This window comes from Chrysemys picta, chromosome 3 (assembly GCF_011386835.1).
Source record: "Chrysemys picta bellii isolate R12L10 chromosome 3, ASM1138683v2, whole genome shotgun sequence".
NCBI lineage: Eukaryota > Metazoa > Chordata > Testudines > Emydidae > Chrysemys > Chrysemys picta.
Window position 1 is genome coordinate 204,471,722 of NC_088793.1, and position 144,179 is coordinate 204,615,900.

Here is a 144,179-nt window from a genome sequence, read left to right on the forward strand (position 1 = left end):
TACCCCTCCACTTCTCTGCCCAAGACTGGGCAGCATCACCCACCCTCCGCTGTTGTCTCCTGCTGCTCTGGACGAAACACCCGTTCCCCTGCTTCCCTCTCCCCCCCCCCGCCCATCCACCTTTCAGTGTCTCCTTGCAGCCCCTGGGTCCTGCCCTGCCCCTTGAACCACACAGCGGCAGCCATTCTCCCTGTGGATATGGCTTCAATTGCGTCGAAAACAGCGGGAGGTGGCTGCCCACCCACACTCCCACCTGTAGATGGACTGTAGGCAAATGGTGGCCATCTTGCTAGCTTCAGCCCCCTTGATAGTGGTAGAAGATGGTGGCCATTTTGAATAAGGGAAAATTCATATGTTGGCAGCCTTTCATGATGTTTTCACAAGACAGGTTAAACCCCACCCCAAAATTGCTAGAGTTGTGATAAAATCACAGGAGTTGGCAATACTGCAAGTGTGCTCCTATTAAAATCAATGGTAAAACTCCCACTCACTGCAATAGGAGAAGACTAAGGCCAATGCTGAGTGCTTCTGAAAATCCCTCAGGCAAACAACTTGTGCTTCCCCTACATAAAATGACACAAATATGATACAGGACTAGGATCCACACACTGGAAGTCTTTAATACATTACCCCCAGATAAAGCCCCTACATAACCCAGAATCCTGTAAACACTTGCACACTTAAGTTTATGCATGTGAATAATCCTTCTGAAGTCAACAGGACTACTCACATGTATATAGTCAAGCATGCATATAAACGGCCACAATTTATGGAGACATGGAAGATTACATTAGTTAGAACACTTAGTAACAATCAGTATAAATCATTACACCCACAGAGCTGCAGAGGGAGCAAGAGAACTCACTGGACCAAACTGCAAAGCCCTAGTATCTTGCCTTTCGCCAGTTATTATTATTTGCATTGTGGTAGCACCTAGGAACCCCAGTTGTGGACCAGGACCCCATTGTGCCAGGTGCTGTACAAAGAGAACAAGAAAATGGTCCTTCCCCCCAAAGACTTTACAGTCTAACGTCTAATTTAATCACAATCTGTTTCCTCGTGGTTTTTCTTTCATTTGAAGAATGCTACACAGATGAGTTTCAAATTGATTAGTTAGCCTGATCGTGGCAATTTTGGTGTGACTGGGTGTGACTTTGATCCCTTGGGGGATTCCATTACATTAAATTGGACTGATTACTTTATTCTTCAGCGTACCCACAAAAAGGCTTTAAAGCCCTACAAAAGATGGATTGTTAAATCTCTCTGCTCTGGGGTGCTTCTGAAGATATTTCTCGTTTTATGCTGTTGCAGTTCTCCCATGATGGATCTACTTTGTTTTCCTGAAGTTTTCCTCAGTGAGAACACTACTGAGTGCTGTGATTCTATCTGCCAGAGTTTTACATAGGCTATGTCTACGCTACTGTGGTAAGTCAACCTAAGTCACGCAAGTCCAGCTACATGAATAACATAGCTGGAGTCGACATAGCTTAGGTTGACTTACTGTGGTGTCTATACTGCACTGGGTTGACGGGAGACACTCTCTAGTTGACTTACCTTACTCTTCTCATTCCAGGTGGAGTACTGGGGTCGAATGAAGTATGTACAACGTCCCATGAAAATACATGGCATGGTGGCACCTAGATTCTATGGTGAAAAGTTTATTATAGTTTAATATTCCAATACAGTACATGGAGTCTGTGGTATTAAACACAAATCAAGAGTTCCAGAAGTGACTAGTGGTTTGAGGTGCCTCAATTTTGGGGTGTCTAACTTGAGACACCTTCAAGGGGCCTGATTTTAAGACAAGGCCGAGCACTTGCAAATCAGGCCCCTCTAAGATTGCTTAAATTGGGCATCCCAAAACTGGGGCCCTCAAAATCACTAGCCATTTCTGAAAATTTAAGCCACAGTACAGAGTATACTAAATCATTAAGTAGGCGGCTTCTAAAGCATAAATAACATGGTTGTTTCCATGGTTTGGAATAGGAAGGACCGGATGGGAGGATATAGTAAAAACGGTTAATCCACTTTGAGAACTTGTAAAATTCTATCTATTTCCAAGCATCAGCCAGAACACTGCCCAGGTATACAGCCTTCAGGAATTACATTTATCATACAAAAGCTGATAGTCTCTTAACTGCCTGTTTTAGTTGGTGCTGCTGTAATACTCTATAATTTTAATTGCAAGCTGTTTTTCTATCTTACACTTGTTGGTGGCTATTTAGAGCATCCTTGTTTTAATGTTTAATTGCGCTATAACAGCACAATAATTACCAAGTAGCTACAGAGGAATTACATACTTGTCTGTACTCTGTAAACTATAATGTTAACCCTATTTGCAAACAAAGAATTATGCAGCAAAAGTACCTGTGAACTTAAACAATAATTACCAAACAAGTAAAAGAAACTTAAAAAGTACAGTGACCTGTTGCATAAACAATACTTTAATATAATTTCTTAGTAGTTAACCTATTTCTAGTAAAGGGTAATCAGCTATATGGTATGTTGAAGAAGAATGTTGTTACTGTACTTTATAGCTACATTGTACATTCATCATGCAAATAATATATATCATGAATATTTATTCCTTTCTACAGAGATGGTTTTAAATCAAGAGAATTGGAAATATTTCCAAATGAGTCGTATTTGTTTTGGATGGATTTGTGAAGCCTTTTTAAAGAAAATTAGTGATACCACAGCCACAAGGTGGCAGTGTGTACAAGGAAATAAAAATCTCGCATTTAAAATTATTTTCCCTGAGAGGTATAGATCTCCTTAGACACACTGGCCAAGTTGTTGGCCTTTAAAATTAAACTGTATTCACAGATCTCTCGTATAGTAGGATTTAGCTTCATGATTTCAGCTACCGGAGAACGAACTTTTCATAGCAGCGGCAGTAATTTAAAAGCATTCACCCAACCCATTTCTAACTACCTGGTCTCATACTGCAGAGTGCCTTAGTTAAATTGATATTTTGCATTAGAATTAAAGACTCAAAGATGCCTCATGAAACACTTTAAGAAACATTCCATTTAGAAACACGTGCTCATTTGCCACGGTTCTCATCTAAAAATCTAAACAAATGTAATCCATTTGTGCCATCCTTATGCAACCATCAGTGGGGCATCTAGGCACCAGATACAAAATTAAGAATAGCATGATTTCAGTCCAGGAAAGACCATTTTCTCCACCCCTCCCTTATTTTTCAGATGTTTCACGTAGTGTGTATTTTCATGAGGAAGATTGCCAGGCCATTCTTACCCCATCACTGGTGAGGGGAGGCTTTGCAAAAAGTGGGGCCAACCTAAAACATCAAGGCCCTGTTGCATCCTGAGCTTTGGTGCTAACGAATTCCGTAGCCAAGGACCTTCCCCTAGCAATGCCCTGCCCCCAGCCTCCGAGAGATACACACTGGGCTCTGTCCACTGCAGTGTTTGACTGAAGAGGCAGCCTGTAACACAGATCGGTCCAAGACCATTGAGGGCTTTAAAGATTAGGATCGGAACCTGGGAGTGGGTCTGGAATTGGATGGGGAGCCAGGGAAGAGCACAGAGAATCACTGTGATATAATCACATCAGGAGTTTTTTTGCCTGCTTTGTGTCTCTTTCTTTGTTAATTGTGGATGTTTGCATAAAAACAAGATCTTTGACCCTTAAGAGTTCATGTGCTCCTGCTGCTTATTCCTCACCTGAGCTAACAAGCCTCTACTGCTGATGGTACAGCTATGATGTCACAGGGAATTAATACTCTCAGATGGGAAATAAACAGGAGTAGATTAACATTAACAGCAAATTACTCTTCTCAATAAGGGTGGCTCTCAGTTCTGATACGCTGCTTGCCCCAAATGTGCACATTTCCAATCAGCATCAGTGGGAGATTTGAGCATGTGGGTAGAACAGAGCAAGTACTGGAGTCAGTGTCCACCCTTCCGATCTGAAAGGCAAGTTTTGACAATGGGGAACAAGGATGCAGGTTTCATGCAAACAGCACTGGTAATGGAGGAGGAGAAAAGACAAGGAGAGAAAAGGGGACATATAGTGTGGATCTTGACAGTAGGATCCATGCTGTACAGTGATCAGAGCATGTTCCATCCAGCTCTACTAATAATGTAAATGAACGAATTCCTTAGCGATGCTAACCACTGGAGACTGGTACACAATAGGCAGAGGGATCCTGTCTTAGCCCTTTCATCTGAGAGCTTTACCCTCTTGGTTTAGAACAATTGTGGATTAGACTAGAGCACCCTTTGCTAAAAGACGCTTAGCGCCCATGTGCACTCCTTTTGGGATGTGTTTGTGTATGTTTCCCTTTCCAGTTTTTAGAGAAGGGCCTGAATTAAAACCCTGTATCTGAACTATGGAATATGGAGTCAAAAATTATCAGGTCCAGTAGGATTCAGATACCAAAATAAGAGTTTTCCAGCTTCCCTGTACCAGGTTGTGTTGGAATCTATATTTTGTGGGTGGAACAGTAGAAGCAACTACTTTGATTATGCAGTTTCTGGATTTGTGTCTGCCGTTTGACAGACTCCAGATATGGGATCTGAGATTTTGCAGCAGTATTGTACAGGGGCGCATCACATGTGGACTGTAAAGGTGCAACAGGAGTGGCTCAACTTGTTCTCTATTTTGGCAGTGGCATATGGGTTTGGGAGCAAAAACTTGTTCAGTCCAGTTGGATCCAGGTGCTGGATTTGGGTTTTGTGGTGACTGATATACTGGGATGCATTAGCATCTAGAGGTTTTTTTGCTGAAATAGGAGTGGCTAAGTTTATTGTGTATTAATATGTTAGAATTTGTGAAAGGAGGCCAAAAATTGACTGGATGCAGGATTCTGTGGTGCTGTCATGCCAGGATGGGTCAAGGTCTGGATTGTATTGGTGCAGTAGGAGCATCAACACTTGTTCTCCGTTCAGGAATTAGAATTTGGGGCCTGGGTTAAAAAATTTGTCGGCAAGATCCAGTTGTCAGACCCAGGTTTTTGCATGCTCTCGCACTGGGGTGTGTTGGGATGTGGAACTTCTGGAGGCGGTAGGAGTGGTTAGACTTGTTCTCTATTTTGTTAATACAGTTTGTGTACAAAAACCCGGCAGCATCCAGGTCTTTTAGCTATTTCCTACAGCTGTCGTGGTGCTGCTTGCTCCAGAGCACCTCCCTTTCCTGGGCCTCTTGCCAGGGCCAAGACACGTGCTTCGCCTGTGACCTTTGCACTGAGCGAACCGAGCCCTGGGGCCCAGCGCAGCGTCCTGGCCACAGGAGGGAGTCCAGGGAACAGGACAGCCACCGTGAAGGGCTCAAGCAAATTTAATATGGTGAGTTAAACTGCTCAGCTCGCTCTGCAACTTTGTTTCCTCTGCTACAACTTCTCTGCTACAACATTCACCACCACCTTGGGGGGCTCCTCTGAGATTCAAGGCTATGGGCCCTGGCCCTGCTTTGGTCATTTTGGCTACTTCAAGTCCCAGTGTCTCTGGCTGCATCTGTGAGATGAAACAGCCATCTGAGGTTGTAATGTCTGTGTGAGTGGAGGTGGTTAAACATCTTCAGGATTTAATTTCAGCAGCAATGCAAAGGGCAACGGGAGGCGTTGCCACAGGAGAGCAATTCACCTTGACTGCACATGATGATCCCAAAACACTGCACAGACTCCATAATGTGTGGTACCACACCGTGCCAGCCTATCACACAATAGAGAGGCCACCTGCTTCTCCAAGAGAGAGGAGGACAATCAGTGTGGAAAAAATACAGGACAAAGACTATTTTCAAGGGATACCTCACTCACACATCAGTGTTTCATTTGTAGTGTAAAATCAAACAGGTGGATCACAGTGTTTAATTACCACTGAGAAACAGGATGAAGTTTATTCTGTATTGACTCACTGCTGAATGTGGGATATTAGATACTAAATAAAGAATGTGCCTTGAGATAAGGAACAGGTGATTGCCCTACTAATAGGAGAATTTGAAATTTCCCTCCCTTTGGGAATCTTTTCCCCAACCTCACCCTACGTTTCTTTGTGAAAACAAAAATTGAATCATCTCTGTGTATTTAAATTATGATTTATAACTGGGAGGCTGATTGGTCTAATTTTCAGGTGCCCTCAGGACCCTTTACACTATTCTGGTAAATGTCATTTACATGGGTTTTATGTCCACTTTTCATGGCCAGAACAGTGTAAAAGAGCCATAGTGAAATGAGAACCTGGACTAATATATACCCTGTTCTGTAAGAGTCTCTGGACAAAACATGGACTCAGCACCTGCCTTTTATGTGGCCTTCCTGGATCCTCGAAAGGGCCTGATCCTGCATCTGGGGCCACGTGTGCAGAGCGCAATCAGGGCTTAGTGCAGGAGCAATGGTTTGCCTGCGCAGATCCAATTGCAGGATCTGGCCCTAAGAAAGAACTAATGTCTTTCTTTTCTCCTCTGTTCTACTCAGACTTCCTTTAATGGTTGCAAGGAATATGGCTGCTGAATCTCGGGCACCCTCAGCTGCTACACTACTTGAAAGTCCAGAGGATTTTGAAGCTAGTGTGAGAAATTGCTCCCAAGGACAGGTCTGTGGGCAGCACCACAGGAAATCTGCTATGCCTGGGAAGAGGGGATATTAGGCCAAGTACACAGGGGCAGCCTTGTAATTTTACTAAAATTCTGTGTGATTTCTGATATCCATCGAGAGCAGAATGGCTCATCCAAAGGACTCCTCTAGACTGAGCAGTCAGTTGATGATCCCTGAAGCTGACCTTGTTAGGCCTGTGTTTTGAACTCATAGCTGTTTTTAACCCCATGCTTAGACTGTTAAGCTATGAAGAAGCCCCCACCTTTAGGATTTGGGTGAGAGACTGGCAATTTTGGCTAGGGAATCCGTTTCCTACTTCTCTAGCAAATAACCTCATTTCTTTCCTCTCTGCATAGAGATCATTCAAATCACTTTCTTTATAGCCTCTTTAGATATAATTTAGACACCAATGTCATGTATAATATCACTAGCATTGAGACGCTGTCTGCTTGAGATGGGGTAGGTCATTTTGGGAATACAGTGATGTATATCATGACATTCTATCTAGACAATGAAAAGTTTCAGAGTAGCAGCCGTGTTAGTCTGTATCCGCAAAAAGAAGAACAGGAGGACTTGTGGCACCTTAGAGACTAACAAATTTATTAGAGCATAAGCTTTCGTGGACTACAGCCCACTTCTTCGGATGCATATAGAATGGAACATATATTGAGGAGATATATATACACACACAGACAGAGAGCATAAACAGGTGGGAGTTGTCTTACCACCTCTGAGAGGCCAATTAATTAAGAGAAAACAAACTTTTGAAGTGATAATCAAGCTAGCTCAGTACAGACAGTTAGATAACAAGTGTGAGAATACTTACAAGGCGAGATAGATTCAATGTTTGTAATGGCTCAGCCATTCCCAGTCTTTATTCAAACCGGAGTTGATTGTGTCTAGTTTGCATATCAATTCTAGCTCAGCAGTTTCTCGTTGGAGTCTGTTTTTGAAGTTTTTCTGTTGTAATATAGCCACCCGCAGGTCTGTCACTGAATGACCAGACAGGTTAAAGTGTTCTGACTACTGTTGTGTATGCAACCCTAAAACTGACATATATGGGATTAGAGCAAAAATCTGGTTCCACCGAAGTCATTAACAAAAATTTCCAATATTTAACCCTTAAAGCCCCAAACCTCCTTGTAAGGAACAGCATTTGGTAATATTGCTCATCATCTATACAGACATGACTAGGTACAATTTGATTAGAGTGTTGTCAGCATAGGCACAGTGCACTCATTATGCACTTGTAGCTATTTAACATTCAACTTCTTCCTATAGGTTTTGTCCTTTTTCTAAGTCCAGATTTTTCTTTTATTTCATTCTCTGCTTTGTGCATCCACGACAACTAGAATTTCACAAAAGCCTCTGTAGCTCTGAAAGCAACTGGATTGAAGCAGAGTTGACTGTTACATGAAGATAATTATGTAGTGATGCCATGTATGTTGTCAGTGGATGGTATTTTGCAGAGAAAAAAATATTATGCTGCGGTATCCAGGGTTTCCCAAAGCAATATCAGCCCATTGTGTTTGGATGTGATAATATTACGTGGATTCCTTTGGTGTTCCTTTTGTTTGCAAAGGTCTGTAACTTCCACCCTGTTCTAACCCTAGAAGGACCCTAGCCCCAGTGACTTCAGTGGGGTTCTGTGTTTATAAGGGATCATCCCTGGTGACCATATTGCAAGATTGGGGCCTTCGGAATAATTGTAAAATGAAGGTCTTCATCTTTCAGAATGAGCACGTACACTGGGGCTAGAGAGTGTCTCTTCTCCAAGAAGATCATTGACATTCCCCCACAAAATAGTAAATAAAAAAACCCCACCAAAAACATTTGTGCAAGGATCAAGGCCATAGACATTTATTAAAAAGAGCACAAATATGCTTTTACAATTCTATTTAAAAAGGGGCTATTTTTAAAACAATCATATGTATGGGCATCTCACAAAAGAATGTTCTCTAAAAATTAATAACTTTTTTAGTATCAAAGTAACTGCAGTGACCCATTCTGCAGCATGCACGGATAGTCTTAAGACCAAATGATGCACATCTAAAATGGCAAATACACACTGAGATGAGTCCAATTGCTTTTTTTTAGACTCCCGAACTACATGAACTTTTATGGAGCGCTTTAGCTCCAGTCTAATCAAGACAGCTGAGTCATAAAAACGATTGGAAAGGTAAAGGCCAGATATTCAAAGACTTACCCACATGCTTAACAACACCTATGCTTAACTTTAATCACGTGCATAAGTCTTGTGGATTCAGGTCCCAAATGTTCATAGACAACCCTAGGGGTTTTGTCATGTACTTCTCTAAGCAGAAAATAACTTCAAGACAATAAAAAGGCATGAAAAATAATTTGGAAAGCTAAATAGGAGTGCTCTTGTACTCCATCTTTGCTGTCAAAATACATTAAGTTGCACTGTTGTTGTTTTTTTCCTGAATTTTCTTTAAATTCTGTGTCCCTGGCAGCCTCCTTATATGAGGTTGGAAAAATCAGCTGTGCCTTTACTCATTTTAACCACCAGGGGTCATCATTTTAGGGAGACAGAGCAGGTGAACCAGATATGGAGAAGCTCAAAGAGCTTTGCTGAGTTTTTCTGGGCATGGTTCCAAATGATAATATCTTTTCCCACTAGTTGTGTTACAGAGCTAAACTTTAGTTCACTTTAAAAAAATGGTGGGGGTGGCGGAAGGGTCAGTTAACCCCGCCCCTGCCCCCCCAAATCCCGTTTCACTCATGTACAGTACTTTTGGGATAGCTGCTTTGCGAGCAAAGGGCCTGATCCTGCAACTGACTCCCTGTGCAAAGACCCCTGTGCTGGTGTGCAGCCTCATTGAGATTAGTGGGTCTCTGTGCAGGGAGAGGGATCTTCTTGCACAGAATTAATTACAGGATCACAGCTGAAATCACACACAGACAAACTGCATTAAAGGGGCAACAATAAATCTCTGGTATTGTGCCCGGCGAAGCAGGGTAGCATCGTCTTTATTAATCCAGCAAAGCCTGGGCAAAGGTTTGCAAAAGGGGCTCGAGATTTTTGGGTGCCCAAAGAGAGACGCTTAAATGGGCCTGATTGTCAGAAAGTCCTTGGCCAGCCCACTGAAAAGCAGGCCCCTTTAAGATGTCTCGTTTCAGGTACCCAGAAATCGAGGCAGCTAAAATTGCTAGTCACTTTTGCAACTGCGACTCTGATGTCTCTGTGGTTAACTGGACATCACCTACATTCTGCCTCCCTTGCGAGAAAGCTCTGACCTCCAGGACTATCGTCTCTCCGCCTGTTCTTTTTCAAAGCAGTACAAGCCGTCAGTAGTGGACTACATCGTACCGCCCACCTACCCCTAATGTACAGGACTGGCATTGCAACTGACATTCAACCAGGTGCCCTGAAATACAGATAGGATCCATTATCACTTTCCTTCCACCAGCCTTCACTTTTTGACTTTAGGCAAATACATGGTGTGCTGGACAATTTTGGCAAAATAGGTATTAGGCTCGAAGAAAATATATTTATAATTTCTAGAAAATTTGTTTTTTTCTTTTCTTGCAAAGCTCATTCCTGGCCTGTAGCCAGCAGGGCAAATTCCCTGCCAGTGTGAGCGGGTACAACTGCACTGAGGTCAATGGAGCTGAGCTTGGTTATACCCGGGGTGTCTAGCGGGAGATTCTTTGCTGTGCCTCTTAAACTCACAGCCTGGGAGGAAGGAGGACTTTTGTGGCTCTAAGCCACCTTTGTGCCTCCCAATCTGGAGCTGGTCTGGTCCCCCTGGCATAATTTAGACAACCATGGGAGTCTGTTTGAATTATGCCAGCCTCCACAGGGCTGCCCTATGGGCTTCAGGGCTGGATATTGAAGCCCTGCCCCTAACCTCTCCTCCCTCCCTGAGCCCTGCTGCTGGCGGGATAGCGTCCTTAGAAGGCAGCACTTAGAAATCTTTGGCTCACCCTAGTCCTTATTTGATACAGTCTTCTCTCTAAGGTATTTATATGGCCCTCATAACCATAGTACCTATGGTCCTCACAATCTTTTTTTTTTAAATTAATTTAGTCGCACACACCCTTGTGAGGTAGGGAAGTGCTATTATCCCCATTTTAGAGATGGGGGAACTGAGGCACAGAGAAATTAATGGTATGTCTTCATTGCAGAGTTAACCTGGGCTCTTAGTCAGGTGTTAGCCCCTAAGCCCCCTCCCATCCATACACACAAATCTCTCCCCCAGGCTAGCTGGCCCATCCTAGGGTATAGGGTAAAGCTTAAGTGCTGCTTTCACTCAGCCTGGTAACCAGCCCGCTTTGCAACACAGGTTAAACCACTCAAGTGTTGATAGTCCTCCAGTGCCTTCCCACAATTCCCCCCTGTGCCCAGAAGGACAGACAAGTTCTCCCACAATTCACTGGGAACGAATTGTAGAGCAGCTCAGCACACTGCAGCACAAAACCAAGGGATCTGGCTGCAGAAGTTTTAGCAGCACACATGGGGGAGCACAGCACCGGGGAGGACACAATACCTTGTGTGTAAGTGTGGCTGCTCACACCCTGGCTAGACTATGATCCAGGTGCTGATCACCTGTTACCTCGACAGTGAAGATACATGCCTAGTGACTTGCCCTAGGTTACACAGTTGGACTGTAGCAGAGCAGGGAATCAAATTCAGGTTTTCCCAGTCCAGGCCACACCCAGGTCCATCCTCCCTGTCTTTTCCTCACAATGCTTTTTCTGAAATTAGTCCTTACAGCTGGTTGAAAATGTTTGAGTTTTCACAACGTTGACTCCTTTTTGCTGTTTACCAACCAGCGCATTGAGTAGTTGAAATGTTTTGAAAACTTGACATTCTGACGCAAAATTCGCAGGAAACACAATTCAGAAATGTTCTCTGAAAAATGTTTGGCATTTTCCATCCAGCTCTACTAATAATGTAAATGAACGAAGCCACCTATTCCTTAGCGATGTTAATCAATGGAGATCGGTACATAATAAGCAGAGGGATCCTGTCTTAGCTCTTCCATCTGAGAGCTTTACCCTCTTGCTTTAGAACAATTAGGTTTTTTTGCTGTGGACTTATAATGGTCCGGTCCAGCAGAGAGACAGATTGCAAGGCTGATGCTCGCTTGTATTCTGCTCCTTGCTCCGTGAGCCCATTCAACTGCAGAGTTGGACACCAGCCTTCAACAGCCCAGCTGATTTTAAAATGAATCGCGGGGCTGGGTGTGGAAGTCAGTGGCTCTTTTCGAAAGAATAGAACCGTTAGTGTCTGAGCGGCAGTACTATTCTCCTTTTGTTTTTCTCTCTTTAGCTCTTTGTTATAGCAACATCTGTAATCTTGAGTAAATAGCATACGGGGAGAATACATCTTGTATTTCTATTAAAGAAGCAAAACGGTGTAGGGGCCATGTTAATGTATAAACTATATAGTCTGCATATGAAGGAAGTTGATACTTGCTGGTTTGGGACTAAAGGCCACATCTTCCTTTGTAACCTCTCTAGGCCGATCATGAATAATATTATTTAGTATTTATATAGCACTTCATGAGCCACCTCCTCACCTTGTGCAAATCTACATTGCTCCTTTGACTTTAACAGAGCTCTGCTCATTTGCACTAGCTGGGGATCTGTCCCGATAACTTAAGACGGTGTACAGACATTTGTTAATTAGTGGAGTATATGAGAGAGCCCTGATATTCTCGTCCCATGAACTTTCTACAAATACATGTCACTGTCATGTCAATGTGAAGTTTTAAATATGCGGTTATAAAGTATTGATAAAACGCTTGCAAAGAGAAGTCGTTTTGAAATGGCACCAGAACTCCTATGTTGAATATAATCGAAGCAAGGATCTTTAACGCAGTGTATGGTCGCTAAAGGAGAGCAATTTAATCAAAACTGACATGAATCCGCTTGAGATTGCACTGCTCCAGAATCTATTCATCGCTATCAGAATCTTTCCATGGACTTCAGTGGGGCTTTGGATCCGGCCCTTAATGAGCAAAATTCAGGACCATAGTTAAGGTCTAAAAAAGAAATCTTTCACAAGGAAAAATTGTGGATGCAAAACATATTTAGAGTCTCAAAATAGTGAATTTTGGAAGGGCGAGTGGAGCTTGCAGAGATTAATGCAGTAGAGTAGGGTCTTGAGGCAACGTATTTCCATAGACACCACACTGTAACTGGGAGACTAGCAACTGGATGCTGTTCATGTTGTGTCTATAGGAAACAGTGATGCTTGGGGGCTGTGGGAATCAGGTAGTTGCTATGGAATGTTGAGACTGTACAGTACCACACTAGTCATGTTTTTTTTTTTAATGGAGATATCCCATCTCCTAGAACTGGAAGGGACCTTGAAAGGTCATCAAGTCCAGCCCCCTGCCTTTGCTAGCAGGACCAAGTACTGATTTTGCCCCAGATCCCTAAGTGGCCCCCTCAAGGATTGAACTCACAACCCTGGGTTTAGCAGGCCAATACTCAAACCACTGAGCTATCCCTCCCCCCCAGTGTTGCAGAGCTCATTGGAGAAGCTGCCATGTGAAGGGGTGGGGTGGGGAGGGTGAGGAGAGGGCTTATATTGGGTGGCCCAAAGCATGGACTAAAGAAGTTATAATCTGACCTGTGTAATATTAGCCCTTATTACACAGTTTCTGGAGATCTAAATGTCAAACTTGTGCCTTGCTCATGTAACTACTTATTTGAGACCAGTAGGGTAAGCGTGACAAACAGCAGGATTTGGCCTCAAGGCTGTATTGTTTTTCTCTGCGGTCCTGCCCCAGCTTTCACCAGTCTTACTAATAGGATAAAAGCATGTACCTCAGAATGACGTGTTGATAAATGAGTAACTTCTGTGTGTCCTGGTAGAAAATCTTCTCTGTGAATCATCATTTTTGTCTTTTGCCTGTGTTCATCTGTGAGCCAGCTTTGTACCCGTTATTTTAGCTCTGTCCTCTGTATTGTTTTCTACCCCAGACTCAGTATTTGCCATGCCAGTCTCTGTTTTCTGTGGGTTTGTGTTGGATTAAAAGACGTGGCGTGTATCCGTAGAGAAGTTAGATTTAGCCAGAAAACCACACAATATATGGGATTCTTCCAGATTTGGAGTTTGTTTTTCACACCTGGTATAAAACCAGCTAACCCACAATTCTGCTGTAGTTTCATGGTTTTCATCTGATTTGAGCCCTTGCTTAGATCAAGGCAAATTTACCACCTTAAGATGGGATTGAAAGAATTATCCGTACAGGCCCCCCATGCCGTGAGGTTAGAAGGACTCCTAAAGGAACTAAATCAAGTGAGAATAGGAAGGGAGGAGTGAACTTAGAGACCAAATGGCTGGCAGAATTGCTGAAATCTCCCTCACTGCTGGAGTCAATTCCCCTCAATGAAGTGAGGTGACAGGTGATAGTTTTCTGCATTTTAAAAGCTGTCGTCAAGAACCAGCTGGGGAAATCTCATGCCACAAGTTGGTCTTAAAAGTCTGCCAGAAGAACAAGTTACCTACAGGCTTATAATATTTTAAAGAAAATCAGGTTAACAGATTTTAAGGCCAAAAGGGCTCATTAGATCACTTTTCATCCTTTTACTCCTGTATTTAGACCAATAACTTGTGTTCGACTAAAATAGTTCTTCCAGCCAGGCATCCAAGACTGATTTGAAGACATCAAGAGATTGAGAATCCGCCACTTTCCTGGGTAGTTTGTTCCAGTGGTTAATCACCTCACTGTTAAAAATGTGTGCCTTATTTCTAATTTAAATGCGTGTGGCTTTAACTTCCAGCCATAGGTTCTTGTTATGCCTTCCTCTGCTAGATTAAAGAGCTGGTATTTTCTTCCAGCTCACACGAGATTAATGTTAGTTGTTAATATTGTCATTTATTATTAAGCATTGGCTGTGCTTGGCCCAAAGTAAAAAGAGAGACTTGCCTCAAGGAGTGTATTCAAGGGACCCAATACTGCAAACATTGTGCATGTCTACACTGCAAGTAAAACCCCACGGCTGGCCCGTGCTTACTGGCTCATGCTCCTGGGGCTTGGGCAGTTTAACTGTGGTGTAGCCTGGGCTCTAGGACCCTGTAAGGTGGGTGGGTCGTGAACCCCGAAACTCTACACTGCAATTAAACAGCTGCTTAGCCTGAGCCCCGCTGGCCCAAGTCAGCAGGTGTCTAACTACAGTGTAGACATACCCACTATGTGCATGTTTAACTTCACTCATGGCAAGTGGTCCATCAAAAGCAAAGTTAAACAAGTGCATAAGTATTTGCAGGATTAAGAGATAGAAACAGACCAGACAAGTGTGAGTCTTCCAGTACAGGAGAGTGCAAGCTAAGGCCTCAACCTGCAGAGACTTAAACTAATGAACAACTTTACTCGTGTGAGTTGTTCCTCTGAGTTGGAATGCAGTGAAGGAGAGGGCAGTGTCAGCCAATGGACGGGGCACTGATCGGAGACTCCGATCTCAGATGGGGCCTGTCGGCGTTACTGTAACGCCAATCATTAATGAAAAATGAGTTTGATGGGGCTATCCATGTGAGTAAACTCATGCATGTGCTTAAATGTTTGCAGGATCAAGGCCTTAGAGTTGGTTGGGTTCATCTTCCTGATCTCACCCTGTTTCCTCTGTTAGAATGTCGGGTGCAGCAGACATTTCCCATGAGTTAGTGTTTGCAGGCGTACCTTTCTTTTTCTTTTTCAAAATATTGGGTATCTGTTTCTTTCCTCTTCCAAATTCAAAACACTATTTGAAGAGACAAAATAAAAATTTCCTTGTTTGTAGCTGCCTTTTTTAGCCTCTGTAGGGTATGACTACATTGCAGCATGGCGGTGTGCTTCCTGGCCTGGGTAGATAGACTTGCACTAGCTCTGTTCCAGCTAGCATGCTAAAAATAGCCGTGTGGACTTTGCAGCATAGGCGGCATCTTGGGCTAGCTGCCTGAGCTTGGACCCGAGGGTTGGGTGGGCTTAGATGTGGGCGGCTAGTCCAAGCCACCCTCAGTGCCGCAATAGCCACACTAGAGCGCTAGCTTGTTCAGAGCTGGTGGGAATGTCTCCACCCATGCTCGCAATCATGCCATCTCCAAGCTGCGGTGCAGACGTACCCTTTGAGGCATGAGAGTACAACTTGTTTCCCTCGAACTTAAGTGGGAGATTTTTAAAGGCCTGCACAAAGGGCAGGTCGGGCAATCCCAATGGGTGTTTGGAGCCTGACACCCCTTTATGCCTTTAAAAATCTTCCCGTATGTGTTTTTTCATTTGTTTGCTTCAATGGGTTATGAACAAATGTATCTAGTGGATGTACCTGTCTCATCGACATCAACACAGCTGTGTTCTTGTAGCTAACAATATTAGTTGAAAATCAGCAGGAGGCTCCCAAGAGCACACAACGTTGGTTTTGTCTATGTCGTGGGCAGACAGTTTTCTGCTTAGGTAATATCTCGTCTGTGGTTTTATAGATCTCCTGGCAGTGGGTTTTGTAAAGAGCTGTTATTTAACATAGGAGGGTCATGTACTGTTCCATTAGAACAAAAAATTAATGTAAACGTTTATCAAATATAAATAGGGTGGTACTAAATCTTTATAAAAATGCAAACTGATACTCCACAGCAGGGCCACAAAGAAAGGTGTGCGTGAACTGTAAATCCAACAATTACAGTAAATACACTAGCCTGCTCACAATAGCTTTAGGTCTTGATCCTGGTAAGTGCTGAATGCCTTCTGTGAGGCACACAGACATGATATCCAGCACGTCTCAGGAGGTGCTCAGCACCCTGTGTGATCTAGCCTTGCTAAGGAAAGTTACCAGACAAAAGAAACAACAGACATCCTGTTTTGTTCCTTCATGGGATCTCCCACGTAGCAGTGTCTCAAGGAAACCAAAGAAGGGCAGGGGAAAGAAACACTACAGCAATAAACACCACCTAGCAGAACCCACTTAAATTTAAGCTATAATGGTGCCACAGGTGAAGTCATCCTTAGTCATCTTCCTATCAGAAGTTCTGCTGGAGATAGTCCAGAAGCAAGCAGTGTTGATTGATATGCCAGGGGTGCTTTTTATGGGTCCATTGATTTTTGCAGAAGTCTTTTAAAAGTCTGCCCTGCTCTCTCCCCTGTCCCCATTGCTCAGGGAGAATGTGGACTACTAGTACGATCTTCAAAATCAAAGGTAGGAATGCTGCAGAGGTAAATCCAGGCCCATTATCCGAGATGAGGACTTCAGGAACTCCATGTCTTGCAAATATTGACTTTAGTTTCTGAATGACCTATGGCAGTGAATTCTGAGTATAGCCAACTCTATATATCTCAGAGTAATCAATTACAATAATGTATGTCCTTTCCAGAAAGACAGATCTGTGGCTGCCAGCTGCCAAGGTCTCTCAGATTGCTTTGTAGAGAGCAATGGTTCTGGTGACTGGCTTTCCCCACCCTGGTTACATATTTTACAACCCTCTACTAAGGTCTGAATTTGCCTGTTCAGACCAGGTCACCATACACATTGTTGTGCTCATGTCTTGCATTTTTTTTACTCCTTCGTGTCCTGCCTGGATTTTGGATAGCATCTCTTTATGAAGTACCATAGTGATAAGAATGGACCTTCAGCTATGTGAAGCTCATTTCAGTCCTACCAACGTGGCAGTAGGTCTGTTGGAAGTTGCTGTCTTCAACCACACCCTCTTTGACAAAGTTGAGTCAGTTTCTGGCATGTTCATCCTTTAGTTTTTCATCTCTAAATTGCTGAAGTTGGCTGGCAGATGCTGGTATTGCTACCACAACAAGGTCAATGTAGACTTCGACATCTTTCTGTAAAGCCTCCTCTTCCATTGGTGGCAGTTCAACTGCTACTCTAGATAGTGTCTGCTGCTATCGGTGCTTTCCCGGGTATGTTTTCAATGTTGAAAGAAAATTGTATCAGCCAGGGTCAAAATCTTTGAATCTGAAGTAGAAAGTCATCCAGCGGTTTTGAACCCAATAGTTCCAATAAGGGCTAGTGGTCTGTTTCTATATTAAAATTAAAGACAAATACAGTAGAACCTCAGAGTTATGAACTGGCCAGTCAATCACACACCTCATTTGGAACCGGAAGTACACAATCAGGCACAGCAGAGACAAAAAACTTAAAATAAAAAAGAAAACAGTACTGTTAAAAGTAAACTACTAAAAAAAGGGAAGGTTTTTTAAAAAAGATTTGACAAGGTAAGGAAACTGTTTCTGTGTTTGTTTCATTTAAATTAAGATGGTTAAAAGCAGCATTTTTCTTCTGAATAGTAAAGTTTCAAAGCTTTACTAAGTCAATGTTCAGTGGTAAACTTTTGAAAGAACAACCATAGTGTTCTGTTCAGCATTTCAAACAACCTTCATTCCTGAGGTGTTCCTAACTCTGAGGTTTTACTGTAGAAAACAGAACCCTTCTGAAATCGCTCAGCTCTCTGGATACATCCATTTAATAGGCAGCAGGTTTAAAACAAACAAAAGGAAGTATTTCTTCACACAATGCACAGTCAACCTGTGGAACTCTTTGCCAGAGGATGTTGTGAAGGCCAAGACTATAGCAGGGTTCCAAAAAGAACTAGATAAGTTCATGGAGGATAGGTCCATCAATGGCAGCTAGCCAGGATGGGCAAGGATGCAAAACCATGCTCTGAAGTATCCATAGCCTCTGTTTGTCAGATGCTGGGAATGGGCGACAGGGGATGGATCACTTGATGATTACTTGTTCTGTTCATTCCCTCTGAAGCACCTGGCATTGGCCACTGTCGGAAGACAGGATACTGGGCTAGATGGACAATTGGTCTGACCTAGCATGGCCGTTCTTTTGTTCTTATCAAGGCCCACTGCCTGAGTTGCCAAAATCAAACTTTTCTAACAGAGCCATTTGTGCTATAGGTTCCATTGCTGCATTGATACAGGGCTCTGACTCCGCCTTGCTGCAGCTTTCCTTCCTAATTTTCCACTTTCCCCACTCACTCACCACCCTGGCAATCTGGGGTTCTCTTCTTTCCTTTACTACTTCTTTAAAGAGAGGGATTCGCTCACTGCTGACCCCAAGTATTGCAAGGACATACACATAACGAGCCATGCTTTAAGCAGCAACTAGTAAACTGTCCCAACCAGGAAGTTCTCACATTTATTAAGCTCCCCACTGCCACACATCCTGGTCCTCTCTGGTAATTGTGGAGGACCTGGAACACTCTAAGCACTCCACAATGTGCTTTGCTGGAGCGGGGCAGAGCGCTCAGCACCTGGCAGAATTGAGCCATAGACCATAAAGGCGGTGTGACCCACCCAAGGAAAAGTAAATGAAAGGTGGTGATGTTGAGCTCCTGAGCAGATTGTCTTATTTATGGGAAGTTAATTTATAGGAACATAGGTCTTGTTGACTGGGTCAGACTTGAGCTCCATCTGAGTATCTTGTCTCTGAGTGTCACCAGTACCAGACGCTTCAGAGGAACCCCACTGTAGGTGGATGTGGGATAATCTGCCTTCTATAGAAGTCTCTCCCTAACCCACAATAGAAATCGGCTTAAGCCCTGAAGCATGAGGTGTTATATCCGTTATCAAACTCTTGTTTAGATTTACTATCCCTCTGTATTCCTGTTATCCATATCAATGCCCATTCTCTCTTACAACCTCGCTAAGTTCTTTGTCTCAAAGGCCTCCTGTAGCAACGAGTGCACAATTAGACTGTGGAGCTGAGCTGTGTGGGAAAAAAACCCAGCTAATTTTGTCACCAGTTAATGGCTTGGTTGGCACTAAACCTGATTTGCAGACACAAACCATGGCAAAAGCTCAGTAACTGTGGCCGCTAACAATGTTTCACCATAGCCAGACAAGAAGTCTGGCACATAGGTGCCCACCTGTAAGTGACCCAGCACACTTTACTTGTAGTTCAGCCCTCAACGTATTTGCATAGCAAGGTTGCCACCCTTTCTTCCAGTTCCTTGTGGTAGAACATCTTGCAGCACGTTGGGCCGTACGCTGCTGTTGCGCTGTGCGGATGTTGTTAGAGCACTCTGTCCTGCTGAGGCACTATGGGATAGCTGCATGGATTCGTCCAGAATGCACTGGCACAAGCAGCAACGTAGATTTGGGTGCACACATGCAGCTGGGCCAGCTGTTATGTGGACACAGAGGCAGACCCTCAGCTGCTGTAAATTAGCTATGATAATTTTCAGGAGCATAGGAGCTGTCCCAGAATGAAGCATGTTACTTGTAACTTGTTAGGGTGATAGTGCCTCTAGTTGGTTACAAAATTACAATTAAAAGTTGCATTATGGGCAGAGCCAAAATCTAGTCCAAACTATTAGGCACCTAACTCCTGTCTTTGACTTTGCAAATTTTCCCCTTGGCCCTTACATGATCCACCTGGAACCCATAAATTTGAGTAAGGTTCAGCAAAGCACTTAAGAACATTCTTAAATTTAAGCACATAGGACCCCAATTCAGCAAAGCATTTTGATGTGTTCTTAATTCTATTCCTATTTAGCAAAGCACTTGAATTCACGCTTAAGTGTTTTGCTGACTTGGGGCCTAACTTAGCTCTACACATTTTATTGGACTCCAATAAAATTTAAACCAGATTATTTGTTGCACAAATTCTCACATAAAATTCATGATCTAGTTAGCACCCAAGATATAATCCATTTTTATAGAAATCGATGCAATTCAAAATGCATCTTTTTAAAAAATGAATTTTCCATCCCAGGTGTTGGCACGCTGTATTTGCTTATAGATAGTGTTCATGTGTTCAGATTCAAAGTGATGACTTACATGTGTTTGAGGAACACCAAACTTCTGAAGAAGTGTATGTAGAGCGTCCTGCTCCCCACCCCATTTTCTGAGGCAAAACATGAGTGTAAGATGAAAAGATGGTTCTCTGGCAATCTTTCATTTTGTGTTTGCTTATAATTCATCATCATTTGTGGCAGACCTTTTATCATCTACCCTACCTTATGTCTTTTATCTTTTCTAATACTGTATTTCAATATTTAAATAGGCCTTGCAGTTCAATTAAAAAGTGACCATCCTTTGAGAAAAGAACTTATCATACACTGTGTGCTTTGCTTTTTTTTGTTTTGTGTTTAAAGGCTATTAAAAAAAATTAAACCTATACTGTATTGTAGTACAATAAAAAAATGCAATTATCATTTCCCCCCACCTTTTTGCCAAACAAATTCCTCTGTGCTTTCGCTTTAACAGCAGGGAACAAAAATGTGCAAAATAAGAAGATATATTTTTAATTTATGGGAGTTTTTTAAAAGGCTGCATTAGGTTCAGATTAAACCCTGCTGCAGGTTCAAGGGAAAATTTAAGAAAATCAATTTTCCCAGATGGGGTGGGGGGGAGAAAGGAGAGAAAAACACTGCAGTTTATAGTGTTCTTTGTTATTTGAATCAATAGCTCTGTTCCCATGAATAGCTGAATAATCACTTTTTTGTCCAGCGTTGGTATACATACAGACTTATCTCCTTCAGACTTTGGTGTTGAACCTGTAGCAGCACATTTTTGATCATTAACAGTTTCTTGCTCTTATCATTGTTAATTTTTTCTACATCTGTGAGTCTTACTCTGAGACTGGAACGCAGCGATTATTCCCTGCTGGGGAACTGGCATGCTCTATAAAAACATCTTTTTCAGATAAATTAACATTCTCACAAGAAATCAGAAGGAATATCAAGAAACCAGGAGCTAAATGTAACGTTTTTGGTGGGGAAATTTGCAAATGTGCTGTGTCTTACAGAATTCAGAGAGTGAGAGGAAACATACATAGCTTAGTAAGTAACAATGCTTCAGAAGAAAACACTTGAGTAAAATTTGTATTTGGAAAGGCTGCGTGGTTTTGCTACCTGTTATTAGAAATCGGTAGTGTGTAATATTTGTGATGTCAGAACTGGTCATGGGCACCTGCAGATGCAGCAATTCTCAGCTGCAGCACAATGGAAGCAGAATTTAAAGTGGGTATAGATTTCTCATGTACAAAGGCCCCTGGGTATTATTGTTTGCAGGGAGGTATCTGTTACCTAAGGTAAATCATGAGTGGTGTTTGGACTTTAGTGGAATATTAAATAATGAAGGGCTTGATAATGCTAACCTTATTTATGTTATGATATGCCTCCAGGGCCTACCTAGATCAGGGTGGTAGGTGCTGTACAAACACATAGTAAGAAACAGCCTCTACCCAAAAGAGGTTATGATTATTAAATACACAAGGCTATACAAGTATGATTGTATAGAGGGAACTGAGGCAGAGGAAGCCTTGTCTGAAGTCACACACGGTGTCTGTGACAGTGCTGGGAACTGAATCAAGGTTCCCTGAGTCCCAGCGTTACAAGACTATTCTTTCTTTCAGTGTGGGTAGTTCTTTCTTATGCAGTAGTCCTGTGTCCTTGAATGGGTCTACTTCCAATAGAAAAGACTACGCACGTGAGCCATGCATCACTAATAGGATTGGTCCCTTAGTGCCTTGCAGGTTAAAAGTGATGGTAGAACACTGCTGGTAAGAAGCTTCTTTTTTTCCTTTACGGTTCTGCAATTTAAATTGTTGTTGCGCGTAACCCTGCAAGGGCATGATCATTTCAGAGGCTAACGAAGACATGCATAACAAAGGAAACTGAAAACAAAGCTTTCTCTGGTTTTGGTTTGGTAATTCATACTTATTATCTCTTTGTATTTTGAGCATCACCTTTTCCACTTACAAACAGTTATATGGTTAAAAAGATATTTCCAGAAGATAGTAACCTTGGCAGTAGTTGTCAAGGCTAATAGTTTGACATTTCATATCACCCACAACTAATCAACTGAACATGGCAACACATTTGAAAAACCCATTATAGATGTACGGCTTAGGAGTAATATGTCAAAGCTAGCACTAACAGCTGTTATGTAAACTGGCTGATTTTCTTCTGCTGAATAGTCACATGGTAAAAGAAAAAGTGCTTTTGAAGGACTCAAGAGCATCTAAGCATGAGGACCTGAATAGTGTACTGTACTTTTGAATGCCATATATTTATAGAAAGTTCACCTCGGTGATAAGCACTCAGTCTTCTCTTTCAGCTGCTTTAAGATATTTTTTTCTTCCCCTAAACTGCTGAAGTTTCCAAAAGATGTGCTGTAAGATATACCATGCGACAGGTATCTCTGGTATCCTTTAAAAACAATATTTGGTACAAATGGTTTCCATTTGTGCCTTCCTCCAAGATCAGGGAAGCTCAAAGAACCCAGAAGTTACATTCAAAACTGTTTGCACGCCCCATATACCCAAGTCCAGTAGGCAGAGAGAGAAAATAATTTTGTTCTGAGTCTTCTAGAATGACTAGTTGCTCAAGAAAATATTTCTTAAATTAGTTGTACTTGCTAATTGCTGAGGAAATATTTTTCTTTAGCTGCTGGGTAGGTTTCAAAGCTTGTATATAGAGGAAAAGAACTGAGTGTTCTTTGAAAACACCAGCTGAGCCACCTTTTACAGTGGAGTTAAGAAGATCATTACCAGTCACAAAAAAGGGCTTCAGCTGAAGGCTGGCAGCTTTATTTAATAATAATGTTTAATTCTGCAACATTGTGTGCGAAATGATGGCTCAGACAGGTTTATTGTTTAGGAAAGAATTGGAAACGAATATAGAAATACACTGCAAACTTACACTTGCTGGAAGTGAGGTAGAAGTCCTTTCTTTGCAGATTGCAATGTTAGTGAAAGAGTCGACCATCTTCAGTGTGCCATGGCACTGAGACGATACAGTCCTTCAAATGCACTGGTGCAACTTCCATTGATACCAGCGTGAGCGGTGTTTGTGCCACAGGGCCCAGAATTTGGCTTACTGACCTTAGCAGAGATATTGAGTGGAGGTTCATGCTAGTTTTGTTCAAGTAGAAGAAATTAGTCTCATTGGACTGGGGCTCAGGAGATCTGGATTCCAATCCTGGTCCTGCCATTGGCCTGCTGGGTGACTTTCTGTAAAACGGTTTTCCCAGCTGTAAAATGGGGATAATAATTACCTTCTTTTGAGCTGTATGGGTGAAAAGCACCATGTAAGAATTAAGTATGATTTCTTTTCTCATTTAGAATAACAACACCACAGTGCTAATGCCTGTGGCTGAATGTGGAATCTTCCTAACTTAATGGCTGCTGCATTCTATTTGTTCACTTAGTTGCCTGTGTGTAGTTACAAACGTTATTGGCAAAGGGTTTGGGGTTGTTCTCTAAACCATACAAAAAGCACAGTGGAAATGCAAGGTGTTAACTTGTCATCTGCTTATTCATGAACACTGCAATCGAAGTAGAACTAATGAACAGACATCATTAAATAATCCAGTTAATTTGAACTATGTGCAATTAAGTAGCTCGCAGAGTGCTACAATGCGGACAAATGGAATCGGGACAGGCCATGAGACTCTAGCTTTCCTGCTCAGTGTGCACAGAGGGTGCTGGTTTGAGCTCTGGGTCATGAGAAACGTTTCCTGTATTAGCACCCTCTGCTGGCCACTGTATGCAGCGTGGGTGCTGGTTTGAAAAGAGACATGCTCTCCTGGCTGGAAAGAAAGTGTCCCAGTGACAGCTGTCTTTTTAAAGGAGGATTGCTAACAGAATAGCTCATGGGAAGAGGCGGTCTCGGAATGAAACTGGTTGGGCCAGACTGAAAGGATGAGTTAGATCTTCCATTTTCTTTCCATTCCACTAGTATCTCTGGAGGATGTTAAACAGAAGCTACCAACGTTATTTGCACTATTGTCCAATAAAAGATATTACCTCACCTACCTTGTCATTAAACAATTACAACCCATCCTCAATTGGGACCATATCCTGAAAGAAATCTTTTCCAAACCCCCTCGTCTGGCCCTCAGACAACCCCCCCAACCTTGACAAGCTCATCATCAGAACCAAGCTGCCCACACACCAGGACCCACCAACTCAAAGCAGCACCAGACCCTGCCATAACAGTTGATGCAAAACCTGCAGACACATCTCCACTGCTATGATGATCAATTCCCTGCACAACACACTTTTCAAGATCCATGGGTCCTACACATGCCTATCACAATATGTGGTGTACCTCATCCAGTGCACTAAATGCCTCAATAACAATTGTGTGGATGAAAGCAGACAATCACAGAAAAAGGATAAAAGACAAAAACATCATGTCACCCGAGGATGAGCCACAAGGACTCCTCGTTATTTTTCACAAAGTGATCACTGCATATGTGATCTCTCAGTCTTCCTCCTCAAAGGAAACCTGTACAACACCTTCAAAAGATGAGCCTGGGAGCTTAAATTCATAATGTTGCTAGACACTAAAAGTCAAGGACTTAATAAAGATACTGGATTTATGGCTTATCACAACAATCTGTAACCCACTAGCCCCCCCCCCCCCTTTTTGTCCTATGACTACAAAGGTATTAACTGGCCACTTCACCTTGAATGAGCCCTTGAAATATGTGATAACTGCTTATGCTAAACAATCAGTTCAACCTTGTGTTTAGCTGTGACATTCTGAGTACCTTTCCCAGACCTGAAGAGGAGCTCTGTGAAAGCTTAAAAGCTTGTCTCTTTCACCAACAGAAATTGGTCCAATAAAAGATATTGCCTCATCCACCTTGTCTCTAATATTCTAGGACCAAACCAGCTACAATTGTCAGATGTTGGCTGCATGTGGGTGTCTTTCGGCATGCTGTCCCAGCTCTGCGCAGGTAGCAGACAGAGCAGACCTCCACCAAACCACCCAATAAGAACACAAATCTGTTTCAGTCGTGAAGGCACCCAGTCAGGTTTATTATCAATGAAGTATGGTATTAGTGCCTTCTACATGCGACAAGTACACTTAATACATGTATGTCTGTGACAATGGACTCAGCTCAGTGAATGTCGGGACTTTCCATCCCCCCCTCAGCTGGGCAAAGACACTCCCTCTGTAACCCCTTGTTATACCCATACAAACTAGTTACATACTGCCCCTCTGATGTGGTTAGTTACCACCCTTTACCTCGTACAGGTTGGTTCAATCAGAACATCTTTATTCATTACCCTGTCATCCTGACCTTATCGCTAAGAGATGTCTATGTGTTCCTATTATCTTTGTTTATACTGTACTTGGTATCAGGTGTTCTGGTGCCATCCTTATGGAACGTGGTAGGCCCCGGACATTCATGTAAGCACTTCTTAGGAATGTGTATGTTTTTGCAATACTAGTCCTGTTCTTGCCCGGTTCTGTGAGCTTGCGCTCAGGCAGACCCTGACTTCTGCTCACAACCTGACTTTTGCTAACTTTGCTTTATTTTAACAGGGCCTGACTACCACTTTAGTTCAGGCCTCAGGCCTCGTACCGGGCCTCTTATACCAGGCCTCATATTTCAGGCTCTCTCTTTCTACTACAATGACACTGCAAACAATAAATGTATCCATAGCAGCTCTGAACAGCCTCTTGGTGGGAACACGGCGTTGTGGAGTTCCAAGAAATGACCTTGTCATAGGAGTGACGTTTGGTAGGTTGGTAACTCAGCTTTCACCATTAGAGGTTCACTCATCATGGCTTGGTCAGATACAGACAGCATAATAATTAATAATACATTGTTCTTGTTATTGCGGTAGTGTCTAGGAGTCCCGGTCATGGACCAGGACCCCATTGTGCTAGGCCCTGTACAAACATATAAAAAAAATTATAAAGCTCTTTGGGGAATGAGCCATCTAAATATAAGCAAGAGACAATGGTTGGATACAGACCAGGGGAGCATAAGGAAGCAGCAAGCTGATACTGATTAGCATGGCAGGCAGTGGGGTCAGCATACCAACTGCCCAATTGTTGTCAATTTTTTTGTAGGGTTCATGGTGAAGGAGAGTTTTAAGGAAGGATTTAAAGGAGGACAATGAGGCTGCATTGTGGACGGTTACACGGAGCTCCTCACAAGCATGAGGGCAGCATGAAAGGAAGCACAAAAGCACTTATTTGACAATTTAACAAGTGGTTGACAAATCTGGTATCATTGGCAGAGTGGAGGCGGAAGTCAACATCTTGATAGCATTTGAGAGATGATAGATAGCTTAGGCATAGGTCAGGAAGGGCCTGGAAAGCAAAGAGGAGTAGTTGATGTTTGATGTGATGGAGTCAGTGGAGTGATGAAAGAAGGGTGACGGTCAAACTAGGAAAATGATCTTTGTGATTCTGTAATTACAGCAATTCAGAAATGGGGGCTGTGGCTCCTTAGCTGTTTCATCTCGGCAGTTCCTCCTCCACAGACTTTCACTCTCCTTGCACAGTACTTGGAACAATAGTCCAATCAGGCTCTTTTTATTTTCAGGTTTTACATCACCATCCTATCCATTAGCATCCTTCTTTTGTTGGGTTGCTTAGAGTGGCTGCTTTGGTGTCAGAAAGGACAAGAGTAACTATGTATTTCCTTATTCCGATTCAATGCGCTGAAAGTGTAAAGAAATAGAGTTCAGCATTTCTACTTTGTATTTATGCTTTTGTTAGGAACTTGTACTTATGTTCCTTTTCAAAGCACACAGAACTGGCAGAGCAATAGAGATGCAGGTTTGGTTTGTGCTAATCTCTCTAGTTAATTCTTCAGATGGTTTAGGTATACAGATTAGAGTTTTAGCAATGCTATGAAGGAGTCAGCAATGTTGCATTTGGGTCCTGCAGTACACACTCAAAGATAATTTATTCTCATTGACACTTCAGTATATAAAAGCCACATTCCATCTTCTAACATCATCTTGGAATAACTGATTGATGGGCAGGCCTAGTTCTTTTTGTGAATCCTCTAGGGAGTTTAAAAACACCCAAGGACAAGTGTTCAAAATGGCCGAAACCTTTCCAGCTGAAAGTTATCGAGTTTGACACATCTGTCTGGCTAAACAAAGCACAGTTAAAACATAGCTGTGAGATGTTTGCAAGGAAAGCCTAACTGTAAACTTAAGAGTGATCATGAAAAACCCTTCACGTGTCATGGACAACAATGTGGCTGCTAATTCTTTCTCTCTTGTTTTCCCTACCATTTTCTGAAAGGCATAAGAAATTTCACTATCTGTATATTTTCCATGGGAGAACTTATAATGTAGCACTATACTTCTTCTGTTAAGCTTGTTATCTGATGGCAGTCAGGATTCAGGCATATTACTTGGCATTCATATATCAAATAGGAATGGAAAGAAAGAAGGTATTTATTAGGAACATTAAGACTTGCAAGCACACTCTTTTAATAGAAACTGGGGAGTGTAAGTCTTCCTTGATGGGGCTGTATAATGTGGTTCAAGAATATTTAGCAATCTCACTCCTTCTGTTACACAGCAGAATGTGGCTGCTGATCTAATATAAGTGTAAGCAGAGTCAGAATGAGCTCTACCCTGACATCTGGTGGTGAGTTGTGGAAAAGGACTTCGGGGGCTGATCTCATTTGCATGGGCACACCCACCCCGCCTAGCATGAAGGGACTGCTTGCCCAAATGTTCGCTTTGGCTGCTGTAAGACGTCCTGTCTCTTTGTTATCGGGGCAGGAGTAATAAAGTGTTGTTATCCTGGTTATGGAATCAAGGACAGTAGAACTGTACTTGGTATTTTAATGACGGAGGGAATCGTCCTAAACTAAGTAGCACTCGCTAGGCAAGGGACATGGGTTCCAAAGCCCAGTAAACTGAGAGAGGCTGGGGACCGTGATGTGTACTTGACAGTGTGGGTACCTTCTGAGGGCCCTATATGTTACTTTGACCCTGAAATCACTGTTTCCTAGGCCTAAGCATTAGACCTACTTTGGGCTAGTGGTTCTGGTCCCCCTATTGAGAGCTGAAATCACTAAAGAGCTGAAGTTACTAAGAGCTGAAATCACTGAGAGCTGCGTTAAGTGGGAGGGGGCCTGAAGACATATTGGTGAGTGGCTAACAGAGAGGAGCAAAGAGTCCTGTGGCACCTTATAGACTAACAGACGTATAGGAGCATGAGCTTTCGTGGGTGAATACTCACTTCTTCGGATGCATGTGAGAGGAGTGGCTAGAGGAGCGGCCAGCAAGATGGCTGGTGGAGAGGAGCAGCTGGCGGTGAAGACTGCAGCAGGACCGCATAGAGAGGCATGGCAATCGGGCATTGACCCAAGCAGCGGAGCATGTAAGATGCCCCCAGGCCTCCGCCCACTTCCACCCAGGCTGGGAGGTAAACTCTGCAGATGAACTTCTGAATTCTGGGGGCTGCACTGACCAAGGACAGAAGCTGTGGGTGTGGTGACTGTTGGGTTGCTGGACTTAAGACCCTGAGGGGAAAAGGACACTGCTGAACTTTTGCTCATGGTTTGTGTTATGAATCCTGTTTGTGGTGTTTCCCCAACATAATGCCACATTGTTTCCCTCCTTTATTAAAAGGCTTTTGCTACACTCAGACTCTGTGCTTGTGAGAGGGGAAGTATGATATGGGGTGGTATGTAATTGTCCCAGGCCACTGGGTGGGGGCTTGAGCCGGTTTTGCATTGTGTTATTGAAACAGAACCCCGAGATACTGAACCCGGCCCTTGTTGCTGCCAACTCTGACGGGCAGAAGGGTTCCATAAGTATAATCCACTGGTGTATGTGTGCTGCAGGTCCCGCTGTTCTGGTCTGCACAGCCCCAGATATGGAGCCTTGATTCTTGAGCTCAAGCTGTAACGGCTCATACTTTTAGCTCTGAAGGTTCTCAATGCATCAACCAAAATGGCACGTAAGCCTCTCACCGAAAGTGATAGATGTCTGCATAGGCCCTTGTGGTATCCATTGCACAGTACATTTTCAGAACTACACACTATTCTTACTTCTTACTTATATTTCATAGTGCCCAGAGCAGTGGTGCCAATTGGTGTGTGGGGGAGAGGGCGGCAATGGAGCCAGGAGAGATGTGGTCTGGCAGCTTTTAAGCACTGGTCCCATGCTAGATCAGTATGGTAGCTGGCAGAGTGATCCAGCGTGTTGCTCCGATTGCATGGTCACAACGCCACTCGTTGAAATTTATGTAAGGTGGACTTAACATAGTGTGAGTACCTGCTTCCTGGAAAGATTGGGGTTGTATTAACTCATAAGAACGGCCATGCTGGGTCAGACCAAAGGTCCATCTAGCCCAGTGTCCTGTCTTCTGACAGTGGCCAATGCCAGCTGCTTCAGAGGAAATGAACAGAACAGGTAATCATCAAGTGATCCATCCCCTGTTGCCCATTCTTTCTTCTCTGTACCATAATGTTTTGCCTATAAATTGTCTGAGCTTGGTTATTTGGTCTCTTAAACATCTTTAATAACGAACCACAAGTGTAGACAAAATCAATTGGCTATACACAGTCAAGCAACAGTTTACATGGGGCAGTTAGAGTGCAACACATTAGAGCTCTATAGAAATCACACCCCTCTAATTTGCACTGCCGCGCTGTGTAGACGAGCCCTCAGTTTGTTACTTCTGCTCCTGATGCAGTCATTTTCTGAAGTGAGAAACAGAGTTTCTTTCTCGCCCACAACAGGTAACCTCATAGTGACCACATGCAGTTAAAATTGTCTTACATAAAAACAAAGTTTATTGGCATAGGATGAAGAATAAAGAGGAGAATCTCAAACAAATTGCTGTAAATGTAGATGACTCACTATGCCTAGCCAGACTCCAATCTTAGACACACAGAATATTAGAGCAGAATCATTCTAATTCTGCTTCATTGTCCCAGAAAGGAATGTGGCTCACTTTCTCCTGACCACTTGTTTTGATATATACCATTTTCCTGTGTTCTGGAAATGAAGACTTTACCCAATTGTTGAGGGATCTTATGGTTTTAGAATCTAGCACAATAATCAAATGCGTTTCTTCTTGCTGTACCACCATGTGTATTGTTTGTATGGTTGCACCTCAAGGCGTGAATCGGGATCGAGGCCATGTTACCCTAGATGCTGTACAAATGCAGTGAAAAACAGACGTTGTCATATTATTTTATGTTAACTTCTTGTTTCTTTTCCTCTTCCAGTGTTTGCAAGAATGTGTTACTAATGTGCCTATAAATAAAAAGGTTTTCTGTACTTACACCAAAGGATATTTGATCTAAAGGAATGCAACCAGCAGGAGGTTTGTACAAAACCTCATTAGCCTCCTGATTATTTTCAACACCTTTCTGAGAGAAATCTTTATTACCATGGCCCCACCTAGGACTGTAGGAGGAAAAAGAGTGGTATTATTTGAGAAATAATATCTGATCGTGTAATAAAAGACTGTATGCCAGCAAATTTGTATCTACAACTTTAACTTTTCTATTCCTTGGCTTTTGAATGCTAATAATGTTCTCTTATGGTTGTTTTTGTATAGAATTGTCTAGGATTTTTTTATATATAAAAGGAGAATGAAAATAAGTTCCGTAATCCAGGACTATTTCACTAGACAACTAGAATGCTATTTCCCACTCACATTTCTAGATCCTGGAAAAATGTGCAGCATTTGAGAGCTCCTTAAGAGCCCAGGTTCATTTAATCTTCACTTAATGTGATGCACATATTTACTGTACAACCAGCTAATTATGCACATACGCCCAGTGCAGTCTACCTCCCTTTTTTCCAAATGTTGGTAAAAAATGCTGGCATAATGTAGCAGACTAAATGCTAGAGAAGGACTAACATCACTTGGTCTTTCAGCCAATGTCTCGCCCACCAGGCTAACCGTGTCTCCCAGCCAAGGCACTTGATCTCTCTGTGCCTGAAAAATATAGCAAATAATAATGTTCGGTGTTTACCTAGTACCTTTCCATCTGTAAACCTCAAAGCATTTCATATTATTATTACTTGTATTATTGTAGTGCCTAGGATACCTAGACACAGCCCAGGATGTCCCTCTGCTAGGCGCTGTACAAACACAGAACAAATATAGGGATGGGTAAGTGTTACTAACCTTATATTTGTGTTGGCCTAAGTACAAATCTATGAAGTGATTGGTATGACAGCCAATGTGATCTAGTGGATTAGACATGAGCCTTGCATCTCAGAGGTTAGGATTGATGTTCCTAGCCCTGCTGAAAACTCCCTTTGGCAAGTTGCTGCTGAAATGTCCTATTTCTCAGGTACCCCATCTGGGAAATGGAAATACTGATAGTGGGCCCCTTCTCTGGGAGTGTTGTGAATTCTCACTAACTCAGCTTTGGGAGGAGGGTAGAGATATCTTAAGCCTCTTCAGGGGAGGAGTAGGACCTAGAACACAGGAACTGTCCACATGCCTCCTAGGCCAAAGGAAATTTTGGTAGCAAATGCAGATGCTGCAGTTTGCTTTGACTACTGAAAAGCAGCCTAGATTGTTCGAGATGTGACAGTGAAAATAATCTCTGTTGTTGAAATCATGCTAGACTCTTTGTAGACTAAATAAAAGACACAGTCCCTGCCCCAAGGAACGTATGATTTATAGACATGACTCAATGAATGAGAGCAATAAACAGTAGTGAAAGGAAGAACAAAGATTACAATTTGGTGTGTTATATGCCTGACTTGATGCATTGCTGCATGGCTTTAAAATGTAAGTTGATATCTTTATTTAATGTTATGGCTGATCCAAAAAAACCGCAGAAAATTATTTATGAAAAAAAAAATTGTGGAAAAATTTCATTGAAATTTTGGCTTTCCAGAAAATGTCAGCGATTCTATAAACTATACATTGAAAACAGCAAAAAAATATGGAAAATTTCTGCAAAACATTGTAATGGAAAATTTTCAGGCTGTTATGTTTTTTTTATGTTGGTTTAACAGTCTGAGCTTGTTTTCTTTAATTTACGTCAACACCCTTCCCTTTCCCTCCTTACGTCGCGTTGAGAAGAAGAGGTTATTGTGCTCAGATGGTGACGGGTGGCAGTACAAAACTCTAAAAGAAGGCATTTGATTGATGAGGGTCTTTGGGTATGCCATTAAAACGGTGTCTTTAGGAGGGATTTGAATATAAGGATAAAGTCAAGACCTAAGCCCCTATGCACGGCCAATGAAAGACTCCCATTGACTTCAGGGGGTTGTTAAAGGCCTCTCTGGTGCATTGGGATTGGAAGGTTGATCCACGCATAAGGGCAGCATAGAAGACAGGGTCGGGAGGGGACACACAAAGGGCTTCTCTACATGGGGCATTAGCCGGCACCAAAGGTGAAAATTCTAGTGCACACTAGCATGTCACGCAATAACTGGCCCATATGGGCCCTGCTACTGTGCATTAAAAGTTCCCTAGTTCATGTTAATGTCATGCTGTTTGAAACAGGACTACATGAATGTGTGCAAAGGGAACTTTTAGCGTGCACTAGTAGGGTCCACACGGGCCAGCTGGTGAGCACTAGAATTCACACCCTTCTGGTGCAAACTAATGCACCGTGTCGACAAGCCCAGAGGGGGCACTGAGGCTTGAATGATTGGTAGAGCAAAGAAGAGGGGGAATGTGATAACAGACTAGCGAGGAGATGTAATCTGGGGCAGAGCTGTGCGGAGGCAACGATGGTAGAGGAACTGTAGTTGCCTTCTTTCTTTCATCAGCTGCCAGGATTCCTGGCTATATGAGACCTTTTCAGCCATATTTTAAAATTCAAATCATGTCTGTCCCCATTCATGCATGCCCTCAACAAATAACTTGTTTGCTTTGGTTTAAAACTCCCAAATAGCTAACATGTCAACTATGTTGTTGTGTTGATTCTGAGTTCTTGTTATTTGCAGTCACATTGTACTAATGTAAATTCATCTTTCCCTTTTTCTACCATTTGATGACCCCATGGGTTTTTAGGAAATAATAAGAAAAAAACATGGACTAAACATCTTTGTTTTGTGTGGGGGGGTTTCTTGTTGGCTTAATTGCAATACCATTTATATCACATAATATAGTGCACCAAGGTTGTAATTTTCCTATCATCTAAATTGCAGGCTGAAAATTGTGTTAAGAAAGGACTGTAGAGAATGAATTACTGCTTTCAAAATGACTACTGTTAACTGACAATGTGACTGACTGGCAAATGATTACCAAAGACAGGATGTTTTTGTGTTTAATGTTAGTTTTGGTGTCTTTAAGCATAGCCCAGCATACACTGTGTGAATAATACATTTTAAACTGAGAAGTCCTGTATCTCTCTAAACATAGATATAGACTATATATACTTTGAAAAAATTAAAGGAAACAATCAAGATGCCCTATTAAAAATCTTTCTATTACTAAAAACCACTCAGATAATGAAAATGGAAATAATTTTTAAAATTTAATTTTCTGCTCTGTTTACATTTTGCTTGAACATTGAAACAAGACGGGTAAATGTCACACGTTTCTAAATCAATTTCACTGACTGCTTCTCATGAACTATTTCTATTACTATTGTAGGCATGACACAGAGTGATTCTATATGAGACACAAAAAAGACAGTCCTTGCCTCATAGAGCTTAGTATGTTCCAGACAGACAGACCAACAGACACACACATATATTTGTACCTATATGATACTATGTGGGATTTAAATGAAAAGATAGTGGAGGTCTAGTGTACTAGGAGTGGGAGATTGTCCCGTGCCTATGAGGTAATGTGGACGAAAACATGGAGACGAGCAGGAAAAGAAAAAAAAGATAGTGGTAAAGCTGACATCATTGGAACAAATAGGGGCAGGGGAATACAACAAGAAACAAAGATCTGAGGTGTAGATCAGAGCAGTGCAGGCCCCAGAGCAGAAATCCTGGCCCCACTGAAGTCAATTGCAAAACTCCAATTGACTTCAATAGGTCCAGTCTTTTACTCAAGGAGTTTAAACTTGATGTGATGTGCAAAGAGGAACCGGTGGAGAGATTCAGACAGGGAAGAGACGTGGGTTTGCGATCTGGCAAAGAAGGCGATTTTAACAGTTGTGGATTGGATGAACTGGTAGAGAGTGATGTGGGAATCAGGGTGACCAGCATGAAAGAGGCTGCCGGAAAGAAGACAAGTGTTTTAGCTGACAATCTTTATTCTTTTGTGTTCACAGACGATAGACTTGGAGCCCGGTAAATGTCAGGGTAACTCAGGAAGTTCCTGGGTACAGGTTTCAGTTAGCCATACTACACAGCTGTTGTGTTCCTTGTAACCATGCTTATTTCCAATGTCACTTTTTAATTTAATGTGAAAAACCGTGACTTCAACCAACTAACACCATAAAAGTCAAAGTAAAGCCTACCACACTCACTGGTAGACAAGGAACAAATGGCTGGGAGGGTAACTGTGATAAAGTATTGCTCAAGGGGAAAAATGCCTCCTGAGATTGTTGTCTGATGCTGAAAGAAGTCAGTATTTATTTTCCTTGGGACCTTTTTAATGAGCCGAAGTCCTTGTGGATTTAAGGATTTCAGTGACTGAAGTGTTCATCACAAAACTCCTTAGGCCTTGGGTGTAAGGAAGTTAGAAATTAAAACAGAGATGGGGAACTCAGCTACTGTCTTGAGTGCAGGGCCGGCTCCAGGCACCAGCTTACCAAGCAGGTGCTTGGAGCAGCCACTTCGGAGAGGGGCGGCACGTCCAACTGTTCGGCGGCAATTCGGCGGACAGTCCCTCACTCCTGCTCGGAGCGAAGGACCTCCCACCGAATTGCTGCTGCAGATCGCGATCGCGGCTTTTTGTTTGTTTTGTTTTGTTTTGTTTTGTTTGGCTGCTTGGGGTGGCCAAAACCCTGGAACCGGCCCTGCTTGAGTGATCTCATTGGTGCTGATGTCTGAGAGACTCCTGCTCTCCAGCTTCTGAGTAATCTAAAAGTGATTTTATTTCTTTGGAACCAATCAGATTAGTTAAAAAAAACGTTTTTTGTAACAAAAAAAAACCTGAGCTGGTCTAAGACCTCTCAAAGATGGTGTAAATGAAGAATGGAGTGGCAACAATGATTTGGAATTTCATCCCTCACCACGCCCCAACTTAAGTGAGAGTGGAGCTGTGCAAACGTTGCAAATATTTGCAATACGATTTGAAAACCCCCAAATTGAAGGCTTTTGCAAATTTGCGACTGTTATCCAGTTGCACAGAAAACCTTGTCATGCACTACATTTTGAGTGAAAAGCCACCAAGTTTGAAATTTCAGATGATGATCAGGGTTTGTTGTGTGTTTTTTGTTTTGTTTTTTTAATTTGTGGGGCTGTAAAATAGAATGGAATGAAATTGCAATTTTTCCCCATGCAGTTTGGTGGAGATACTTCAGTACATTTTGCACTCCAATGATTATAGCTTTAATATTGTTTTGGGGCCTGATCCTGCAATTTGTTGCTTGTGGCCAGATCCCTTCACCTGTGCCAGCCCCCACTGAAATCAATGAAGTACTACAGTTTAGGGGGTTGCCAGTGTGGACTCAATTGCAGGATTGAAGCCTGAATTAGAAATGAGCTCAAGGTACAAAATCTGGATCTGGGTTTCCAAGATCCTCAAAGTTCTGGGTCTGGTTATTTGGTTTGACCCATTGTGGATGTAGTGGCCAATCACAATAATGTGATTGGGCTCTAGGTTTAGAATGTTAGCGCCATCACAAAGTCTGCTGGTGTTTTGGTTCAGGCACAGATCTAATGTGAATGGGGAAGGGTATTATCTGTAGAATGAATGAAAGTGCTGTATTTTAAAATAGAAAACAAAAAGTCAACTGTTTCATTACTGTACATTCTGCTTTGCTTCCAGGCTTTGCTATTTCAGTCAATGCTGTGGTACTTTTAGACGTATTAAAGTACACTAAGGTGCCTGGCACAGCAAATGTCCTTGAAATACTGCAGAATGGATTTTTGAAATGCAGTGAAAGGTGTTTGGGAGCTGTTGGGTTCTACCCTGTCAGCAAGTAGTACAGTGCCTTTTCGATGTTAATGCAGATGTATGGATTAATAATACACACTAGGTGAATAGTTAATTAACATATTGTGGCCCAATTATTAAATATTAATATTGGGATTGCTTTTTATTTATTTATTTTAAATAGCAAAGTAGCCAGGTCCTCAAAGTACATGAACAGCTGGGAAAATGGACAATTTTTTGAAAAAGTGAACCTGTTTTTAATTAGTGGATACGAAAAAGGTACCAAAACCAATCTAATTGCTACACTCATTTTCCCCTTCCCATTAAACATCCAAACTGTACAATAAAAAAAAGTCTTTGCTTCCAAGCTAAGAACTTTAATGGGCTATTTCTTATAAGAATAAATTTTAAGTAACAAAGTCTTGAAATTTTTTTTCTATGGAAAATGTTACTCTTCCATATCTGCTTCATGCTTACATTTTTATTTTACATTCTCAGACAAAGAGTAAATAGATGTTGATGTCTTAAAATGTATAGTCAGGGTCTTATTCTCATTTACATTAAGATCCCTTACCTTATTCTGTCTTTTCTGTTAACTACAATTCTGTAAATCACATTCATACTAACTTTAAGACCGTTTTACATGACCAGTGTGCACTATAAAAGGAACTAAGTATAAAAGAGAATAGGGCCTTCAGTCTATATACTTGTTGCTGTCATACAAAATCCAGGAAAGCATTTGTTTATTTAAATCTTAATGTTAATTTTAAGAATATATTTTTTGCTTATAAGACTTCTTGCTGGTACAACTCTCTGTACGTCACATCAGCGGAGGTCTTGACATTTTGAAGCACCTGGTGAAGAAAGCAATTTCATGGTTCATGCCATCATTAATGCTTTGTTGTAATCTTTAGAGAGCAAGACCTTTTTGTTTAAGTTTGGCATAATGAAGGGTTTAAGTTTTCGGTTCTGTCAAATTAGCCATCAGAGTGAAAAGAGAGGCCCATTTCTCTTTTGGTTTTGTGTAGATTGCCTGCAAAGATAAATAAGTGAGCATTACAGGTGATTCTTTCTATGTGCTGAGGTAGAGAGGTTCCATTTATTGCCATCAAATGCATTAAGCTGGAAGTCAAAGCCCTTAGCTTTTTGCTTGCTGCTAGTCTGGACCAGAAGACAATCAAACCATAAGGGTCATTTTCTGCATGAGCTAACCTTTTCCTCTCTTATGGTTTGAAGCCTTTGTTGACAATGAGATGCTCAGTGGGAACATTAAATTAACACTTCATATTCGTGGCTGTAAATTTACTGGCAGGCTGAGGAAAAGTCAGGGAAAACAAACACTCCATCATTTCTGCTTCATTTAGCTTGTGAATGGGGACGCTCTCACCTGCAGAGAAAAGAGGTCAGGGCAAACAGGGATAATTTTAATCTGACTCTCAGCCTAGTCTTTAGTTGTAGTGGATTGTGTTGCATTCTGTGCTTAAAGTAAAGGTGAGAGGGAGGTGAGAGCAAGAAAATAGATAAGTACTATATGAAATGCTTAAGAGGCCTTGTCACACTAAGGAATGCATGGATAGTTACTAAGGAAACTAACAGGCTAAATACTGTTAATTTTGCAAACTACAAAATCATCTCACTGTCAGATAACAGTTGCATTAGGATTTGGTAGGTCATGTATAAAACCAAGAGACCACTGAATATCACAGCTACAGATTTTCAGATGGAATATTTCTCCAAGATAATAACACTTGATTTTTCGGCTGCATGCTTCCTGGTCACGTGTTAAATATTTTCCGTCTCTGTCCCAGGTCAAGATAAGTACTAGGAATGGTGTTCAGGGACTGCTGAGCAAATAGTGCCGGTTCATGTTTCTCGGCTAAGTAATGTGACAAACACTGATTCATTTCTTACTGCAGGTGTTCATGACTTTGACCCCTATAGATAGAACAAAGAAAAATTATCAATGAAAATCAAGTGTCTCTTAAAACGGATTTATTCAAAGGACTTCCCCCCCCCCCCCCCGCGTTCCATCCATACAGCATGTAAATGGTATAGATTCTCATTATGAAAGAAAGAAAAATGAGTTATGAAGAGGTGTTTGTAGCTGAGTAGGAAGACAATTGAAACTCTGTATGTACACACACACACACACACACACACACACACACACACACCAGTTAGATCTGCTAAACTGTTTTATGTGTTACTGTATGGTACTTTTTCTTCAAAAAAGTCAACGTTAAAATGTATTAGATATTTGAATGTTCATTTTTACCGACTCTTGTTTTAACCGATGCCAGAATTCTAGCCCAGTCTTAAGGATAAAACTTTCCTCTTCATTGGCTGAGGATGGTGAGGTGGGGTAAACAAAATAATTGCATTGCATATTACGGTTGTTCCCAGGCAGTGGAAATGCCGAAAATTGTCAGCCGCTGTGAATTGGTGTGCTAATTATTTCTGAAACTGAAACATTTCAGTTTCTTCCTGCTGTGAAATCTCTAATGTTCTACATCAGATCAACCTTCCCCACTTTCTGATATAGAAATAACCAGAAAATTAATAAGTATTCTCACATTATTTGTGTGGTTCAAGTTGAATACCAGCTTGTTGTTGCTTTAAGGTTTTTGTTTTATTTTTTTTAATTAATTTCTTCTGAAACGGAAACACTTCAAAGACTGAAAGTGACAAGAGGCAAACACATTCCTCAGCCTGTTTATCTCTCCTTAAGTGGGCCAGAAAAGTCTGATTTGTCACGCTGCTTTCAGTAAAACCGTCATGCTTGGACCAGGGATGGATTAGTTGATTACGGTGAATGGACAAGCAAACATGAAAAGGTGCTCAAGTTGTGCCAAAAGGGATAATTATTTTTGGCCATGTTTTTCATCACAGGTGCCACCAGACAAGAGTAAAATCATGTAATCCTTTATTAGATAGCCCATGTCGTGTAGTTTTAACTTGGGACGTTTCAGTGGACGAGTGGATTAAGAGGAATTCCAGTTTGTATTTAGGCTGTGTGGGAGAATTGAGGACTAAGTGGGAGTGCTGAACTGGTGTCATGTTAAAATTAGCCTACCAGGTGGTCCAGAAAATAGACACAGTGTGTCAAGTAAACTGAAAAGCTGGGAATCTTTGCAATTCGCTGGCTGCTAGTGAGCCTGGCAAAGGGTGCGGGCTCTGGGGGTGGCACTGATGTAGCTATTGAGCCCTCAGGGAACTCTGTGTCAGGCTTGGTTTACTACAATCAGAGCAGTGATTAGAGTCCTTTTGATCGCAGGTTTAGTTTTCAGCCTATCAAGGGAGTGGGGGGTGGCGATGAGGGGGTGGGATACATATTAATGTCTTGCACGGGGCCCACATAATTTCCCAGAGGGTTACAAGGTCAGGTTTGTATTTAGTTAGCAGTAATGATCTCGTTAGGGATCTGAATGGACCACCGTCCAAGCTCTTTCAGGGATATGAGCGTGCCTGGCCTTCACCCTTCTTTCCCTTCGTTGTGTGGGCTTACACAGGACGTGAACTGTGATTAATGGACTTCCAGTGCTTAATAATTTGCAAAACAGTATTAAACAAGGAAAGTTGAGGACAATTGGAATTGGACACAGGAGGGGCAGAAGGTTGTTGTAAACAGAACCAGTACAATCCAAGTGCACAGAATTAACTAAGATGGATGCATACAATGTCACAGCTGGCAACTGGCAGGGAGCCGGGCCTGGGAGAAAGCTCTATTGCGGCGTCCAGGTGGTCAGGCTGAGCTGGCCCTTTTAACTTTGTAAGTATTAAAAAAGGGGAGAGAAAAAAAGACTACTTTTGCAGTGGGAAAGAAAGTAAGAGGAAGCCATTGAGCAACAGAAAGAAAGAGATTAAGAAGCTGAGAAAGTGACAAGTTGATAGTAGAAAGCACTTTCAATAGTAGTAATCCTTGACATACAAAGACAAATATGAATACTTTTGTTCTTGAATTTAGATTAACTTTCAGTTCAGGAGCAAAACTTCAAGTAACTTCATATACTTCCATCTCCTGGCGTACCACACAAAACGAAAGTTTGTTGTTCATTGCTGTTGACCTTGTAAAAGTGCTTCTGCAAAGAACATTGAAGAAAAAAAACACAATGTGGCTCTGGTAGCAAATAGATAAAAATGCTGAGAATGAAATATGAAGTAGAAAAATGATTAAAAATATCCATGCTACTTTTCTCAGATTTATGTCGGCACATCCTTGGTGTGTTCATCTGCCATATGCATCATCCCCAACCTCTCAGCTTACACAATAAAGAGCTGGACACATTTTACTTTTAATAAATTCCCTAGTGCACTTATGAGAAAATAGCTTTTGATAAGAGGGCCTTCAAAATCAGCCAGTTTGTATGGGCGTATGATTCGCAGAGATCAGAAGCAACAAGAAACTAGAATTCCGTGAAGTAGTGATATTTTTATGATAATTAGGACATGTTATATCATGGGGAGCAGAAGAATACATGAAACCGTCTGAAATAAAAGTCTAATTAAAAAATCTCATATACATAAAGTTTATTTTTTTTATTTTTTGGCCAAGCAAGAAGTCATAGCTTTCTGATTCAACTGCAAAGTATTGCAATGCTGTCATTCAGCTCAGTTGGTTTGTTTTCTCTGCTTACCAGTTGGTCGGAATAAATGTCTATTTGCCCCTTTCTTTTTGATGTTCTGCAAGCTAAATGTGAACAAGTACCTCAAAGGCCGGTAGAGAGTGGAAAGTTAGAGGGAAAATGGGCAAATTCTAAGATCCCCCAAAGCAGTGAGTTTCTTTAGTCAAATAACTAAAAACTGCCCTCGTATAACAAAACCTAACCAGCAATTCTGTAGATGTAGATTTCCCTCAGTGCCATAAAAAAGGTGGCTACGAAGTAAACAGCCAGAGAAATGAGCTGTGTTAGCAAGAGGAATCAATTCACAAAACGTTGACAGACTGCCGGTGCCTGACATCCTTGCTAAAGAGGGCAAAGGCCTCAAGAAAGACTTCCCTCTCCCTCCCCTGAATTCTTGCTTGTGGTCAAGGAGATGAGGTGAGGTTGGTTGCCTGAAAAGACTGGCAACAAGGTAGGGGAGGGAAAGACAAACAGCCTATGAGGGCTGCCGGTGGGGATCCTGGCAGGTCGGCTCGTGTAATGTTGTCAGACTGATGTACAATAGCACTTCATTGTTACAGTACTTTTTGGCCCATGTTTTATCCAGTAAGGATGACTGACAGCCTTACTTTGAGATTTCCTAGCTTCTGAGAATTTGATAGACATCCTTATGAGTTCCTTCCAGGCAATGGCAGACTGTGGAGAATAAAAGAACTTGGGAGATTCCCCCGTCCCCTCTCCCCATCCTATCCATGTGGCCCGTGCATTTACTGTAGACCACACTGGATGTTGATGTGGGTTTGCCATCTTTTTGTTCTGGGTTTGTATAGTGCCTAGCACAATGGGTTCGTGATTCAGGGATGGGGCTACTAGGTATTCCCGCAATACAAATACTGCGTGTACGGAGGTTTGGTGTGGAGCAGAAGATTGTTTGATTGGTCATGCCGACCTGTTCTGTCTTCTTCCATCCGCCACCTGCAAATCCCAATTGCTGTACAGACCTCTCAAGGCGAATTTCATTTTGGAAAGTCTGAAGAAAAGTCTGTGGTTATCAAGTGCTGAACATCAACAGCTCGTGTTTTCTGTTCTGAAACATTTCTGATTATTTTGGGTTCTTGGCAAGCAAGAAAGCAACTCTGTTTGAAGCTTTTAATTGGCCAGGTAACAGAGAAATGGCCTCTCTGTAGCTGTGAGGAAATTTGCTTTGCTTTGTGACTAGGTCCTGTGATTAGAGCAGAGCTCTCAAAACAGTGCAAAACATTTTGTGCAACTATTCATGTGAATGGAAAAAACTGAATTCAACAATTTGGCTGTGTTCATTCCTCTTTTTGTGTTTGCTTTTCACCAGCATGAACTGATTGGCAGGAATATTCGCAGAAGCAGTGAATTCAAAGTGAATATTGGCAGAGTGAATTCTGAGGTGGGAAATAGGATTCACACTGGAAGTCTGACACTAAAAATTGCTGTGGTCATTCCGGGTATGGAAATGATACCATGTGATTTGCGTGGCCAATTGAAATGAACCAACACAGCTTCAATTTTGAATCTCAGATTTTTACAACCAACTGTTCGTTACCCTACAGACAATAATTATTCAGAGACACTATTTGGGGTGAAATCCACCCTTGCACAGAGGGGTTAGCACTTAAATCCCGCTTAAACCCTATTTAAGGTGATTAGTGTGACGTATAGGCCTTAGGCTGGCCCTCTGGGAATTTCATGCTTGTTGAATAGTTTCAAACGGGGAGTAAATCTGAGAAAATGCCCCCTCTGCCCCAGGATGAATATATAGATCAGACTGGCAGTGGGATAAAGAGCCGAGAACGGAGGGGGGAAGCATGCCTGAGAATGCAGGGATGAGCTCCTTCTTTCTGGGCTCTCTGTCTCCGACTGGCTAGTTGGCTGGGGAGCGGATTCACCATTTGCTCCCACCCTTTAATTTAAACCTTTTCCTGGGCTCTAGGGGCCTTTTGTCCTCGTTAGCTGCCTCTCCCTCCCCATAGGATAGGAGCTATGTTTTTAGGATGCTGTGTTTCTGACCAATCGCCTGCTTTTAGATCAGGAAGGATTTTTTCCTATTGGACCAAATTGGCAGAGGCCCAGTGGGTTGTTTTTTTGCCTTCCTCGCAGCATTGTGAAGGCACAAGTAGGTTAAAGGGAGTGTGAGCTGGATATTTCACATTAGGAATTTATAGGCCTATGCTGACAGATTGTGCCACACCCTCTCAAAGATACTGCGGAACCACCTGATCAACATCCTACACAGCAAACAGGGAAAGATTACGAATGAGCTCTCAAACCTGGATACTCTCAGAAAAAAACCAACCTTCCACACAAACTTCCTCGTGGCTGGACTTCACAAAAACTAGACAAGCCATTTACAACACACACTTTGCTTCTCTACAAAAGAAAAAGGACACTAAACTATCTAAACTACTACATGCCACAAGGGGCCACAACAGTGGTTCCTTTAACCCACCCAGCAATATTGTTAATCTATCCAGCTATACTCTTAGCCCAGCAGAAGAGTCTGTCCTATCTCGGGGCCTCTCCTTCTGCCCCTCCACCCCCATGAACATGATACAGTTCTGTGGTGACCTAGAATCCTATTTTCGATGTCTCCGACTCAAGGAATATTTCCAACACACCTCTGAACAACATACTAACACACAGAGACCTTCCTACCAACACTACAAAAAGAAGGATTCTGGGTGGACTCCTTCCGGAGGTCGAAACTACAGACTGGACTTCTACATAGAGTGCTTCCGCCGACGTGCACGGGCTGAAATTGTGGAAAAGCAGCATCACCTGTCCCATAACTTCAGCTGTGCAGAACACAGTGCCATCCACAGCCTCAGAAACAACTCTGACATCATACTCAAAAGGGCTGACAAAGGAAGTGCTGTCGTCGTCATGACTAGGTCGGAATATGAACAAGAGGCTGCGAGGCAGCTCTCCAACACCACAATCTACAAGCCATTACCCTCTGATCCCACTGAGGGTTACCAAAAGAAACTACACCATCTGCTCAAGAAACTTCCTGAAAAAGCACAAGAGCAAATCCGCACAGACACACCCCTAGAACCCCGAGCAGGGGTATTCTATCTGCAACTCAAGATCCATAAACCTGGAAATCCTGGATGCCCCATCATCTCAGGCATTGGCACCCTAACAGCAGGATTGTCTGGCTTATGTAGACTCCCTCCTCAGGCCCTACGCTACCAGCACTCCTAGCTATCTTCGACACACCACTGACTTCGTGAGGAAACTACAATCCATTGGTGATCTTCCTAAAAACACCATCCTAGCCACTATGGATGTAGAAGCCCTCTACACCAACATTCCACACAAAGATGGACTACAAGCCATCAGGAACAGTATCCCCGATAATGTCACGGCAAACCTGGTGGCAGAAGTTTGTGACTTTGTCCTCACCCACAACTATTTCACATTTGGGGACAACATATACATTCAAATCAGCGGCACTGCTATGGGTACCTGCATAGCCCCACAGAAGGCCAACATTTTTATGGCTGACTTAGAACAACACTTCCTCAGCTCTCGTCCCCTAACGCCCCTACTCTACTTGTGCTACATTGATGACATCTTCATCATCTGGACCCATGGAAAAGAAGCCCTTGAGGAATTCCATCATGATTTCAACTATTTCCACCCCACCATCAACCTCAGCCTGGACCAGTCCACATAAGAGATCCACTCTGTCCACATATCTATTCAGGGGATACAATCATAGGACCTAATCACATCAGCCACACTATCAGAGGCTCGTTCACCTGCACATCTACCAATGTGATATATGCCATCATGTGCCAGCAATGCCCCTCTGCCATGTACATTGGCCAAACCGGACAGTCTCTACATAAAAGAATAAATGGACACAAATCAGATGTCAAGAATTATAACATTCAAAAACCAGTTGGAGAACACTTCAGTCTCCCTGGCCACTCGATTACAGATCTAAAAGTCACAATACTACAACAAAAAATCTTCAAAAACAGACTCCAACGAGAGACTGCTGAATTGGAATTAATTTGCAAATTGGACACTATTAAATTAGGCTTGAACAAAGACAGGGAGTGGATGGGCCATTACACAAAGTAAAACTATTTCCCCATGCTTATTTCCCCTACAGTTCCTCATATCTCCTTGTCAATTGCTGGAAATGGACCATTTTCATTACCACTACAAACAGTTCTTTTTCTCTCCTGCTGATAAAAGCTCACCTTAACTGATCACTCTCCTTATAGTTTGTATAGTAACACCCATTGTTTCATGTTCTCTGTGTATATTGTGACAAAGTTCCTCCTCTATCTTGGTGGGTCCTGCGCTTATTGGCAGATTTTCTTGCCTCAGAGATTCACCATGTGGGTTGGGGAACAGCCCAGAGACCTTCCCCTCTGGAAGAACCCACAGTCCAGGTCAATTGGGAGGAACCCGGGCCCGCCCTCTACTCCAGGGTTCCAGCCCAGGGCCCTGTGGACTGCAGCTGTCTATAGTGCCTCCTGTAACAGCTGCATGACAGCTACCACTCCCTGGGCTACTTCCCCATGGCCTCCTCCAAACACCTTCCTTATTCTCACCACAGGATCTTCTGATAACGCGTCTGATAACGCTTGTGCTCCTCAGTCCTCCAGCAGCACACACTCTCAGCTCCTTGCACCTCTTGCTCCCAGCTCCTCACATTCACACCACAAACTGAAGTGAGCTCCTTTTAAAACCCAGGTGCCCTGATTAGCCTGCCTTAATTGATTCTAGCAGCTTCTTCTTAATTGGCTCCACATGTCCTAATTAGCCTGCCTGCCTTAACTGGTTCTAGCAGGTTCCTGATTACTCTAGTGCAGCCCCTGCTCTGGTCACTCAGGGAACAGAAAACTACTCATCCAGTGACCAGTATATTTGCCCTCTACCAGACTCCTGTACCCCACTGGTCTGGGTCTGTCACAATATATATATCTTCCTACTGTATTTTCCACTCCATGCATCCGATGAAGTAGGCTGTAGCCCATGAAAGCTTATGCTCAAATAAATTTGTTAGTCTCTAAGGTGCCACAAGTACTCCTGTTCTTTTTAGGAATGTTCAGTTTGTAGCAGCTGGTGTCCAGTACAGAGAAAGGTCAAAAGGGCCAACTCCCAGAGGTAAAAGAGACCCAGGATTTTGCTGGTGGACTTTGTACTTCTTGGAGAAGGGGACTCCTGAAGTCTTTGCAGACTGAGGTGCCCGTTTGGTACCCTCTACGCCCTTCGCGGGAAGAGGGGTAAGAGGATTCAGAAGTGAGCTGAGTAGGCTGAAAGGATCTACCCTGATTTATTGGTTATATGGTGTGAAATCTGTAACCCTGGACTAGACCCAGTTAAATTCCTGATACATGGGGTTGGGGTGAGTGGATAGCACCCATCCTTAGTGGTAAGTTAACCAAGTGGCGGCCTGCCACTTAAATCCATCTCCGTGTTTGTCTTCATTCATCTGCATATCCTGGTCATTCATGAACTGCTCCTGGGTAATTTGCAGACATAAGAAGAGGCTGATCTCTTTGGCCAGGTCTACACTACCTCCCTAATTCGAACTAAGGTACGCAACTTCAGCTACGTGAATAACGTAGCTGAAGTTCAAAGTACCTTAGTTCGAACTTACCTTGGTCCACACTCGGCAGGCAGGCTCCCCCGTCGACTCCGCGGTACTCCTCTCGCCGAGCTGGAGTACCGCAGTCGACGGCGAGCACTTCCGGGTTCGACTTATCGCGTCCAGACTAGACGCGATAAGTCGAACCCAGAAGTTCGATCGCTCGCCGCCGAACTACCGGGTAAGTGTAGCCAAGGCCTTTGAATGAATTATTTGATCAGATCTAGAGTAGAATCTAGCTCACATGGCATTGCAGTTTAATTGGTCATAGTCATTAAGCATGGAAGAGGTTTTAGTGTTCATCTGGGGGCTGGTGAAAAGGTAGCTGAGCACCAACGGGCCAGATTCTGATGCACTGTTCAATGTCAGCAAGGGCCTGACTCCGAGAGAGTAAGGGACCACCCAACACTAGTCTGGCTTTTGGAATCTGCCTGAAAGTTATTGTCAGACAATCAAAGAGATATAAAGACTTTTGAGTATAAAACCTTTGCTCTAGGCATCAGCGCTCATTCTACAAGGTTGCCTCGTGAATAGAGAGAACTAGAGCATGCTGTGTGGAACTTCACAGCACCATCACTTGGGTTTCACTTAGCAGCCAGTCTCACTCCCATTGAAATTAATGGCCAAACTCACATGGACTTCAGTTGGAGCAGGTTAGGCCTTGAATTTCTTCTTTAAGACTCAGAAAACACTTAAGCACCTACTTAACTTTAAGCACATGAGTAATTTCATCCAAATCAATGGAGTTGATGTGCACCATCTGAGGCTCTGGCCTGGCGTATGCAATATTGACTCATTCTACATCTGTGCAAATATTACCATTTATTTTACAGATTCTCTTCAAAAGATATGGTTGAAACATATAGGGCAACAGATAAAAAGGGAAAACAAGGAGGATCAGACATATAACTCCCTTGCACATGTGATAATTTCTAGCATAAGCTTATCTTGTAGGAACTATAATATACTGTATAGGAAATAAATCAGAATGTCAGGGCCAAATGCCATTTTCCTCATCTGCATGATTTGCAGGATCACAGTCAAACAGATTTTTCTCTCTCAGAGACGTCTCCTCTTTAATTGAATTATGCCCCTGACTAGCACACAGAATTCATTGTTTGGTGAGATACAGGGAAATTACCATTTGATAAAACAATACTGTACTCTTCCGTCACCTGCACAAACATCCTTCAGGAAAACCATTATGTAGATTTCCTTGATTACAGACTATTGTCCCTTTTTATCTAAAACTTCATTTGCCATAATCAACTATAGAACATATTACTGCACGAATATTTATATATTGAATGCACAGATGCATTTGAACTATCCTTGACAATTGTTTGCTGGATATTTCCTTTAGAACTTCAAAAAAGTTTCCTGAACCTATTTAATTAAGCTTTTTTTTTTTTTTTTTTTTGCTTAAGACAATCAGTTTATAGGCAGATATTTTCTCAGTGAATCATTTGGTACTTAAAGCAAAACTTATTTTGGAATCTCCAGATATCTAAATCCAGCCCCCTTTTACCTTCCAGGTGGAGACATTTAAGAATGATTAACTCTAATAACCTTCCACCCTGACTTTCTTATAGGGTGAGACTTCAACAATTATTATAGCTCCCAGTTTAAATTAATAGTTTTACCTGAAAAGTTATGCACTGCTGTCACAATAAAAATCAGATAAATCATTATTAAATGTCAAGATTCAGAGTTACCAATTCTTGAGACTTTATTGTGGGTCACACAATATTTGGTTGTGTTTTTTTCAATCCCCAGCTCCTGGAATCACATGATTATATTAGACTCTCGGGGTATGTCTACACTATGGAGTCTGTCATCTTATCTATGCCAGCATATCCTGCTCATGTAGACATAGTCTATATCAACAAAACCGCAAATGATGTTCATTATATTGACAGAAGTCCTTCTTGTCTTCACTTGTTAATTCGGATTAAGGTCAGGTTTAAAGCAGAATCACTACTCCTGATTAACTCTCTGTGTGGACTCCTTTATTCTGGAATAACAGTGCTTTATTCTCAATTATCTTAATACAAATTAATCCACTGGATTAATTATAATTATATAATAATAGCTATCCTAGAAAAACTCCCTGTGTAGGCAAGTCCTAAACCTCTATTAACCTGATTATGTACCTGACATATATCTTTCTCCAAAAATCTTTGGTCTCGTAAAATATTTGTGTATATTTCTAAAGATGCCTTTAAAAATGAATCAATGAACATGGCAAGTCTAGTAAGAAAATCCTTACTGATAAATGAGGTGGAGGGACCGCAGCTAATCTGATTACAGTAATGACATCTGATGTATTTACTTGGAGCAGTGATTGCTGAACTACACAGTCATTGGCAAGCTTATTCTGTTTACAGGAGTTGTGATAAATATTCAAAAATCTGTCTCCCCTATGTAGGCAGAGAGCTTTGTCAAAGAGCGGAATCCTCCCCACTCGTATAATCTGATCTGTCTGCTTTGTCAAAAGCCCTCTCTGCTCATTGCTGTTGGTTTTGTAACCTTCCATGCACCCAGGGTTTTTTTCCAGTTTAATAAGAAATAATTTCCCGTAGGCTCATGGCATAAATACCTTTAGCTGAGTACTAGCTATCTCTGTGAGCTTTCTTACGACTACCTTTACTAATATGCTGTATGGACTGACTGTTTCACATGCCTGATTAGTTGGTTCACCAACCTCATAATTATTGCATTTGTAATTTGTAAGAAGGATTAGTTCCTTAACACATTCAGTCAGCAGCATTACCAGCTGAGTGCAAAAATATTATAAGGAGCTTTGAACCTATAAGCTTACGTCCTTTCTGAGGTTGGGCCATTCATTCATCAGTTGTAAATTCTACAGTGCCATGTAACCTGACTGGGAATGTTGCTTCCTAAAATTCTCTTCTGCTTCTACAGATGCTTTCAGGCTATCTCTCCATAGCCTCGCATTTTAGCCAGGTAGATGCATGCAATTCCATTTCAAGTGTAAAATTGGTGCCTACTCCAGCAATATCAGAAACGAAAGGGGGCCAGCACAAAAATAATTATTTACCAATTCAGTGGCTAGTTTCATTTATTACAGTTTCAGATCCCTCACTGAGCTAATTATGGTGAATCTCATTAACTCTGTGGAGTGGAGTGGGGAGCGAGGGTTTCCTGAGATGGGCTGCTGATGTAAACGCTCCGTGCCACTGCACTGATGGGAAGTGTCAAGAAATCCAGAATGCTCAAGGCGAAAGGGTTAGCTCATTTGGACGTACATGTGTGGACACTTAAAGTTCCACCTGCCCTGCCGGGTGAGTTCTGTTCAGTAACATGAGTTGCTATAACAATGTTGCTCCCTTCCTGAAAGGCAGGTATAATTTTAAGACTCCACGGACCAAATTCTTCCCATGGGGGTCAGGGTTACACCAGGGATGAATTTGGCTCCAGGACTGTAGTTTAACTCATGTGTAGCTGCAGAAGAACTCACTTTTATTTAATGGTTAATTTTCTCTATTGCCCATGGACTGGACTGTAACCCTCATTACAGGCATTCTCTAGACACACACATTTAAATGTCCTGTAAGACTCAGATATTTAACTATGTGACACAGTACTATGTGCTTTATCTTAATTGATTTAAATATAACAAAGTTCTGTGGTGAAACTAATGATTCTCAAAGGCTAATCTTTACCACTTAAGCAAAGTTAAGTGCTTTACATTAAATCGACCTAATGTTCATTAGTTTTAGAGTAATTCAAGGGTGATTAGTGCACTTTATAACATATTCTTTGTATTTTTCATTTGGATGTGCCTTTTATTGAAAAGTGCACAGTCTGGGTCAGGGCCGGCTCCAGCATTTCTGCCACCCCAAGCAAAAAAAAGCGATCGGCGGAGGCAATTGGAAAAAAAAAAAAAGCCGCGATCGGTGGCGACAGTTCAGCAGCAGGTCCTTCGCTTCTAGAGGGAGTAAAGGACCTGCCGCCCCCGAATTGCCGCAGGTGCCACCCCTGTCCCTTGGCCGCCCCAAGCACCTGCTTGTTAAGCTGGTGCCTGGAGCCGGCCCTGGTCTGGGTGGCCTGTGTATCTCTAGGACAGAAGGAGCAAACTTCTTTTCAGAATGATTCTGAGCAATCCAGTATCGCCAACCCCAAGCATTTGAAAATCATGAGTCAAGCCCCCCCCCCCTTCAAATCATGAGAGTGTCATAAAAGTCATGAGATTTTAACATAAAAATTGTGAGGTTCTTTTTATTTTTTGCCGTTGTTTTTGAACCTTTAGGGCTCATGCTTTCAAGCTTTTTCTCCACAATCACGAAGGTCTGAAATTTACATTAAAAAATTTAAAACTGAGAATTTATGTATTCACATGACTCCAGGACCTGGAGTTTTAGGAAAAGCAGCCAGTTTCAGGAGACTGGCAGTAAAATCACCATAAGAATTAGTATAACATTGCTATTTGTTTGTTTTTTTAATCTAAAGGTGATAGGAAAGTTAAAGTTGCATCACCTTATTCTATAAAGGGATGAAGCTATTGTTGTTAAAAACTCAATAACTGTGTGCTGAGGCCTGGCGGTCGTGTATTCTTTGTTAACTAAAGCCCTAAAAAACTAGGCGGTGCTCCTAGAGCCCAAAAGACTTTCTGAAAATAGTTTTTGCAATTGCAGCATCAGTTTACCCCTTTCCATAATCTCATGATTGTTAGTCATACAGGAATGGAACTAGTATAAACTGAAGTGATGCCATCAAAGCTGCAATATCCAAAGATTAGTCTACTGTATAAATAATTACTTCTTAAAAACATCCTGCAACTGTAGAAAACTCTTACTGGTCCCTCCGAAGTGAGGCCTGTAACCATATTAAAATCTTAGGTCCTCAGGTGGGAGACTTGCTACTTTAGGCTACTGGCTTATTGGGATCATGGTCTATCATTCACCTCTGTCCCTGCTTGGCAAAATTTTGTAAACCACCAATGTACTGTGAAACTTGTAAATATCTGTAGCCTTCCTGGTGGCAATAGTGGGGCAGGCAGGAAGAGCCAGAGATCACTTTTTGAATCATGTCAATCTTGAGCATTCAAAAAGCATGAGTCAGACCATGAAAAATGCAATTTAAAAAAAATTGGGGTTCTTTTTCTTTGTCTTCTGGCTTTTGAGCCTTTAGCAAGCATTTGGGTCATGTTAGCAAGATTTTCTTCACAGTCACAAGGACTAGAAATTTACATTATTTAGTGAAAGCAGGGATTCTCTTCTTACCTAATCACAGGACTCCAAGAGCTGGAGATTTAAGAAAAATATCAAATATTGCAAAATTTAGGATAAAATAATGAGAGGTGGCAACACTGATGACCCAGCAGAAGAGCTGAAATGTTGACACTTTTGCACCCCTGGTTTCAGAGTTCATGTTGGCAGGGGAGGGGGCAGCTAAGGGTAGGGAGGAAGATCATTGAAAAAATAATCTGTAAGGCACAGTAGGTTATGTCTTGGGACTCTTACTGGAGCTGGTTAGACTGTCAGGTCTCTGAGTTTGTGTGTTTGATTCAAACAAATTTTACAGCTCTGTCCTTTTAAGACTTGTGTGGCTGGTGCAAGATATTGCAAAGCCACAGGAAAGCTTTGATTGGGGCACCTTTTAGCACATGCCTATGATTCCATTTGAGTCACTACAATAAAAATAATGTTTTGACTTCCAGGCTAGAAACTACCTTTAGCTAAAGATCTGGCTTGAGGTGGGGGTTTCAACTTGAATAGCATCTCTAACCAACCTTCAAAGTGAGAAAATTACATTTTTAGGTTGGATAGGATTATAGTAACAGCCTCTTTGCAGCCTGTATTTTCACAGAAGTCAAGCAAACTTTTTCATATATGCTCCTTGGGTTGACTAGAGCTTAAGGGCTTGGAGTTGCTTACGCATCTTGTGCCTTTTCATGCTGATCGTGAAATAAGGCTAGGCCAGAAAGACTGTTGTTTCCTTTCTGCTACACAATGGGTAAATAATTTACAATGGAAAATTTAATTTGCTATTTACACCTGATTTATAAAGAAAGACGAGTGCCTAGCTAGATACATATGACCTGCATCTTTCAAACCTGCCCTTCCTTGCTTGTCTGAGATTACTAAGGGCTTGGCAGAGCTAAAACTGGGACTGTGACTAGGACAAGAATTAATAAGCGTATGTCTAACCGGTATATAATAAATACATTACTGTTAGTATGAACTGGTTATTTGTTGATGGTTTATGGCGGGCTCAGCCCTGTATGGATCATGGAGGAAGGAAAGCCAATGACCCCATTTGTTCATCATGTCTTTTTGGACACTGCTATAATGTTTATGCATGCGTGTGTTAGAAGACTTGGGCAATTTGAAAGGTTCAACGGTGAGGTGCCGGGGAGGGGGGCCCATGGCTTGCTTAGAAACTGGCTGATTTCGGCAAGATTCTCTTTGCCCTCTTGGCAATTATTTACATTTTCCCCACCACCATGGGGGTAACTCTGTGGTGAATTAATTAGCTGATTGAGAAATCCCAACTAAATTCTCCCCGCTGCTAAAACTCTGTCCTCACTGTAACTGTCATGCCCCTCCCCTGCCTCTCACCTCTGCAGCCTGTCAAAAATATCCTGCTCAAGTCATCTTCCTCGCCATCTTCTCCTCAGCTCTGTGAGTTCCTCTGTTGGCTTCCCATCTGTTACTGCATCAAATTCAACCTCCATGTGCTCACCTACAGGCCCTTCCTAATCTTCCTCCCAGGTGCATTTCTTCCTGTTTTCCTGTATTCCATCTTCTGCCCAAATGCACCATCTCATTATTTCACCGTATTCCTCCCTCAGTTTCCCTTCTTCGCTCTTGAATCTGGGCCTTGTACCCTGCTGCCTTCTGTCACCTGGATCATTCTCCTTTCCCTCATTTACTGGGCCCGTTCTCTGCCCGTGCCCCACTCCCTTCAAATCCATTTCTCGATCCAACCAGCGAACCAAATTTGGTGATAAATCCTGGTCACGTGCCACCTGAGACACGTGGCGCATACGCTAAGCAGCAGCAATCTCTCCTGCCTTCTCACCATTGCTAACCTCCATGCCGTCCCTCTCCTGAACTCTTCTCCTGTGCCTTGCCTTCCATTTCCCTTGCTTTAGTTACATTGCAAACACCTTGGAGCAACTCTATTTCCCTATTGGCCAGATCATTGCTGACCCCTGTGCATGTGTAGGCGTGGGGGGAGGAGGGAAACACAAGGCGTCCTCAGGGGTGGCTGCAGTGCTTGAGGTCGGGGAGACCAGGGGCTGCTCCCACCAGGCATCCATGGGGGTCGCACATTGCTTCAAAGGTGGTGGGGCCTCAGGCAAAGTCCATTGGAGTCAATGAGAGTCTTCACACTGACTTTAACGTGCTTTGGATTATGCCCTTGAGGAGGGGTGGAGGCCACTCCTCCTTCCCCAGCTGGCAGGGTGGCCTGGACACAGTTGGGGAAGGCTGTCCCATCCTGAGGTCAGACGCATGGCGGAGCCCTACGAGTGGGATATTCCAAAGTGCGCAGTTCCTGGACCTAACGCTGCTCCCATTGAAGTCAGTGGTACAACTCCCGCTAAAGCCAACGGGAGCAACGTCGGTCTTTTGAAAAATCTCTTCCCGGGTGTTTCTGATGGCACGTGAACAACCTCTCCTGCTGCGCCTCCAGGAGGATACAACTCCGCAGGATCCCTTGGGAAAGGTGAACCTACCCCCTTGCCAATGCGTCAGGAGCCAGCTCGGCCTCCAGGCCTCTTTGGTTCCTGGCGTCTGCTGAGACTTCCAGTAAAGATGGCAGTGTCTATTCAATAGGAACTACCGCTATGTATAGGGTACTTAGGGCAGCCCCCTGTTGCCATCATATCAGTAGAGCCCTGCAAATCTGCGGACCGCAGATGGATGTGGATCCAAATTTTGTATCCGCGCAGGGCTCTGAGTAGCTGAGCACCTCCCAATCTTAATATATTTAGCCTCACGGCACCCCTGTGTGGTCAGAAGATGTTGCTACTTTACAGCTGGGTAACTCCGTGATAATTCATCCAACCTCAGAGTAAATCTGTAGAAGAGCAGGGAACAGAACCCTAATCTCCTATGTCCTAGGCTAGTACCCTAGCCACTGGGGCAGTTTTCACATGCATAGTGCCTCACCAGTTCGTTATACATATACCACTTTCCAGCCAACTAACAGCAATAACCATCAGCCAGCTTGGATTGGATTCAGAGCACTGAGCTAGAGCTGAAAGGCTCCAGTTTCTGTTATCAGTGCCCTGAGCCCTCCAGCCCCCACAGCCAACAGCCGTTTCATAAAAGGACGTAAATACCTTTCGTGGTTCAGGCGACATCCCAGGCCACTCCGGCGTTGCTCTGATGGTTTATTATAATGCTAACAAAATCCTTCAACATATTTAATTCACAGTTACTTATTATTTATTCTCTCCGTATGTGTAGTGTGTGTTTGTGTTCTGCATGTGTATTTATATAAATTCTTATTTATCAGCTTCATAAAATATCCCTTCTGAGAGGGGCCGTGTGAGGATGACCCAGATGCACAAGAGGAAATGTTTCATATCTCAAGGAGTGCCTTATGTGCACCCTAGACAACCCCTCCCCCTGGTGTGCCATACATAGAACTTAATGGTTTTAAAAATTAGAGCATCTGCATGGCTTAGAATTTATTGACGTACTGTGCATAACAAGTGGAATTTAAAATATAATTAGCTGAGCTGCATCGTGTCAATTCACAAAAGTTTGACTTTGTCTGGTATTGTCATGGGCCTGACTTCGGAAGTGGAATGTTTTAATGGGGCTTCTGGACTTTTTGGGGGGTTCTCCAGGGCTGGATTTTGTATCTCAGATTTATGGAAAAATAGAAAGACCCTCTGTTACCACGGGACGGTGCTCAACATCCTGCAGGTATCCCTGAGAAGAAGGCGGTTGGAGGACAGCTGCACTATCTACAGCTCTCTGCAGAAGCTGCTAATGGAGGAGGTGGACAATCTCTCTCCCACCTGTGTCCAAGCTCAACAGGTTACTTTCTGGTACGTCCAGAGTTGCCACAGTTGTACACTGGATTGGCTTCTCCTTGCTATGACTGTGGGTTAGCGTTTCAAGCAATACCTCATGTGGTGGAAGAGCGTCCAAGTGGACATCTGGAAGGCAGTTTCCAATGCCTAGCCTCCCTTGATGGAGAGGCTATCCTCTGATTACGGAACTAGGACACTGAGCGCTGCATATGAGAAGAAACTGTGTCCAGTCTCAGAGACGCATAGGCCCCAATTCAGCCGCTTACTTAAACTTACGCAGTCTGGCACAGTGGTGAGAGCACTAGGCTGGGAGTAAAGAGATCTGGATTTTATTCTTGGCTTTGGCCCTTGGCCGGTCAGGTAACCTTGCATAAGTCACTTGATCTTGCTGTGCCGTAGTTTCGACAGCTATAAAATGGGGAGAATGATGCTGACCTCCTTTGTGAAGTGTTTTGAGATCTGTGGATGAAAAGCCCTGTGTAAGAGCTAAGAATTATTATCTTGAAGTCAATGAGACTTAGGCATGTGCCTAAAGACATATGCCTGCTTTAGTACTTTGCTGGATCAGGGCTACAACCTGCAAACTTTGTCAAGTTACAGAGATTGGTGGAGAAAGGCAGTAGATGAAACCCTGATTACTATTATTATTTGTATTACCACAATGCATAGGAACCCTAGTCACGGACAAGGACTGCATTGTGCTAGGCTCTGTACAAAGAACAAAAAGACAGCTCCTTCCCCCAGGGGCTTACATGCATAGTCAAGTGAGTGGTACTGCAATGCCTGGCACTGCAGGGCTGTTATTAATTTTGCTGTCAATGTGTGTCTCTGCCCCACAATTTCTCTGAGGCAAGGGGAAGGAGGAGGAGAAAGATTTGACTTATACATTTATAAGGTGCCATGCATTTGCCGTTCCATGCTTGTCTAATTTAGATTGTAGAGCTTACAACCTAAATCAGACAAGAAAAGCATCTGAATGGAACAGACAACCGAAGGGATAGGAAAAAAAGGGACAAGGGTTAAAATCAATACAAATAATATAAGGACAGTATCTGAATACAATGGATCTGGACAGATGTAACTGAGGGCAGAAACTGGCCTGTAGAATCTTTATTACTCCTGATGACTCGTGGGCTAGAAAGAACCCAGCTTGACTCTCAGATCCCAGATTGAATTTGCAGCACTGGCAATTAGAAAAATGTTTTTTAATTGTCAGTTGAGCTAATCATGAGAGACAATAAATATAGAATCCCATTTTTACAAGTCAATTTTCAGAACAGGCATTGACTTTAAGATGGAATTTGTTTCTATTTATAAAATTCTGAGTGAACACACTTGTTCAGAGCCCAGAGGATGCTGTCCCCTTCCAGCACCACTTCCCTTGGTTTCCTACCATCTGGGACAAAATTTTCAGCAGAAAAAAAAGATTTTTCTGCCATGTTAAAAAAAATGGAGCTGACCCTGGAAGCAAGAGAAAATGTGATTTAAGCATTGATTCAACTCTTTGTAGAGAACCAGCAAAGCAGAGCACATCTACCTAAGGCAATGTAATATCTTTCCTTTTGATAAAGCTGTCTCATTAAATTCCTCCCCTGAAGAATCCTCACCTATGCCTTTCTGTCTGCCTGTGCCTTTTGGCAGCTATGCGTGTGGAATGAGAGAATACAGGATGGTATGGCCCAAAAATAAATAAATAAAGGTGGGGCCAAAATGTCCCCAGCAGGGGGCAGCGTGGAGCCATATGACTCCAAGGGGAGCTCAGAGAAGGATTGTGTCTGCCAGAGGTGCAGTCCCTCCCTGAACATCCAAGTATGCAGCTAAACTGTGCATGTTGCCTGTCCTTTAGGCCTGCACCCTCAGTTGTGGCCAGTGTGATCTGCTGGGTGGCGTGGGGTGGGGAGAACAGAACTATGGCTCCACTGCCTCCCAGCCCTCTCTGCCCCCTTTGGGGTGCCATGCACCCCAAAGCACACACTGAGAGTGTTGTCGCTGCGCTCAGTCTTTTACCCGTGGATGGCATTCTTCATCAGCACACATGCTTCAATTAATTAAACCCTCACCACACCCCTGTGAAATCACTAAGTACTATTATTTATTATACCCATTTCATTGGGGAGTAAACCGAGCCAAATTGATGTTCAGTGTTTTGCCTCAAGTTATAGACAGTCAGTGACCAAAACCCCTAGGGAACAAAAATCCAGGAGTCCTGAGTACAAGAACCCTGCTGTACATCCTAGACAATATTTATTCTTAAATCCTTCTTTATCGGGAGGGATTGGGAGTAATTTATTTGGACTCTGAGGAAATGTTTTTTTAAGGACCATTCCATATGGATAGTGATATCTGGGGGAATAGCTGTGGTGACTAATAGTGAGGTTCGCTCTTCTGAGATAAGCCTTTTTAAAGTAATTTAATTGCCTGATGATCTTACCAAGGTTCTTTCTTAAGAGGATACAACATGCAAAGCAAAGAGTGGTATATTGTGTGTCCAGGACACCCATACTGTACCGCTGCACCCACAGGGGTATCCCAGGACAATTCTTCTAACTGCTTGCTTCATGATGCCAAGACCTTTGCGAAAAGAAAAAGTTATATGCTGGGTACATCAGACTAGGGTCTGACTATCATCAGCAAGACAGGCCAAGGTTTTCTTAAGAGTTTAGATACCATGGTGATGGGTGTAGTAAGAGAACCTGAATAGAACAGATTGCTGATCGGTCTAAGGTAGGTTTGCTCTGGACCCTTTTGGAGTTAGCTCAGGGTGGAGATAATGCCTACATACTGTGTACCCTCTGGAATACTTCGCTGGGCCCAAGCCTGTGTTCTGCTGAGCCATTACAACCAACAAGGATTAGAGGAGAAACACTTTCCCCTTGTATCTCCTGCTCTAGGAGAAGATGAATGGGCACTGAAATAGCCTCACTTAAGGGCATATCTCATTACTCCATTAAGTCAACAACCACTTGAGTGCCCAAGGATTTCAATCAAAGCTAGATGTTGAAAAGGGGACAAAGAGTGCCAAAGTTAGCTGATTTCCACTTACCTCCAGAGGCTGTTCAGCACAACTCTCCTCACCGCCTGAAGTGAGAGTCGAGACAGAGGAGTGCTGCCCTCGGCCACCAAAGTGACTGGTCAGGAGCTTGTTTAGACACTGGGGCCATATGAAAGACGGGTCTGCTATGTAAAGGAAGGCTGTGGCTAGCTGGCCTGAAAATCAGAGAAGGGAATTATCCAAGCCCTTCTTGGATACTTAGCTCTGACATGCAGCAAAAGGGGAGATAGAATTGTTCCTGTCAGTGGCATTATCCGTGTTAAATTTTGCAGAGCAGCCTGTTTGGATGTTAATGCTGCTAGAGGCAGGGAACAGCTAGCAGGCCTCTGGGGAGAAGACAGCTCCGACGTTTTGCACGTGAATTCAGGTGGTCGGCTCTCCTGGCCTAGGCTGAGTGGTGGGGGAGGAAGTATTACAAATTACAGATTTCTGCTCCTTCCTTTTTTATGTAAGAATAAATGAACAGTCGTTCACAGTTCCCGAGACTACTTACAACTCATCACTTTAGTAAAAACAGTGATAGCAATCATAACCTTTTTAGCAAGGCAGAATGGTCTTAGTCAATGTGGTTGTCTGGAACTCAGGAAATTAGGATGCCTGCCTCTGCTACAAACCTCCTGTGTTACCTTGGGCAAGTCACTTAGGCTCAGGTCCTCAATGGTATTTAGGATCATAATTTTCATTGAAACCAATAGGTGTTAGGAGCCTAAATAACTTTGAGGATCTGGCCCTTGCTGTCTCTGTGCCTCAGTTCCCCATCTGTAAAATTAAGCTAATAATGCTTCCTTTGTCAGTGTATGTCTTTGCACAGTGCCTAGCACAATGAAGCCCTGATCCCAGGCTATTTTCTCTGCAAAATGTAGTTCTGTTTTTACATCAGGATAGCGATCTGAATGGAAAATGCTAATGGAGGAAAGGCATGGCTAGTTTTGACCTTAACCTAGAGGTTAACACTGCCCTCTCCATTCCCTTTGGGGGTTTACCGTGACTATCTACATTGAAGTAAAAACTACTGTGCTCTGGCTCCACTCAGATTGTACATCACGGTAGTTATCTTGAGGAAAAAACACACCTTTTCTTTTTTTTTTACTGTGAAAACATAGCCTCGGTTGGGGCCTGTTGTGTATAGGAATACTTGTGAGCCCTCTGGTTTTGCTCCCCGTTTTATGTTTTAGAAGCCGCCAGAAGCCAGTCACAGCAGCAGTATATGTGTATAAGTAGGCATAGACGCTAAATCCATAGGTGCTCCGGGGCTGGAGCACCACAAAAAAAAAATAGTGGGTGCTCAGTGCCCACCATCCACCTGCTGATCACCTGATCGGCAGCGGGTGGGAAGCGCTGGGGGGAGGAGTGGGAAAAGGTGGGGAAGGGTCGGAGCCTTGGGGGAAGGGGCGGAGTTGGGGGAGGCCTCGTCAACGAGCACCCACCCACAAAGAAGAAAGTTGGCGCCTGCATAAGTAGGCTTTGCAAGTTTGTGTATCATTAGTAAACTTGGTTATTTGGGACCCAACTTGTGTGTGGTCTCTTCACGTGTCTGTTGTTTAAAGAGCAAAAGGCGCAGCAGGACCTGTAGGCACTCCTGTAATACAAAAAAACTCTGCCCCACCTCGCCAACATCCCAGTGACGCTTTGGAAATATGAAAGGAAAAGTTGACTTCTGCGCTCGCCGTAGGGGAAAAGGTCTTGAAGTCCCAAGCTTAAGAGAGGAAGAAGGAGAGCATCAGCATGGGCATTTCAGACGAATAGCGGGGGAAATGGGGGATCTGGCAGAAGACTGCCTGGGAGGTGACAAGGCATTCATTAAAAATACGTATAAAAAGATGTAGTACAAGGATCTGGTGACAAACCAACAAAGCTCTTTTATTCCTCATTGTTTATATTGTCACTGGCTCCCCACCACAGAATGACACTATAACCTTGTACTTCATGGTTCATTACCTATTATTCTATTTATTAATGCGTTCTTGGGTCCTGGTGATGTGACAAATCATCCACGCTTTTATCTTATGGTTTAATAGGATTTTTATGAACCCCCTCAATGTTTACATAACCTTGCAATTCACAGTTATCTATCATTTATCCTCTACTTTATAGGCACTCAATAGAGCTGTTACAGTGAAGGTTCTTTCAGCCTGCACATTATAACAGTAGTCTATTGCAGATTAATATTTTCCAGTTCTTATAATGAGTGGTTCATTGAAATCAAATTCAGTGAGTCTTTGAAGATGCACATGCACTTAAGTAAATGGGAGCTGCAATGTACAGTATGTGAATCCCAAGCCAGGATTCGATACGATGAGCAATTTGGGCTGGGATAGGTAACCAACCAAGATTCCGCACGCAAATATAATTCTTTCCTTTTTCCTTGGTTTTAAAACTTTGAAGGGCCAGATCCTCAGCTGGTATAAATGGGCATATCTCCATTGCCTTCGATGGAGCTGCATTGATTTACCAGCTTAAGGTGTCTCAGATAGTGAGACAGCAGACTGGGATGGGCTTTATACAGGTGCACTGTGGTGCACCACTCCCATCATCTATGCATGTTGTGGGTTCAAGTCCTACCTGAGCTCCTCCTCCTTCTTGTAGACATTGTCTTGACAGTAGGGGAAAGGGTTTTTCCTCTTCAGTGGAGCACGCACAAACAGGGGGTAGGGAGGTGTTCTCCCCAAGACAAGACAGATTTGGGGGGAGCGGCATACTACAGCTATGAGCATGGTATAAGACCCTATGTAGAAAGAATAGCATTCTCTTTGGATGACGGGTTTGCTCCCGATTCTGGAGCTGGACACAGTTGCTGGATGGGAACCCTTTCCCACAAGACTATATATAGTTGTGGGATGGGTTCAGAAATGACCTGTGATACTGATAGTGGGGAGGACCGAGTGAGGGCAGCCGGCTTCAGCAGTGTTACTGAGCATGCTCAGTCTATGTGAGCATGCTCAGTACTATCCAAGCAGCAAATGTGGGGATGGGGGAGGGGGGGCTCCATGGCACAGGTAGCCATCCCGAGTCCTTACCCAGGATTTTGCATGGGACTATACTTGAGTGGCTAGCCCACACCATCACCTGCACTGCTGCAGCTACACTTCTATTTTGAATGTCCTACCTTAGTCAAAGCTAGCATCTATACATCTACTGGAACTGGAAATTACATCTCCAGCTGCAGCGTAGACATACCCCATGGCATGGTGCAAACTCTCCTGCTGTTTGCCGCAGCTCCCCCGAGAATCTACAGGAGCAGCCACATAAAAAATCTTCATCGGACCAGGTGTGAAAGTGTGCAAGGGCATGGCCAGTGGGACCCCCTGCCCAAGTCCCCCTGGGTAGCAGCTGTGGAGGCTACTCAATCCATTGGGGAGCAGTGTCAGGCTCTGTCCTCTCAGACTCCTGGGCGTTACCCATGTGTTATCAGTCTCTGTTTGTATTATGGTCGCATTTACAGGCCCCCACTGAGATCCGGGTCCCATTGTGCTAGGTGCTGTGTATACACAAAGTAAATGAGAATCTGTCTCCCAAGAGCTGACAATGTAAATAGGCAGGAAAAGAAGTGATTTGGCATAACTCATAGAACAGCACGTGGCAGTGCCAGGAATAGAATGGAGGTCTCCCAAGTCCTTGTCCAGCACCCTACCCACTGGACCATACTACCTCCTCATCCGTTTATTTGAACTTCACACAAGAATAGAGCATCAGCGCATAGTCAGGATTTGCCTATGTAAATTTGCTTAAACAGCCTCTGTAGAATAGATGCCTCCAATTGCTGGATAGCTGCATAAAACAGAGGCAGAAAATTATCTAAATATGACGTCAAACATGTATTAACAATATGCATGAGTTAAACAGAAGACATCGTTTATGATTTTGTTCAGAATCCCTTCAAAATGAGTCAGTACCAAGATGTGATCATGGATTATGTGTTAGTCCCACGGAAAGCCAACCACAATTGATGGTTTAATAAACTGGCTGTATGCAATACTAACAACAAAGCCATGAGGGAATTAATGTATTTACAAACCCTAATTAGTAGTTTGTTACTGTGATACCAAATTTAAACAAATCTGTAGCAGCACTGACCATCTGGGTTAGAAATCTCCATTTTGAATTTAATTAGAAAATAGTTGCGACAGCAAACTGGTCTTATTAGTTAGCTAATGATCAGCTCTACACTAATTGAAATGAAGAACTCTATCCTGCAGGTTTGTGAAATGTTTTAGATCAAAAGCCGTGCTATCCTTTGGGGCTTAGGAAAGCACAACAATTGATTAAATGAAATACAAAAAGACATTTTATCAAATAAAATGCAAATGACCAAACTTTAAAAGTGTGTGACACAAATCTGGCAATTAGAGAGAGGGTGAGGTTCATCCATTTCTATTCTAGTTTTTAACTTACACTTAAAACTACTTAGAGCCTATGCAAAGTAGAAACCAGGAAAGCTACAATATGTGAACGCAATTTCAACTTGAAGTTTCTGGCCCTTGTCAACCTGAAAACCACGGGCTCAACTGGGAGACGTGTATTAAGCTCATATTTTGCTGTAGCTCAGGGAAGGGGAGGCAAACTTGGCCCTAAGCCACCTTTATGCTTCCTTCAACCTTAGGTCTGACTGCATGACTCAGAGCTGTTCCAAGGCTGTTCTAAATTGCGCTGGCTGGAGAAGGAGCTGACCAATGAGCAGGAGGACTGTGGTCTACAGTATCATTCAAATTTCACTGTCCCAGGATGCACTGCTCGGAAGATTCAGAAGCATTGTTCACTGCTATACATAAATCCTATGGAAGCCTTGATCCAAGTTTGAATAGTGCCTCTCTCTAAGGCCTTGTCTACACTGGCAAGTTTCTGCACAGGAAAGCAGCTTTCTGCATTGTAACTCCCAAGGTGTACACACTGCCAAGCCACTTAGTGCGCAGAGCCTGCGCAGTTGCTGCACTGTAAAAAACCCACCCCGATGAGAGGCGTACAGTTTTCTGTGCCGGGGGTACAGTGCCGTGGTGCCAATATAGACACCCTGGTCAACTACAGCGCTGCGATTGGCCTCCGGGAGGTGTCCCACAATGCCTGTTCTCGCCTCTTTGGTCATCGGTTTGAACTCTACCGCCCTGTCCTCAGGTGACCAACCGTCAGCCTCACCCCGTACATTCCTTTGGAATTTTGAAAGTCCCTTTACTGTTCGCTTGGTGACGCATGCAGTGGTCTCAGCGCATCTTTCCAGGTGGCCAGGCCTGCTCCATGCACCAGGCGATCCCCTGCTTGGAGCAATGCCAAGCTGCTGGACCTCATCAGCATTTGGGGAGAGGAGGCTGTCCAGTCCCAGCTGCGCTCCAGCTATAGGAATTATGATACCTACAGACAGATTTCACGAGGCATGACAGAAAGGGGCCACGAACAGGACACACTGCAGTGCAGGGTCAAAGTGAAGGAGCTGCGGAACGCCTACCACAAGGCACAGAAGGCAAACCGCCGCTCTGGTGCAGCACCCACGAGCTGCCGGTTTTACAAAGAGCTGGACATGATACTCGGTGGCGACCACATCTCCACTGCAAAGGCCACTGTGGATACTTGGGTGGCTCACGTGCCAGTCAAGAGTGGACTGAGCCAGGAGGAGGAAATCTTGGAGGAGGATGTGGAGGGGGAGTGGGAAGGGGAGGGGGACCCAGAGGCAGAGGATGATTCGGAGGTCAGAGATGCATGCAGCCAGGAGCTCTTTTCTACCCCAGAGGAGGCTAGCCAGTCACAACTGTCAGATCTTGGCAAAGCGCAAAAAGGAGAGGAGGCCCCTGGTAAGTGGATTGATTTTGGGAATCACTGAAGTGAGTTGTTGGGGCCAGGAGGGTTGCAGAAAACAGGCTTGTCTCCCATCACATGCCTAGTCTGAGCAACGGAACCAGCTGTTGATGGACTCCCTCACTTCACGGGAATCTGCCTCAGAGATCTCCAGGAAACCCTCATGGAGATACTGGGCAATCCGCTGCTGCGGGTTCTTTGGCAGAGCAGCTTGGTTTCTTGTCCCATTAAGGGTAACTTTCCCGCACCACTTTGCCATCACGGGGGGGATGACCATTGCTGCACACAAGCGAGCTGCATAGGGGCCAAGGCGGAAGCCGCAGGCTTGGAGAAGACCCTCCCTTGATTCCCTGCTCACCCTCAGCAGCGAGAGATCTTCCATAATGATCACTGCCGGTGGAAAGTGTGGGGACAGGAATGATTATCAGCCTCCCCCTACAGTACTGTCTCTCCCCAAGAGTCCTGGAACACTGATTTCCCCTGCCCCTGTGGCTACTCACCATGTTGGGGGCCTTGTGGCTCATGTGTGCTTGCCTGGGGTCACCAGTTAGCGACAGGTGTGAGAGTACTGGCTGTGTTTTAAATCCCTGAATCCATGGTCTGTGTGTTGCAAACAATCCTGCTTCTGTAAAATGTTGCATTTTGGCTTCACAGAGATGACCTTGGGAGCCCAGCCCCCCACTTTATCACCAGCTGAATGGCTGCGCAGAATTAGAAAGCGGCCACGAAGAACTAAGGAGGACTTTCTGCGTGACGTTATGATGCACTCTGCCGCCGAGAAATTGAAGGAGTGGCAGAACAGCAAGAAGAGGAACCGAAAGGAGAATGCGGCACGCCAGAATGAAGCCACGGAGCAGCTCTTAAAGGTTATGGAGCACCAAGCAGACAGACTTCAGGCGATACTAGCTCTGCAAACCGAGCAGCTCCATGCCCATCCTCCCCTGCAGCCTCTGTTGCTAAGCTCTGTCCCATCCGCCCCCCTGACACCGCCAACACACTCTTATCAATCTCCTGGCTCCAGTCTATACCTGCTGCATTCCACTCCTCCCCCGTTACAGTCCAGCACTGCGGACTCCCAGTACCCACTGCACTCAACATCCGTCCCTCTGCAGTTTAGCCCTGCTGAAGTACAGTACCCGTTGCACTGTACTCCAAAGGAGAAGCTTGGAGCCCTGGACATAAACAAATCTTTAACCGTCTTGGGACTCCACCTCCTCCTGAGACCTTCCCTTCCCCGATTCCCCTCAGTGCTGATGTGTTTTTTTGTTTGTCTCTCTCCTCTGGTTGTTTTTTAATAAAAGAATTGTGTTGGTTTGGAAGCAATCTTTATTCTATTCATTGAAAGCAAACAGAGCCCTGCAAAGCAACAGACAATTATCTTAAACCTTCATATTGCATCGTCTACACCAATCACAATCACCTCCTAGCATTACAAGTACTGCACTCCCGAGCATAGCAACAAATGTTAGTGGCTTTCAGCTTCAAATTGCTGCCTCAAGGCATCCCCAATCCTTATGGCTCTGTGCTGTGCCCCTCTAATAACCCTGGTCTCTGGCTGTTCAAATTCAGCCTACAGGCACTGAGCCTCAGTGGTTCAGACCTGAGTGAAGCTTTCACCCTTCCCCTCATAAATATTATGGAGCACACAGCATGCGGCTATAAGCATAGAAATATTGTCATTGGCCAGATCTAGCTTCCCATATAGGCAGCGCCAGCGGACCTTTAAATGGCCAAAAGCACACTCAACAGTCATTCTGCACTTGCTCAGCCTGTTGTTGAACTGCTCCTTGCTGCTGTCAAGGTGCCCCAGGTATGGCTTCATAAGCCACGGTATTAAGGGGTAGGCGGGGTCTCCCAGGATCACAATGGGTATTTCAACTTCCCCTGTGGTGATCTTCTGGTCCGGGAAGAAAGTCCCTGCTTGCAGCTTCCGGAAGAGGCCAGTGTTACGAAAGATGCGTGCATCATGCGCCTTTCCAGACCAGCCTGTGTTAATGTCTGTGAAACACCCACGGTGATCCACAAGCGCCTGGAGAACCATTGAGAAATACCCCTTCCGATTAAAGTACTCGGTGGCTAGGTCGTCTGGTGCCAGAATCGGAATATGCATGCCATCTATTGCCCCTCTGCAGTTAGGGAAACCCATTTGTGCAAAGCCAAAGAGGCAGAGCGCGCAGTACACAAACCATTGACAGATGGTGCCAAATGCGGACGGAAGCACAGGGATTGCTGGGATGCGAAGCAATGCATCACGGGGCATTGGGACAGGACCCAGGATACCCCATGATCCCTTCCGCCTTCCCACAACTCTTAGAGGCAGAAGAGGAAGAGATGCTCTGTGGGATAGCTGCCCAGAGTGCACTGCTCCGAATAGCGCTGCAAGTGTGATCATACTATTGCACAGGCAGCTGACAGTGTGAACACGCAACAGCGGTTTCCCTTCAGCGCTCTCTGAGCGGCGTTGTAACTGCCGGCATTGTAACTCTGCCAGTGTAGACGTACCCTAAGTTAAATGGCCACTGCCCTGTGCTGATTGCCGTTTAAATGCTTGCTATTCTGCTTTTCTAAAGTCATAGGAATATGCACACGCTGTAGGTATTAGTACAGGGATCACAGATTAGTTGTCATATTCCTAGTACATATTTAGAACATCCCTGGTTTTTAAATTGTTTCCATTTTTAATAACTTTACAGTTTTGTTAGCATTGTTTGAAGATAAAACTATCTGTCTTAGGTAGCCTTTCCCACAAAATAAAAACCAGGAGTCACCTGATGAGATTAATAAGCAGCTTCTTGAATACAAACAAGAGGAAGTACTTTTTCACACAGTGCACAATTAACCCGTGGAACTCCTTGCCATAGGATGTAGCGATGGCCAAAAGTAGAACTGGGTTTAAAAAAAGAACTAGATAAGTTCCTGGAAGGTAGATCTATCAATGGTTATAAGCCAAGATGGTCGGTGATGCAACCACACACTTAGGGAAACCCTAACCCTCTGACTGCCAGAAGTTGAGAAAGAAAGATGGAGTTAATCACTTCAGCTGCCCTGTTCTGTATACTCCCCTGAAGGTCTGGTACTGGCCACTGTCGGAGACAGGATACAGGGCTAGATCGACCATTGCTCTGACCCAGAAGGGCCATTCTTACGTTCTTAGGCTATGTCTACACTTGGAGAGTTTTTGCGCTGTCAGTTTCACCGGTGATGGGGAACTGGTGAAAGAAAAGCACTGGTTTGTGTCCTCACTTACTTCCACGAGCGTCAAAGAGTGTTCACATTTGCAGCACTTCCATCGCCAATGAGAACAGCACACTGAGGGCAGCTATCCCACAGTGCAGCTCTCTCCATTTTGACGATAGGTCTTGTGGGAAAGGGGGAGGGTGAGTGCAGGGTCCAAGCAGGGGATCGTTTGCTCTGTGGAGCAGCCATGGTCACTTGGCCAGATGAGTGAGCACTTGCAAACAAAACAGGAAAGGGAGTTTCAAAGTTCCCCGGGGCTTTACAGGGGGAGGGCCGGACATCTGTTTATCGGGTGTCAGAGCAGCAGAGCTGCTGGCCAGAGTGGTCACCCTAGGCACTGTGGGATATCCTCCGGAGGCTAAAAGCTCTGTAAACAGGAAGAACATGTCTTCACTTGCACATCACCGCAAAAGGAGCAGTAAGAACTGTACGCCTCTCGTGGAGGTGGTTGCTTCTGAGTTTCACTGCAAAAAGTCATTGGCAAGTGTAGACACTCCCGCCATTTTTGCACAAAAAAGGAACTTTTTGTGCTTTAAATGGCAAGTGTAGACATGCCTTTACAGAGACAAGGTGGATGAAGTAATATATTTTATTGGACCGACTTCTGTTGGTGAAAGGGACAAGCTTTCAAGCTACAGGGAGCTCTTCTCTGGGAAAGGTACTCAGAGCGTCGCAGGTAAATACCACGTGGGACAGATTGGTCTCAGAATGTGTTAACTCAGGGCTTCTCAGGCTTTTGTACTGGTGACCCCTTTCATACAACAAGCCTCTGAGTGCGACCCCCCCTTATACACTAAAAACACTTTTTTATATATTTAACACCATTATAAATGCTGGAGGCAAAGCGGGGTTTGGGGTGGAGGCTGTCAGCTAGCGATCCCCCCATGTAATAACCTCGTGACCCCCTGAGGGGTCCCGACCCCCAGTTTGAGAACCCCTGGGTTAACTCCTTATGCTAAACTTTCAAGGAGAAGTGGCCCGTTAACACCTCTGCAGTCATAGGACAAAAAAGGGGTTAGTGGGTGCAGTAATGACATGTTTTTAGGCCCCCATCAGCACAGTGTCTGAGCATCTCACAATCTTTAACATATTTACCCATACAGCACCCCTGTGATTAGGGAAGTGCTGTTATCCCCATTTTACAGATGGAGAACTGAGAAACGGAGAGACCACATCAAAGGTCACCCAGGAAATCTGTGATAGAGTAGGGACTTGATGCCAGGCCTACCAAGTCTCAGGGTAGCGTTCTACCCACAGGACCATCCTTCTCAAGTAGGGGAGATGCAAAATTTCCCATCTTCTTTCTTGAAATGTTAATCCTTACCTGTAACGTGAAACAGGGCTGCTCCTCCCAATTATTTTAACAAAGGAGACAAGTTTAGAAAAAAAATTCCAAATCATATTGTTCTTGAATATATGGAGATACAAACACATTGACTGTAAATTAACAGTTTTTTCAATTAAGGTGGAACATAAACCATTGTGATACAAACGAGGCTTGATCCGACACCTGATGAATAGCAACAGAAAGACTCTGATTGATTTATTGGGCGTTGGCCCACATCCATAGGTGGGGCAGGGTCTCTCTTTAAGAGTTTTGTGCTTTGTACAGGTCTGTCGCATCTTATGCTGGGGTTACGTTCCGCAGTCAGCGCGTAAAGCGAAAATCGCGTACAGTCAAAATTACATTGAGTGAAATGGTGGGCGGAATTGCCCGCACTACAGGTACAGTATTAAAATTGTTATTTTTCTCTTTTTTTGTTTGTTTTTGCCGACCGCGTAAAGCTGAAATTGCGCATGTTAAATGCATGTAAGATGCGACAGACCTGTATAGTGCTGAACCTATTGCTGGCATTTGACAACTAATCATAACGGGGAGGCAGATCTGTTTCTTTTTCTGCAAATGTCCCCAGATTCCCAGGGATTGTCTCGAGCTTGCAATCGAACGTTAGATAGCTCTTTAAAACCACAGGCTGCAAGACTTAGTTAATTTTCACTTTGTCCCTTTATAGTTCTCTGCAGGACTCTAGATATCGGGGGACTGAGAAGCTTTCCAGATTAAAACAAAACATATACACTGAAAATAGCAAACAACCAAATTGCTGCCGTTGTAACATGACTTGATATTGAGAAACTCTTTATATATCATAACAGACAATGAAGTTTCGGTAGGGGCTCTAAATCACTTAATGTTGAAAGGAATCCCCAGATGGCTTTATCAAGTCACTGTGTAAAATTGTTAGAGATCTCCACCAGCTAATAAATTTGATTTGGGGTTTGTTTTGCTGGCATTTGTTCAAACCCTCCGAGAACTATAGTTACTGTATTCGAATTCAAAATTGGAATGCCTGGTTTGCTATCCTGTGGGACTGAAAATAAAATTCAGGGCTAGAATATGAATGTTGGTTGGTTTTCTTTTTAAGTCGGTACATTATTATTTGAGGAGATATAACGTAGGATAAAACCATTTATTTTGTTTCAAATATTTTATTGAGTAGTAAAACTAGCTTACATTGTTGCCACATATGGGGATGTGTGCCTGTTACTATGGAAGGGAGATAAATAAAGAAATCACTACCCTAGTCCCACCATTTTTCACTTTATGACTCTGGCCTCCATGCTCCTTGTTCCTTATACCATGCAAAATACAGCAGATGAAAAGACTAGATTGTGCCATTAGATACAGCCCTGTGCATATGCTGCGCTCTGGGTGGCGCTGTGACTAGACACCAGGGGTGGTTGGGTGTGTTTTGTTCTTGTGAAAAACATAAATGAAAAGAAAAACAGTTTTGTTTCTGTCCAAAAAATGTTTAGCTGATGTTTTTCTATGTCCCCCACCCCTGCAATTTAGTAAAAAAATGGAAATTTCTTATGGAACCTTTCAACATTTTTTAAAAGCTGTTTCAGATGAAAATGATCAGCTCTGCTAGCGACACCCGCAATTCTCTCCCCACTCCTCCTTGCTCTGGGAGAGTAGCAGTTTGCTGCGGATCTATATCAGAACCAACCTATGCTCATTGCTGGCTCACCTGTGCTGACCAGAGGCTCTGCCCCTCCCTGATCATCTACTCTGGGGTGGAAGTACGCAGTCGTGTAGTCCCACTTACTCCTATCTGATCTGATTGCCGGGTTCAGGTAGCCCACACAGGGCCAGCACAACCCATTAGGCAACCTAGGCGGTCGCCTAGGGCCCTACAATTTGGGGGGCGGCGACCGCGGCAGTATTTCGGCGGCGGGACCTTCCACCGCCTCTGTGGGGGGCGGCATTTCGGGGCGGGACCTTCCGCCACCTAGGGCGGCAGAAAAGCTGGCGGCGCTCCTGAGCCCCCACGAGGGTTTAAATGGGGGTGTCACTGCTTTGTGCAGGCATCTGGCAAGTCCCAATCTTGGCCTAAGACCAAAGGAATCTGGACTACATAACCAATGTTTCGGGCCATTACTGAGATTTTCAAAGCCCACCGGCGGATTTAGCTGTGCAATGCTCATTCATTGCTGTGGCAGTTTGGTGGCTAAATCCCCTAGGTCGGCTTTGCCAAACTCAACCAGTATCTCCGGGAATATGCAAACTGACCATGATGCTGCCCCTCCCCCACCGACACTGTGCGTTATTTGTCTGCCAAGCTGAGTCTTATGTAGGCAGTTGATTCCATTCCCCCCGTGGGTCTAATTATCATCTCCTATGGCACCTTCCTCCTCTCTAGCCTGCTGGACTCTCCATAACCCCTTTCAGTCTGTCCAAAATGCAGCCACAAAAATCATCCACTTTGTTTCAAGACCTGGAGAGGCAAATCTCCTGGGGGAGGCGGAGAGATAAGCCATGCAGTGCCCGACTTTCCTGACGCTGCACCACAACACTGGAAGCCAGCTGATATTTATCAGCGGCCCCAAGAGCCGTGTGAGGATATTGCCCAGCCTGCAGAACCATGAGCAGCAACTAGGGACAGCTCCAGAAACATGAGGCATCACTGGGTGCATCTCTGAAAGGAAGGTTGGTTTTATGGTTGAGGCACTGGGCTGGCACTCAGGAGATCTGCTTCAAGTCCTGGTTTTTCCATGGACTCACTCTGTTGCCCTGGCAAGTCCCTTAATTTCTCTGTGCCTCAGTTTCCCGTCTGCAAAGTGGGGATAACAGTACTTCTTTTTCTCCCTCCCTTTGACTATCTTGTCTATTTAGACTGTAAATTCTTAGGGACTGTGTGTCTGGACAGTGCCTAGCACATGGAGCCTCTAGGAGATACAATTAACACTTGCTTCAAAATGAGAGAGAATATCACAGAAAGAGGGCTGCTCGAAGACCATGCAATAAAAATGGATTTACTAACATATTCTGATATACTCTGCTGACCCACTGAAACTAGGCTATAAAGGATAGATTTATTAAGGAAGTCAAGTACGAGCTATTACCATTGTAAACTTCCCTTCTACACAGGCTGGACCTAGTGCCTTTTCTGTTTATGCCCTCCGTTTGGGGCCTGGGGAAGACATCGTCACCTCTTTGTTAAAATTTGTAGAAGATAAGAAGCTAAAAGCTCCATTTGTCATGACTTGTGTGGGAAGCATCACCAAAGCAACGCTGAGACTGGCCAACGCCACTGCTTCGAATACTAATCAGGTACCTGACACATGTAGTGATGTCTTAGCAATGCATATGCATAAATTGGTGTGTGCACAGAGCTTTCCTGGAGATGTGTTCCATTCCCGATTAACTCACGGCGAAGTTTAAGGGCCAGATGTTCAGCCGGTGTAAACTGGCATCGCTCCACTCAAGTCGATGTAGCTGAGGATCAGGCCCTCGGTGCAGAGAGGCAAGCAGATCTCTAAATCTGTTCTGTTCTATGTCTAGCCATAGCCCATCAACCATATTTTCTCAGTAAGTGTGTTATCTTTATTGCTGTGTGTTTAATTAAGCATTGAGGTAAATTAGATGGTCCTAGTTCAATATTCAAGGATGTTTCTTAAACTATAAATAGACATTTTGATCATGTGTCTGGGTCCATTAACGAGCTTATGTCAACAATAAAATGTCTTCCTGTTAGTATTTGTAGAAGGGGGGAGCGTCTTCGTGGCCGAGATTGCTGGGCTCTCCCTTCAGAGCTATGATCCAAGTCCATCGGGCCACTGAACAGAGGTACCGGCCAGAAAACCTGCCACCAGCAGTGGCTGCATGGGATGGGCTCTTTCTGTTCCCCTGTAAAGGAAATGCCCTCGGCAACAGTACCCACTGGCTGGCTTCCTGAGATGGGGCCTTAGGCAATACACATTTTTTCACTTTTGGCCCTGACCCAAAGTCCATTCAAGTCAATGAGAGGCTGAAGTTATTATTGTAATTATTCCCGCAGTAGCTAGAGGTCCTAACTGAGATCAGGGTCACGTTGTGCTGAGGGCTGTACAAGCACATCGGAAGAGACAGTCTCCGCCCTGGGGAGTTTGCAATCTAAATAGAGAGACAAAGAACGGGAGGCAACATGGAGGCACAGAGAGGGGAAGTGATTTACCCAGTGGGTCACTTGGGATATGTCCACACTGCAATTAAAAACCCACAGCCGGCCCGAGTCAGCTTGGGTTGGAGCCTGCGTTCTGGGAGCCCACGAGGGGGGAGGGTCCCTGAGCACAGGCTCCAGCCCTAGCCTGAATATCTACTCTGCAATTAAACAGTCCCTTAGCCTGAGCCCCGCTAGCCCAACTCAGCTGGCACGGGCCAGCCGCGGGTTTTTAACTGTGGGGTAGACATACCCTTGCAGAGGGAGTAGAACCCAAAGTGTCTTTATATTATTATTCATAATAAAAATAATAAGAATTGATCATTAAAAATGCTACTTTTTCTAGATTTTTTAAAAAACACAAATTCCCTGCTGTTTATTGTATAAAAGGAGAGATCACAGTGAGTGGGAGTTTGGTATTTTTTTTTAAATCAGTGAGAGCTTACCCTTTCCTTGAATCTAACATATTTGCTCCAGGACTGTGTCACCGTGGGAGTTTTACACTACATGGAACCAAGGAAAAATCAATGTAAAAGTTGGGGATTATACAACAATTGTGCATTATTTCTAAGCTAGGTCTGAGTCATGTGGGCTTCCCCTTTGTCAATACATCTACTGGAAGAGACAAATGTACAAGCCTACTTAAAAGTGGCTAGTGATTTTGAGCGTCTCGGTATTTGAGGGGCCCCACTTGGTGCCCATTAATGGGGCTTGATTTTCAGAAAGTGCTGGGCATCAGTCTGTTAAAAATCAGACCCCTTTGAGGTGAGTCTCAGGTGGAGCACTCAGAAGCAGAAGCACCCAAAATCATTAGTCCATTTCTAAAATTTGAGCGGTGTGTGCACGTGGGTGTATGCATGCACACGTGTACATAATGTCCATGTAGTGGCAACAAACTATTCCAAGACCCCAAGTTTCCCATAAGAGTGCACATTTGTTGAACATCATCTTCCACGTGTTGCTGAAAAGTTCCTTTGTTGGCGAGATAAACAGAGAATATATGTGAATAATGATTAAAAACTTGGTGTTTGAACAAGCTGGGAATGCTCCTTTGTTCCCATCTAAGTTACAGTTGCAATAGAAGCTGTTTACAAGAACGCTAAAGATCGCCAGGTTGGTATTTTAATGATAGTTCTCTGCATTTCCATTCAGGAGACCTGGTATAATTCCCACTCTTTGGCTCTCCTGGCCATGAATGACTAGCAGTACTACACAGACGCTCCTGCGGCAGGGAATGTGTCTTTTGTCCTTTAACTGTGATTCCTTTTGACAATGAAAGAGTTTTTATTGATGTTTTCCAAAGGTTTCCCATCCACCCTCCTCAAAGATGTATAACAGCTGCAAGAAAGAGCCTGGAGGGCAAAAGGGTTTAATGTCCTAGAAAATTCAGGGTTCTGTGGAGTATGCAGAAGATTTTCAAAGGGGTACCTCACAGATTACTCACCTGTCACTTTCCATCCCCCAAAGCACTCAGAAATGACAGACCAATGGCAAAGAGGTGACTACACCCCTGAGGAAGAATGGAATTGTTAAGACGTGGAGACTCCCCGTGTTGCTGGGAGACTTCCAGTAATTCAGTGATGTCTGTGAGGCACTTTGAATTCTTTGTATTGAAGACATTTTGTGATTGCAAATTGTAACGCGTACCTGGAATTATGCCAGGTCTAGGCTTGAGTAATCCAAAGAGTCCGAGTACTTGTCAAGCTGGCAGATCAAAGGAAACCAAGATGCTATGGTGCTTTCCCATGTCACTCCACTTCTGGCAGCTGAATTCCAACATTCTAGTGATTTCCCCCCACAATGATAAGTGGTGCCACAAAAAGAATTCTAACACACTATGCTACTCTCTAGCACTACCACTCCACACATTCCCCCACTCATTCATCTTCCCCAGGGGTGACTTACCTGACTGCTAGTGGAGCTGAAACATGAAGACCTGTATTTTCTAAGCAAAGCCAACAGCGGTGCCTGCTAAATTGCTTACATATCTGTTGCACTCACAAACCGCTATATCTGTATACCACACTACCCATTCGAATGCATGGTTACTCACCTATTGTCTCCCTGTTATGATAATCTGGCCCAAAGTAACTCTCAATACTCTTTTTTAGGTGGTTATTTCAAATGGTTTGAATATATACAAGTAGAGCTTCTGTTAGTTATACTGGCCCGCCTTTCCGGAAGTGACTAGTAAACTGAGGTGTCTCCATTTTTGGATGTCCACTTTGGGGTCTTCTAAAGGGGCCTGGTTCTCAGAGCGAGTGGGTGCTCAGCCATCTCTGGAAACCAGACTGCTTTAAAGTGTCTCAAGTGAGGCACACCAAATCAGTTTTGAACATGTAGGACCTTTTGGTAAAATTTTCAAAAGCAACTAAGTAACATCGGTGATTGAAAGTCAATGAGACTTGGGCTCTTAAGGGCCAGATTTTTTAAGGTATTTAGATGGCTCAAGATGCAAATAAGCACCTACTGGGATTTTCAAAAGCATCTAGGGTCCCGATTCTCAAAAGTATTTAGGCACTTGACTCCTTTGAGGATATGGACCCCTAGGCACCTAAGTCTCATTGATTTCCTATTGATTTCAATGGGAGTTAGGTGCCTAGGTACTTTTGAAAATCCCACTAGGCACTTATTTGCATTTTTGTGTGTCTAAATACCTTTTAAAATCTGGCTCTAAGTGCCTAAGTCATTATTGAACATGGGACTTGGGGGCCCATGTCATTTAGGTGCTTATGAAAAATTTAATCCTTTGTTCCTTAAGATTCTAGAATGAATGTGTGTCAGCCTATTGAGATGTCCTTGATACCGGAATGTGAATAAAGCAATGTACACCATATTGGCAACTGACGTCCAGTTCTGCTGTTTTAATTGTTGTTAGATTATTCATCTAAATGAGAGGTTTGAAATCATCTCCTTGGTGGGAACCCTGAACAAAGCACCTCATCTCCACATCTGCCTGTCTGATAAGGATGGGAAGACTGTCGGAGGGCATGTTATAAGTGACTTGGAAGTCTTCACTACAGCTGAGATAGTGATCGGCGAATGCACGGGCCTGCAGTTCACCCGGGAGATGGATGATCGCACAGGTTTCCCAGAACTTGTCATTAGTTCTCGCTCTGAAAAGGCTTAGTAATTTCTGCCCTGTAAATTATGTGACATGCCTCAAAAAAAGTGGATTAAATAAATGGGGTTGGAGCATGCCTTCCTTTCTCTTAGCTTTTAGCTTATTGATTCAGACATATTTTCACGCAGAGAATAATCAATTCTTCAGTGGGTGGACAGAATAAAATAATTTCAGGCAAACTCTTCAAATGACTTGTCATTAATTTGCCTTTTGCCAGCACTTGTTCACTCCAAACAAGATGTGTTTAGCTTCCTCCAAGTATTAACTGAGTTGTGCCCTGGGGATTTTCTGGGACTGATTGGCCAGGAAGGAGGGGGGCGGTGGGGGCTGGCGAGGGCTAATGAATGCACTATGTTTGCTCATCTTTACAGAGTCACTTATTACCACTAATTGGGAGGGACAGTTCAAACAAGCACAGAGGAGCAGTTGTCACATGAGCGTGACATGGTTTTAAAGAGGCAGTCAGGGACGATTGCACTGCCTGGTCCTGGCCCCTGAACTCTGCAGCATCCTGGCTGGCAGCCTAGCATATCTCCTCCTCAAAGTGGAGCCTTTGTCAGGGAGTGCTATTAGAAGTCAGCAGTCTTAAGAAATCTGGGCAAGACAAGTCATTTCAGGGAGCTATAGACAGACATGCAGCTGTCTGGGACACTTAGAAAGTCAACAGCTGACGGAAGGGGTGGACTTCTGGCTTGGCTCAAATGCATTTAAAGATGTGATCTGAATTAATTTGTGATGCATAGTTTGGGTCTGTTTTCCTAAAGAGTTCCTTTGATTTAAGAGTAGTTGGTGGTAGTAGGAGACTAATATTAATACCGGACATGCTTTGTACATTGTTTCATGACGGTACCTGTTGATTGTTTCCTGTCTGTTGCACTTAACAGAATGCAGAAATGTTAATTTCTGACTCTGTTTGGCTGGAATGACAACTCCCTCCAAACACAGCTAATGTTTCCAAGTTATTTTTGCTTTTAAGTGTTTCCCTTCCAAATAAATTCACTGTGACATTCCCTGATTAAAACCATTTGAATTAATGTGGTACAAACAGATTGTGTCTTTCACATATAAATTTACCTTCAGCTTCAGCATCAATATGTTTTGCTGTTTTTTGCGGGGGAATCTTTGATTAAAAGAATTAACCAGGGGTAAATATATTGGAAATCTTAACACAATTTTGTTTACCTGCTACATGTTTGGTTCAAGATAAGTTGTCCAATGGGGAATTATAATAGCTTGGAAGTAATGGGTGGCGTGTGATGTTATATGGGGGGTGTGGAAGTGTGTGAGAGAACAAACTTTATGAAAGAGGGATATATAATGAAGACCTGTTATATTAGGTTCTAAAGCTGAAAGCCCTACTGAATGTAGTCCAACGGGACTATAGTAAGGGCCAGATTCTGATTTATACTTAGGCCTCCTCTACATGTTTTTGGCAATTGATATATTATTGTTATCAATCATGATAATAATATTGTGTCCTCAGTCCCCAATCGGGATCGGGGCCGCACAGTGTTGGGTCCTGTACAAACATCCATTTACATTGCCAGTGTGGCGTAAAAGGCACTTTGTGTAAATGAGGATCAGACCCCAAGTGTTTGCACAATCGGGCCCTTAACTGGTGAGCTATGGAATAAAATAAATCCTTGGTGACCAAGCGGTAGGGCTGCGCTTTGAATTCTTGTTTTATTAAGTCTTCCAAAGAACTGACCAGTATAAAACTAGATGGAATGGAGTCTATTATTGCTAGGCCCAATTCCCTCTCCCTTTATCCATGCTGAGTAGTGCCTGCCTCTGAAAATAGCTCCATTGGAGTCAGGAGCGTGAGTGAGGGTGGCAGAATTGGTCATTCGACTTTTTTCAGCTCACGTGTGTCCATTTCTAAGGGTGTAAATATGGGAGACCTGACTCCAGTGACAGTTGCAGGTGCTCAGCACCTCTCAGGATCAGACCCTCAGGACCCAGGTACCAATTCAGCCATGTTGTTTCATTTGAAGTATGTGCGTAAGTGCTATGGTAAAGGAGGGTGGTTTGTTGAATGGGAGCCCAAATCCTAATCGCCTGTTCGCTCGATGAGTCCCTATTGAAGTCAATTCGCTGTTCTCCCAGGCCCCACAGAGAGCTGGTTTGGGGTGAGAATGGGTAGGGCTGAGGGCAGGGGTGGCTCCAGGCACCAGCGCATCAAGCGTGTGCCTGGGGCTGCAAGCCGCAGGGGATGGCCTGCCGGTCGCTGTGGGGGCGGCATCAGGTGGCCTTCGGCGGCGTTCCTGCGGGAGGTCCGCGGTTTCAGCGGCAATTCGCTGCTGGGTATGCCAAAGCCGCGGGACCGGCAGATCACCTGCAGAAATGCCGCTGAATCCGCGTGACCAGGGACCGTCGCAGACCCGCTGCCGAAGGCTGCCTGACTGCCGTGCTTGGGGTGGCAAAAAACATAGAGCCGCCCCTGGCTGAGGGGACCACACATCTCACTCCCCCTTAACCCTATGCCCTACAGAGGTTCCTCAGGAAATATAATACAGCCCACACTGTAGGGCTAGGGACACCCCGATCGGCAGCCTGGAGATTATGTCGTTAGGAATAATCCCTGGTAGCATGAATCCCTTTGCTGGAGAAGGGTGGGGACACCATGGATACATGGCTGAGGTGATGGCTGTGAATGGTTATTGATTCCCTGTGGGTCACCATGGATCTCAGGGGATATGCAGGTTTTGGGGAGTTGGGCCCATGGCCTCTTCTGTCACCTAGCAGAACAATGTGAGGAAATCATGCAGCGATTTCTTCCCCCTTCAGTTCCTGGGGTGGGTTTTACAATAGGAGGGGAGTGAGCCAGACCACTGGATTCCATTAGTCCTTGTTTGCTGCCTGATTTTGAATGGTAGATTCCAGTTAGAGTTCAGCTTTCAGTCAGCGTTTCCAAGCTTATATTCTAGTCTGATTTTTTTTTTTAAAGGAAAAGTGGAAATAACAGGCTGGGTTTTTGTTTAAATAGTTATTCCTATTCCCTTTACAAAGAGCACCACATTTTCTGTTTTAGTGCAGGAATACAGAGATTATCTGCATCTGCAGTCTGACTTAAAATACATTCTAAAGATGCATTGTACGCACATTGTTACAGAAGAGGATAAAGCTAAGGAAACCGTCTTAATCTGAGAAGTTAGACTAAACTGCTAAAGCACCAGAAAAAATTGTTTGTGGGTGGTTTGAATTCTAATTGACCATAAAGATACTTTCAAAAATTATATTGTCAGGCGAGTTAATAAGAAATTAGGACATTTATCTGAGTATGGAGAAAAGAAAATGAATTTGTTTTGCAGTCTAGTCTGTTTTAGATTTCTTGTGTCATAATAGAATTAATTTGTTGTTCATTGATACTTTAAGATACATAGGGTGTTGTGTTTTTTTAAGGATGAAAACAATGGGCCCTTCACTTTTGCATGAATGAATGAATTCATTTATTTTTCTTACCATCCGGAAGTCATTTATTTTGCCCTGAGACATCTGCAGGGTCTGTTTACGTATGATGGTTGCAGGGTACTTGGCAAAGATGGAAAAGCCATGGGCCGTAATTGTTCTTGGTAAAGCCTAGCATTGTGGTGGGCTGTGGGTAAATACTGGAATAATAAGTATATGCTGATCCATTAGGAAGCTTAATTGAACTAGTTTAAGAAATATTTAAAATGTTTAATTTAAGCAAAATAGAGGTGACATACCTCCGGTAAATTTGCTGTTCGTTTGCCTTTACATGGACAATGATATTTACAGGCAGCCACAATGTATTTTGGCCTTCATTTCCCCAATAATATTTTAAATTATTTTAATTGTCCTTTTAAGATCATGAATGACTAAGACATTTTAGTAAATAGCAATCACAATGAATTGAATGTTCTGGTCAGTGTCATGTGTTGTTTTCTGTCATAGTTTAGAATTAATTTATGGACATCTCTTTATTTAAGAAAGAATGAAATTACCAGCTACTGAGGGCAAAATCCTGGTCCATTATAGCCAATGGCAAAACTCCCATTGATTTTAATGGGGCCCGGGTTTCCATCTGAGGGTCTAAATATTAATATTGAAAATACTCAAAAGCAGAAAAACAGTTTTAAAAAGGATTTTCCTTTCCTTATCTTTTGTGCATTATTGTACATTGTACTCCTTATGGTTTAGTACCCACAAACTTCTTCTACTGTTAGTTTTTCATTTCATAACAATTTCTAGATTTTTATATTTAGAAGAGGAATTTTTTCTATTAGTTTTATTTTTATACCTTTAATTATTTTTTTTAAATTTCTCCATATCTGTGGAAAGCACCTATCCTGTAGCTTTAAAATGCTGTTATTAAAAAATGTATAAATGTAAGGGAAAATCCTAGATATATTAGACTTGCCATCTTTAAAACCAAGACCATATTCAGCAAAATATTTCAGCATGTGCTTAACTTTAAGTGCATACCTAAGACCATCCTTATTTAGCAACGCATTTCAGTAGATTCTTAAGTCGCATTGAATCAGTGTTAAAGTTAAGTGTACATTTAAGTGTTTTGATGAACTGGGACCTTAGTCATCTCTGCCAAAAAGATTGCAACCACTCATCATCTATCAAAAATGCCCTCCTCATGCTATTCCCCATACCCAAAATCCCAAGAAAATAAGACCCTTGAGTTACTGTTTTACATTGGACAGATAAATACACATACTTTTATCTTATGTTTTTCTCTCTTTCCAGTATGCATCGTGGACCATGTCACTCGAATTGTAAATGCTCCAAAGACACAATAACTTGCTTTGGAACTGGGGTGTCATCATCGAAAGTGTGCAGTTGTGTTTTGATGTCAACACTAAAGATGTTCTTTTCTCAGCATCCACCTCCTATTCTGTTCTGCTTAGGAGCTCACATGGGTGTCTAGGGACCACATTCTTCCAGGGATGTAGGCTCCTACATTTCATTGATTTCCATGGCAGTTAGGAGCCGTAATACCTTTCAGGATCTGGGCCTAGGTGCCACTTTGTGAAGGATGGAGACCCCTGGAATCTGAGTGCTTTGCTTCTGCTGTCTTGGGCCCCGATCCTGCAAGCCGATCTATGTGGAAAGACTCCTGCAACTTGCACAAAGCCCCACCGATCTCAGGTTCGGGGCCTGGGCCATTTTGAATCCCGAGTTCATCGTTAAATCTCCCTCTCTTACTTAGTGATGCCTTATTGCTACCCTGCTGCTGGAGAGCCTCTGATGGGGTTTACCGGGCAGCAACAAAGACGTTAGAGATGGAAGAGACCCATTCGAACATCAGATCCGTCCCTTCTGTAAGTGCAGAACACGGGGCTCGCACAGATGTTAAGCAACTTCAACTTCCATTGAATCAGGTGGTCACTCAGCCCTTCCCAGGAGGAACTGAGGCCCAGACCCTCAAAGGTATTTAGGCTCCAAAGTCCCAGTGGGATCTTGGCCTCAGTGCTTTGAAGGAGGGACCTGCAGTCCCTTCATTCCTTCCACAGACGTCTGCAAAGCAACTTTCATGCTGATGCCAACATCTTTCCTTACCTGCCCCGGGAAGTGTAGAAACACCAGCATTCAGAACACTAAGGGTCAGATTCTGATCCCCTCACTCCTGGGAAAAGCACCTTCCTCCCTCAGTAGCCCCAACGGTCTGGAGGAGGAAGAGTGGCAGGATCTGCCCCTGAATAAAAGCAATTCCCTCCCCCCCCCCGAAAACTTGCTTCTTTGCATCCTGATTTGATGTCGCTTATATTTTCTTTCACAGTCTCCCCTCCCCTACAGCTCCTCTGGTGGCACTTAGAGTGCAGAGCCTTGGCAAGGAGCTTTCCCCAACCTTCTGCTCTGCACACAACCTAACAGAGAGCGATACAGCCTGCTTGCTACCTCCCCTTGAGATCAAGTACTCTGTGTGCCTCCACTTTATCCGGCCGGAGTATATTTAAAATAATCTAGTGGTTTTAGATAGGGGCAATGTAGGATTCTCTTTGGCTTGGTTAACTGGTGTTTCCTACTGAGGGTGTAGCATTAGATTTAATTTTAGGTCTGTATAAAATACACTGTGAATGTAATGCAAAGTTTATTGTGGCATCTCTGAAGTAGATGTCTCTGAATCCGATTGTTGCTTTTATCATCCGGCAAATACCAGGGTATAAATACGATGACACTTACTTGGTGTGATAATCAGGAATAATCTGATTCTTAATATAATTTCTCCATGAAAAGGTTTTGGAAATAATATATCAAATTAATGGTTTACAAGAATGGTTTTAAACATTTGAAGGGGGAGGGGAAAAACCCAAACCGCTTACCTAAAAACCTTTTCTGTACCATGAATAAATTCGCTCTTTGCCTAAAACTGAAGCCTAAAATTGGTTTTGATTTTTCTTTAAAATTCAAATCTCTGATGTTCTTAAATTGAACAAATGATATTTTTAAAAAATATATCAGGCTCCAACATCTGCAGATTATGATTTGCATTTTGAAATTGGCTGCTTGAATTGAACAGGGATGAATACTGTCAGTCTTCTTTTATTCACTCAGTTTATTTAATGAAATGCTAGAGGTCAACCCTTTGTCCTTAAATTAGTTACTATAGAAATCTTTTTGTACTTTTCTGCTTGTTATGATGTCTTCTAAGCAGAAGAAAAGGTTGCCATTAATTATGTCTTTGTTGAATATGGATATCTATTCATAGTTAGTTAAACAGTTTCAAACAAAATTAGCATTGAGCAACTCTCAGGCCAGCTTTAGGTTGGTTATCAAGAATTTTTTGCTAAGAGAATGCTCTTCTGCAAGTGTGCATTATCTAATATATTCAGCTTTCAGTTGCTAATTTTTTTTTCCAGATGAAGATGGGCTTAATTGAGGTTGTGCTTTTAAGTTTGTAGAGCTCTTCAGCATCTCATACAAAAGCATCTAGAGGCTTTTCATTTGTCTTGAGTATGTTTTAGATGTACAAATATTATTTACTTTAAACTCCAAATCAAAAGGCGCACAGTAACTATTTTAAATAAAACATTATTCTCTGCTGAAATATATATAAATTCAAAGCAGGCATTTTTTTTTCATTATCGCTTAATAATTTTTTTCAAACAGCTGCTATTAACGAATTCTAGGATAACACTGGAATAGCAGTTTAGCAACTAGTCTCAAACAGGCATTTAATAATGTAATTTGCTGTGAGCTACTCAAAAATAGAGGACATATATTAAAATTAAGATATAGCTACAGTTTCATGTCTAACTCTCAGCTAAGTGCCCTTTTGAATAGGACTTTAAAGATTAATCTGCCATAGTTTTTAGAATGGTCTAAATATAATGACAAAGTTCAATTCTTCAATGAAACCAGCACGATGTGTATTAATCGATAGTGATTTTTATTTTTTGGATTCCAGCCAATAGTGCAACCCATAATAGTTTTCAGCAAGTAATAGGAAATCCAAGTTCGGTGACAAGTCTAAAAATACTGGCTGGTTAGAAACTTAGGATCAGGCTTTTGGATAGTGAATAGGGTATCCGTGCATGAACATTTGTTTTAATACATTTCTGAGGAACAAAAATAACATTGGTCATTAATGATTGGTTGTCTGGTCTTAAAATCAGACAGTAAAGTGCTTGGCATTAAAGAAAAAAAAAGAGCTAGCAGGAAAATTAGAAGTTAATTAGGAAAAGCCATAAGAAAAAGTAATTGTGGTAGCTGCGGATTAATCCTAATCATAAATCAAATGAATATAATGATCACTCACAAAAATAAAATGTATATTTCAGAAAAGATTTCTCTCCCTATTTTCCCCCCTGTAGCTTGTCTTCAGTATACCATCGCTGCCTTTCCACCAACATTAAAGATGCTTAGAGAGGAAACTGTAACCTTGTAATGCTTTTAGGTATAATGTACATATTTTTCATTTTAAAAACTAGCTCGCAATGACATTGTAAAGTAGAGATCCCAAGTCACCCTTATTATCATGGTGTCTCCTTGAACTGAACCTCTGAGAAATGTGAAGGGGAGACTCTTTGGAATGAACAAATCCTTTAGCTGCCTATAGTTATTTATTAAAATAGACTGGAGAGATAAAGAATGGGGATGGGGAGCAGAGGAAAGGGAATATCTATCTATCTATCTATCTATCTATCTATCTATCTATCTATCTATCTATCTATCTATCTATCTATCTATCTATCTATCTATCTATCTCCAGATAGAAAAGATTGGGACCATCAGAACACAAGGATCTATTAGATATACGTTTAAGGAAAAATACTAACATCCTGACCATTGTAATTAGCATTTGGATAGTTCTAGTGAAAATGCTTGTTACGAAGGTGGGGTGAATGTGTTTGCATATTTGTGCAAGAGAGTTAAAATAGGAAATAAAAGAGAAATCTAGGTGGGACAAAATGTTCTCACTGAGTGTAAAGAAAGATGGTGAAATGGAAAACATACTTCTTTGTTTTCTGAGGGCAGGCGAGGAAAAGTAGTTGCAGTCATTTCATTTAATGGACTGTATTCATTGTTGCAGCCTTGTTTAATTCTATTACTCAACCAAAATAATCCCTGTGTTAGCATTATGCTTCTATGTGTAGTGGGAATAAGGTAATGCAATCTTCTCTCTACATCTTGACTGATTTTATAAACTTAGCAGACTATTAAAAAAATCTTTGAAGTCAACTTTCCACTTGTGCCTTTAGCTCTTGAACAAGTACTTTTCTGATTTTTCTTCTAATATATAGATTCATCTTCAGTTCTGTGAAGAGCTTTTACATTTAATCCAGCACTGGAATAGCAATTTGCTGCCACGGCTTTAAAACGGGTTTTTTTCCTTTAACTATCTCAGGATGTAGGTACTTTGGGCTAATCTTGAAAAACAATGTCAACCTGTCTTCCTTGTGTTTCAGTTTTGGATCGCAAATGACAAGCTGGTAAAGTATGTCTTGACCAGATTGATAAAACAAAAATTGTCTAGAACTGATACTCTAAAAACAATAAGAATCCTCCAGGTTTTATATCAATGTCACAACAACAGTCAGTATTCTTAACTTTGTGTCAACTTCAGAAACCACTGCACTAAAAGTGATTCACTGATCTGATTTTAGCTTTAGTAATCCCATCATGATTTTGGGCTCATTTTTTCATTTTTATTTATTTATTTTAATCTCATGAAGCTTTTCTGGGAATTACTGTGATTTTTGATGTCACTGTATGTTAACTGTTAATCACTTAGAATTGCTTCTTTCTCTCACTTGCTGAAATTGATGTTACTCAGGTATTAAAAATTTATTTTGCTTGAGGAGATAGCAGTATAGACTATCAATATGTTTATTACAGAGGAGGAAAAAATCACAGTAATGGAGAAGGCTCTTTTAACAGCTGTATTTGTTATTAGGCATCAATGATTCATTTAAAAAAACCAAAAACTTTGTAAAAAGATAGTTTCACAGTTCTGGCAAAATTCTGCTTTAAAGAAACATTCGTTTTTCTATTATAATAAAAAGTACCTTTAATCTCATATGATTTGAGCAGTGGTTTTCAACCTGTGGTCCGTGGGCCCCTGGGGGTTTGCAGACTATGTCTTAGATTCCCAAAGGGGTCCGGACCTCCATGTGAAATTTTTGAGGGGTCCACAAATGAAAAAAGGTTGAAAACCACTGTATTAGAGAATATTTTGTTCCAGATACAAAAGCATATTGGAATCATATTTAGGCATATTGTAAACATTTGGAAATGTTCACCACAAATATGAAATATTCTCTCAGAAATAAATATATTGAAACCACAATATTGACAAACAGGACTAATTCTGTCTGCCTTTATATTTCATCAGGAACCATTCTAAACTAGACTGTATCATTATATTAAACTTTTTGGACACAGTACCTTGGTCAAGAAATTTTGATGTATTTATGTGAGTTGCAGTGTGTCCTTTGTGTTTTAGTGTCTGGAGAAATATAGATACTTTTTGTACATCTTTCAAATTTGTTCTTAGGGCACAGTATACATTAGCATATGCGTCTTTAATTTACAAGAGTGGCAAAAATGTACATCTGGGAATGTTATGGTTCTAAGGTATGTTTTTAATTTTTTTAATAGTTTATTGAGAAACACCGTGTGAACAATTCTCATAAACTTTAACCAGCATCTACGTCTGTTTCTCTTCTTACTACCATCTCATGGAAGTAAATTATTGCTGTCCTAACAGTAAATTTAAAAACAACAACAATCTGACACCATTTGTTAAACCATAAATAGGGGAACATTCAGTTATGAGTATAATAGCATATATTGAATTTTCATAGGAATGATTTAGTGAATATTAGAACATATTTTTACTCTATTGTTTAGACTCAAGATGGCATAAAATCTTTAACATCTATTTATCATGTAGTTATTTTAATGTAAACATTTGTCCATTTAGATGAAGTGTTTTCATTATTAAGCTAATTTCAACATGTTTCAGATAGACTGATGAATTAGAAGCAAAGCACTTGCTGATGAGAAACGAAATTCTGTCTCAGCTCAGCCTGCTGTCAGATACATCTTCATTAGTTTTTGTCATTCACCGATGGCAAATGCTGTATAAATGAGATGACGATCAGGTCCGCCTTGATAACTTGCCTTATCTCATTAGTTTTCACATCAAAGTTAATCAGCAATGTGAATTGTAATTGCTGGAAGAGACAATGCAATAGATCACTAGGCCTTTTTTCTGTATGGCATCTTGAAACATCATCAGGCTGGTGTGAGTAGATAGGCTCAGAAAGAAAATGATGTGGAAAGCATAATAAGCAAGCTGCTCAGAATTAATGAGCTTACCCAATAAGAAAAGAATAACCAATCAATGTGAGTTGGGCAAATATAATTTAGGAATAATTGCTTGATTGGTTGTCTATAGTAGACTGATTTGACCACACACAAGGATTAAGAATTAAGATGTCAAGGCAAAAAATAATTTGGCAACTGAGGGCATGTAATTTTTTGTTTCCTTTCCTTTATGACTGAAAGAGATTGCTGTTTGATATGTTATTCCCCAAGAATGAAAACATTAGATAGAAACACACTGGCTTTTTCCTTTATGCTTCCCTTATAATACAAGCTCTTTCAAACCCCAGTGGTGATATTTGAGTCTGGGACATTAAAAATGAATAGAGTTATTTTTTTTTAATTCCAAATGTTTTCATTTAAAAGCATTGCACTGAAAAGAGAGATAAGTTTGTAGGTGTTGAGCACAAAACATTGGTATCCAGCTAAATTGTGTACATGGGAGTTTGTAAAATACAGCAATTATTTGGTTTAAAGCTGAAAAGCAATTCTTGCATTATACATGCTTTTAAAATAATTTCCCCTACAGCCATTCCCCAATTAGTAAAGAACCCTTATATTCTTCTATCTAAACTATTGGGAAGGTTCAGCCAGAAGGTAAATTTGCTTTGATCTACATTACATCTAATTGAGTCACTACCAATGTCTCTATCCCAACATCAAGAAATGTGAAAATGTTAGATTATTTCACTGGGGATTAAACCTAATTTTCGCGTGTTCTGCATTAACCTATTAGGCTGACTCATCTGCATTGCTAATGTGGAGCAGGCAGCTGTCACTGCTAAAGAAAAACATGATCATGCAATCCTTGAATGAATGATTCCAGCTCTGATTAGTGTTAGTGAAGTTAGCTGAGCCCTAGTGATAAGGAAGGAAAATTCCCAGGTTGCCAATAGCTTTGAAAATTATCAGACTCTAGGCAAAAATGTACCTCATGACTCATAGGCTTCAGTCCAAATGTAGTGTTGAGTGACATTATTTAAGGCTGTCTATTTTGACTAACTAAAATGGTCACTTGCATGAATGTGTTTGTTTCTTTTAAGGGGCTAATGTAATGGATACATATTAAAATGCTAATAGAAAACAACCTGAAATAGAAAACAGCATTTTACCTTTTCTCCTTCATTAGCAGTATTTAACTGATATTTCTACAAATATACACAGAGGGAAGCATATCATGATTCATGGTAAACAGTAGCTTCTATGTTGCTTTTTTAAAAGGTGCTTCGGTATTATTTACATATTCACTCATTTTTTTTTCCTTAATGTGCCCTTGTGACTAACAAATTCCAGCCATGAAAATGGGATTCAGATGCACTGTACAAAACCGGTGCTCTGTCCCTGAAGTGAGTTTAACGGCAGTGTTATATATTTGTGCGTTTGCACTCATCCCTGTTCTTTGTTCACATTGCAGCAGGCATTGCTGTAATCTCAAGCCTTTACTTATTTCTTTCTATCCATCAGATTTAAATAGTGAAAAAGCAACAATGACACATCCCCTTGAGATGTGAAAAATTTTGGAATGAGTTAGCCCCCAGCAATAGAACTAGGAACCAATTTAATCCGATTAGTGCTTCCCAACAATAGATGTTCCTAACCCATTGTGGACAGAAGCCTTTACTTTATTTGTTTCTATTAGCCAAGAAGCTCAGATAGCAGAAAAGTGGAATTTTGCCCCATCAGATTGCACAGACAATCAACAAAAACAAATTGAGAAAATAGTCTAATGTGTCAATATTTATCTTTTGGCCCTAATTGTCTGCAAAGAGGACTTGTTGAGTGTGTAAAGTTTACAGCATTGGTTTATCTATGTGCTCTTGATTCTTCCTATTGTATGGATATAGAGGCAGCTACTCACAATGCCGTGATATTTAAGAAGGGCAGTAACTACAGAGACACAATGGAGGCATTTTAATGGGAAAAAGACGGGGATTTGTAGACAAACTGTAGTACTAGATAGAAAATATTTTTCAAAGGCTTTAAACTGAAACATATATAGAAATATATAATTTACAAGTCATTTATGAATATGCTTAGTGCAGGTTCACGACGTAGGCATAAACCAGTAGAATCTGATACCGAGAAACTTGTTTTTAAATACTTCTGAATGATTTATACGTCTTCACTATTCCCTCTGATTCTCATTTCCTTCTCTTTTTTTTTTTTTGGACTAAGGCCCATAATGACATTTCTGTCGGTTAACTGTAGCAGCAGAAATGAATATCACTAGTGGCTTCCATCATCGTATTTTATGTTTGTGGTATTGTTTTTAGAAGCAGGTGACTTATCTGCACTATGGAAGATTACTGTGTAAAGTGACCTCTCTCCCAGTCTAAACCAAAGGAAGACTTTCAGACTGGTTTGGAAGGATCAGTGGTACTTTGCAATCCAAGTGGAGAAATAGAGCAATCTTATTACAATCATTTGCAGCCGTATGCATGGTGTCAATTGCCTAAACCAGGAAGGCACTTCACTGTTCGAAGTGAACTATAGTTTGTCATCCAATATAAAGTAAGTGGGGCAGCTTCTGATTAGTGACACCAGTATAAACCTGAAGTAACTATATTGAGAAAAGAATTTGGCCCAGTATTCTCTGCTAAACCAAATACATGTTGTGAAATAGTGGAATAGAAGAGCAATGCCGGATGGCAGCTAAAACTAAATACACTGCACTCATATTCTGGCTGCGACTTTTCATAATGAACAGAAATTAAATCTGGGAGTGAAGCTTTTAGTCTCTGTCTGCAGGGCAATGTCCCAGGGGCTGTCCTGTAATTTCAGCATCACGTAACTCCGCTGGATAGCTCAGCATCATCATCTTTGGAGACCCAAGCTCATGAGTCTGCAAATCTCCCCTCCCACTCCTTAGGTGGAATGGGGCACTCTGACGGGGTGAATATTAATTAGGTGTCCACTGACAAGGCCTTACCCTCACCAGTGAAATGACCAACCCCCATCAAGCCCACCTCACTTTATCCAATGCTTTGAACTGCCAACAACACTGCTAACAAAGCCGTGACAAATCCCACCACCCCACTGGGCCCTAGGGAGATAACAAAAATACTGATTTTGTGGCCATTGTGAGCATCTGCTCCGACCTTCCTGCATAGCACAGGCCTAAGAACTTCACCCTACATCCTGCGCAATAACTTGTGCTTGATGCAATGTCCAGCCTTGAGTTAATGATTCCAAGTAATGGAAAAATCCACCGCACCCTTGGGTCAGTTGTTCCCAGTGGTTAATTGCCTTCACTGTCAAAACCTTGTGCTTAATTTGCTGGCATGCCATCCCTCCAGACACTGTGTGTATACATAGAGGATGCTGCCCTCTTACCACTTCAGTGGGAAGATCCAGAGGTTGTTTCTGTCTCTACAGTTATAGTCCAAAAAAAAAATCGATTGTCTGCCCTTGTAAAAGCATAACCCCACTGCCAGTGTTTTCCTGTCGAGGCTCTCCCCTGGAGATTTTGCATTCATTTGATTAGCAGGCTGCTCAGGTGAAACATACATTACCCAATTTACATGTAGACAGACAGACAGAGATAAACATAGTTTGTCTGAAAGAAACCTATCTCTCAACTTTTCTGATGACCAACCTCAAGTCACAGATCTTAAGAAAATAATTTTCAGTCTATACACATAACTCTTTACATATTATCTGTACATATGTTGCGCCATCATTATGATGAACAGTGTGACACAGACTTTCATTAGAGACCTTGCATGGCGTTCTTTGGTGAACCAGTATTTAGATACCAGACCCAGGGGATTCCTGTAATCCGTATGCACCCACCTGTCAGTGGGCACGAGGCAGTCTCTGGGTCATGCAGACCAACCAAACTTACTTACATTCCAGGAAAACTGGCTGAAACGATAGTTAAAAATAGAAATATAAAACACCTAGGTGTCTTGTTGTCTCTCATAGTAGATTGTAAACTCTTCAGGGCAGAGATTGATTTTTTGTTCTGTTTGTATGGCGCCTAGCACAGTGGGGTCCTGGTCCGTGATTGGGACCCCATAGGCACTACTTCAATGCCGATAAATAATAACAATTAAGAATTAAGGAAATTAAAACACCCCTGGGGTGAGAAGTAAAGTGCTGCCATGGGTCAGCAACTAGCTAAGAGCCGAACAACGAAGAGTTAAATGATCAGTCTTCAACATGGCAAAAGGCTAACAGGGGCGTGCACCCAGATTTTGTAGCAGGAATTGGGATGTTTTAAACATTTATCTCATTAACTGAAAAAAAGCATGAACAGCGAGGTGGTGAAGGTTTGCCGATGAAGATTATTTCAGATTGTCAAGACCAAAGAAGACTGTGAAGAACTTTCAGAGGACCTAACAAAGGTAGGTGAATGGGCAACACAATGGCAGATGGAATTCATAGATTCTTAGAGTTTAAAGTCAGAAGGAATCATTAGATGACCTACCCTGACCTGCTTTATAACCCAGACGATTAAATTTCACCCAGTTACCCCGGTACCGAGCCCAATTATTTGCATTTAGCTAAAGCCTATTTCCCAGAAAGGAATCCAATCTTGATTTGAAAACATCAAGAGATGGAAAATCCACCACTTCCCTTGGGATTTTGTTCCAATAGTTAATCACCTGCATTGTTAAAAATTTGCGCCTTATTTCTAATTTGAATTTGTCTGGCTTCAGTTCTTGGCCTGCCTTTCTCCGCTATATTAAAGAGTATTTTAGTATGTGGTATTTTCTGACCGTGAACGTATGTATACACTGTAATCAAGTCACCTCTCGCCATCTTCGCTTTGATAAACTAAACAGATTGAGCTCTTTAAATCTGACACTTTAAGGCATTTCCTCCAGCCCTCAAATCATTTTCTGGCTCTTTTCTGCATCCTTTCCAATTTTTCAACATTCTCTTTAAAATGTGAACACCAGGACTGGATACACTTTTCCAGTGTTGGTCTCACCATATACAGAAGTAAAATCATTGCCCTACTTGTTTAACATCCTCCTTAGTTGCTAATAGACTGGAAAGTACTTCATTATCCTTGTGTGATAGGAGTATATCACTCTTGCTTCTTTCCAAATATAGAACAAATATTTATTGAATGTGTCTACCTTTTCTGCATCATTATTAACAATGTTACCATCTCCATCTAATCATGGGCCTATAACATTTCTAGGATTTCTTTTGTTCCTAAATTACTTTTAAAACTCCTAACTGTCCTTAACCCTGCCAGCCATGGATTTTTCCCTGACGTCTTCAGCTTCTCTTATCAATTTTCTACATTTTTTATCTTCTAATTTATAGAATCATAGCAATATAGGGCTGGAAGGGACCTTGAAAGATCATCAAGACTAGCCCCCTGTGTTGAGGCAGGACCAAGTAAACCTAGACCATCTCTGACAGCTGTATGTCCAACCTGTTCTTAAAAACCTACAATGATGGGATTCCCCAGACTCCCTTAGAAGCCTATTCCAGAGCTTAACTAACCTTGTATTTAGAAGTTTTTCCTAATAACTAACCTAAATCTCCCTTGCTGCAAATTAAGCCCATTACTTCTTGTCCTACCTTCAGTGGACATGGAGAATAGTTGATCACAGTCTTCTTTATAACAGGCCTTAACATATTTGAAGACTGTTATTTGGTATCCTCTCAGTCTTCTTTTCTTCAAACTCAACATGCCCCAGTTTTTTTAGCCTTTCCTTATAGGTCAAGTTTTCTAAACCTTTGCTCGTTCTTGTTGCTCTCCTCTGGACTCTCTCAAATTTCTCCACATCATTCCTAAAGCATGGTGCCAAGAAATGGACACAATGGGGAGGCAGCTGAAATCTCACCAGTGCTGAGTAGAACAGGACAATTACCTCCCCTGCCTTACATATAACATTTCTATTAATACACCTCAGAATAGTATTAGCCTTTTTCGCAACTGCGTCACTTTGTTGACTCATATTCAATTTGTGGTCCACTGTAACTCCCAGAGCCTTTTCAGCAGTACTACCACCTAGCCAGTTATTCCTCATTTTGTAGTTGTACATTTGATTTTTCCTTCCTATGTGAAGAACTTTGCACTTATCTTTACTGAATTTTATCTTATTGATTTCAGACCAATTCTCCAATTTGTCAAAGACATTTTGAATTCTAATCCTGCCCGCCAGAGTGCTTGTAACCTCTCCCATCTTGGTGTCTGCTGCCAATTTTATAAGCATACTCTCCAATCCATTATCCAATTTCTTCAGAGAAATGATGAATAGCACTGAACCCAGGACTGACTCCTGTGGGACCTCACTGAATATGACCTCCCAATTTGACAGTAAATCATTGATAACTATTCTTTGGGTATGGTCCTTTGACCCATTGTGTACCCATTTTACAGTAATTTAATCTACATCACATTTCCCTAGTTTACTTGTGATAATGTCATGTGGGATTGTGTCAAAAACATATTAAAATCAAGCTATATCATATTTACTGCTTTGCTTCCCTCCCCGCCACCGCCCCCATCCACTAGGTCAGTATCACTGTCAAAGAAGGAAATTAGGTGGGTTTGGCATGATTTGTTTTTGACAAATCCATGTTGTCTATTCTTATAACGCTATTATCCTCCAGAGGCTTACAAATTGATTTTTTAATAATTTGTACCAGTATTTTCCAGGTATTGAAGTTAGGCTGTCTGGTCTATAATTCCCTGGGTCCTCTTTGTTCCCCCTTTTTGAAGATAGGTTCTATGTTTGCCTTTCTCCAGTCCTCTGGGACCTCACCCATCCTTCAGGAGTTCTCGAAGATAATTGCTAACAGTTCTGAGATCGCTTCAGTTAGTTCCTTAAGTATCCTAAGATGAATTTCATCAGGCCCTGCTGACTTGAATACAACTAACTTATCTAAATATTCTTTAACCTGTTCTTTCCCTATTTTGACTTGTGTTCCTTCCCCATTGTTGTTAATATAAATGGCGTTGAGTATCTGGTCACCATTAACCTTTTTAGTGAAGACTGAAGTAAAATAGGCATTAAACACCTCAGCCTTCCTGATGGCATCCGTTATTAGCTCTCCTTCCACGCTAAGTAGAGGACCTGCACTTTCCTTCATCTTTCTCTTGCTCCTAATGTATTTAAAGAACCTCTTCTTGCCTTTTATGTCCCTTGCCAGGTGTAACTCATTTTGTACCTTAACGTTTCTGATTTTGTCTCTGCATGCTTGTGGTATTCTTTTGTACTCCTCCTTAGCAGTTCACCCATGTTTCCACTTTTTGTAAGATTCCTTTTTGATTTTCAGATCATTAAAGAGCTCCTCCTTTTAACTCTTTCCAAAACTTTCCTGTGTGCCATACCTGTTTACCTGCTCAAGGGATTGCTTGGCAATTGACTCAATATATAAATCTCACAGTTTAGCTCTCTCCCTTCACTCATAGGAAGGGATTAATCACTTAAACTTGAAACATTGGCTCCAAGGGATCCATCCAGATTGTTTATTTGAGAGAGGAAATGAACAAGAGGCGATAAATTATAGATATATGGAATAACAAACAATATAGAGAAGGTAATTGGGTGCTCTTATTTACCCTCTCATAACACAACAAAGGAACCTGCAATTATATTGTAAACTCTTTGGAGGGAACATGTCTTTTGGTTGTGTGTGTGTGTGTACAGTGCCTAGTACAATGGGGTACTGGCCCATGACTCGGACTCCTAGGAACTACCATAATACAATAACTACTGCCACTGTTAATAAGTGAAACTGAAAGACAACAACTTGTAAATGAATAAAAGAAAACACTTTTCTACACAAGGGATGACTGACCTGTGGAACTCATCGCCATAAAATATTTTAAAAGGTTTAGACACGTAGGGTCAAATTATCCGCTAGTGTACATGGGCAGAATTCCTTTGAAGTCAATGAATCTGTGCTGATTTACACCAGTAGAGAATTTGGACGATAATATCCCCAGTTACACTAAATAGGGTTAAAAAAGGTTCAACGGGATATAAACCTTCATGCTTCAGGGCATAAACCAGCTACCAACTCTTGGGGTTAGAAAGAACTCCTGCCCTTTGCGCAGGTTATTCCGTAATTGTGCACCGCAAGGTTTCTTGCACCTTCCTCTTGGAGCACTTCATGCTGACCACTGTCAGACATAGGCTTCTAAAGAGTAGATGGACCATGAGTCTGATCCAGCAATTCCTAGAACTTGTAATTCTACTCCTAGATCCACTCTGGATGCCAGCCTAAGCTATTAGATGTGCTGGTGTCAGCATTTTTATAGTACGCTATGGTTTTATAGTGTGGTTAGTAGAACATTAGCAGCCTACATAAAGAGCAAAACTCTAGATGATGGTGTCAGAGCACTGGAAGTTTTATGAACAATAGGCGGGGACAGAGAAATAATACATAGAGAATTAGAAATATTAGAAGTATAGGCATAATATAGCAAAATGTTGAATGGGGATCTAGGAGGATTAGCGCAAGGAGGTGATAGTTCTCATCTATGGGTCTGACCCAAAGTCCAATGCAGGTAATAAGAGACTTTTCATTGACCTAATTGAGCTTTGGATCGGGCCCTATATGACTCTGGTGTAACTGGCCTATTGCATTCAGTTCTGGGTGCCAGAAAGATATTGCCAAATCAGAAGAAGTTCAAGAAAATTCAGCAAAAATAACAAGAGGGAGTGAATTATGAAGTAAGACTAACCTGGCAAAATGGGAATAGGTTGGCTAAGCAACAAACTGTTATCCAGTCCTTGTTACTTTAGTATCAATATACAAAGAGTGAAAACATATAAAGGATGAAAGGAATTATTTAGTGGGGAATACAGGGTAACTGGCATGAAAGTAGAAAAGGGGAAATTTAAGCAGAAGAACTTCATGACAGTGAGATTTATTTGGCTGTTAACGCGCTCCCAAAGAAAGTTTTGGAAGTCCCATTACTTAGGGCTTTAAAAGCACTAGAAAATGTGTGGTATGGTGCAATCTTTCATTGGCAAGGGGATGGAATGGGGGTGGTCATTTGGGAGGAAGTGTGGTCTTGTGATTATGGCACTCGGCTGTGATTCAGGTGACTTGGGTTCAATGGCTGGATCTATCTCAACTCTCTTTATTAATGTTGGGCAAGTCAATTAATCTCCCTGTGTCTTAATTCACCATCTGTAAAATGGGGTTAGTACAACCTCTTCTGTCTAGTCTACTAGGACTGTAAGCTCTTCAGGGCAGGGACTGCTTCTTACCATGTATATGTACAGCATCTATCACAAAAGGAGTACTGATCTTAGGGCTTGTCTACATGGCACAAATGAGTCTGGAATAAGATATTCCACAATAGCTCTTTCAGAATTGTTCCTGTGTGGACACTCATATTCTGGAATGAGAGTGTCCACATGAGGAGTTATTCTGGAATAGCTACAGTGCATTAAATTCACACTTTACCTTATTCCAGAAAAACTTCTCTATGTAGACAGGCCCTTAGCTGGGGTCTCTAGTTGCTAGTAATAGTCTAATCTAATAGGTCTTTTCAATCTCTGGTTTTGAAAGCTAAGATTGGGGAATTAATTTCAGATAGCTCAGCAAGGTCAGTAAAGAGCAAGGGTGTACTATTGTTGTGCGATGGATCCTAGTTTTAAACCTACCCTTGGAGAAAAGGTTAGATATCCAACATCCTGTAAAAAAATAAACTGAGGGAATACAAGATGTGTATAGATCTGCTGACCCATTCTCAATCTCCAGTTAATGAAAATGCAATGGAAAGGGAAATTTAAGAGCCTGCCGTGCCATGGAAAGTTGACCCCAAAAGACTGGTGGAAACCAAATTCTATCAGGCTTCAGAATCTTTCTTTAATCACAAGGGATAAAATTTTCAAAAGAACCTAAGAGACTTAGGAGCCAAAACCCCACTGATTTTCATTAAATACTTTGAGCACTTATTTCTTATGCCAGTTAAACAAACACGTCCCACTGTGTGCAGTCTGAGCTTTCACTAGCTATACCAGTGTATCTCCTGTCCATTAATTTTGCCACTCTGTCTCCAAGCGTGTATCAAATGTGTGCTGTATGTTGCACTTTTATCCATTAACAAATTGCTTTATAATGTAGTTTTATAGATTTACGCCTGATTTTCAGAGCTGCTGATCAGTTCCCCAGGACCAAATAAAAACCAGTTCCTAAGCATGGGTTTTTCAAAAATATTCACTCATTGAGTCTTTCTGAAAACCCACCCATAAGCTGTATTGTTCAGCTGGTCACCGTTTTCTCATTGAAACTTTTTTTTTCCCCATGAGAAATGAAAAATGTTAGTGAGAAATTTTCATTTTGGTAGAAATGTTCCAATTTTTCAATAGAAAATTGGAAACTAAGCAACATAAAATGTTGCGGGTTTTTTTTCAGTAAAATAAATAAATAAAATCTTGGTCTCTGTTTTTCATCAAAAAACAAACAAACAAAAAATGTGTGGGACAGTTAGAAAAAAATATTTAAAAAAAAATCTCAAAAATAATTGATTTTTTTCAACCACATCTCTTCTGTTGGAATAAGTCTGACAAGTCTGGTCAATGACTGGTATTCAGCTTTTCATGAACCTTAAAAATAAGATTCATCCCAGCCCAGTCCCCATCTCTGTATATTACAAAGCATCTCCACACAATATGGTGTATTTTTCAGGCTCAAGCTAAGAAAGGGGCTGGTCAGGAAAAAGATGTAATACATCTCTACCTCGATTTAACGTTGTCCTCGGGAGCCAAAAAATCTTACCGCGTTATAGGTGAAACCGCCATATATTGAACTTGCTTTGCTCCACCTGAGTGCGCAGCCCCGCCCCCCTGGAGCACTGCTTTACCCGTGTTATATCCAAATTCACGTTATATCAGGGTAGAGGTGTACTAGAGCTGGGTAGGGAAGCTCAGACAGTACCTCCTCCTATCAGTCTTGCATAAAGCCAGTATGTTCTTTCTCCCTCCCTTTCACAAGCACTAAATTCACGTGTAAACAAAGAAAATTACAAATGCCAGACCATTTTCAATGTAATAAACAAGAACAAGAACTTATTAATCATTGCTGACCTTCACTACTCTTCAGGCAAGCATTGTTACTATGATTAAGGTCAAGGAAAGAGCCATTGAAGACATTGTTAATTAAACAATCAGAGTGAATTTAAGAAACAAATGATAGTTCAATTAGGATTCCAGTGGAAATATTTGAACGTCATCCAACAGCACCACATGATGGCATGCTGAGTAAGGCCTTGGCTACACTTACCCGGTAGTTCGGCGGCGAGCGATCGAACTTCTGGGTTCGACTTATCGCGTCTAGTCTGGACGCGATAAGTCGAACCCGGAAGTGCTCGCCGTCGACTGCGGTACTCCAGCTCGGCGAGAGGAGTACCGCGGAGTCGACGGGGGAGCCTGCCTGCCGAGTGTGGACCAAGGTAAGTTCGAACTAAGGTACTTCGAACTTCAGCTACGTTATTCACGTAGCTGAAGTTGCGTACCTTAGTTTGAATTAGGGGGGTAGTGTAGACCTGGCCTAAGATATCGAACCATTTAGAGACATTAAGAAAAAGAGAGATTTGGGAAATAATATTTTGGGGTTATTTTTTTAAATGACACAGGGAAGATAAAAACTAAGGCTTGGTCTACACTAAACCCCCAAATCGAACTAAGGTACGCAACTTCAGCTACGTGAATAACGTAGCTGAAGTCGACGTACCTTAGTTCGAACTTACCGCCGTCCAGACCCGGCAGGCAGGGTCCCCCGTCGACTCCGCGTACTCCTCGCGGTGAGCAGGATTACCGGAGTCGACGGGGAGCACTTCTGAGTTCGATTTATCGCGTCCAGACTAGACGCGATAAATCGAACCCAGAAGTTCGATTGCCTGCCGCCGAACCAGCGCGGTAAGTATAGACAAGCCCTGACTCTGCAGCATGTGTAACTTCATCCACTGATTGGAGGTATGTCCATTTTCACCAGCTGAAGATCTGGTTCTGATAATGTACAGGGATATTTATACAGACTTACAGACAATATGTGATCATGCTTAATTTTTGTTTTGGTGCTTTCTTAGACATGGAAGGATTTACGTATCTGTTTTTTAATGTAAATGATTAATATCTATGTTTATTCCCAAGTATTTATTCGTATTGAGGGTTTTTTGTACTGTTTGCAAATAGCTTTTTTCCTTAAATTCAGATACTAGTTACTCGCTTAACATATGTAGAAGTCAAAATTCAAAGCAGATTCAGAAACAAAATATTTAATCACCATTCACTTTTAAGCAGCGTCAGGCATCATGGAATACTGAACTCTTTGCAAAAGACATACACCCAGATACACTGTTATTAGTGCTTGTGTAATCTGGTAAATTGTTTTATCATTTCTCCAACCGTAGATTTTTATTTTTAATTAGGGACATTTTGTGCTGGTTTTTGGGAGGAGGAAAAAATAATTTTCAGTAGTCCCTTATTAAAATCTCATCCTTATAACCCAAGTTATACTTTATACATTATACCATAAGAGATACAGGCCTTGAGAATAAGGTAGACCACTCTGATGTGTGTATTACTGTGTAACTCTTACGTTCTTTAGTAAGACTAAGGGTATGTCTACACTACCCGCCAGATCAGTGGGCAGCGATCAATCAAGCGGTGATCGATTTATCGCGTCTAGTCTAGACACGATAAATCAACCCCCGAGCACTCTTCCATCGACTCCTGTACTCCAGCTCGGCGAGAGGTGCAGACGGAGTCGACGGGAGCGTGTCAGCCATCGACTTACTGCAGTGAAGACACCGCAGTAAGTAGATCTAAGTACGTTGATTTCAGCTACGTTATTCACGTAGCTGAAGTTGCATATCTTAGATCGATCCCCCCTCCCCCACCCAGTGTAGACCAGGGCTAAGGGGAATAAGGTAGGTATAGAAGTGATCTATAGACTAGGGGCAATGTTTAGTGGTCAGTGTTTTTAAGGGCTTGGATGCTCTCAAACTTGAAGTGGTTTAACTTAAACTAAACTGTAATAAAACTGGGTTAAACCAAAATAAGTACTGGTTGAACATAACACCTTTAGTCGATTAGGAACAGGTTTAATCTAAGCTGAAATAAGACACTTTTAAATTGAAACAGTGTCTACATAGGAGTTTGCACTGACTTAACTAAACCGATCTAGTACAACCAGTTTTACTCAACCTGTGTGGTTTGTGTATAGACAAAGGCTAATGCGTGTCTTTAAATAAGAAAGCAATAATATAAGAGGTCTGCGATTCGCTCACTGGAGCATAGGACGTTTCAGATCTCTCTGAGGTTACATGCTCATTGAAGAACATTGTCATCCACATGACTTTATAAAAACAAAATCTTGTCAAAAATGCACATGAATGAGCACAGCAGAAAACTTTCAAGCTATGTATATTGTGGCATGAGGAGAAAAACATGGGGAGAGGGGGGACCGGCAGATGATGCGTATCAGTAGGCTTGTGTTGGGAGAAGAACATGAACTCTGAGACCACCTCGACAGTGATGGGTGATGTGTTGGATGACAGCTAGGGAAGATTTTGGTCCTGCTGGGTTCTGGCACTGAGGCCGGAAGTGAGTGTAGAATGAATGTTTCCAGGCAGATATGGGTTTCCATTGCACGGATGCCTTACAATCCATGTAGAAGTCATTCTGTTCACCTCCTTGTCCAGCAGCCACTGTAGGTTATCTTGAGGGCTTTGTCTTAACCACATCTTATACCTTGTTGGGTTGCTGAGCGGTTCAGCATTGATCTTAGTGCACTTCCTTTTTCTACTGGAACCCATAGCGCTGCTGAAGGAGGCTGGGTCATCGCAAACATCATCTTGCCTTGCTATAGGAGTGCTGCTGCTTTTGTCACGGTCTTCCAAATCAGGAGAAAGGGCGGGGCTAGGGGGCGACCTTTGAAAATAAAAATGTCATTTTTCAACATCAGAACAGCCGTCCATAATATTTAAGCCCATTATTTCCAGCATCCTAGAAGTATTTCTGCCGCTTTTCTGTCTTCACTTTAAAGGAAGGACTATATCATCATTCTTCCTCCGACCAGACCCGCTTCTGAGAGATCCGAGAGAATCATGGTCATTATAAAATTGTTCGCTAGTTCATATATATTTTGCATCTATTGGATGGAACAGCCAGGTTACTATGACAAATCCTGCATTGACACCTGGCAAGCCCAGGCACAGTGGCAAAAATGCCTCACCAACATTGTTCCGTTGTGCACCTCTGTATTTTCAGCTTCTTGGGCAATGGTATGTTTGTGGCGCAGTCGCAGCGATAAGGATACATTTGGACTGGAACCTTTAAAATGGCTTATCACCACACCTACTGGTGTGGATCACAGGATGATGGTGGGGCCAGGGAGGAAAGTGGCTTCTCCTTAGCTTGGTGCAAAAGAATTTGCCACAGAGACAGTTGGTGATAGGGGGAAATTAAATCGAAGATCAACTATTATTTGATGGCAGACCAGGTGCCAGCTCATGCCAAGGCCGCTAGGCCTCAACTGAACACAGACGAATGCAGAGCTGGAAACCAGTCTGGCTCACCTGTGTGTTAATGTTGTTAAAATAGCTGTTAGGTTTACAAAAATGTGCTTAATGTCTAAACTTTAGGAAATGCTTGTAGGATGCTGCATGTATTAATCTCATTTAACCTCTGTACCCCATATTATTGGGTTATACTGAGTGTTTACATTGTAAACCTCTGTAACTATGTAACTCACCAAACAGGAAAGAAGCATTAATTAATGTAAAGCCTGGCTTCCTACAGAATGTTAGGTCCTGCACACAAGAAGGCCCTTTGAAACCAAATGAGCCATAGTGAAACATTATATATTGCTTATTATAGAAGCTTCTACCACCCTTTTGAAACCTAAGACTGTAACTCATGTGTGTGTACGTTTACCTGCTTTAACCTTGTAAATAACTCTCATTTTCTTTTTCTAGTTAATAAATCTTTAGTTAATTTATTATAGGACTGGCTACAAGTGTTGTCTTTGGTGAAAGATCTAAGGTGCAATTGATCAGGGGTAAGTGACTGGCCCTTTGGGACTGGGAGTAACCTGAATATTGTGATTTTTGGCCTAAGGGATCATCTATCACAAAGGCAAGCGTGCCTGAGTGGCAAGACAGGTCGGAGTACCCAAGGGGACTGTCTGTGATGCTATGCTAAAGGTCGTCTATTGCTAGAGGAGTTCACACTTGGTTGGTGAATCTAAGTACAGAACTCCCAACCCGTTTGGGGCTCTGTGCCCTGCTTCTTAACAGTCTGCCCAGAGGTTGGTACTGATGCTCCTGAACCCACTCCAGACAGCTTGACGGTGTCATTAGTGGGACTGGACTCAGCACAATGATTTGTTTCGTGGTTAAATGTATGGATCGCTAATTTTGTATACTGAGGTCCTCTTGTCTCTATTTCCTTAATCCCCTCTGATGTGGCTTCCATTTGCACTCTGCTGAACCTGCCCCTCACCTACGTCCCTAGGACCTCTTCTTTGCTAAGTGTAAGGGGCTCTTTGAGCTTTATGTTGCCTTTGACACAATTATTTGATAGTTGACTGATCCTTGGGTTTGTCTCTACTCTAGGCTTCTGTAGCTCCGCTTTCATTCCTTCTTGTCCAACATCTGCATTGGTGGTTCCATAGCCTCCCCTCTCCCTCTCCCTGCTGGTGGCCCCCAGTACTCAGTCTCCTGGTACTCTCTCTTTAGGCATCCTTTCCTACATCTAGGATTTCATTTACCACCTCCATGTGGATGATTCCCATCTCTTTCTCTGCCCCGATCCTTTCTCTAGGAGTCCAATGCAAGTTTTGTCATTAACTCAAATGGAACATATCAGACCCCAACTGTCTTCTCTCACAACTCAATTTGTGTCCTGGACATCTTCTGGGGGTCCTGTTGCCATCTTAAACTCAGTGATCCTTAGCCCCTTACAGGCTGCTTTGGGCTACTATGGTTGTGCAAATTAGGCTTAAAAACAGTTAAATTGGTTAAGGGATGATTCCTCCTTCATAAGGAGAACCTTCATCGTTGAAGCCTGCTGTTGGGCTCATAAGCCAACCCCATTCCTGATGTTGGGGGAAGAATATGCAGAGTGGGCGTGGCTAGAACATCTCATGGTCCTGGCTATTACCAGATGCTACATGGTCCCGTGGGTCTGTTGAGAGCTAGGTATAAAGTACAACCTCTCTGAGCCTTGTCTCCCTGAGTGTGCAGTTCGGGGCACTGGGCTCCTTCAGGGTGCTGTTCCATTCCACGCCTGTCTGCAAAAATCTGCACATTCAATGAGAAATTCCACTCCATTTGTTGTTCATGCAGGCTCAGTAGAATGGTGAGTGATTGCAACTCAGTTTACACACATGCACGTATCGAGCCAATACAAAAGTAGAGCTCTAGCTTTGTAAATATCCTGCGGTAATTTTCAGGTAAAAGATAGTGCATTTGCCTAAAACATATCTTTGAAAAACCTTATTTGGCTGAATCATATTAGATTTCACCAAACCTCTGAAAGAGATACAAAACTGTTAAAGTGCCAAAAACTTTTCAATAATTGACTCCCTGTCTCTGCTTTCCTCATGCACCTGATACTTACTCACCAATATTTCAGTGCTCCATTAATATATAAAGATTAAATAAGTGAAAAATAAGTTACCTGGATAATTCTTGGATAGTCAAAAATGGGTTTAAGTGAAAAACAAAAAATTAACAAGAGGTTGAAACCTAACTTGCCATAGCCAACATCACAGTGTGAGTCAGCTATGTCGTGGCAAGGTTTGGTACAAGATTTAGCAACATTCAAAATCTTCCTGATGGGAAAAAGTGGAAAGCATTTTAACAGGCATTGGTTCTCGTAGAAGTGATGTCTCAAATGTCAAATCCTGAATTTAGAAAATGAGCTACAAAAAGCCTCCATGGAAACCAGTCAGATGAAAGTGAATTTTTTTCTCTGAATGGGCGAGTGTGAGGAAAAACTGGATGGTCTGGGAACCGGATTAAAGAGAAATAATCTTTGTACTCTGGACACGACAGAGATTTGGAAGGTGAAGATGCCATAATTGTCTTACCAAAATGCTCTCAGGCTTCCTCAAGTTAGAGTCATAGCTCTCCCCAGATGGTATAGAGTGTGCACAAAGAGTACTTCTACAAGGCGGGAGCATAAGAAACCCAGGGGTAACATTTCCAAAACCATCCATCTACCTAAGTCCTATTTTCAAAAGTGATTTAGGCCTAGATCCTCATAGGTATTTAGGCACTTAAATCCCATGGATTTCAATAATAGGCACCTCAATACCTTTGATCTGGGTCCCAAGTGCCTATGTCACTTTTGAATATGGGACTCAGGTTCCTGTGTCATTTTAAATTTTTACCCCAGGACTTTAATATTAAAACAGTTGAAATATAATGAAGCTATTCCTGATGAATGCAGCTGGAGAAAAAGGTGAGTGGAAATATAATGGTATCATGATTTCAGTCATTCACCTCATACTGGGTCAGACCAATCATCCATCTAGCCAAGTTTCCTGTTTTCTGACAGAGGCCAATGCCAGATGCTTCAGAGGGATGAACAGAACAGGGCACTTGTCAAATGATCCATCCTCTGTCATCCACTCCCAGCTTCTGGTAATCAGAGGCTAGGAACACCTAGAGCATGAGGTTTTATGCTGACTATCTTGGCTAATAGCCATTGATGAACCTATCCTCCATGAACTTATTTAGTTCTTTTTTGAACCCTGTTATAGTTTTGGCCTTCACAACATCCCCTGGAAATGAGTTCCACAGGTTGACTGTGCATTGTGTAAATAAGTACTTCCTTTTGTTTGTTTTAAACCTTTCATTGGGTGACCCTTGATTCTTGTGTTACATGAAGGGGTAAATAACACTTCCCTATTCACTTTCTCCACACCAGTCAAGATTGTATAGATCTCTATCATATCCCCTCTTAGTTGTCTTTTTTTTTAAGCTGAATTGTGACCAGCGGTACTTAGAGTAGCCCACACTGAAAATCCCAAGGTCAGAGCAGGCTGCAAAAAGGAGAGCAGATTCTCCCAAAACTGGAGGTTAACACTGAAGTTAGGCTCCTGACCAGTCACAAACTGTGCTCCTGAATCCCCATTCTGGTTATCAAGAAGCTGAAAAAAGAAATCACACAGCATTCCAGTTCTTTATTCCCTTTATTGCATTCCATTCTTTGGTTCCCGATCATCACATAGGTCCAGTAAAGTGAGAAGTTATTTAAAAATTCTGCTCACAGATACAAAAGTGTTCTTCTGATCCCCAGATAACCAGCCACATTACCAGGTCAATATTAATTTGGATCTTACCCAGAATACCACGCAATCCTTTAGTATCTTAAACTAAAGGTTTATTATAAAAGAAAAGAACATGAAGAGAGTTGTTAAATGGTCAAAGCAATCAGATACATACATCAAACTTTAAAGTCTATATATCAGATTCTTAAGCAGTGTTAGTGAGTTTGCTGGCTTGAAAGTCTCTCTGGAACACACCACAGCTAGGCTAGGTCATTCGGTCCTTTGTTCAATACTTCAGTTGGTAGAAAAGTTGCTCCAGAGGTACGAAGCAGGATTAAAGACAAAATGGAGAAGATGCAGCTGACTTTTTTAGCCTTTGCCATGTGATTTCTACTTCCTTTGTCCCAAACTCACAGCCTCAGACATGGAAATACACTCTGGGGTCCTCTGTCCACAGGCATGTCCCTACATGTCCTGCTGACTCATAGGTGTAACCCCTGCCTTCTCTCAAAAGATTAAGTGTATAGCTGATTGCCTTTGATAGGCCATCAAGCATGCTGGAGAGTGGTGATGCCAATCTGTCTAGGGGTGTCACCCAGAAACACAGCACAAGTTTGATATACAAATACACCACACATATTTATAACTTGCAATACAAAGATGATACATGCATGGTTATCATATTCAGCCAATCATACCTTTACCACTGATACCTTACATGGCATACCTTGTAAGATTCATTGCAATTTTATAATATTGGGATCAGTAATATTATAAATAGTCACTCATATTCCATATAGCATCACATGCATAGTTCCAGTCTTTTTAATCTCTTCTCAGATGGAAGCTGTTCAATACCTTTAATCCTTTTATTGCCCTTCGCTGTGCCTTTTCCAATTCTAATATACCTTTTTTGAGATGGGGCAAACAGAACTGCATGTAGTATTCAAGGTGTGGACATATTATGGGTTTATATAGAAGCATTATGATATTTTCTATTTTATTATCTACCCCTTCCCTAATGGTTCCTAACATTCTGTTAGTTTTTTGACTGCCACTGCACATTGAGTGGATGTTTTCAGAGAACTATCCACAATGACTCCAAGATCTCTTTCTTGAGTGGTAACAGCTAATTTAGACCCCATCATTTTGTATGTGTAGTTGGGATGATGTTTTCCAATGTGAGTTACTTTGCATTTATCAACATTGAATTTCGTCTGCCATTTTGTTGCCTCATCGCCCAGTTTTGTGAGATCCCTTTGTAACTCCTTGCAATCTGCTTTGGAGACAAACATAGAACGGAAAGACAGACCTTTCTAGAGGGGCAGGGGGAGATCTGCCTGCAGAGGAATCCTGTCTGCATATGTATCTGGAGGGGACACTTTTGCCCGGCTATGCCCTGACTCCTCCCCCATTTATGCAGGCTACCCTCCTTTTTCTGAGGTTGCAGATCGTTTGGATGGGATGATTTTAATGGTGTGAGAATGGCAGCCAGCTCCCCAAGACAAGGTTTTAGCTTGGGCCTAAGCTTCGGAGGCTTTGTAGAGAGCTGCTACACTTTTTGGCAAGTGAGTGATGGGAGCATATGCCTAAGGGTACGTCTATGTTGCAATGGGGATGGACAATAGCAACAGGGGATGGATCACTTGACATTCCCTGTTCTGTTCACTCCCTCTGGGGCACCTGGCATTGGCCACTGGGCTGGATGGACCTTTGATCTGACCCAGTCTGGCTGTTCCTATGTTAATAAAACAGGGAGTCACAGAGCCCAGGCTCCAGCCTGAGGATGAATGTCTATCCACAGATATCTGCTTTATGTCTGTGGACCATTTTTGTGGATCGTGGATGGATGCAGATCCAAATTTTATATATAAAGCCCTGCAAAACTGCGGATGTCCACTTTGTATCCATGGATCATTTTTGCAGATTGGACATGGATACAAATTTTATTTTATAGGCATACCCTAGGTGGCCTGTATCTCAAGAAAGCCACTGCTCTTATCTTCCCTTTGGTAAGACATTCACTGGAAGCAAGTGATGAAAAGCATTAAGGATACTTCCCTGTGTAGCATACAGGAGCGCTCTCCCGTCTCCAGTTCAATTTGCTCCTGCATTTGTGTCTCTCCTGAGCGAGAGAAACACAACCACAGGGATATGTTTTTATTATTCATTATTTTGAACACAGCAGCATCTAGAGACCTCAGCAGAGATCGGGTCCCATTATGCTGGATGCTGGATGCACATGTAGTCCTGCCCCAAAGATCTTACAGTCTAAATAGATAAGATAGATGAAAGGAACATTATTAATCCTGTTTCACAGATGGGAAGTGGAGGCCCAGAGAAATGGAACCCAGGTTTTCTGAGTCCCCAGTTTCATGCCCTAATCACACGACCAACCTTCCAGTCTCAATTTTTAACCTTTAACAGGGTATAAATAATTGTTATTCTTTAAAAGGAAAAATAGAAAAGTTTATTAAAAAAACAACCTTTCCCTCCAGTGCTGAACAAATGTTTAAAATATTGGTACTCTATATTCTCTTTTGTTACTCTGAAATGAGTGAAGGTAGATTGCAAACTACAAAGCTCTTAAACCTGACAGCTCTGGAGCAGACAGCGTCTCTCTCCCTGTAACCAGCTAGAAACTGTTAATTGGTTTTTATGAGATTTTATTCGGACTGGAAACAAGAGGCAGCATTGGATGATGTAGTATTCTACATGGTGGAACTCGCCGGTTTCCTATTGGGCTCAGAATCCAGGTAACATCTCAAACTAAACACTAAAGTGATGTGTTTTCTAAATCTAAACCACGTATATTTAACCTTCAGTGAATCGTGAAAGCACCAGGGGGATAGCTTTAAAATCAATTTATGTCACAGAGAGAGAGAGAGAAAGATGAACATTTATTAACATCTAATCGTGTTAAGACTTTCTACACCATATGTCTGAGCAACAGAACATGTGAAATGTGTACTAATTACTACTGCTTGTGTCATGTGTATATATTTTATATGCAGTCTCTGACCTTTTTGTTAATAACTTCACATTATATTCATTGACCTGAAACAAATTGAATTCAGTGGCACTCACTCAAGAATTGAATTACACAGTCTTCTTAATTGGTCTCTGATTTAAATGTGAAAAAGTAGCAGTTTACCACCTGTATTTTTTTTTCCCTTAAGAAATTCCTTTAGTGTGAGGGTGTGTTATTTCACCACGAGCACAGGACGTTAGAGTTTGTGATCACCCCCAGAAAAGCACGACCAGGCTCCCAAAAAAAGGGGAAACATTTGTATTCTTTCCCGGCTCAGACAAGGGGGAATGTTACCAAATGCAGCAAACTATTATCCCGCTCCTGTTTCCATTTCAGACAGGGCCGTGCACACGGGACAGCAGAAAGGGCCCCAGGCTGAAACCTGTGTGGGCGCTGGACTGTTTGGGAAGCAGCCCTCGCAATCGGTAACGTGCCGCTGCCGGGGAGTGTTTAGCTCTGTTTCTCCCCAGCTCTCCTGGTGGGATTTAAACACCTCTGTGAAAACAGGGGGCTTGGCTAAGCGCCACCCCTCGCCCCCACGCCCTTGTCTCCCCGCGCGCTGTTCTAATTGCAGCCCTGTGGCGCTGCGCCCCTGCTCCATGGCGAGCCGCGGGCCCATTGTTCTCCGGGAACCTTCATTCATCCCGGGGAGGATCGCGGCGCGCGAGCGGGGAGATAGGAGCGCGCTGGAGTCTCCTTCCCCTGCCAAGTGAATTGCCCCCAAGCTGCACCGAGGGGCCTGGCTCTTTACTTTAAAATGCAAATGGGCTTCGTGTCCTGCTCGCGGCGGAGAGCGCCTCGTGCCAGGCTTTAACCTCGATTAGGGAGGATTAGGGGGACGGAGGCACATTGGCATTTGGTGAGTGTCACTGTGACAGCACTTGCTGCACAAATGCCTGGCTGTCACCGGGAGCTTTATCGCTCGGGTTTCTCCCCCCCCTCCCCTCCCCAGGCAGACTAATAAGCCCAGAAATTACAATTGCCTCCCTGCCGAATCTGTGATAGGCGGAAATAATGATATCAGTGCCCTGCTAATCTCCTTGCCTCGGCGCTTGGCACCAGCCTATCGAGTCACCTGTCAGCCTCCGCTTTGATGAGGCGAATTCAATCTCGCCGCTGTAATGACAATGGAGCGAGCCATTTTCATGTTTGGAAATGATTCGGTGGAGGTTTCTCTTCGCTCGGGCTTGGCAAGCCACCCGGGTCAGCGGCTGCAGCCCCGGCCAGGCTGGCTGGATCCAAGGGAACACGCCACGTTATTAGCCAAGCGACCCTGGGGGCTGATTCATTCTTTTGTTTGCCTGCGCCACAGAAACAAACAGGCGTTTTATAGACACAGATGTCAGGCGGGGACCTCGCTCGCTCGCACACCTATGGACGGACACACACACATCAATAGACACGGCTCACACCCCCAGGCATCTCCCCCACACACCCCCAGCCTACACCTCAGACACAGATGTCTCCCACACCTGGACACGCATCACACACACGCCTTCCCTCGTGGCAAAGTGCCCCATGTGCTCGCACTGGCTGTCCCCACTAGACTGCAGGGAGGGGGTCAGGCACGTGTGTATTAGTGGCTTCCAGGGCAGCGCATGGGTTTGGCTGGCTGGTTTGAATGATCTTTCGGTGAAAATAGCCCTATTTCCCGGCGGATCACGCTCTCACTCCGTCTAGGCTGGGTACGAACCCGGGCCGTTTGGAAGTCTCTAGGAAGGCAGACTACCCTCCTCGCTGTCAGAGGTGGGCGCTCACAACCAGGAATGGATTTTCGCCTCCCCGCGCCAGGACAGCGCCCCGCTTTACAGACGGGAAACTGAGGCACGCGGCGGTTCAACGGGCTTGCTTAAATTCACACTAGAAGTCTGTGGATGAGGCAATAACAGAACCAGGTCGTCCAAATCCAATGGCCTGGATCCTTCCCAACGGGCATATTCTACTTCATATGGGGGTTAGCACCCACCATAGGATCCCAGCAGCCAGATGCAAACATGAGGCGACAGCCCTAAGGACATCCTTTACTGTGCTCGAGGGTTACTCTCCTTACCCCCGCTCAGATCTAAAAGACAGGGTCTCTGTCTAAAGGGAGACTCGATCTCTGTGCTCAGGGCTCGGTCCCTTCTGTTACCTGCCCCTCTGAGAAAGCCACAACTCAGACCCGGTTGTGCCCATTGTAACCATCCTGCCATGGTTTACAGGGGAGTTTTGATAGCCTTTCACCCCACGCCGATCATGTAAAGGGAAAGGTCCCTATTCGGACCCACTTGTCTGGGGGTACAAATATTGGAACAATAAAGCACAATGGATGCACGGTCCTTTTGGGCAATCACAGCCCTGGGGAACTGCCATGCACACAGCAGAACCCCGGGCCTCTCATTCTCCAAGGGGAACTCTGCTTGGGGACTTTAGATGGGGGTGTGTGTGTGTGTGTGTGTGTGTGTGTGTGTGTGTGTGTGTGTGTGTGTGTGTGTGTGTGTGTGTGTGTGTGTGTGTTATACATTCGGATGTGATCGTGTAATCGTCCCGTTCCCCTCCCCCCGCCCATGAATATACTTCCTGCTAATTTGTTGGCCCGATCTCAGTACGAGATGTAGCCTAGCAATCAGATCTCCTGCCTGATTTTTTTTTTAATTGCTCTGAAGTAACCTGCAGCTCTGCCTGCAAAATCCGTCTCCTTCTCTCGAGAATCTGGTGCCTGATTCCCAGCCAGGGGTATAAACCGCCCCCGGTGATTTGCAGTAAGTTACTGAATGTTAATGGGAAAACTAGTGGTAGGTTGTTTTTTTTAAAGCGGATTTTCCTCCTCCCCTCTCCCCTGTAAAGGGAGAATGTGTGTGCAATAAAACCCCCTCAGCCCTGCCCTGCATCCCTGAGTCAGCATGTGCCACTCTCTGAATGGGTGTTGCGGGCAGAATTTCTCCTGAAGGGGAGTAGGCAGCTATGCAAAGCCACGGGGGGGGGGGGGGAGTGTTCATTCTCCCACCCTTGGGGACAAGGTGCCATTTGGGTCTATTTTTTCTCCATGTTGATTTCCTCACTGTGTTTGTGACCGGTGCCCACCCACTTGGGATGCAACCGTTTAAAATGACCCGCGTGCCAAATAAACCCACCCAGCAACTGCCCCTCCCTGGTTAGAGCAAAGCTTGGGATGGGAAGAAGGTAGAAAAGAGTTGAAGCAGTTATGCCCCCTTCCCCCCCGCCCCCCAATCCAGCAGCATGCAGGGGCATATGGCCACCTGAGAAATGCCACGCTCAAGTGGCTCGGTGCATTTTAGCCAGCAAGGGGAGGTTTTCTTTGATTTTTCCACCCATCTCCAATTTGGAAAATGTGCCCAAGAAGCTGGGATCTTTCTCTGCCTTTCCCTGCTCTCTGTGTTTTAAAACACTCACTAATAACCATTACACGACTGGGGAGCAGGGACTTTGGAAGTGTGTATAGTGGGGGGGGGGTGTTTAAAAGACACGGTCATTGCTTTCTGTTTGTTAAGCTGTCTGGTTTATTCCAGAGCAGGACTGTAACTGACCCAGAGGAGTGGGCTCCAGGTAGGTTCAGACAATTCCACAGCAGTAGGCCTGTAACGTTAGGCCCCTATATTGAGCTAATTTCATTCTGCAGCAAGGAAACCTGAATTCCCTCCTTTTGGAACAAATGGGGTCTTTCAATTGACTTCAGTGGGCTCGGAATCAGGTCCTGGATGCACAATCTACTGTGTTGCCATGAAAAGTGAGCTGACAAGGAAAATAAATACGTTGTTGTTGTTGCAAAACCGTTTGAGATCCCAAATGCACAGCCCAACTCCTGTGCGGACTTAAAGCCCTCTCAGAGAAGTGCCGGGTCTGGTAGTACCCAGGGATGGGATTTCATTAGTTCAGAATAAAAAATTGAAGGCTCTCCAAGCTGATTTGAATACATCTCTAATGCTTCCTCTGACTGGCTACTGACCTGCTTCAGTCTCACCTCTTGTTTTTTAACTTGTGGAGCTCTGTAAACTCAAGTGATTTCTCCCACCCCTCCAACCCTGGGTTAAAATGACAAACAAATACATAATGTATGTAGAAGGCCACATTCCACAAGAAAACTCCTATTGATTTTGATAGACATAACCTACCAGGATCAGGGGTGAACTTCAAAGTGTATTTTGCTGCCAAGACCTGAGCTGTAGCTTCTAGATCTCTCCTGCAACAGCAGCTGTCATTCCTCAGAGCTAAACAGTGCTCGGGCTCTAATCTCTGCATTTCTTTAGGTGTTAATAATGCCATCAACACTTGCAGGGGAGACACAGAACCTGCAACACAGGTCTTGGCAGATAAGTAAACAAGGAAGGGATGTTTCAGTTATTTCTGTGTTTAAAGCATAGGTGTTTGTCAGTGTTCAGGGCTCAGTTTGGGCAGTTCTTTATGCTGCCCTAGGAGCTGCCTGGAAGAAGATCTTGACAGTCAGTACAGTCTGCTGCCTCATAGATTTCCCCTGTTTTGCAGGGTAAGTAACTTGTACCTGGCACGGTGTGATTTCCCCCTGCAGCTATGCTATCTGCTATGTTGACCAGGAGCCTTGGCAGTTAGTTCTGCCCATTTGTCACCCCATTTAGCCTCATCCTGCCCGCTGGTACCCCACAGATGCTGCCCCCCATGATCTGGGTAACGGTCACTAGGGAGTAGCTTATGCCCCTTTACTCCCCTGCGCAGCCATGCAAGCTGGCCAAAATCTGGCCATTCATTATCTGGGATGTAAAGCAGCCCCCCCCCCCCACCTCCTCTTTTAATCTATTTTTTAAAGCATTTCCATTTAACTTTAGCATGAATGGAAGCAGGGAGTGTGCATTTCAATGAGCTGGTAGGGAACTGACTTTAGATGAAAACCAAATTTGATTTGATTTTTGTTTGTTTGTTTGTTTAATGAAACCACCAAAAAATGGATAGAAATTGAAATTTTTCAAGAAAAGTTCTGTTTTGTTGAAAAAGCCATTTTCTGTCAAAAAGATTTGACCCTCTGCAATGAATAGTCCCCCCTCCCTTTGACATAAGTGTCTCACCTCATGGAGAATTGTTTTAATAAAAACCTCAGTCTCCTTCCGCTCTGTTTTCTATGTTTACCACACCTCATTCAGCCACCTCTATTAAGATACCCAAAGATGTTCATAAAACCCATGAGACATCAGTCAGAAATGAAGCTTCTGAAATCAACAGGCCTAGTGGGTAGAGCACTGGACTGGAACTTAGAACTGCATACAATTCCTGGCTGTGCCACTGACTTGCTGGGTGACCTTGGCAAGTCACTTTCCCTCCCTGTGCCTCAGTTTTCCGCATCAGTAAAATGGGGATAATGAACCTGACCTCCTTTGTAAAGCACTTTGAGATCTACTGCTGAAATGTGATGTATGAGAACTAAGCATTATTTTCTCTCATCTCAGTCTCCAGAAGTGAGGGGATGTGTAATATCTTTGGCTCTTTGCATAGCAGATATACTGTGGACAATAAATAACAACCAAGTTCTCTGCAAAATTGTATGTTGTATCCAGCGGGGTTAATCCAAAAGGCTGATAATTCTATGGGAAACGTGCCACTGCCCCTCTCATACACCTGCTTCCCCGTCACATGGTAAATTTCCCACAGGGTGATCAACCTTTTGTATTACACACACCACCATTTTGCATATTTTTCTTTGGAACTTCGCTCCCCCCCCCCCCCCCGCCACCTCTCCTCACCTAAAATAAACCAGCTGTCTGTTCTGAACATATGTGTTCATAGTGAGTGCAAATGATGTCACAGTGCCAGGCAGTACATGCCATTTGGAAATGACAGAGCTATTTCGGTTTGAAAAGTGGCTATGCATATGTGGAATAGCTACTTTTTATAATGGTTTCAATGAACATTGGGCCTGATCCTGCTTTTGCTTACAGGACTGTAACTACACTGAAGTCAGCGGTGCAACAGCAGCGTAAAACCACTATAAATCAGAGCAAAATCAGTCCCCTTGTGTTCCATATTGTAGAGTAGGTGAGCATGCATGGGAATTTACAAGCGTAACTCCCTGTTGCCTGCCACGGAGTAACATATTAGTGCCATTTAAGCTACAACTGCATTTAACATAGAGGGACTCTATGCTAATACTGCTAAAGAAACAAGCCTTTGGAACCATTTTATATTAGGCTTTTCTGGAAACTTTGCAGAGTCACAGATTCTTCCCTTTTGAGGGAAAAAAGGACATACAGTGAAATTGGCGGTAAGTTTCTGTGTTCTAAAAAAACAGCAGGAATTTCCTAACCCTCCAAGTTAATGGATCTTTACTTGCGGATTTGGGGCTGGTGCGGTGTGTAGTTTTACAGTGCGGCTGTACTTAGGGCCTGCTCCAAAGTAATTGGAAGCCAGTGGGTATCTTTCTGTTAACTTCTTTGGGATTTGGATCAGTCCCTTGACCAGTGTTTAACCCATACATATGGCTTTATATGAGCCTCTGCGTACGCATTTTTGTGTCTACCATATGCCTCCTTTTGGCTGTCCAGTACTAGAAGTCTAGAATGGGCTGCCACAAGCATTTCTTTACCAGACATAATATAGCATCATAACAGTACACCGTACGGGAGGAATCATTAATTGTAGAGTCTAAACAGCTTAGCAGTATATGTGTGGCTTAGTAATGCAATATTTACACACATTGTGATTGTCCTCTTCTCTTATTTATGGCTAATAAAATCACAAAATGTGTATAAACAAGCATACTATGTGTATGTATTTTACCTGTGTATCTATCTATCAACACAAACAACTCCTATATTTGTGTTTTTGTGTTCTAATCATTTTCTGAAGCCTGCTGAGTTCTTGGCTTTCATGATATCTTGCAGCAGGGGATTCCACAGATTAATTATACATTCTGTAAAAGAGTCTATTTGTTCATTGGTTTTAAATTGTTGCATTTCAGCTGCATTGGGTGTATTATGAAAAAGGGTAAAGAGGAATGTCTAAAGGACCATTCATTATTTTGTATACCTGTATGATCTCCTCCTATTTGCCTTCCCTCTAAGTAATATAAGCAACTTCTCTTGTGATTCTCTTGCCAGCCCTATGGAATTCTAAAGGAGATCATTATCAATATGTGTGTTACAGATAAAAGTAGCTACATACATGGATCAGTGTGATACACTCATTTGCTTATGGCTTCCGAGTTTTCCAGGGAGAGTGACAAATCCACATGCTGCCCTGAGTACTTTGTTTGGCATTTGTCTCTCTGCTTTACCTGACAGATAGGTATAACCTGACGGAAACCGCTATTAGCTTCGCATTAATTCATGCTTGTAGGCAAATGTTATTCCAGCTAACATAAAAAAAGTCGCTTTCACCCGAGAGCCATATTTTTCAGATGTTCGTATAAAAATAACTTTTGGCGTGGGTTAAAGGAATTAATTGGGGAGGAAAACCATTCCCTCCTTCGGGTGATTTGCAAACTGTCTAAAATGTGAATTTTGGGAACTGCACTATCTTTGGAGAGAGTAGATTTTTTTCAGAGACAAATCTATGCCTAACTGAAGGCAGAATTTGATGCTCAGACAATCCTTCTCCCAATGGGCCCTGTGCTGGCCTCTATCTCTGGTGAAACTCCAGATGATATCAGTAGGTTCAAGAGCCAGCGGCCAAATTTGTGACCCACTGAGGTCAATGGGAGCCTTTCTATTGACTTCATTGTATTTTGGATCAGGCCCAATGTGCCTAACTCCCATGAACGTTACTGCACCATGCTGAAAGTAGGGGTACGTCTACACTTACTTCCTGGTTCGGCGGCAGGCAATCGATCTTCTGGGATCGATTTATTGCGTCTTGTCTAGACACGATAAATCAATCCCGGATCGATCCCGGAAGTGCTCGCCGTCGACGCCGGTACTCCAGCTCGGCGAGAGGAGTACGCGGCATCGACAGGGGAGCCTGCCTGCCGCGTCTGGACCCGCGGTAAGTTCGGACTAAGGTACTTCGAATTCAGCTACGTTATTACCGTAGCTGAATTTGCGTACCTTAGTCCGAAGTGGGGGGTTAGTGTGGACCAGGCCTAGCTCTCAGATGATTTGATAAATCAGCGTTTAGAGCTTCTGCAGCCCCACTGAGACTAGATGAGTGATTTATGGGGCTTCCAGTGAGCTCAGAGGTAGGAGCACTTTTTGCTAACAAAATAAAAGCTTGAAGTTTCCACTTCATGGAAGAAATGCCCACAAAAGATCACCCTCTCCTTGTCCCATTTGTAAGAGAGATTCATAGATTTCAAGGCCAAGTTGTTCCGCTGGTTAATTACTCTCATGGTTAAAAATTTACACCTTATTTTCAGTCTCAAACTGTCTGGTATCAACTTCCAGCTATTGGATCATGTTATATCTTTCTCTACTAGATTGAAGAGCCCATTATTAAATATTGGTACTTCTAGAGCATGATCAAGTCAGCCCTAAACCTTCTCTTTCTTAAGCGTAATAGATTGAGCTCCTGGAGTCAGTCTCTAGAAGGCAGGTTTTCTAATCCTTTAATCATTCTCATGGCTCTTCTCTGACCCATCGCCAATTTATCAACATTCTTCTTGAATTATGGACAACAGAACTGGACATAGTATTGCAGTAGCGATCACACCAGTGCCGAATATAGGAAAAAAATAATCTGTCTACTCCTACTCGAGATTCCCCTGTTTATGCGTCCAAGGATCACATTAGCTCCTATGGTCACAGTGTTGCATTTGGAGCTTATGTTCAGCTGATTATCCACCACAACCCCCAAATCCTTTTCAGAGTCACTGTTTCCCAAGATAGAGTCCACCGTCCTGTAAGTCTGGCCTACATTCTTCTATGTTCTGTTTGCTTATGTCCAGCTTACCAAGTGATCCAGCTTGCTCTAAGTCAGTGACCTGTCCTCATTCTGTACCACTCCCCCAATTTTTGTGTCATCTGTAAACTGTATGAATGGTGATTTTATGTTTTTGTCCAGTTATTAATCAAAATGTTAAATAGCATAGGGCCAAGAACTGATCCCTGAGGGACCCCACTAGAAACTGAGTCATTTGATGATGATGATTCCCTGTTTACAAATTACATCTTAAGACTGATCAGTTAGCCAGCTTTTAATCTATTTAATGTGTGCCATGTTAATTTTATGTATGCAGTGGTGTTGTAGCTGTATGGGTCCCAGATTATTAGAGAGACAAGGTGAATGAGGTAATATCTTTTATTGGACCAACTTCTGTTTGTGATATCTTTCTAGTTTTTAAATCAAAATGTCATGTGGTACCAAGCTGAATGTCATACTGAAGTGTAAGTATATTACATCAACACTGTTACTTTAATTAACTAAATTTATCTCATTTAAAAAAAAAGATATCAAGTTAGTTTGACAGGACCTATTGTCCATAAACCTTTGTTGACTGGCATTAATTATATTATGTTCCTTTAATTCCTTATTAATTGAGTCCCTCATCAACTGCTTCATTATGTTGCTGGTAATCAATATCAAACTGACAGGCCTATAATTATCCATATCATCCTGTTTACTCTTTTTAAATATTGACACAACGTTAGATTTCGTCCAGTCTTCTGGAACTGCCACATTGTTCCAAGACTTACTGGAAAAAAATTAAGGGCCCAGCGAACTCATCAGCCAGCTCTTTTAAAACTCTTGGATGCAAATGATCTGGGCCTGCTGATTTTAAAATGTCCAGCTTTAATAGCTTCTTTTTTACATCCTCCAGAGATAGTAGAGAAATGGAAAGGGTGTTATCATATGATATGACTACATCATCTCCCCCTCCCCATACATAATAGAAATATTTACTGAACACTTTTGTCTTTCCTGCATTAGTATTGATAATTCTTCTATTTCCATCTAGTAATGGAGCAATACCATTGCTAAGATTCTTTTTGTTCCTAACATATGTTTGAAAACTCCTTCTTATTGTCCTTAACTCTGCTGGCCATAGATTTTTCCTTGTGTCTTTGCGTCCCTTATCAATCTTCTACAGTTCCTATCTTCTGACATGTTTATTACTACCAATTTCCCCTTTCTTCCATTTGTTATTTTTTATAGCAGCCTTCACTTCCTCTCTGAACCAGGTGAGTTTTTAAACCAATATGGCCTTATTTCTCAATTGTGGTATTTTGGTCCTCTAATAAAATGTTCTTAAACAATTCCTAATGATCATCCACTGATTAATTTCGTCCTCCCAACTGATTTGGCTCACAATTATTTTCAGTGTTGTGCAATTGGCCTTTTAAAGCACCAAGTGTATGTGTCAATGGTCGGACTTTATTCAGTTAACACCATTAACACACAAGCATGGGAAGCCAAGGGCCTGGAATTCTGTCTCCAAAACTTATGCAATATCCATGGAGAGCAGCTGTTTTAAATTTGAGGAGCAGAAGTGACTGGTGTGTGTGCAGGTCAGAAGACAAATGAACCCACATGTATGTGTCTTTGTGAGTGCCCTGTTTTGTGGTAGAGGAACTTAATTACCTCATTCTATTGTGCCATCCTGTCTGGGAGTGCAATAGTAACACTTTTACTGTCTCGGAACTGCAAGATTCTTAACCTCTCGTTGAAGCCAGTGGAAGTTGAGGGTGGCTAGTCTCTTACAGGAGGCTCTTCTGGAGTGTAGTCGGGTAGGCCCCAATCCTGCAAAGACTTAGGGTATGTCTACACTGGAAACTTCAAAGCGCTGCTGGGGGAACGCTCCTGTGGCAGCGCTTTGAAGTGCGAGTGTGGTAGCACATGAGCTCCTGGTAATCCACCTCCACAAGGGGATTAGCTCTGAGTGCTGGGAGGGCGGCTCAGAACCTGTCTACACTGGCACTTTAAAGCGCTCAGACTTGCTGCGCTCAGGGGGGAGATTTTTCACCCCCCTGAGCCAGGAAGTTAGAGCGCTATAAAATGTAAGTGTAGACAAGCCCTTATTATTTGTATTGGGGTAGCACTTGCAAGCCCTGGTCATGGATCAGGATTCCATCATGCTAGGAGCTGTACAAACACAGAACAAAAGATGGTCACTACCCCAAGGGGCTTAGACAACCTAAGTACAAGACAAGAGATGACAGATGGAGACAGAGAGAAGGATGGAGGAGTACAATGAAACGGTGAGACAGGATTGGCCAGCATGATAGGCTGTGGTCTCAGCACACTGGCATCTTAGCCACTCTTAACTTTACACACAGGAGTAGTCCAGTTTGTTTCAGTGGTACTGCTCACATGAGTAAAGCTAAGTCCACACGTAAGTATTTGGAGGATCAGAGCCGTGATTTGCCATCTAGAGTTACAAACAGCATCTTTCCAAGAATGATATTCCTGCGCTTTTAAGATTGTTGTCCTAGAAATGCTGTTCACGCAGTGTACGGGTGTAACTGTATTAAGGTAAATGGATGATGTACCTGACATTCTTAGGTTTCCCCCCATTATTAGTATTTATTAATATGACATTAATTTTCTGAAATCTTGACTAACTCTTTGATAAGGGACAATAAAGAAGTGGAATTTCAGATGTCAAGCTTTTATTAATGAAAGTGTTCAAGGCCATCTCTGGATGGATATTACAGGCTGCATTCACTGTGCTCTCCAGTTTATGAAAAGCAATTGTTTAGTTGTATAGAGAGTATAGAGCAGAATTAAATTGACCTACATGATACAGAAAGTAGCACTGAGCCCATTTAACTAAGGGTCCTTTGAAAGAAATCTTTTTTATTATAGATGAGTGCTGAAATTATTTCAAGGAAGTGATTATCTGTCTAATAATTTTAAATGCATGAATGATTTCAGCATATAAAAATTAGAGCCGACTGAGATATGTTTAAAAATATGATAAGCAGCACAGATAGTTGAATGTTTAAGGCTTGGTGTTTTATGTGATTAAATAATGATTACTGCCAAAAAAAAAAAAAAAAATCCCCGACAACCCAGTCACGGTAGTGGAGACGAAACTGGTGTAGATGAAGGGAGTTTTGGTGTGTATAAATCCATTGGTCCAAGATGTATCCACATAAAAGCACTTGCTGAACAAATATAATTGTAGCTTTCTGAGGGAGCAATTAGTTATTAGGTGGTTCTTCGGACTAATGAATTTGGAGGATTCTCTGTCGCACTATCCTGTGGGATGGGCTGACAGCACCAGTGGGGTGGGACATGTGGAACCTGCTTAGACAACATGGACTTCAGTGTATTTAATTTTTTTCAAACTGATGTGCACACTTGGGGCTCTGGCCAAATGGGGGAAGGTTGGCAGGGCCACCTCCCAGGGATGTGCCTGTGAAATCAGTCACTGGTTTCAAACCTGGTATTTCACATGTGAGGTGACCACAGCATTGGAGACCTGATTCACATCAGATTGTCTTTCCATTGACTAGATTGGGCTTTGGATCAGATGGGATCCTTGCCCTAAACCAGAGACTGGAAATCTTCTCCAGAAACTAGTTCACCCAAGAAGTTCATGTGTCTTCGGGAGAGTGAGGAGGGGTTGTTGTTTTTTTTAACTGTTATAATTTATTCAGTAAATTAGAATAATTAGACACTGCATTTAGCATTGTGATCTTCACCAGTTGGTTTGAAGAGTGGCTCTGGGCTAGGAGTTTGCGGTCTAATCCCAGAAAGAGGTGGCCAGTGGTTTGCTTGCCAAAAGTTGGACCTCGACTGAGATGAAACAGTTGTTCCTCAAGAACAATATGTATTAGGCAGGCGAAATCTCCACACCAGTGGGTTTGTCGAGTGAGGCGCTGCTAATGCACAGTTATTAACAGCCACAAACAATGGCTCCTCACAACAGGCCAGGGAGAGAGTTTGCCTAGATCCAAAGGACACTATTCACACTTCCCTTCCAACAAAGCCTCACTTAGAGCCTTGTGTTTGGTAAATAGCCCCATTGAAGTCCCGTGTTGTTTTTTCCCCGCAGGAGACCCTAGAGAGGAGACAAATAGATGACTAATGAGGGGGAGTCACACGAAAATTGGTTCTCCTGTGCACAAAAGGTATTGTGGTGGTGATTTAAAAGCCAGGAGAAATGCAAAATTCCTCGCTGAAGACACTGCGAAGGATCGGGGATTTTTTATTACAGCGCCTTGCCATTAAATTAGTAACTGTAGATTGTGTGTGATGCGCGGCTGACCTTTAACGTAATACAGTTTAGGGACCAAGGCCGGCCGACTTTCTTTCAGAAGCACTTTGCATTCCGAAGTAGGAATAATAACCTTTAAAAAAAAATGAAAAGCGTCGCCCAAGTAATTACATTTTCTTGGGCTCCCAGTTCTGAGCGCGGCACCTGTATCACTCGCAGGGATGAAAGGCAGACTTCGCGGGCATTGTTGTTCTTCTCGATCCACTCCAACGCCGGAGTCCTTCATGGTTCCTTAATTGAGGATTGGAATTGCTAGCACGGGGGAAGCCAGTTGCGGGCTTGCGGTTAGCTTGGTCGGGCTGGAGACTTCGATATTCTCGGGAAGCGTCGTTCATTGCAACCCGTTTTGATGCCCGGTCCTGGCTTTTTTTGATTGTAAAAGTAAAAACAGCCCCCTGGCCCGTCCCCCAACACACACACACACACACACGAGGGCGAAGGAGAAGAAAGGGAAGGAGTCGTGTCAAACTAGCAATAGGATTCTGCATGCAGCAGCCATTAACAAGGAAAGGACAGAAGACAATCATGTCTGCAAAGCATTCCGACGGGGGAGCAGCCCTGTGGTGCCACATGCTCCTGGGGGGTTGAGTTGAAGTCTGGAATTCGCTTTTCACTAGTGCCCGCGGCGCTGTCTGATCGCTGCAGCTGGCCGCCTCTTGATAGCTTCAAATATTAGTTTGTAAAGTGACTCCGAATACTTCCCGGGAAAATGATTCCACGGCGCTGGTAATGCTCGCCAACCTCTTCCTCATTCCCTCTGCCACACAATCCACGCAGGGCGGGCGTCTCCTCTCCGAGACGAGCACTGGTTTGCGTGTGGACAAAAGTCAGACACGAGCTTTGCTATATTTTGGGGTACACTGACAGCCCTGCTCCACACAGAAGTACAAGCAGAGCTCGAGAGAGAGACAGACACACAGATCCTGTTTGTAGCTTGTCTCACCTGGGCAGAGGAAGAAAGGCTATAACCGGAAATCTGGGCACAGTAAAAAGAAGAACAGGAGTACTTGTGGCACCTTAGAGACTAACAAATATATTAGAGCATAAGCTTTCGTGGACTACAGCCCACTTCTTCGGATGCATACTCTGAAACCTGGGCACAGTAAGTAAATACCAGGAGTTGGTGCGTGGGCCCTTCGTTCTGGTCTGTCCCCTTGTCACTACCTTTAACATTATTTGTGCATTTAAAAAAACAACCACCCAATTCCAACCTTCCCATTCAATGAATGACATTCAATTGGGGTTGATCTTTCCTCTCCTGAGCGTTGGTAATAAGAAATTTCTTGCAAATGTTGGATCGTTCACACACACACACATTTCATTAGTATTGTATTACAGAGAGAGGTGCAGACACCCAAGTGTGTATGCCCTGCTATCTATACAAACCATACACCCACATCTACACACCTATATAGATATATGTATCCCTCTCTGTTTATATGTATAAAACACACTTAACAGCACATAGCTAGATAGACGGGCACACATACGTGTCTCTCTATACACACCATACACCCACATACCTCTCGACCTATTTATCCTTCTCTATATATCTAAATTTCACACCGCTAGCTCGAGATACAGGTGTGTGCTCCACAGGTAGATGGTTCTGTGTACCCCCCTCCCCATCTAGCCGCTCCATATAAAAAGCGCTGTAAATCGATCTAGCTACACAGGTACCTTAACCCCCCACTTTGCACATTTCGCTTGGGAACCCCTTGGGAACCAGCTGTTCTGGACAGGTGTGTTTGTAGTGAGTCAGATGCGGTCACTCTTCAGCCTCACAACTGACACACGCCCCCATCTCTCCGTCTGCGGCCCGCACATGTCTGGGTACGCAGAGAGCCGGCCGGGCGCGCACGGCGCCAGCTCCCCGCGTGGGAAGGATCGCTGCGCGCAGCCGAGTTGCGCGTTCCAGGGCTTCGTGGCTAATTGCGTTGCGTGGGGTGGGGGAAGAGCCGGCCGGCTCTCTAATGAAGCCAGAGAAATAACTTTGCAACCGGCTCCCTCCCCTGCCCCTGCCTGGCTGCAAAGGAAGCGAGAAGAAAGGCCCCGGGGCTGCCGGCTCGCCTGGGAGGCGAAGCGCCCCACGGAGTGCGTGCGCCCAGCGGGGTGCGCTTTGTGGCGGGGACCCCCTGCGAGCCCGCCCGCCGGCCGCTCCCCATCCCAGCGCCCCGGAGACGCGGCAGCTTCCCTTTAGCAGCCAACTTTCCCCCTAATTAAGCCAGTCAATCTAATCCCGCGGCGTTCTCTCGGCTGGCCCTGCACACGGGCTCCCAGCGCAGCCTGTTGGAGCTGATCAAAGACTGGGGGACTTCTGATGAGGCCTGTTTGCCCTGCTCCCGCTGCCGCGGATTTCATCTCACTCGGGTGCAGCTGCCGGGGAGCCCTGGGCTGGCAGGCCTCCTTCATTTAGCTCTGTTGCCTGCTATAAAGCGGAGAACATAATTACGAAAGTTAAGAAAACATCCCTGTAATTAGCCAGGCAACTCTAAGCACAAGAAATGGAAATTAGTCACAGGATAATAAATTAGCTTGTGCATACATTACATGCAATGAACACCCTAGGGGCCTTGTGTTTGCAGGCTTTGGCTTGCAACCCCGTGTATCTCCATAAAGCATTCATCCCTGGGTGATTATGTGCCAGCAAAAGGGAGGGTTTTTAGCGGAATTACAAATTTCTTTTAATTCTTTTGTGGAAAGAATTTGGATTCCTCACTTTCTTTTCGGGAGGGGGCGAAAGGGGGAAGCAAAGCCACTAATGTTGACATCTCCTCTACCTCTTAGGTAATGATTAATTTTTCAAGGTGCTTCAAGATCCGGCATTGTTTGCCTTAATTAGAACCAGTAGTTAAGGAACTATTTAAATACCACCCGATTTTGAACTATTTTAGCTGTCCTTTCTTTACTAAAGGAAAAGAAGAAGCAGGGGGGAGGGATGGAGAAGCAGGAAATTGGACTCTAGCAACACATAACATTTGCATCAAAATAATACAGCAGGCAACAGAAAATCACAATCACATCACTCAGAAGGAAGGAACAGAATACAAATTAAAGGAATAATGTAAATTTTTTGCCATTAAGCTTCAATGACCATTTGAAATGGTGCAAGGCACAAAGGTTTTGATGAGCATCATCCAGTTTGATTATTCATACTTGTGTTTCTGCTTGAATTAAAGCAGGAGTGCGAGTGCCTGTTAAAGCAAAATATTTGAATTGGTAGTGAACTCTCACCTTTACTTGCATCCATTTACTTTTCAAATGAATACCAGATAAGTTAGTGCATTTTCTAATCGGCCTGTTTTCCAGTGAGTGCTGTCATTACATACCAATTTCTTTTAGAAGTGCTTCCTAAGAAACATTAAATACTTACAAATAAGGATCTGTCCATCACTAGCAGTCATCCTGGAGTAACTATTTGACCAGTGCTCGAAGATTCAGGAGGTATTTCATATTCCTTTCCCCCCTTTGATTGGTTCTATGTGTTACTTTTTCTTCTCTTTTCTGCAATGAACATTCAGAGGCATTGTTAAGTCTTGCTTGCTACTGGGAAGACAGAGTCAGGTTTACATGTATCTCCAGCACAAATATATGGCCAGTTTGTAAACATGTCACCTAGCTGACGCATGCCTCTGGCTCACACGGAGTGTGAACTGCGCTGAATCTATGGAGTGGTTTTTAGAGTGGATATCATAAACATTTCCTTGATTCCAGGAAACAGGGCCTGATCCAAAGCCCACTGAAGTCAATTTCCTTTGGCAGTGGCTTATGGCCCTGATGTGTCTATTATCCCTCCATATAAAGCTGTATCAGGTATCACATATTGGAAAGTCTCTCTCTGACACACACATAATAATGTGTGTGACTCTATGTATGTGGTACCTGATACTCCCCTGATATATACAAGTACGGCAATGGACAAAAATGTGTTTCTGAATGTTGTCTCTGAATGACAAAACTCCAAATTCAGGTCAAAGATCTCCGAGTCAGAAGATACCGATTTCTTAGCCTAGTATAATAAGGTCACAGGACTTTATTACTCCTGAGGAGGTAGCATACAAGATACAAATATTCTTGTTTATCCATGCACAAAGACAAACAAGATAGTTCTGGCTCAGGGGGTGCCTTTGGGGCCCCCAAAGCTCTTCATGCCACTTTCCTGTTGAATGCTACTGTGTGTCAGTTATTTAATGATCACTTTTTGTGTGTGTGCCAATCATCAGAAAATACAGGGTAGCTGCAGTTGAGAAAGCTGGTGGTAAAGAACACTGAATTATCTGACTTTTGCACATTGTTTTGCTCATAATGGTTAACGTATAGAAAGACCAAGAAGCAATAAAAAGACTATAAGTATTAGCAAAAACCATACCAGACAAACTTTAATAATAGGGACCTGATCCTACACCCACTGAAACAGTGGATCCAGACTAACACGGCTACCTCCTGATACTCTACACCCACTGAAGACATTGGGAATTTTGCCATTGACTTTAATGGGAATCAGATTAGACCCATAATTTGTTCAAAACTGAAGAGTAAATATAAGTTGGATTCAATATAACTTTATAAAACGGATAGATAGATTTTAGATCAATACTTACATCTCCCTTTCCTTGCTTTTCCTTCTTTTTTTCACAAAATGCAGTTGGTTTGCTGGTCAAATTCCTGATTTCTGATCTAAAAAGTAATGTTAGGCCGGGGTCAGATATTGAAAAACACAATCAGCACTAGAAGTTTGCCTCTTTAATAGCGTGCGTGTTTAGATCTAAAACGATGAAGCAACATTAGTTCACAGTGTAGCCAAATCCCTAGTAAGAGTTTAAAACACAAAGTTAGAATAGTTGAGATATTCCGCTTTTAAGAGGAGCGGCAGAGAATGTATTATACCCATTACCCAGAATAATGCATTATTACTGAGCATGGTATTAATTTTAAACATGTGTTTCTGCAATAGAACAGAAGGGCTCTGAGCTTAGCTAAAGTCCTGTTAATTTAACATTGTCAGTTTTAGAATCATATATTTAAAAATAATCACAAAAATCTCTTGTAGCCTTTGTTACTAAAAAGAGCTGCAGGATCAGGCCCTGAAGGTGAAGGGATTTTAAAATTGATTTAATTCTTTTTTATCCTTTATGGTGTTTATTTTTTTTTCAGCTGAAAAAATTGAAAGAGAAAGGTCAGTTTCTCTTTTGTTTCAGCCAGTTTTATTTTTCTGTCTCTCCCACACTAGCACATTGTCGCAGTGTTTGGGCGGCAAACGCTACAGAGGATGTGTTTATTTGTTTAAAAAAATCTATTTGCATGGGAATTTTTAAAAAGTAGGTAGAAACATTTCCAGTAGTCATGGATTTGGGAAAAGTATGTTTCTAAAGGAAATAACTATTTTCCTATCCATAATTATGGTGAAGTTCCCATTTGCATCAATGAGTTTTCCCTGAAAACTGGTTACATACCTTTTGATTTTGGTCCAGATCTGACCTGACCGCAGAGTTGATCCCTCAGCCCTTAGTCATCCAAACAGTCCCATTGTTATTCCTGTAAAGGAAGCAGGCAGAGAGTGCTATTCTCAGCATGTTAGCAAGCTCTGTTTATGCAACATGAGTTTACCTTTTGCTACATTTCTTTGGATTTAGGAAAATATTTTTACTTGGTAACTAGCAGATGATTATGTTGAGATACAACCTTCTAGTCAATACACTTGCAATGAGATATTAATGGAATTTCTGGCATGTGAAAAAATATTCCTGACAGTAAGGATTGGGCCCAGTATCCCTTTAAATTTTTCTTTTATATACAAATATATGCAAGTCCAGTGCCCTTCAACTCCTTTTGGTACATACTGCACCCTTTTTTTAAATCAACCAACATGGCTACAACAACACTAAATAATATGTACAAGATATAGGGCCCAATCCTGATCTCAGGGATAGTCCAGGTTAAATGCCCATTGACTTCAATGGGATCAGGATTGGACCATCCATTCCTGTGTATGCAGGTAAACGTTGTGCATTTTAAAGCAATTCAGAAATATGTATATATATTTATGTGATAGACTAGAAGTGACTTCAAATGAGTTGTTTCCATTTGTGGTGAATATTACACGCTTCTGAACCTTCTATACAAATGGTCTTTTATGTAAAAATGAAGAAAAAAATCAAGATAATTATACATTCTTTAAAAAAAAAAAAAAAAAGAAAATCCTACATTTAAATAATTTTAAAGTTCTCCACCATGAACTAACAAAGGCCAGGATAGGCAAGTGATAACCAACACTGAAGGAATGCATCTGACTGTCTTTGTCATTTTTCCACAGTTCTATGAGTTAAAGTCAGGCTCTCAAGTTTAACTCTGAACTGCTTTTCTTTTACAAATGTTTTTCACAACGTTATTATTTAGTTTTATTTAATATGCATAATAATTCCCAGGCTGCTGTAGAGTACAAGGTTCTATCCAGGAAAAGCTTTGCTGACATAAATGCCACCTCCCCAACTCCGCTCAATGTCCACAGCTGAATAGTTCCCATCTTCCCTTCCCCAGCATGAGGGAAGACAGCAAAGTCCAGGGGTAGCTGCTTTCAAGAGCACCTCTGCCAGGGATGGGATGTTCTTCACCATCAGCTTTTGTTAGAGATGCTTAACATGTAATGTTCCTAGGGTTTAATTTTTTTTAAATAAAATCATGGCATAGAAAACCATTCTTTTGCAGCCCTTTCACCAAAGATTCCAAAGTGGTTGCACAACCATTAATTTGCTAAGCAGCCTCACTCTCCTAGAAGATAGGTAAGTGTTGATATTTTACAGCCAGAGCAGTTGAGGGACAGAAATGTTGGGCTAATTATTTTTAAAGTGGCCTCTGATTTTGGTGCTATATTCTTGAGAGTACACACCTCACGTCTGATTTTCAGAAGGGCCGAGCACCTGCAGCTTCCACTGACTTCAAATGGAGACATGAGTGCCTAGCATCTCTGCAAGTCTTGGTCTAATTCCCTTGTTCAGCGCCACCCAGGAAGTAAGTAGCATGGTTGTAAGAAACTCAGGCACACTGGCTCCCAGTCCTTTCCTCTAACGCCACTGGGAAGCAGGGTTTTCAGTGAAGATCTGTTAAAAGTGGTGGTCACCCAGACGCCAGCAGAACCTGAGGGAAAGGAAGGAGGAATCATAGGATTGGACTAGTTGTAATTTATGTGACATCATCCCAGTGAATTGCCACTTGATTTTTTTACACAACCAATTTCTTACATTGAAAACCCACGTATGAAAGACAGAAAAAACTCTTTGTGTGGACAACAAATCTTCCTTTTTATTTCATGAGTGGCATAAAACAGAAGTGGCAAAGCCATGCATGAGACGTGACAGCGTTCATCTCTTGATTGGGGTGAAAAGCATTTTTATCGCCCATGCTTGGAGCAGTCTTTTGGTGCCAGTATTTTTTTTTAAATGGCATGCCGTATTGCAAACGGTTATGCTACTGTCTCTCCTCCTGGCAGCTGGCTGTGCAGGTACCCAAGAGAATTCCACAGCTGATTTCGTATGGCGTGGGGCAGTATGGAATGATGTCCTGCCACAAATCACCATTGTGTCTATTTGGTTATGGTGCAAGTGTGAAAGAAAAGGTCCCCTTTTCCCTCTGATCCGTAAGCACACTCTCACACACACTTCATTTTAAGCAAGTAATCCCATTGATTTCAATGGAACCGTTCACGAGCTAAGACATAAGCCTGGACCTCATGTTGTTCTGAGTTTGTACAGCGCCTAACACAATAAGGTCCTGATCTATGACTAGGGCCCCTAAGTGCTATGGGTAACACACATAATAAATGAGTGTTGTGCAGAATCAGGGTCTACGTAGATTTTGCAGTAGTTATGTTCCTGTTGAATCATACACTTTTGGGGAGGTATCAGCATGTGGCCCTCGTGCTGGATGTGAGCAAGAAATCCAGAACTGGGCCCTCTATTTGAAGCTGGAGTGGAAGCTCGTGCAATAAAGGGCTATGCCACGTTGCACCTCTATGGGGCTCTTCTGGACCCTCGCCCAGCTCTGTAGTCACATTGTCACCCTCTGGTGGCTGTTTGGAGGCCTTTCCCAAACAGTGTGTTGCTCTGTGTTGCAGTTCTTCGTGGACAATGGTCCACATCACAAAATGATCCCCACGAGTGGCGTTGATTTGGCCATCTCAGAACAGAGGCCTAAGGCGTGTACCTGAGTGACCTACCCCTCACCGGTGCAACTGGTGCCTCTGGATGAGGCGGGCTGGCCCTCAGGCAGCTGTCTCCCGTGCTCTGCTGGTTCTGTAGATAAATTGGAGCTTTCGTTCTTCAGGGCTCTCTCTTGCTCCTTCCCCCCAGCGCTAGATGCAGTGGAGAAGGAAAGGATGCAGGAGAAATGCTGCTGACTGCGAGAGCTCTGACCAAGCGAAGGAAAATTCAAAAGGCCCTCAGAGATCCCACTAAACCTTTCCATGCATGGGTTGCTCCTCCAGAAGAAACAACGGGTTCTGCCCCAAGAACCTGCTGATCCCCCAGGATCCATGCAGCACCTCAGGAGGCTAGGGTGGTTCACATGGAGGCCCTGACCTCCACATCAGCTCTGAGTCCCATCCCTCTTCTCCGGGATAGTGCAGAGCTTGGACCTCCCCTAGGAAGAGGCTGTTAGGCTGGGGTTTGTGTGTGTAGGGAGCAGGGTGGGGAGGTGGATAATGGTCATTCTGCCGGTCCCATCTCACCCTCTTCTAACCCTTCCCCTGGTACGGGTTCCTGGACACACACAGTTCCATTCCTAAGGCCTGGGGCAAGAAGAATGGTTCTGTGGTGGCAGCTGACTCTTCATTACCACATGGTCATGGGTAGGTCTGGGTGCCCGAGGGTTTGCTCTGTGTGAGGAACATGGTCTAACCCAAGTTACCAACCCCCCTGAAGACTCAGAAATGTACGTCCCTGATAAACAGGGGGGCGCACTCTTGTCTCAGACAAACATCTAATGAGATTTATATTTTTTTTCTCGTGTTTCACCTGATTTTTCCCTCATCTGAACTTCACCCCTTGGATTTTGGATAGATCCAAATTGTGTGAGATCGATGCAGTAAATCATAGAACTGTAAAACTGGAAGGGACCTCGAGAGGTCATCTAGTCCAGTCCCCTGCACTCATGGCAGGATTAAGTATTATCGAGACCATCCCTGACAAATGGTGCTACACTCACTGACACCAGCTGAAGATGTCACCATGTGTGTCTTTCATGGACATGCTAAAACAAGCTAGTGAGCTAGGTCCAAAGCAGGAGGAAATATTCTGAATTCAGGAAGGTTATCTGACTCTGGAATCATCCCACTGAATCCAAATCAGAGTTTGGTTATCCAAAATTCAGCTTAGTTCCCCATCTCCCTCTTCTTCAAACCAGTCTCCTATTCTCCTTTCCCCTGCCTCATGAAAATATACAATGGAGGAGAGTCATAAACAGCAGGGTGAGATCCTCACCATTGCACCACCTCTTTGACACCAGGGCTGGAGAGGTATCAAGGGGCCCTAAAAACCCTCAGGGCTGCCCAGAGGTGGGGGCAAGTGGGGCAATTTGCCCCAGGCCCTGGGCCCCGCAGGGGCCCCCACGAGAATATAGTATTCTATAGTATTGCAACTTTTTTTTATGGAAGGGGCCCCCAAAATTGCTTTGCCCCAGGCCCCCTGAATCCTCTGGGCAGCCCTGAAAACCCTGCCTCCAGCCGGGGGAGGTTTCCCCAGGGCAAGCACTGCAGAAGACAGCTATAAAGCTGTCTTTAAGGTACCTCCTCACAAGCCCTGGCCCTTAACTGTGCTTAAGCAAGACAGAACATTCAATAAGCCAGCTGAAGACGGCTCAAGATGGAAACCCCAACTATCCCATAGAAAAAAAGATCTATACAGCCTTTAAGGAAAGAGAACTGGGTAACAGCATGAACATTGCCCTGTTACTACACCTCTACCTCGATATAACGCTGTCCTCAGGAGCCAAAAAATCTTACCGCGTTATAGGTGAAACCGCGTTATATCAAACTTGCTTTGATCCGCCGGAGTGCGCAGCCCCACCCCCCCGGAGCACTGCTTTACCACGGAATATCAGAATTGGTGTTATATCAGGTAGCGTTATATCAAAGTAGAGGTGTATATTGTATGAAGCATTGCCAACTCTAAATATTAAAATATCATGAGTCAGGTCCCCAAAATCATGAGATTGTCTTAAAAATGAGTTTTAAAAAATATTTTGGGATTCTCCTTACCTGCCCTCTGCTTTTTGACCCTTTAGGATACACTCAGGTCATGCTTTCCTGCTTTCCTCTGCAGCCAGCCTAGCTAGAAGCCTTTTTAAAATGAAAGCTAAGGTTCTCATGCATTCACATGACTCCGGCACCTGGGGCTTTAAGGAAACAGCAGTTATCACAAGACTTGTGACACAAATCATGAGAGCTAGCAACACTGTTCTGTTTTACTTAATGATTTATTGTAAGATATTCATCTCCACGTCATCTGCACAGAAAACCCTTCTTCCTCACTCCCCATACACTTTATGATCTAATTTCATATAACGGTCTGCCCGTGGAATATGGTGATTAGAAGGGGCATTTTTCCCCACAGTGAGTGATTTTCAGGTTGCGAAACATTCTTACCTTTTGTGCCACACGGATCTGTTTTTTGGGATGTTTGATTTCCTCCTTTGAGCCTTCTCCTATTTGTTTATATGCTATTTCAGTGTGCTTGCCCAGGTCTAAGGACCCTATTATTTGACTCTTTCCCTGCAATTATTTATCCCAGATGGTGCAACCCTTGTTGTGCTCTTCAGAGTTTTGTTCAGTGAGGGGTAGGATGTTATTCTGAAGTTTTCTCACTCACTCACTCACACACACACACACACACACACACACACACACACACACACACACACACACACACACACACACACACACAGATACAAAGACATATGCAGAGGGAGAAACAAAGGCAGACAGAGTGAAACATGCACACACAAACATGCAACACTGAAGAAAGCCTCTAGAAAGTTTTGATACGTACGTTGCCCATTTCAGATTATATATCTCCTTTTTCCTTCCTTTTTCTTCTGCTCTTTCCCTCCCCAGCAGTATAATGCTCCATTCTTAAACCATTGTATACTTCACTTTTTCCTTATCATTTAGAAACAAAGTCCTCTGAATAGTCTCTCTCTGTGTGTGTGTGTGTGTGTGTGTGTGTGTGTGTGTGTTAATCACAAATTTATGATGATGCAGGGAGTTCGGAGTGAGAAAGCTAAGCGCATTTCTCTGCCACAAACCATTGCTTTCAGGGATCATTCCACTTGACTGGCTAAGGAGAAAACTGCTCTGATAGAAACTATGTTATAATAGTTGGGAACTTTATAACAATTCAGTACCAACTGCGCTGATTTATTCTAATATGCCGGTGCAGGGAATTGTTATTCACCAAAGCAGAAAATGGAGCTGGCTTTTCAAAAGTGTTTAAAATCAAGCGGCTCTGAAGTCACCATCCGACTGTTTGGGTAATCTTTTTGGTGGCCAGGCAATCAACTTTCATTAAGGGCCGTGCTGTTCTACAAAGCAAATAGCACATGGCCAAAAATGGAGCCACCTCTTCCAAAATGCTGCTTAAATGCTGTTTGTTTTCATTTGGCCGGGGATGGTAAAATTGCACTGGCAAAATATTCTACACAGATGGCCTAGCTTTCCGATCCAGATGTGATGTGTAGGTTACAACATAGTCTGTGTATACTTATGTATGACTAGCATCCTTTCCCCCCCCCCCCCCAAGACAAATTTTAACTGATGATCTCTATTTGTCTACAGCCAGTGTACCATTGGAGGTCAAATGTTTTTGATGGGCTTTCTCTGTGTGTGTGTGTGTGGGGAGAAAGAAAAGTCTTTTGTCTGCTTAACAACCTAGCCCAATGCTTTTTCCAAAGTTTTCCACTGCAGAGAAAATGCCATAACTTTTTTGTTTGTCTCAGTAGTGTCATTATATAATTAAAATGGCTATGTCAGAACAAAACTCTTACTCAATTAATTTCTCCTCTTCATGTGCTGATTATCTTTTTAATTTGCAAAGAAAGGTTTTAGAGTGAAGTCGAGTGCCAGCTGCCCACAACTGAACTATTCACATTTGGAAGAAAGATTAATTGCCTTAAGTTGGGTTTAAATGTCACTTATGTAACCTTCCATTATGCTTTTTCACAACTTTAGACGCAGATATGCTAATAGTCGGTGGTGTATTTTTGAAAGAGCTATCGTTTAGACCCAGAACACCTTTCTGGGTGTCTTCTCTCTTTATTAGATCACGCATTCGGAGATAGTTTCAAATCAACTTGTGTTTGCTTTTTCAAGGGCACTAAATTAAAGTTGGGTGCTGTTGATTCGGGCAGTTCTTCTGCTGTGCTGGTTACAGTGCTGATCAGTTCACGAAATGGGTTTGTGTGCTTTGTGGTGAGTCTGCCAGGCTTGATGCTAGAGGGAAACCCTGGCGTCTTTGTTTGATTGTTTGAATCTATACACCTCCTTCAGTCTGTGACGTTAAAAGAGGCCTTAATGTTCTGGTCCAAATGTAGCACTGCACAATCCTTTTTCTCCACATCTTCACCCCCCGGGGGGATTACGAAACCTGGAGTCTGTTGTGACTGGGTAGCATTGGTGCTACCAGTGCAGTGTACTTGTAGGCAGTCTTGAAACCAAATTAAGACCCTGAAGTCAATGGAAGGACTCCAACTGATTTGAGTGGGTTTTGGATCAGGCTCTTACGGAGTCTGTAACCAAATTAAGGGTGCAGGCTGGCTTCATGCTTTATTGGCCCTAGCAAAGTGATTCCCTCTTGTTCATTTCTACTGAGGGACGTGATGCACCATGAGACAAGGTTCCCTGCCTGAATCCTCCTCCCCTCTTGGCAGGGGCACTGGAACAATGTGTACAGTGGGGGGGGGCTGAGACCCATTGAACCAAAGGGTAAACCTGGGTATGATGGAAACCACTTCAAGCTGGGGGTGCAGCAGCCCTCCCAGCACCCCTAGTTCCAGCATCTGTGTGGCCTATGTACGCAGGTGTGCATGTCTTTACACGGGAGGTAAGGCTGTTTGTTTCCTCGATCGATAATCCCTCCTTGAAAAGCTCACCAGTTGCACTGCTGTCTAATGGGCAGGATGGGCCATTAGGCCTGCGGCAATTGGCGTTTCTCAGCTTGTTATCACTTCTCTGGGCCGCTGCCGCTGTCACTGAGTACAGCACAGACACCCCAGGGAAGGCAGTAGAGGAGAGACAGCAGGGCCTCTCTTCCCTCCCCCCTGCAGCCACTGTGACCAGCTCCCACAGGGCCTGATTCTGCTCTCCGAGCTGTGTAAACTAGACATCACTTCTCTGACACTAATGAAGCTAAACTGGCGTGACTGAGACCAGGATCAGACCCAACCGGGTTCGCTCTCCAAAACAAAAGCCTTCTCAAGATCATCAGCAAGCAATCCCCGAACCCCAATTAACTCAGGTTCTCCTTAAACAGGTCTGCCCTGTCCTGTCCAGACCCTCACATTCCTGGTCATCCATGTACAGCAACACACGCTGTGTCACTGAAATAAAAACTGCCATTTGCCCTTCTGATCTTCCCTGTTGATTCAATCTGGCAGGGGTAGCTTGAATACACTGGTTGGTTGCTCTCAACAACATCAAGTGGCATCAGGCCACTGCCTCTCTCCCAAGCAGTATTAAACTTTAACTTCTCTTATCAGCTCCCTGCAGAGAAGCAACAGACGGGGAGTCATAAAGTTATTGATGCTGGCTAGAAATACCTGTGAGTTATTTTTTTTTTTAAGTGTGAATGTTTAAGAGCAACAGCCTAACTGATAATGAGGGAAGTGACATATGTTGCGGATTACCCAGAAATTAAAAACATCTGTCCAGGTTTGCTTTAGAAAGGAATAAACGACAAGGCTAAAAAAAACAAACAAAAAAACCCATGCTGGATGCTGCCTGTCTTCATACAGGGGAGGAAAGCAGAGCAGAGGATAATAAATAAGTTGTTAGATTGCTAGAAGATACGCGATATATATGTGCACACACATCTAGACCTACACACCAACACACACAAATATTTTATACGGCTATAAAATGTGTAGATATAACACTCCCTTTCTCCAGGCCCTTTAATCTCAAAGGGGCAGAACACTACACAGACAGACACAAGTTAAATGCAGCCACCTCTAGAGAGGTAGAGCTTGCAGACTACTACCAAACAGCAAGCGACACAGCAGTGGAGAGGGAAGAAGAGAAGAAATTTTAGCCGAGGTCACCCAGGCAACCCCCCTCTTATGGAAAGCGTCTGGGATCTGACAGGAACATAGAGGTGCCTCCTGAATGATTCATGGTATTAATGTTTTATTTTATTACCTTACTATTGAGAGTCTCACGCTGGAAATTGCATGCTACCCAACTGATCTACCTGGAAGGATGAAGGCCTGAACTAACCCTGTCAGGATTCAAACCTTGGTTCCAGGGAGTCTGAGTATTCAAACCGCTTCATACTCAGACAACTAAACCAAGCCCTGTATTTTATTAGCGTGCACCAGTTAATCCCTTTGAGAGTACAGCCCTGGAGACCCCCTTGTACGTTTAAAGACTTACAGCTGAACCCACTGCTAGTGAACTCAGATAAGCACCATTTCATTTAGAACGAAGCCGAATGAATGGCTCGTAGCGTTCCGAGGCATAGCAAGGGGCACATTGAAATCCTGCTTTGCAGTGTTCGGTCCTGAACTCCCTGCTGGGAGCTCACTGGGATGAAACTCCCCCGACCTCAGCCAGGACTTGGGGGCGTGGACCAGGGAGCTGATCCTGTAATTGGATCCATGTTCTATACAGAGTCCTATGAAATCAATGGGCATTCCATGTAGTCTGCCATGTAGCTCTAGCTGTAGGATCACGCTTAGCTCAAAAGTCTTCCCCAGGAATTGAAATTAGAGGGGGTGTTCGAATTTACAGCAGAGGTTGGAAAACGACTAAATTGGCATCACAGGAGCAGAATGGGAGACTCGGGTGTGTGGGGGGGTGTAGGGCAATTCCTGAAGACCTGGGTGTATTTCCCTGCTCTGTCACAGATGTCCTCTGGTACCTTGGACAAGTCACTTAGCCTCTCTCTGCCTCAGTTCCCCATCTATAAAATGGGGATAATGACACTGCCCTTCCTCACAGGGGTGTAATGAGGATAAATACATTAAAAAGTGTGAAGCATGCAGGTACTTTGGGAATGGGCAACCATATAAGTATGTTAGATTGACAGATGGGTTTGTGGGGGGAAAAATGAGCTCCATGATAAAGCACTTCTATGGAGAATTACTTCTTTCTCGTCCCTCATGACATATGTTGCATCTGGAAGTTGTTTTCAAATCAGCAAGGGAAGAAATGAGACCAATCATTTGAAATCACAGCTATTACAAATGTGTGTATTATTTTACTTGAGCAGACTGGATAAAAAGACTCCCCAAGCCCATAAACTTTTTCAGTCTTCTATTATTTTGGGGGGTTAAAAGGGGCAATTTTTAAAAGCAAGCCTGAGTATTTTGCTTATGTGGCTACCTAAAAAGCTGAGCAGCGCTGTCATCAAGGGATGAGAGGGGGATGATGTGTGTTGGGAAGGGGGAGGGGAATTGGACTGAGGGATGTCAACAAAAAAATCCTGGAAACGTTTTATGTAGGGTTTTGTTCAGGGGAGGTTTTCCATAATACATTTTGACGGTTTTGAAATTGGCCCTGTGTAGGCCAACAATGAGGGATAGTGGAGCTTACATAGTACAAAATCCATACTCTCCAGACACCTGCTTACCACAGAAGAATCACAAGATATTGACCTTCAATTCAGCTTGCGGTATGAGCTGATTCAGGGAGATAAGGGGAACTAATCTGTCAGTCTTCTCGGGCTCTTCTTTATTGACTAACTGACAGTTGGTTATTTCAGCTTCAGCTACGCTGTGGTAACACTGAAAAATATGATTCAGACACCTATTGGGTTTTTACTGCAAGTTAGATAGAAACCCTTCTGTTAAAGAAACCTCGTGAGCAACAGCTGTGTTTTGGGTTAAAATTGATCTGTTAGCAGTCCCAACCTTCCAATGGTTACCTGACTGACAGATACAAAGTTAAACTTTTGACCACAGGTTGCTGGTTTATAATTTCACTCCAGCCTTATGACTAATTTATTTACACACACACGCATGCACGCGCGCGCACACACACACATACACACACACACAAATCTGGAAACACTTAGAATTCACTCTGCACAGAGACACACACAAAAATATGCAGCCAATGGATATTTCATAGACAGAATGAAAGCTACATCATAAATCAAGTTCTTACTGAAACCACAACTTAATTCTGGGTTTCGAATTTGATTTTTCTATGGAATAAAAAGAAAGCTATCTAACAATCGGATCTTTTATGGAACTTTGCAAAGGAAGTTTATTGCTGACGCAGTACATATCTTTTAGTTACTCATTACAACATCTCAACTGGGTGCCGTGCTGCAAGGAGATGTTTTACAAACAATTATTTGAACACCAATTCGCCCAGGCACTAAAAAGCAATTATTTTATAGTTTTTGTTACTCCATTTCCCCCAAAGTACTTCGTGCAGTTGAAGTTGGTTTATGCAATAAATGGACAAGGTTCAAAAAATGTGACTCCTCTGAACTTTTTAACCTTATACAAAGGAAAGAATTCTAAGAGCAATGGATAAAATTCAATTAACTGAGATGACAGAAAATAATCTACTAAGCGAATACATCAGGCAATTGGAAGCTTTCATACCTTTCAAAAAGGAAATAACCTATTTCTTTCCTTGTTATCTAATGACACAGGAGTTTATTTCTCTAGAAGCAGTTACAAATCTACCTAATGGGGCCTAAATGCTGTTGCCAAGCAATTAGGGTTTTTATTGTGTGGTTAATTCCTTCATTTCCTCAGTTGGTGATAATCATTACAAAATACAGTACTTACAAGCTTTCTCATTTAAGAGCACGCATGTGCACACACACAAACACGATTTATATCTTACCCCTTACGTGTACATGCAAGAGGTTATCTAGAAACAGAGTATGTATATCTCTAATAAGTTGGAGTAAATTCACTGTCAGATAACCAAACCTATGTTATGTAGCTTGAAAATATTCAACCAGATCCTAGCTGGTGTAATCAGCATAGCTTCGTTGATTTCAACAGAGCTCCTCTGCTTCACATCAGCTGAGGAGTTGGCCTGTTAGTCATGCGTTATTTATCAATCCATTCACTCGTGTGTTCATGTATGTTGTTTGCACTGAATTAGGCCGATCCAGTCCTCATTTAAATTAATGAAAAGATTCCCATTTACTTCAATGGAGCTGGGTCAAGCTCTTTATGCTCAGATGCATATATGATGGAGTAAGAAAAGCCCATTCAATAAACATACAGTGAAGAAGCTGCACCCGATGGTACATAATATTTATTTGATCCATAGTTTCCGTGAGGATGACCTACAAGTGATTTGTACATGTCATCACCAGAAAACCAAGATCAAAATACAGCTCCAGAATATATTCATTTGGGGTGTAGTCTATTTCCTTTTAAGCACACCAGATAACAAATAAAAAGCAGATTCCTAATGCATGTTTTGAATTTTTTATCCAGCATTCGGCATCAGGTCCTGTTTTCTCGAATGCATTTGCTGTTCCTTCCCCTCCCATCATTCAGGTAATAAAAATAATAAATCTGTTTTTTGAAGACATAGTCCAGGGACGGGAATTCTGTGTAGGCGGGGATGGTAGGAGGCCTCCGATGCAGTGAAACTTAGAGGCTGTGTAAGAGGATTCTGCAACATCTGCATCTGACCCACAATGTAGCTAGGCTGCATGCAACCTCTGCCTAAACCAGCCCTAAGGCCAAATTTGAGAGCAGATTAGGGCAAGGCCAGGACACGCCCACTAGGCCCATGATTATGCAAATCTAGTGGCTGCAAACCCTGATATTGGGCTAGTGACCTTTATCCCAGTCCTGGCCATAGAGAGGCTGCAGGTCCTGTCTATGAGCTGGGGAGTGGTTTCCATCCTGCCTAAACCCTGTCTAGTTCTCCCCCGTAGATAAACATCCTATGGTTAAGGTACCGGACAGGGATTTAGAAAAAGGGTTTCCACCTCTGTCACGGGCTTCCTGTGTAATATTGGACAAGTCACTCAGGCTGGGATGGGAGTTGGTGCTGCATGCCTTGACATGCTTAATCTCTTTGTGCCTCAGTTTCCTCATCTGTAAATAGGGATCATTAAACTTCCTACCTTATTGACATGATGTGAGGATAAATCCAGTCATAGAAAAGCCCATAAAAATAAACATTACTATATAACACAGCCACATTATTATTCATGTCATATATGGAGCAGAGCCTTGTGGTAAATACATTTATCACACCCCATTGATCGTCTCCCCTGCCCACTCATCAATCTGCTTAGGAGTCCAATCAAGCTATACTGATCTACATCAGGTCAGGATCTGTCTCTTTGTTATCAACACAGTCGTTACTGGGTGACATGTTTCTGACATACAGGATGACTAACCAGGCAGTAGGCACCTGACCAGTTCATTTGCATCCTCCAGGCCTATTGGTTAAAATATAATGAAAGTTGTTCCAAAAGTAACACAAATGAATAACCATTTTGTTTAGTTTACATAGTTTATTTTAAAAAAAATTAACCATATGGTCTATTCACTTTATCTAAGGTGCTATGAATTGAAGCTATGCCGATTTACCCCAGATGAGGATCTGGTCCCTATTTTACACTTTAAAAACAAACAAACGATGTTACAAACAGAATATCCTATTCCAGGGCACATGGTTGTGTGAAAGCCACACCGTGGGGTGCTGGAGGCATGAAGATAGATGCCTGCCTTGTTATGAGTAGTTCCTTACCTATGTAATTGCATTGACTGATGGAGACAATCTGACTGGCTGACAAGGATGCCAAGCTGTGTAATTGTAAGACTGGACCTGCATTGGTTTCAGCTCATTAATCAAAACATCATCATAATTGTTTTGGTAAAATAACCATTTTATATGCACAATGATACACTTCAGGGTGTGCGATCACTGTGTCGTAGACACACTTCTCAGGTGCCGGTAGCACTTGAACGTTGACCTTGCTCCTCACGATTCATCTCAGATGTGCATTTATGAGATGAACACTCAGAGCCAAACCCTTTTCACCTAGCTCACAGAAATAGTTCCAGACGACTCACTCGAGAAAAGTGAGCAGAACTTGTTCCCCTGGCATGTATTATGGGTTAAATATTAAACACGCACATGCCAGGGGCAGTTCTGCCTATGAATTGAGAACACTATTAGGCCCCTCGTGTGTTCAAGAAATCTCACATGAAATATTTCACAAACCTAATTACAATATTGATAAACGGAAACAAAGGTAACAGCTCTTCTAAGACAACCAACTTGATCTGAGACCTCGTTATCATTCTGGAATTGAGAAATTGTTTCCCAACATGTGTTTAATTGTAGCACTGTTGTAGGTTGGTTGGTTTTTTTTAAATAAGATGCTGAAGGAAATTCTGTTGGGTTGCCGTTCTTTTTAAACATCATTGCACTTTGGTAACAAAGTAGCGTGAATAAAAGGCATGGTAAATATGAAGGAGATAGAACATTTATAGTCATCCTTGAAGATCCTTCTACAATGATGTATTTAAATAACAATGAATTAATCATATTTTGGAATCTGTACGTACAAAAGCTTAAGTGCTATAATGAAGAATAGTGATAGGTTCAGAATTGTTATTAACGCCTTTTTATATAAAGCCATCCTTGGCAAGGCTGAGTGAAATCATTCTGCAGGGACTGAGAACAGAACGGAAAGATATTAGCATCTTGGGGGAAAATATCCTGTTCTGACTCCCCCTCCCCGCCTTTTTCCTCCTTTCTCAATATAATCTGAATGAAATACAATATGAGGAGCAATTGCATATGAGGTATCTACTGCTCTGATTTCTACATCCATAAATATGTCCCTATACAGTGACAGATGTACATACACAGATCGGGTACATATATCCTAAAGTGGCGTACATGGCTGTGTGTGCGCTAACTGGGGTGTACTAGCACTTTAAGACTATGGAAGAAAGACCTCCAAGGGGTTTTCCTGCAAATACAGAGCCAAGGAACAAAAGAGCCAACCACACAAAATCTCATGGTTTTGTTCCTTTTAGGTACCATTACAATAGGAGATACCCAGGGGCTATTTGATTTAATAATTAGCCCCATGTCTAGCATGCTCTCCACCTCCTCCTGAATTTGCCTTTGCATTTCTCCTTTAGCACAATCGGCTCTGCCAGGGGCAGGATTTGGCCCTGTAGTTTCCATGCACTATTTTGTTGGTTTAACCTGTCCGGTTGGAAAAGACCTGTCTGTGATATTTCAAGAGGGCCAACATCGCCTGCTTTGGGTCCAAACCCTCCCAAATCTCTGAGCTCTCCAGAGGAATCTCTTCCTTACTCTCCCTGAGCCACTCCAGACAGCCTGACGTAGCTCACTCGGATTTCCTGCTCTACTTCTGCCTCTGGGGCATTCACTGGGGGATTCACTGTGGAAAGGGGGGGTGTGGATCCTGGGGTTACGTTAAGTTTTGGGCAATTTACTTTTATACATCCAGGAGCCACACATTTATGGGAAACTACCTGCCTCCCCTTTTGGCAGTGGGATTGTGATAGGGTGTGCTCCCCACACTGGTTTTGGGAGGGCTGAGGTAGGCCAGGCAGGCCCAATCAACCAATTAGGCTGAAAGCTGGGAGGATTAGGGGGTGAGAGGAAAGCCCTAATTAGGAGGAAGCTCACTTGAGCAGAGGTGGGTAGGGAAGCTGGCAGCAGCAAAGGCTGCTGGGAGGAAGTTTGCAGTCACCCTCTGTTTAGTAGCGAGGGAAGGAGGGAACCCAGGTGAAAGAGCACCCCCCCCCTCCAGGGGCCTGGCAAGGCAAGAAGAAAAGAGGGTATCCTGAAGAGAGCAGGGTGAAGAAAAGATCCTGAGGGATGCAGGGTAAGAAGCAGCCCAGCGAGAGAGCAGCAAGGCTGGGGACTGAACAGACCTTGGCTGCATGTGCTACGGTCCCTGGGCTGGAAGGAACCCGGAGTAAAGGGCAGGCTCGGGTTCCCCTACCCGCCACTGGGGAAGTGGCACTGGCGGAGTAGAGAACTGGAAGACTGCCTGGGTCACTGTGGAAGTGACAGACACTTTGAAGGACTGTACCCTAGAAGGGGGGAATGCTGAGTGACCTGGCCAGAGGGCTGAGTCATGGAGAGGCAGCTGCAGCTCCAGGAGCAAGAGAGGGGCTGTGGAGAGAGAGAGACAAAGAGAAGGGGTGTCAGCCTCGTGACGCTAATCCCCAGAATGGCCAGGAGGAGGTGCCATTCCACTGTGAGGAAAACATCCCGTCACAGGGATTTAAACCCTAGGATCTCCTGGGAGTTTTTATCCAAGTTGGAGTTAGGTTTATTTCCAGCTACCTCTTAACCTGGGTGACAATGAGGATTTGCCCCCCTGGAACATTCCCCCCACCCCATGGGCCCTTGATTCAATTTATTTATCCTCAGTCTCTGCAGCCTCTAAGATGGTCAGGGATGCAATCCCATGCTTTAGGCAACCCCAAACCTCTGACTACCAGAAGCCGGAAGTGGAAGATAGGGATAGATCACTCAATAATTGCCCAGTACTGTATACTCCATCTGGTACAGGCCACTGTTGGCGATGAGATACTGGGCGAGTTGGACCATGGTCTGACTCAGTATGGCAACTCTCATGTTCTTATTCAGCCTCCTGACAATTTGGGAGGCCCTAGAGTCCCCCATGTATCCTTTCCAATATGTTGTCCTGCAAAGTCTGTGGGATATAGTATGATGCCTATAGGACTCAGACTTTCAGCTTTGGGGAGTTCCTCTCTCATTGCATAGAAGTCACAGGCTGGAACTGGGACCCATGATAATTAGGCCAACCACATATGACAATGTTGGCTATCTTGGCTAATAGCCATTGACGGACCTATCCTCCATTAACGTATCCATTTCTTTTTTCAACCCACTTATACGTTTGGCCATCACAACATCCCATAGCAATGAGTTCCACTGGATCGTTGTGTCAATACGGAGGGCCCATCATTAGCAGGAATTTTCAGTAGGAGACGGAACCATGTGAGTCTTGCAGAATGATCCGAAAGACACAACTCAATGACCCTGTCACTCCCACAGCATTACGTGGTAGGTGTTGTGTGTACATGTAATTGGCGACTAGATGCATGTATACAATAGGTTCATGTGTTCATGGATATGTGCAAGTACTGTAATTGATTACAAAAATATTATTATATTTGAACGCCTCAAAAAACCGACTAAATAGTTAATCACTGCCACATATGCAATGAGTAGTGGTAGTTATTGTATTCTGGTAGTATTCAAAGGACCCAAATGGGATCACAGACCGATTGTGCTGGGTGCTATACAACCAGAAAAGAGACAATCCCTAGCCCAGAGGTCTTCTCATCTGCAAGACATTATAATAAAAAACACCTAATGGCATATAGCCTTATGAACCAGACCCTGGTCCCCAGACTCCCTTTGAGTAGGACGTTACTTCACAAATGTTTCCATTGGTTTCAGTGTGAATAGATATGGAACAAAGTGCTACTCAAGGTGAGTAAGGGGTTTGCAATCTGGCCCTATATGAGGGAATTATACAAACATACTCTGTCTACGGTTAGGTTTTCAGAATATGCTGCGTTCCCAAAACTTATAACTAAGCTCTTTTGTAGGAAAAGCTTCTGGG

General features: G+C 42.9%; 1 protein-coding gene and 1 long non-coding RNA gene across 2 annotated transcripts; both read left to right on the forward strand.

Annotated features, from left to right (window-relative positions):
• The first annotated feature begins 5,122 nt into the window (after positions 1-5,122).
• LOC135982574 (uncharacterized) lies at positions 5,123-82,516 on the forward strand. Its single transcript, XR_010599989.1, has 2 exons — positions 5,123-5,312; positions 80,888-82,516. It is a non-coding gene; the product is annotated as an uncharacterized LOC135982574 (long non-coding RNA).
• On the forward strand, positions 17,125-77,202 carry LOC112061481 (uncharacterized). Its single transcript, XM_065587271.1, has 4 exons — positions 17,125-17,220; positions 21,054-21,308; positions 71,994-72,176; positions 75,923-77,202. The coding sequence occupies exons 1-4, from the start codon at positions 17,125-17,127 to the stop codon at positions 76,172-76,174; spliced, it is 786 nt and encodes a 261-aa protein (XP_065443343.1). The 3' UTR covers positions 76,175-77,202.
• Positions 82,517-144,179: the final 61,663 nt, after the last annotated feature.

Excerpts from the sequence above, each read along its gene's own strand:
- LOC112061481 (XM_065587271.1), top strand. The coding sequence starts at position 17,125 with ATGGACCTTCAGCTATGTGAAGCTCATTTCAGTCCTACCAACGTGGCA. Across the intron at positions 17,221-21,053 it reads ACCACACCCTCTTTGACAAA|TTTCTTGCTCTTATCATTGT; the intron begins GTTGAGTCAGTT and ends GATCATTAACAG. Across the intron at positions 21,309-71,993 it reads GAGGAAACATACATAGCTTA|GCTGGACCTAGTGCCTTTTC; the intron begins GTAAGTAACAAT and ends CCTTCTACACAG.